The sequence below is a fragment of the Silurus meridionalis genome, chromosome 1, assembly GCF_014805685.1.
Source record: "Silurus meridionalis isolate SWU-2019-XX chromosome 1, ASM1480568v1, whole genome shotgun sequence".
In the NCBI taxonomy this organism is placed as follows: domain Eukaryota; kingdom Metazoa; phylum Chordata; class Actinopteri; order Siluriformes; family Siluridae; genus Silurus; species Silurus meridionalis.
In genome coordinates, this window is record NC_060884.1 from 17564210 (window position 1) to 17678933 (window position 114724).

The following is a 114724-nucleotide window of genomic DNA, read 5'->3' on the forward strand; positions in this document are numbered from 1 at the left end:
TGGGCGCACCCTCCTCAAAGAGTGCTCTCCGGGAGCGGATCAATCTGCGCAGTCGGCTCCCTCGAGAACCGACCTAGCATGCTCTGCTCCCAGACAAGCGACACATAGCTTGTGCATATATCCCTGTTATATAGCAGGGGCAAGGAGGAATGCAGGGATGAAAGCAAAGCTTCTTCTTCTTGGTCACTTTCATCCTGTAAAGAAAAGAACTTTCCTACCTTAATGGACAAACACACACAGAGCACTTCCTGAACAGCAGAAACTAGCACTGATTTGACTCCATGTGATTTTATGATTCCTAGTCATGTCGTCACCCTGCAGGTGATGCCGTGCTTTTCATTGGACTGATTATACACATGATTCAGAGCGTGGACAACGCAGAAGCATTCCCAAAGCGGTTCTGACGCAGCTCAATTTCCTGAAGGGGAACAACATTTGTTGGAGAGATTAAAGTATTTAAATAAAGCTGACAAGGCATTGTGCAACACAACTTCAAGGTCCAGTCTTGAACTCAGGTTACTGTTTGTTACTGTAATTTCTATGCAATTCTGTGTCTGTATGAGTTTCTTTTAGGGTTCACTGGTTTCCTCCCACCTCCCACAAAAATGCCAGCATGTGGATTCGCAAAAATCTTCCCAACAGACCCACTGTAACCCCCGACGGATTAAGTAGTTACCAAAGATGGATAAATGAATAAGGGACAAGGAATCTTTTTTGAATAAGGGACAAGGGATCTTTTTTAGATCCATGTTTAATTGTCCAAGAAAACCTACAGTGGATCACTGGATATTCCATAAGAAATCTAGAATTCGTTCAGTGTAATGCTAGAAACTGATATCAATAACAAAAATAACCATTGTGATTGTACTGCAATATTTGTCTCCTCTGCAAAAAAAGGTCTATGTACAGACAAAGTTTCAGTTTGCTGTTGTAAGGCATCATTTAACATGCAAATTTTCATCTTACTCACAGACCTCACAGAACTTTTTTCATCAAAATATTTCATGAAGTTTTGCTATGACTTTGTAAGTGATGACTTAAAAACTGGCGAAAGCTGGCAATTAAAATGACAGACAGGTACCAGCCTGAGGAGTGCACTTAAAATCAAACTTTCCCTGCTTTTTTTTCTCATTTGTAACATTAAAGGACATTCCTCCAGCTTTAATACAGCGTGTTAACTATATAAACATACTTTTTTTTTTAAGGTTAAACATTTACATTAATTTACTTCAAAGAAAGTTTAACTCTCACCCTTAGAAATCCTTACCCCTATAATCCGTAACACTGCTCACATGCAGCGTATCACACCTTTATCTCACCTACACTCCCTCACAGGTTAGGGATTAACTTGTTTGATGAGAATTTACTAAGGTGACCCTTAGTTCCTGTATAACTGCTTTCACTGTTCACCTGTAAATAAATAAAAAAGAACATTTATAAAATCCCTCTTGTCCTGCCATTTCATCATGTAGGTGCTCCCTGAAATGTAAACATCGCAGAAATTTAGTCGCAGAGCTCTTTTATCAACCTGATGGGAGGTGATATTCTGTAACCAGCCGGGCAATCTGTGCATCATCAGTCAAGGGCAGGTTGCTGAGGAGCTGGAAGATACATACAGTCCCCAAAGCTACAAACTGAGTCACTGCATCAATAACTTTAATGCTCTGAGCGCAGAAGCAATGCTCACAGCCTCATGTCTTTAATTGACAAAATCTAATTTCAGATGCGCCAGCTGATGAGCCTCAGTGTTCAATTCTCAGGCGTGCACTGCAAGTCTGCATCTTCTTTCTGAGAAATTGGTTCAGCATTACCATTTGATTACAAACAGGAACATGGTGAGTTTATCAAGCTGCAGAATGAATAGGTGTTACATTTGTAATCAAAAATTTTCACCTCCCTTTTTCCCAAGACAAAGACTTAATACACACTCAAGAGAAGGTGCAAATGTTTCGATCTGATTCTACAGATTTTCTTTTGGTTCTACACTTATTTCAAGCAAATATAAACTCATCCAATCTAATAAAGATGTTAGTCAGGCAGGGTCTGGGGCAAATTATGTTGGTGATTTCCATATTACTGTTGTTTACAAATAAAAGAACCAGCATACTGTAAGCTGTCTTGCTTTTTAATGTATAAATACAGTGCATTTCATTTGAAGTAGGGCATAGTGGAGATTAATGCCCTATAATAAAATGTTGCACACATTTATGGAGGTTATTGTAAAAGTTTTATTTTTCTATTTCTGCATAAAACATTTCTATTTGTTTTTCATTTGGTTACTATTTTACATTATAGATAGGAAAATTTGGGAGGTGGCATATATTTCTATTTCCTTTATTTTTTATATTACATAACCCTGCAATTTAACAAGGGTATGTCTGTAGTTATATGGACAGCATAGTTCATTGACACTGTCTAATACATGTCCTGTCAAAAACACTTAAGAGGATGATACATTAAAGGAAAATGTTCCCATTGGATCAAATTTGAGCCCTATTAGTTTAGCCAGTCAGATGAGCTCATCACCTGTAAATCACCATTACAAACCGTTATAGAAATATTCAGCAGCAGTGAGCAGGGACACCATACCATCTGAAAATTTCAGAGAAGTTTTCTTTTGATGCTTCAGCTCAGTTTAAGCCAAGTAACTACAACATTAAAGGGATGAGCAGCTTTGTCATCTTTCATCCTTAGACAAAAAGATCACCAAATTAAAACATTTTATTGAGTTAGAGAATAAGTGACAGTTTAGGGGGCTAAGATAAAATAATTTTCTAATGTAATATAGCTAATTAAGTTTCCAGGTTGTTCTACGTAAGAACAGCAGGCTTAAGATGGACTCTTTTATAATGACATTTCTTTCCAACATAAAAAAGTACCTGGTGATTTACTTGGATGGTTATATCAAACAATATTAAAAAAATAATATGTAAATACAAAGACTTTGTAATGGGCCTCACATTATCAAAATATTTACACAATTATATGACTTTGATTTTATATAACAAATATATGTTTCAGGTTATTTTCTATAGTGTGATTATATGAAAGATGAACGGTACCATTAGTTACAAATTACTCAATAGAGACCTTGTATAATAGAGACCTTGCACAATACCTAGAATCTCTATTAATGTGAAAATGAACTATTTAACTGTAACAGGTTATCAGGTAAACAGGTAAAGATTGCTGACTTGTAAAAGTAACACGTCTTTAACTGTAATCAATAATTCTTAAAATTCCTTATTCAAGTTTTTATTATACCTAGCAAAGATTAGCTATTTCATTTTGAAAATATGCCTCTACTGACCATAAGTCTTTCTTACAACCAGCACTGTTAACTTCTGTTTTTGTTTCCTGTCCAATTCAACCTCGTCTCTGCTGGAAAACAACACTCCTGCTAATGAATTTTTCAATGTTCAACAACTATCGGCTCAAATAAATCATCATAAAACTGCATCTTGGTCCTGTCATTTCCCAAAGTGTTGCAGAGACTTGTGGGAGTGTAAAGAGACCTCAGCCATCACATGACTCAATGAAGCAGAGCCAAAAGAGAGAAGCATGAGGGGAGGCTGCAGAACTTGGGGGAGAACTGAAACTAAAATTTCATAATGGATTCCTATCCGGCTCTGCTGCAAAAAGAGCTTTCATTTAGCCAAATGTCCATGACAGCAGCACACATGTTGTGAATGAGCAGTAGATGCTGTTTGGTATGCAGAAGATTTTCATTATCCTTTTCGTTGAAGAGAATACACCTGGGTGTCAAGATCATAGGAATTTGAGTTTTTGAATGTGCAGCTGAGTTAAGTAGCTCAGTGAGAGAACTGGATTCCCATCCCCTAGAGAATTAACACCGCCAGATTTTCATTTTCTGCATAATTCGAAGGTAAATCTGCAAGTCATCAGAAAACTGAGCATAAACCTAAGCCGCGTTTGGCCATCTTGATGCAGCTTGGAAGCTATTGATCTTTAGCTCATTGAAATATTCATATCCCCTGCAAAGCTCTGAGCTGTTGTTACAATTCTACATCCTTTTTGTTGAAGGGAGAATGAGAGGTTTTCACAATTCTTTTCACACTATCCATGCTCCAGCTGAGACAGACCTACAAATATTTCATAGACCTGACACCATTTTTATGTTATCGATTTTCCTTTGTAGCATCAATTATTCACCTTGATGACACAAGGTGAAATAAATAGTGGCCTCTCTGATACAAGGCATTAGCTAGTCTTTCTTTTCACAAAATAATACATAATACAGCCCTTCTTCTGCAATTCCATTAAACTAGAAGATGATGTCCATTTCATTTTAAAAAAACATTCTTTTAATGGCCCCCAAAAGGCTGAGAGCAATAGAGTTTTATCTAAATGCATTGTTTCATCTCTTTAATATCCAAAGATTATAACAGTATTCTTGTGACAGTGATGTAATAAGATTCTTTTGAAGATGCTTTCCTTTAAGAAATTTCCCCACTGTGGGACGAATAAAGGTATATCTTTCTTTCTTTCTTTCTTTCTTTCTTTCTTTCTTTCTTTCTTTCTTTCTTTCTTTCTTTCTTTTTTCTTTCTTTCTTTCTTTCTTTCTTTCTTTCTTTCTTTCTTTCTTTCTCACTTGCTATCTGAGATAAGCAGTAACACAGTTTGTTTAAAAACTGGAGTGAAATATGGAGTGGAATTATCTTGTTTATCAAATGTGGTAAAGCAGTCAGTACTTCAGTGCTTCAACTTCTGATGTAGTATGTGTCTTGTCTCTCTGGAACACACACACAAAAAATGCAGCATCTTACTGACAGTTATTTCTAAAAGGAAAGCATGTCTTGTAGCACATCGTTCCTATTTTTATTCTTCTGAGCAGAGTAAATTAAAGTGTGCAATGACCAATATGGTGGCCGAACTTTATAACTTTAGCAGTGCTAATAATGATTTTTAAACATACCACTATAGACCCTTTTTAAAGTCATTTAGCAACAGTTGCAGTTTTGGCTTATGATTAAATAGAGAAAGAAAAGACAGAATGGAGAAGAAGATGTGAAAGAGTCTCTCAGCCCCTCCACCACCCCCTCAGCATACACAATGAAGCTTTTCCCAGGCTGATGAAGCCGTTGAGCCTATCTGTTCTGGGAGCCCTTTGATATGTGAGCTGGTTAGTCCCAGCTTCTCCTAGGGCCGCCATGTCTTCATCCACCCATCCAGGTACCCTTTTATTAACCTTTGACTCTTTGCAGCTCTCTGTTTGAAGAAGCTGGCATTATACTGGCTTATCGCTCCGGCTACAGAAGAGCCTTGGTTGCTTTTTCTCAGGCGTGTCTAAAAACGTGCTTTGAGTGTTAGGAGACTCTGTGTTGTGAAGCACTTAACTGCGAGGTTATAAATTTCATGATAAGATTCTGCATAATATGTGCTGCATACAGTAAATGAAGCGTCAGTGATTTGCATTGCTTGCATTTTTCTTTCTTAAAACTGAGAAGTATCTGCATATTTTTACTAAACAATTAAAAAGGTGTTTGTTTTCATAAAATCTTTAAGCAAGATACAGTATGGAGAGAATAAAAGAGTGATAGGGGTCTAGAGTTTCTTTTGTATAATAAAATGCTGATGATTTTTCTTCTCTATTTACTCCCAAATAATGTCACTTTCCAACTATCACTTACTAGCCATCTCTCGTCTATCATATGATACCAACCAATTAGAAGAGTAAAGGCTTACATGTGTTTTCTCTGAGACACATATAGCAAGCCACTTGTGTCTTTTCAAATGGCACAAGGCAACTTTACACACTTAGCGGAAAGTGCTATCAGCCCTCTTCCTGATAAATGTGCCTGCACTTCGATAGTGTCACAGTAAGGCAGCTACAATTCAGATTTTTCACCATTGCCATAAATGATAATATGCAACTGGATCCTGTACTTCCTGCAGGTCACTTTGCTGACTCACGACTGTGTAACAATGCACAGCTCAAACTACATTATTGCAAGACCCTACAGAGGATAGTGAGGACAGTCGAGAAGATTATTGGAGTCTCTCTTCTCTCTAGCACTAACATTTACACCACACGCTGTCTCAGCATCAACATCAGGCAAAGCCAACAGCATTCTGGACAACCCCACAAAACCTTCACACACACTCTTCACTCTCCTACCATCAGGGAAGCAGTTCCTAAGCATTCAGGCCTCACATCCAGACTGTGCAACAGTTTTTTTCCTCAAGCCATCAGGCTCCTCAACACACATAGCTGAACTGTAGCAAATACACACACATGCTCAACTGTGTATTACTGAACTGCACAACCTGAACTCAAACACACAGTCAATATTTATTTTAATTCATACACATTAATGTTTTCAGCACCACCCATCCATTATTATAATCATATTATACTGTTTACATGCTGTTTTGCACCTCTCGGTTGCTGTTCTTTTTGTTTTGCACAACACCGTGTCTATGTTTACAAATACACTCTTGTTTATAGTTCTCTTTTTCACATTGTATTGTATAACATATTAAACAGTAAGTTTACTTGTCTGTGCTAGTATGTGTTTTGCAGTGCCAGGCCATGCATTTGGTACCTGGGCCTTCAGTGAGGACTTACCCGACTTAATCTACCTCTTGAAACCACCCCTATAAATTATACCCCTGTCGCAATTATAAAAACCATCAATAATATACAAAAACGCAATATAACAACGCATGGCATTACAGAGAGAGAGGCATTTCACATATGAAGGGTAAATACCATTTTTACTAAAGCAAGCTCCAAACCTCTCCACTACAACCGCAACTGTGCCACCTAAATCACCTGGAGCAGTTCAAAAACAATATTTGTCTAACAACATGACAAAAACTAGAATTTAAAATAAATAAAATACAATTTTATTTCAACCAAATCACCTGAGATGCAGACTCATAGTTTGCAACGCTCCTCAGAGGCTGTAAGCCAGTGGTATGGCTCGTGGCACTGGTTTGGAAGTGGCGAACTAACCCTTTCCCAGGCTGAGACAAGCTAGCAAGGTTCTGTATGTAGCACTATGTTGTGTGATGTAGCTCTATGTTGTTTTTATGTAGTACCGGGGTTCTAGAGAAATGTCCCATTTCACTGTGTACTGCGTCAGCTATATTTTATTGAAATCACAATAAAAGCTTCTTGACTTGACTTTCAGAATTATTAATGTACTTAAAAAAGAATATGCCGCCGGTGGGAGCTTGAAACTACATGGATTATACACAGTTAATACCAGGCTTTTCTAAGGCACAATGAACCACAGTTGCATACAGTATATAAGTAGAGGTTGAGATTCCTGCAATCATCTGCAATTATTAAAGAGATTTGCTATTTTTATTGCTGCTATCACAGTACATCATTATCATGTTATGTTATGCTACTTTTTGATCAGACCTGGCTACAATTTTGATAAATAGGAGCCACTGTGATTTTTCAAGTGCTAAACCAAAACAAAATCAATTTTACTTTCTGTCAATCTGTCCCCCTTTCCTGTACTCTGACCTCTGTGGATCCCCACACAAAGGGAATTACATTACTTTGACTCAGTGTGCACATGTTCATAAATCAAATCCAACCTCGGTACATGGTGCTCATTCACTCAGTTTCAAAAACTGTGCTTATTTCATAACAGCAAAGTTAATCAACTAGCTTATTAGGGCTCCCACCACCAAGGCAGCACTGCAGATTGTCTAAAGTGGCAGGGATTTCACATAACTCCCCTTTTACCTTGCCCTCTATCTCTGTTCTTTCTTGTTCACCATTGTTCCAATTTCTTTCTCAATACCTCTACAATCTCTTGCTATCACAGCTATTTCATTTCAAATCGGTTGTCTCAGCCCTCAGATCTTTTTTCCCCACCAAGGTGAATGACTGCTTTAAAATGAGCACAAACATTTTTTCTCTGATGTGTCATTATTAAACCATATACTGTAGACTAAAAGTGGTGCATTGGATTATTACTGTTGATTATTTTTTTCCTTTGACTTTTCATCCTTTACAGCATCACAAGTGCAGCTGTTTGTAATTAATTATAATACAGTTTTGTGGATCAAGAAAAGTCTGCACATTTCTTAAACACTTTTGACATATTACATTAAAATACATATTGGAATTTTTTATTTTTTATTTATTTGGATACAAAATCAACTACACAGATGCAACATACTGTTTAGATTTGATTTCCCTTAATAAATAAAAAGCAATTAAAATGCACACATATAAGCTTTATATATACATGCTAAAGATTTAATGCTTACATAAGCAGCTATACTTTGTATCTCATCTCCCTCTCTCTTTCACCTACCTTCTGTCAAATTCACACCTTTTTGTCTCACAGAATTCCATAACTGCAATGTTATTCTAGCCATGTTCAATGCTGGAGTTCAAAGAGAGTTGTCAATGCATTTGTAATGAGTGCTCTTGCTAATCACATTATTACGTACAGTAGCATGTTTCACAAAAGCCACTGGAGAAAATTCTGCTCAGTTCTTCAAAGCAGGGTGCTTAAGCATCCCACAATTCTCCTTGGGCAAATTGGTGTTTGGTCTGTTAAAGATGGATACTTTTGAAAGACTTTTGTTTACCGCAAAAAAACCCCAACATTTTTCTGAATATGGAAAACACTTTGTTTTCAGTGTGAAAAAATCCTTTCTTGATTTGATGATGATGACGACGATGACAATAAAAATAAGAATGAATCCACATTAATACAAGTTGAATGAAAAATTGTGAAGGGGTAGAGTTTTTTAAATGTTTGATAACCTAAGCAGGTGGTTTGAAAGTAATACATAATTTTCAATTACATTGGCAGCAAAGCTTGCTGATATATCACATCCGTATTTTGTTCCTGGTGTGAACAACACAAGTTCAGACCAGCACCCTGTAGGAATATGGTTTAAATTTTGATACCATTTATTCCTGTATTCTGTGCCAGTGGCTATCTAATGCTAAAGTAACATCCTTGTGGCATATGTCTTTCATACAAATATTAATAAAAAATTACTTACATGTCATGATGCAGTGCAGTAACATTGAACAAAGGTATAGGCCAACTTTTACCATAGCAAAAATCACCTCAATGTGAAACAAATAAACAAAAAAAATGTTATTTGTTTACAGTGAAACAATATCTCTTTCTTTCATTGCTGTTTCTTGTATATTCTGGTTCATTAAATGAGACACTGCCCCCTAGTGCAGACTTTCACTTTTATGTGTGAGTATGGTTGGCTGACACACTTAGGCGTTCATTTGTGCATAATGCCCCGGTGTGATTCACAGTCACAGAAATAGCCATGCCATAGACACATACACATGCAACCAAACAAGCATGCATGTACTATGACAAAAGACAGTTCACTCTGTCCGTGAAGTCTGTTATGCAGAAAAAAAATTGGAATTTGTCTATCAGATTGGACGAAATGCTCCTGGTGCTCAAGTCACACAGTAGATGCTACAACACTATTACCCCCATACATCATGTGAAATTAGCAGCAGGGGCCGCCGTCAGCCCAGACATTGGCACTTAATCTTGACTTTTTGGCAGACTGTTGCCATAACGGGTCAAATGACAGCCATTAATCAAACGTCCCGGGAGCCGTCGGAGGGAGCATGTGAGTGTAAAGTTGGGGGAGTGATGGCATTGCCACTATATAGAAAGAATAGGAGCTGGAGAGTAAGGGTTTTGAAGTTATGAAAACAAAATGGAAGCTTCTCCTAGAAATAAGCCCACTCATAAACCATAACCCAAGGAAATAATCCAGTCTATTTCATAAAAGATTAAACTTCTTAAAAAAGATAGATGGCCTCATTTTCTTTTTTTAACAGGCTTACTCCTAGATTATAGCAAGACTTGAATTTGCAGCAAATTTTTAAGGGTCTGGAGAGCAATGGATAGAGATCGTCTTTACACAGGTCAGCACAAGTGGTTTAATTTGTTTATCCCTAGGCCTGCAATTGTACTGTTACTCAGAGCAATTCTCTTGAATAATTTTTTCCATAACTGAAAAAAGATATTCTACAGATTGGGTGACAAAATAAAACAACTTAAAGTTTCTTATTACGATAAGTTATTGGGGGACTGTAGGACCACTACAAAGAATTGTCACAATGAACCTTAGCACTGATAATCTTAAGAGCAGTACAATTGGGATAGGCATATTTCTTCCAACAGATATTTCTTCAGTAGGTATTCTGATTGTGGTGAGTGAAGACAGAATAACTTTGTATTCATTTGCCATCACTATTTCCTTTAAAGGGGACAAGTGGATCTAAACTATGGCAGCAAAATTACCAATACATCATAATAATTAACCGCTTTTTCCTTTGTCACATATCTCTATGTCACCTATATCTGGATGTCTGAGAACAGAGCGCCAAAAATGCGTTTGGTCCATAACCATCCAGGCAAATACTCACCCAAACCCTCACCCTCATACACAGAGTGACACATACTGATCTCTGTGGTTAGCCATGCTGGTGGCTGTCAGGCTGCTGATGGACAGTTGCTGTCCCCTGAGTGATTAAAGCATGGAGCCAAGTGAACTGTGATCCAGTGAACTTCATTTCTAGTGGCAGCCCAAACGTGACTTGAATACCTGTTGAAGTGGCCATCTTGCATAGCACAGCAGCTGTCACTCCTGGATATCAGTGTTATCAGAGTTCTACCCAGCAGCTAAAGTGTTATTTAGAATTCTTGTATGACTGTTTGGTAAAGTTCCTTTTTAATAAGTACAATTTGACTTCTGTAACTGTTACACCAGCACAAAATTCTTCTAGAGCAACCTCTCAGCCTTCTTCCCACTGGCACTTTAGAGGAACCATCAGTACATAGGAATCCACAGTGCCTTTGTATCCCGATAAAGAAGATGTCAATTGTGAGGCTCCTCCCTGTCTGTGAATAAATCCCTCCAGTCTGCCGGATTTTACTCCTAACTCCCTCAAAATCCTGCCCTGTGCAACATCACAAGAGAAAGCATGCTGGGATATCACATAGTTCATTAGAGCTGTACAGATCTGCACTGTGTTCTCTCTCTCACTCTCTCTATCTTTCTTTCTCTTTTCTCCACTTTTCGCATTTGACACCGTAAGTGCAGCAAAATTAATCAGTCCCTAGGGAAGTACCATCTAACTCAAAGATAAGGTTTTATACATTGATCAAACCAGGGTTAACCATTATCTAAAGTTTTATTTTTTTATTTTTTATTCCACAGATTCCCACTGCAAATTATTTCAAGGTAATAAAACAGTAACCTTTTATAACCTTAATATGATTGATAATTATCTTGCTAATGCCTTGATATTTTTACTGGATGCATAAATGTCTAATCAGCAATATTTTGTTCTAGTTGGGTGCTGCTCAAGATTGATTTGAGGGTTATATTGAGCAGGCAGTGTGTAGTTATTGTAAAAATCAAACAGCAGTATCAATTTCCACATATATGTGCATATGTGGATTAAATAAGCACACAGTAAAGCATGAACATTATATAATATTACAGATGTAGGAATATTCCTTTTTTAAAAATACCCTGAAAAAATCTGGAAAAACATCAGAAATAACAAAAGTTTTTGTTTTTATCTGATGGCTGCCAGCAACCTAAAGACACATAAAAATAAAATATCCTGGTAAAAACTAAAGCTCCAAAAAAACAACATAGAATCTGTGGAAAAAGCAATAGAGAATGACCTGATGTTTTATTTTCTGGTAGACTGTGTGCAAAAATATAAACAGGATATGCATTTCTTAATCTTGTAACAAAGGATAAAGTATATGTAATTTAAAAACATATATAATTTATTACACATTATTGTTTAATATACTTAATGCAAAGCACAGCTAGAAGAGATAGAGCATGATGAACCATAACATCCAGTATATGTAGAAGGCCTACTATAAGTATATGTGTGTCTGTGTGTATAGTATGTGGCATTATGTTTATGTAAAAGATTGTGTAAAAGAAACACTAATTCACAAGGCCTTCAGCATTTGCTTACACATTCTCACCACTCGGTTTTGGAAGCATAGCATCTGGCAATTCATCGCTGGAGGAGAGATGAGGGAGCTTTGATTTCTCCTCAGACCTACACCGGCTTGCAGGGTTTGGGGGAAGGTGGGCATATACTGCAGCTCTGCCAAGCTCTTACAAGTAATGCATCTGAATATATCTCCAGCACTGTGACAGGTAAGCAGAGGTGTATTGAGTAAATGCAAAAACACACAAAATAAAATGGGGGAGGAAATTGCTTACCATGACATTTTTTTTTACATATGTGTTAAGCGTAGTGAGGATAGAAATGTCAACTGAAAAATGCCTAAATGGGAAATAAATAGATACTAACACTTCTTTCTTTTTTCATAATTATAACTCATAAACCCATCAATTTATTTTGTATTCTTTTATAGGGGAAGTTATATGGAGAATTGTGAAAATATGGAATGTTTTGATGTATTTCAAGGTCAGAATATTATAAGTAGAGCATCAGGATGGCTCAGACAGATCTAAAGGTTGAGGAGAGCCATGGCAGGAGAAAGGTGTACAGGTGAGGTAGCAGGAACACATAGTAGAAGGAGAACATGTGCAGGTTTTCAGACAGACAGGACATTTTGAGTAAAGCGCATGTTTGGACACTGTCAAGAGGGAGCCAGAAGGTAACAAAGCATGTAGGTGTTCTACTAGTCCACTCCAAAAAGAGTGTGTGGGGTGTGAGCTTTTTCAGCCCGGATGTAAAGATGCTTTTCAGGTCAGTTACATCCTAGTGATGCTGCCTGTGTCGTTCAAATCCCGAAGCTGCTTTAATGTATGTGTGCCTTTCAACCTTCCACTTCTCTGCAGAGTTTGAGATTCATGTTTGTCCAACAGAAGCACTACTCAGAAGTGGAACTTCTGCTCCAGAGTGAGCCAGAAAATTCAGCAATCTAAATTAGAGTCAGTTACGGGTGTTGTGGATGAATAATTTATTGCAGAGTGCTTTGTTTTTGATTAGCGCTTTTCTTTAGACTGTACAACTTTACATTCAACATTGATTATGTTGAAAATACAAAAACAATTTTAAACTAAAAGATAAGGTTTTGCTATGTGCATTTTAGTCATGTTATACGTTTGCCATGTTTGGTTGTTATTCTGAAAAACATGATGATTAAAAAACACTGCAGTAAGAGTGTATGACTAAGTAAACTTTACATGGTTTTCCTCTATGTACACAGCAACACCTCAGGTCTCTTTCCACTTTTCTGAACACCAATGCTCTCAGAGGTTCTTAAAATGTGAGATAATACGTTTTTTCTACTGAAATAACTAGATATTTAAGGAAATCCACAACTACCTTAAGAAATTAGGTATCAGGTTTTACTAGATGGTGTGTTGCCAGTCATTGCATCCTCATATCTAACCTTGCCTTTTCATAAGATGGGCAAAGGGACATCAGAAACTGTAGAAAGTCTCCATCTGCATGATTCGATAAAACAAGAGAGGGCATGGGGAGAAAGCACCCATTGTCAAGATGGCTGAGCACAGGGTCCCAGACCAAGTGAGTGTAATGAAGCCTGTCACTCAAAGCGCCTTTTGAGCAGGAAAGAAATTCGGCAAGAGAAAAGCCTATCTGCTGACACTGAAAGATTGCATATGTCCTGTCACTGTGAAATGTTGAAACCTTGTAGTAATTAATAGATAAAAATAAGCCACCTTCCCCTCCTTGGTGCACATGAAGGAAGAGTAACTTGAGTAGCAATGGAACATGAGTCATGCAACTGAAATTCAGATATAAATGGTGTGGATAGATGCATAAGCCTGTTTTTAAACGTATATAAACATTTTTTTTGCTCCACCAAATCTGCTCACAATGCGCTTTATCGTTCCCCTCTTTGCATTATTGAAAGGAAATGAAGTATAACAGTGCTAAGGCCTTTCTGTCTCATTTCATTTCCCCAGTTTTTCTACAAACAGCGGTTCTTTAATAGCATACTACAAAAGTCAGGGCTGAGAAGAGTTGCCCTTCTGATTGAGAATTAATTAGCATTCCTTCATGCTAATCAGCTCATGCTTATTCATACTAAATTAGTTTTCCTTTCAGATTCAGATAAAAATTTATTTAAAAAGAGCTGACTTCCTCTTTTTTCATTTCACATTTACTTAAGAGTGATTGTGATAGATATGCCAAGTGCATGGATTAAACGGTTCATCTTAAATTTAAAGGGAATGTTATATGCTATGCTGGGACATGCCTAATATATATATATATATAGTAAGGGACCCCATTGTTTTCAAAAGCAGACTTTAGTGGTTGGGTGGAGACCATAAGTGAGCTGATCTAGAACAAACTATTAATTTGTTGGTATTGGATTTTTGGTAATTTGTTATAGAGTGTAATTGTAATTATTTTAATTGTATCTAATTATGTCACTACAAAATTTGATGCAGCAGTGCCAGTAATGGCAAATATTCTGAATAATAGTTAATCATGTAAATATTTTTTGGAAAAATGGATGAAAGTGGTAAGCTGGCAAATAATTCTCAAATAGAGAAAATATAAATTTTTTTTGTTCCCTTTTTTTTTGTCTTTATATACCATGAGTATTTAATTCTTTCCAGGGCAGTTTTTTGCTTTCTTGTGGTTAGAGGGTTTGCTCTAGCTGACTTCATTTATTTAGTTGTGTCCTTTTTAGAGATAATATAACAAATAGCTGGAGATAAATTATATTTGACAGTTTTGTTTTCAAGTGTAAGTATCAATTTCCTACAGCGGCAAAGATATCAGGGCGAGGAAACCAGCTGCACTCACTTGGCATTCTAGAAAGTGATTACCAGCTTTTCCTCTGATAAAGTTCTATATGCTTCACCCTGGCTTAGCTTTGCTTTCGAGAATTATTTGCCAGTGATTTGTCAACTTGAGGGTAAATTACTACATATATTTACACTATATAAACTATAGTATCTTAACACTTACACCTACACTTGCAATAACTTTACAGTGATTAAACGAACAGCATTATAACAGCAGACACTTGATGTTTAGTCAATTTCTGTGTAGGAGAATAGCTATAATGGAATGAGATTTGTATTCCTAATGTAACTGTTAATCAGGTGGTCCTGCAAGGTTCTGAGTCCTAAATGAATTTTTCTAGTAAATGCTAGAAGTTGGAAACTGGACATGGCCACAGACTAACCAACCCATTATTTATCATGATAAATGCCAAAGTGCTGGTATCAATAAGAGATTGTGGTAAACAATCTAATCAAGATCTAAAACTATGAGTCTCATTAGTGTGGAGATTCATGACCACACTAATGGGTTGCAGGTGAGAGCAGGCCGTGAATATCAATTACGGGTTTGTGTCACTTTGTACAGGCAAGTCTTTCAGAAGGACCACATATAGCATAACACTTACTACAAGTAGCTTAGATGTTATTAATACCAAGATGAGGAAATGAGAAAAACTAATGTAGAGAATATATATATTTTTTAATTGCACACAACATAAAACAATGGGATATTTTATACACTTCATACACTTCAAGTCATTCATACATTTATTCATCTTTAGTCGTCAATTTATATTGGATCAGCAGCGGATCTGATGCTAATCTCAAGATCCAAATATGACAATTTACACACACACACACACACACACACACACACACACACACACACACACACACACACACACACACACAGGCACACTCATTTAGAACAAGCAATTTACCATGGCCAATCTAACAATTAGAAGCCAGAGAAAAATAAATAAATCACACCAGGCAACATGTGAAGGGTCTGGATTCTTAAGCACACTGTATCTGAATCATATGTACTGTAACTGGTGTCCCATCCAGGGTGTTTTCTCACCTCACAGCGAAGTGACCAATATAAAATGGTAATAAAAATAGTGAATGGGAACTGGACATTTACTACAAAGAATAGTAAAAACATCAGGCTTGTCAAGAAGATTGAAAGCAAAATATAATTTTGATCACCACCATTTCTAGCCACATTATTTTGTTATTTGCTTTTTTTTGGTGTTAATTTTATTTTCTCTTTTGACTATTTTTAGATGTCACTAAAATAATAAACTGAAATTTAATTAATTATTGTATATGGTTGTCTTTTAGCTAAGACAAACATTCATTTGATATTACATACATAACTAATAAATAAAAATAAGAGATTTTTAATTCAATATTAATGAACTCAAAACATTTTCCAATAACTGTACCAGAAAGTGTTTTTGCGATGCTTTGTGGTGTTTCTGTGCAAAATGTGTAATGGTTGGCAGGGCTAGTAATAAAATATAATTGGTGATAAATCTCACTGGATGCAGTGGCAATGTAATATAATGTAGTGATGATGTTATTTTTATATTGAACGAGCCTAGTAAACATAGTTATCAAACTAAGATAGCAATTCATTGTTTTAATTAAAAAAAATAAATAAATCTGTTTGTTTGTATTATTTGCATTATTCTGTTAGTGACTCCCTTTAGTGTCACATAATCTAATAAAAATTAACTTAAACATAAATACAAAAACACACCCTAGTGTTTTCTTGACAACTAATCTTGATAGAATTTGCTAAAAGGTAATTAAAGAAAAACCATTTGGATTGTTGGCTTTTTCCCAATTAAAACAAAAGATGTTTCTGGACATACTGATTTATTAGTGTAGCAAAAGCATGTCAAACTTCTATACAAAACTAAAAATGTTATTTCCTGCTTAAGTGCTTTCTTGAGATACTCTATTAATGACAAAAGTAAATAATTCAGTGTAAAAAGTGTGCTAAATCTCTATCTTATTACACAAGTACAGTGTGTGGCAAGTATAGCGTGTGTGTGGATGAGCTGATTGACTGCAGCATGGAATAAAAACCCCTTACAGCTTAATAATGGATTCGATGTCTACAGGAGCGTTTGGAAGAATTTGGGAGATTGTTCCTCCATGTTTATCTCTGGCTTCTGAACTGCATAGTTATGTGCAATACTTCACTTCACACTGGTCACAATGGAATTCACTATGCAACAGTGCAAAGATTTTATTTGAAATTGCATTTATTTTTAAAGGACAACAGAAAAAGTTCAGGAGGAATTTCTTTACGAGGAGGGAGAAAATGAAAAATGAAAAGTGATATCAAAGTATTAACAGTCCATTAAAGCTAAATAAAATAAAATAAAATACTTTTTATTAGCACAGTCTTGCTCCGCTAATGAATGTATTAATCAACTCAAACTTTTCTCATGGTGGGAAGAAAGAGAGAGAGAGAGAGAGAGAGAGAGAGAGAGAGAGAGAGAGAGAGAGAGACTTTTGCACCATTCCTGTGACAAATAAATTATTTCAATATTTCCTAATGAAAAAATAAATGTGGCAGTGTGCTGCTGCATAGGTTTAAAACAACTACATGTTACAAACTATGGACTTCATATTATAGTTCTGGTTATTTTGGTATGTAAAAAAAAACTTATTTTAATCAATAAGTCTGTATTTAGGGTAATGAATAGTAATGAACATTTGGGGTCGGCTTTGAGCTAAAGTACAAAGGCACTCGATTTAACAATTTATTTAAAAAAAATATTAAAATACAGGCACCATTCTTGTAGAGTAAGAAAATATTCATGAAAAACTGATAAAGGATATACAGGGAGTGCAGAATTATTAGGCAAGTTGTATTTTTGAGGATTAATTTTATTTGAGGATTTAATTTGAACAACAACCATGTTCTCAATGAACACAAAAAACTCATTAATATCAAAGCTGAATATTTTTGGAAGTAGTTTTTAGTTTTAGCTATTTTAGGGGGATATCTGTGTGTGCAGGTGACTATTACTGTGCATAATTATTAGGCAACTTAACAAAAAACAAATTCATACCCATTTCAATTATTTATTTTTACCAGTGAAACCAATATAACATCTCAACATTCACAAATATACATGTCTGACATTCAAAAACCAAACAAAACAAATCAGTGACCAATATAGCCACCTTTCTTTGCAAGGACACTCAAAAGCCTGCCATCCATGGATTCTGTCAGTGTTTTGATCTGTTCACCATCAACATTGCGTGCAGCAGCAACCACGACACTGTTCAGAGAGGTGTACTGTTTTCCCTCCTTGTAAATCGCACATTTGATGATGGACCACAGGTTCTCAATGGGGTTCAGATCAGGTGAACAAGGAGGCCATATCATTAGATTTTCTTCTTTTATACCCTTTCTTGCCAGCCACGCTGTGGAGTACTTGGACGTGTGTGATGGAGCATTGTCCTGCATGAAAATCATGTTTTTCTTGAAGGATGCAGACTTCTTCCTGTACCACTGCTTGAAGAAGGTGTCTTCCAGAAACTGGCAGTAGGACTGGGAGTTCAGCTTGACTCCATCCTCAACCCGAAAAGGCCCCACAAGCTCATCTTTGATGATACCAGCCCAAACCAGTACTCCACCTCCACCTTGCTGGCGTCTGAGTCGGACTGGAGCTCTCTGCCCTTTACCAATCCAGCCACGGGCCCATCCATCTGGCCCATCAAGACTCACTCTCATTTCATCAGTCCATAAAACCTTAGAAAATCAGTCTTGAGATATTTCTTGGCCCAGTCTTGACGTTTCAGCTTGTGTGTCTTGTTCAGTGGTGGTCGACTTTCTGCCTTTCTTACCTTGGCCATGTCTCTGAGTATTGCACACCTTGTGCTTTTGGGCACTCAGTGATGTTGCAGCTCTGAAATATGGCCAAACTGGTGGCAAGTGGCATCTTGGCAGCTGCACGCTTGACTTTTCTCAGTTCACGGGCAGTTATTTTGCGCCTTGGTTTTTCCACACGCTTCTTGCGACCCTGTCGACTATTTTGAATGAAACGCTTGATTGTTCGATGATCACGCTTCAGAAGCTTGGCTATTTTAAGACTGCTGCATCCCTCTGCAATATATCTCACTATTTTTGACTTTTCTGAGCCTGTCAAGTCCTTCTTTTGACCCATTTTGCCAAAGGAAAGGAAGTTGCCTAATAATTATGCACACCTGATATAGGGTGTTGATGTCATTAGACCACACCCCTTCTCATTACAGAGATGCACATCACCTAATATGCTTAATTGGTAGTAGGCTTTCCAGCCTATACAGCTTGGAGTAAGACAACATGCATAACGAGGATGATGTGGTCAAAATACTCATTTGCCTAATAATTCTGCACTCCCTGTAGAACACTGTTAAACATGATAGATAGATGGGTGTGTGTGTGTGTGTGTGTGTGAGAGAGAGAGAGAGAGAGAGAGAGAGAAACTGTGTTATGGTTGGGCCATTTTGTCTGCATGCTCCATTTACCCTTTGTGCCAAATGGGAGCAACAAGCATCAGGGATGAACTGATGAAAAAAGAAAATTACGTGACAGAGTACCCTCTTTGGCATGTGTCACTTTGCTTCTCTGCCCCAGCCTTAACACACAGCTGTTGTGGAACCTGTGCTGTTGATGCAAGATGAACTTATTTCACAGCTAAGTTATTGCACTCCAAATCCCCTTACACCCCTCAGCACAGTGTTTGTACACTTGACATGCTAATTTGGTTAGAGTTCTTTTACTACTTATTCCACTTAGAGAAAAAAAACTCCTATTCCTCCTTTTCACTCATATTCCCTTTAACTATATTTAAAGATGTTCTATCGCTTTCATGTGAAACTGTGCACTTTATGCTTAATTTGAAAGATATGACTCAGAATAAAAAACTGGTGCTGATTGTCATTAAAGCAGGAACAGGCAAAGCTAAAAGGAAAAAGCCTTTGTCCAGTCTTATTGTTTCCCACTGACAGTCAATTGTTTCACTAAATAATGAATAATTGAATAATGAGTCTATTTTAAGTTATTTTAAAGCACGTTGAAGTCAATCAAAGGCTTTTTAGCTTAGCTTTGTATTTCAAGAAAGCATGCACTGGTTAACTGGATTCTTTACCCTAGCATGAAAACCTTGTTAACCTTGCATCAGTCTGCACATCAGTTTGGGTCTTTTAAACCTAGTCTAAACAGGATATGATGAATGTTAAAATACTGAGGCATTTAACCGTGTTTTCTAGTCAATTCTTGTCAATACATTTTTAGATTTCTTAGAAGTTATGTTTAAGGTCAAATCTAAAATAAACAACTAACAATAAGAGGAGCATATGAATATGACTTCCACTCCATCACCATAATTGATGTGAACAGTCACCATGAATATGATGCTCACTAGGTGCAAAGCTAAGAAATGTCTTATTTCACAGCAACTAAAATAGCTGATGTCTATCACTATATAATTTGTAAAATTATTCAAAGTAAAACCCCATTTAGACATCAAATGAAAGTTACTTAAAAGCATTAAACAGTCACATATTTCCTTTTCTAGGTGGAAATAGAGCAGAAATACTCCATGCTGTCATGTTGGCTTTGCCACAGTCAGGCCCGGCCCTGTAGGCATTCTACATAGTAACACCTACACATAAAGGCATAGTTTGGGCACTGACATACTGCAGCATGTAACAGCTATTATGAGGTACCAACCTGAGGTGAAAAACATTACATTCACTCTGTTCAGGTGGCTGTTAATCCACTGGTGAGGTCAGTAGAGGAAATGATAAAAAGATTAGGTAATGATTCTTATTCCTATTATTAAAAAGACAGCTTTGCAATAGTACTTCATGCAACCGTCTTTCCATAAAAAAAGTCCTCCAGCCAACTTGAGTGTCCTTCAGTCACACATACATATTCTAATACTTAAGCTTCTTTAACTATCACTCTCAACAGTAACTTGTAATGTAAATGCAGAGATTTTAAAGATTATAATAAAAAGTAAATGTGGTCCATTTCGGCAGAGGAGCAATTTTGATCCATTATAAAATACAGTAAAGTGCGTTTGAGACCCATATAATATTATGAAGCATTATTAAACGGAAACTTTGACTGTGGAGCTAAGTCGATTCTTCATTTTCCCCCCTTTTTTTCTGAGCATCATTTAGTCTATTCATTAGAATTCTACAACATGACCTGCCTCGTAGTTAACATGTCTCCAAGGTTAACATTTTTAATTCAAGACTGAGGAGTTCGGGAGAGATGCTCCTTTGAAGTTTCTTGTATGAGTCAGAAGGGAGGCTGCAAGGCCACTGAAAGACCATCTACAATATTGACATTAAAACTCAACACACAGAATAGGGCCGATTGAAATTTCATATGCCTCCCTTAGGGTGAAGAACAGAGCTGGGGAAGCGAGTGTGAGATGAATAATGAAACTCCACCTATCTATCTATCTATCTATCTATCTATCTATCTATCTATCTATCTATCTATCTATCTATCTATCTATCTATCTATCTATCTATCTATCTATCTATCTATCTATCTATCTATCTATCTATCTATCTATCTATCTATCTGTTCATACATCCATACATCCATCTATCTGTATTTCTGATATCCTTTATTCTGTTGATCACAATCAGTTCTTATTCTTTATTTAACGTGGAACTATTTTATTTACTCACTACTCTTTGTCACAAAACACTGTTTTGGGGACAAAGAAAAAGCTCTGTGTGAGAAAATCTACTGTACATGCATGACAAAGGTGGTGTAGCGTAATAAAACAGATGTGGTTCTACCATGTAAATCCTATTTTAAAGAATAAACAAAATCTCAGTCTCAAGTCAGAAGGATGCTCCCTCATTTTACTGCATTTGTTTCTACTCCTTCATGTCATTAACACTCTAAAATATTCCACGTGGACAATGTTCACCACTGGTTGTAACCAGGTGCAGAATTTCATACTGCATTGCATCATTACCTCATAAAAAAAATCCAACTCTGTATAACTGTGTTAAATGTTGCAACCTCTACTTTCTTTTTAATGGTTACTTTACTGTTTTCAGTAGTCTATTTATGTATGCAGTTCAATTGCTATGTGCCGTTAAGACAAGCCCAGTGTTCTCTTCACTTGAGTAATTTTTTAACCTGGAAACTCTTTTTACTTTGCCTCTAAAAGAGGCTATTTTTATGCCTGTTAGAGAATATCAACCCTAAGCTCTTTACCCTTTAGCCCCTTACACTCGCTTTTTCCCTCCCACTACTAGCACTTGTATGGTGCTCTTCTGAATCATCAGTCAGCTTCATCACATCTCTTGCATCACTCCTCTTTGCATCGGCCACTCATGCCTATCTTGAAAGGTCAATAATCTGCTGAAATGTCAAGGGCAAATAAAATATACCAGATACCTTGCATACTGGGGAAGCCAATACAAAAGATATACATCAATCAACAATATTAACCATTGATTTAAGAAAATGAGGATTAACATATTGAAATGCTTGAAAGGGATTTAGCCTTTAAAAGAAAACAAAAACAATGATTGGAAAATATTCAAGTTTTGTCCCTAATTTTGACCTGGTATAGGATGTCTGTTGTTTTCACAACATGTCACTTTCAAAATAATCTTTATTAACCTTTTTGTCAAAAAAAAAAAAAAGTCCACTTAGTTTATAGCCAGCTGTTATACTATGATAAACTTCGTAGGCAAGGTGATTATAGTGTGTGTGTGTGTGTGTGTGTGTGTGTGTGTGTGTGTGTGTGTGTGTGTGTGTGTGTGTGTGTGTGTGTGTGTGTGTGTGGGTGGGTGGGAGATTAAAATGTAGAAGAGCTTATAACAAGGATGACCTGATGGACGTGAGCAATAAGGGAATTAGTGAAATGGAATCACTGCTGGTGTCTCAGAGAAACGTGCCATATCTAACTGTGAGCAATGGCATTAGGGATGAGGAACAAATTGGTTAGGATTGTGAAGTTGAAATCCAGTATGAGTCCAAGATTTAGAATGTGTTTAGCTGTCTTCTTCTTCTTCTTTCGGCTTCTCTTATTAGGGGTCGCCACAGTGGATCATCCAGCTCCATACCCCCCCTGTCCTGTACATCTGGCTCTTTCAACCCATCTACCTGCATGTCTTACTTCACCACATCCATAAACCTCCTCCTTGGTCTTCCTCTTTTTTTGGCTCCATCATCAGCAATTTCCTACCGATATACCCCATGTCCCACCTCTGCACATGTCCAAACCAGCCTCCTTCACCTTGTCTCCAAAACGTCCTACATGCGCTGTCCCACTAATAATAAACCCATTTCTAATCCTGTCCATCCTCATCACTCCCAACGAAAACCTCAACATCTTCAGCTCTGCTACCTCCAGCTCCACCTCCTGTCTTTTAGTTAATGCCACTGTCTCTAAACCATACAACATATCAAGTCTCACCACAGTCCTATAAAGTTTCACTTTCACTCTCTCAGATACCCTTCTATCACAAATCACTACTGTCACTCTTCTCCACCCACTCCACCCTGCCTGCACTTTTTTCTTCACTTCTCTAACACACTCTCCCCAGGTTTTTTTTTTGTACTGTTCACCCCAGGTACCTGAACTCCGCCATCTTCCCCCTGCATTTGCACCACTCCACTGACCTCCTTCTAATTCACACACTTGTACTCTGTCTTACTCCTATTCACTTTCATTCCCCTTCTCTCCAGCGCAAACCTCCAGCTTTCCAGGCTCTTCTCAACCTGCTACTCTCACCACGAATCACAATATCATCCGCAAACATCATAGTCCATGAAGACTCCTGTCTGACCTTGTCCGTCAACCTGTCCATTACTCTGCAAACAGGAAAGGGCTCAGAGCCGATCCTTGATGCAGTCCAACCTCCATCTTGAATCAGTCTGTCATTCCTACTGCATACTTCACTGCTGTCACACTGTCCTCATACATGTCCTGCACCACCCTCACATACTTCCTAATACAATACCACAATTCCTCTCTCGGCACCCTGTCGTACGCTTTATCTAAATCCATAACGCTTTATGAAACCATACTGTTGCTCACAGATGGTCACCTCTTCTCTCAGCTTGGCTTCCACTACCCTTTCGTTACAGTCATGGTGTGACTGATCACTTTTATTCCCCTGTAGTTACTGCAGGTCTGCACATCTCCCTTATTCCTAAAAAACGGTACCAGCACACTCCTTCTCCATTCCTCAGGCATCCTCTCACCTTCCAAAATCTTGTTAAACAGCCTAGTTAAAAACTCCACTGCCATCTCTCCTAAACATCTCCATGCTTCTACCTGTATGTCATCTAGTCCAACCGACTTTTCACTTTTCATCCTCTTAATCGCTGCTCTTACGTCCTCCTTACTAATCCTATCCACTTCCTGCTAACCATCTTCACACCATCCAACCTTCTCTCTCTCTCATTTTCCTCGTTCATCAGCAGCTCAAAATACCTCCTCCATCTTCTCAACACACTCTCTTTATTAGTCAACACATCTCCATCCTTTATTGCTTTAGCTTGTAGCACATCCTTCCCAGCTCGGTCCCTCTGCCTGGCTAATCAGTATAAATCCTTTTCTCCTTCCTTAGTGTCCAACTTCTCGTATGACTTTTCCTTGGCTTTCGCCACATCCCTTTTTACCTGCTGCCGCATCTCCTTGTACTCCTGCCTACTTTTCTCATCACTTTGTCTATCCCAATTTTGTTTTGCCAACCTTTTTCTCCTTATGCTTTACTGCACTTCCTCATTTCACCACCACGTCTCTTTGCCTTCCTTTCTATTTTCAGATGTCACACCAAGTACCTTTCTAGCTGTCTCCCTTATCACTTCTGCAGTAATTGCCTCCCTATTACAGAGCCCCTGTCTGACCTCTTCCCTGAATATCACACTACAGTCTTCCTCCTTCAGTTTCCACCATCTTATTCTTCTTTCAGTCATCACTTTCCTTCTCTTCTTCTTCACCTCCAAAACCACCATCTGATGCTGTCTAGCTACACTGTCCCCTGCCAACACCTTACAGTCTCTAATCTCCTTCAGGTTGCATCTCCTACATAGAACATAGTCCACCTGTGTGCACCTTTCTCCACTCTTATACATCACCATATGATCCTCCTTCTTCTTTAAATAAGTGTTTACCACTGCCATTTCCATCCTTTTAGCAAAATCTACCACCATCTGCACTTCCACATTCCTCTTCTTAAAGCCATACCTACCCATCATCTCCTCATCCCCTCTGTTCCCTTCACCTACATGCCTATTTAAGTCTGCCCCAATCACCAATATTTCATTCCTAGGTACACTTGGCAAAGAATGAGTGTGGCGGTCCGGTATGAATTTCTCTTTCATTATCCAAATATTTGATTTTGCACGCTTTATGCTGGATGCCCTTCCTAATGCAACCCTCACAATTTATCAGGGCTTGGGACCGGCACTTAGAGTGCACTGGCTTCTTCAACCCTAATGGCTGGGTTAAAATGTGTTTAACTGTACAAGGTTAAAAAGGGTGAGTTGAATATTAGTGCATTTGTTTGTGGTGTCATTTTGTTGTCATTGTTGTCTGTGTGTGCGTGTGCATGTGCGTGTGCATGTGTGTGTGTGTGTGTGTGTGTGTGTGTGTGTGTGTGTTGGATGGGTGTGTGGGTTTGTGTATGTTTTAGCATTTTTTTTCTTGTCATCTACTGTGAAGCACATCTATGGGAGAGGAGACTAATCCCTAAGGACTATGGGTTGTGCACTGACAAGATCACTCATCTTACTGAAGCAGACAGATCCGTACACATTTTCTAAGGGACTGATTAACTCTCTTGCACTGGCCATTTGTAAATGATATCCTGAGGTTATCCTGAGCTTCTGAATGGAAGCTCTCCTTACAAGGAATTAAATTGCTTATCTACATCAGAGATGATTTCCCCTGGAATGCCATCAGTTCCAAAGACATTCTGTTCTTTTGTTATTTCTAATGTACGGGGTAAGATGGAAAGAGGAATTAAACAAATAATTGTTTGACTATGGTGCGCTTGCCTGAAGTTCTTGAGGTCATGGATTTGATACAATGGGCCTAAATCGGGCATGAGTTACAGCTCTGTTGTGAGGAGTTTATAACAAAATTGTGCTCATCAGTATTCATAACTCAGATGTTACAAAGAATGGCCCTACAGAAAAACCTGAATGACATTTAAAGTCTAAATACATTCACATGTTTATATTCAATAGCATTTTAATAGAGGCCACTGTGCATATAATTTTTAAGGCTAAATTTATGAACAACACTTTTTTAATGACTGCAGGTGAATGCTTTGTCAGCTTATCTTTTACCAAACCATTAAAATTGTTGCATTTATCTGACAATTAAAAAATGCATCAAAAAAAGATTTTCACAATTTCGTGACCTCAGTTTATTATCTTGTGGCCTATGAATACAATACAGTATAAACAAATAAAATGTAATCTGCTGATGATGTGCTGGGTCAAGTGCAATTTTAAAGGGTGCCAGATAGTGAGTTTGGGAGCCAGATATGTAAATGGAAGCCAATTTGCACCTTTTGATGCAAAAATTCCCACTACATTTTAATATTGCACATTTTTATTTCCAATATAAAAGACACCAATTAGATTTTAAATTTATTGGGTGTCATCTTTTCATTCTTACTCTATCATCATCAGTGGTGGACAAAGTACAATCCCGATTCCAAAAAGGGTGGGACACAAATTGTGATTAAAAAAGGAATGCAATAATTTTTAAATTTTATAAACTTATATTTGATTCAAAATTAAATATAGATAACATATCAAATGTTGAAAGTGGGACATTTTGAAATGTTATGCCAAATTTTGGCTCATTTTGAATTTCATGAGAGCTACACATTCCAAAAAAGTTGGGACAGGTAGCAATAAGAGGCCAGAAAAGTTAAATGTACATGTAAGGAACAGCTAAAGGACCAATTTGCAACTTATTAGGTCAATTGGCAACATGATTGGGTATAAAAAGAGCCTCTCAGAGTCAGTGTCTCTCAGAAGTCAAGATGGGCAGAGGATTACCAATTCTGCCAATGCAGCTGCAAAAAATAGTGGAGCAATATCAGAAAGGAGTTTCTCAGAGAAAAATTGCAAAGAGTTTAAATTTATCATCATCTACAGTGCATAATATCATCCAAAGATTTAGAGAATCTGGAAATCCATACTGGATGCCCGTGATCTTCGGGCCCTTAGACGGCACTGCATCACATACAGGAATGCTACTGTAATGGAAATCACAACATGGGCTCAGGAATACTTCCAGAAAACATTGTCGGTGAACACAATCCACCGTGCCATTCGCCGTTGCCGGGTAAAACTCTATAGGTCAAAAAAGAAGCCATATCTAAACATAATCCAGAAGTGTGTTTTCTCTGGGCGAAGGCTCATTTAAAATAGACTGTGGCAAAGTGGAAAACTGTTCTGTGGTCAGACGAATCAAAATTTGAAGTTATTTTTGGAAAACTGGGACGCCATGTCATCTATAAGGATAACGAAAGTTGTTATCAGCGCTCGGTTCAGAAGCCTGCATCTCTGATGGTATGGGGTTGCATGAGTGCGTGTAGCATGGGCAGCTCTGGAAAGGCACCATCAATGCTGAAAGGTATATCCAAGTTCTATAACAACATATGCTCCCATCCAGACGTCATCTCTTTTAGGGAAGACCTTGGATTTTCCAACATGACAATGCCAGACCACATACTGCATCAATTACAACATCATGGCTCAGTTTAAACATTTGATATGTCATCTATGATGTATTCTGAATAATATTGAAATTTGAAACTTTCACATCATTGCATTCTGTTTTTATTCACAATCCCACTGTCCCAACTTTTTTGGAATCGGGTTTGTACACAAAGCATGTACTTAAGTAAGTGTAAAGATACGGTAGGGAAAAATAATTCTCCAGTAAAAGTGGTCCCTTTAAACTTTCACTTGAGTAACAGTACAAAAGTATTTTCCTTCAAATGTACTTAAGTATCCAAGTATGATGATTTATTATGCCTATAATGTCATATCATTTTTATCACAAGACTCTGGCTTAATCAATTAAATTTATGTAAAAAGACTCAGCACACTGATGTATTAATAGAATAACATTAATGAGTTAAACACTGATTAATATTAAATAAATTATTATGATCTCAAAACGTCACTTTTAAAAAATCTTGTAAATAAGGCCACGGGTGCTGTAGCAAGTTAGAGTCAGGAGTCTTCCACAATTTATTCCTCTCAAAATGTTCTGCTTGCTGTTTAACTGATGCTCAACTGAATGTTGGTGTTAAGTAGATACCACCAAGCGGCAATAGTGGTTTTAGCTTGAATAATGCCCTGGGTGAACCACACCATGACCCAACGTCTCCCCCATTAATTAATTTCAGCTTTTCTCTCCACTTCAGCTACTGTCATTAAATGAGTAAGATATTCTCAGAGCTGTTCACAAATTTGGAGACATTTCTGAGAGCTCCATTTTATGTAGAAGTATTCATCCTAAATGCATTTATTGAACAATTAAATAAACGTAATTGTGCACAATCTATCAAACTCTCAGAACCAAAAACCATAAAACTCCTTGGCTAATTGTAGCCATAAGATACATACAACATCTATACCTTATCATATATGTTTTTTTAAATGCACCTTTTAAGTGGCACTGGAGATTCCCTTTACTGAACTCAGTTCAGGACCTTTTCAGTACAATCACAGAAAACCTTTATGACATCACCTCAATTAAAGGTAACCAGTTGCCAGTTTACTACAATCCTATTACACTAGTTAGGCTGTAATTGTTTTGTTGCTACACACATTATGATAAACTACAATCTAGAAATTCTAATGTTATGCAGCTAAAAGAAATATTGTTGCTATATGCATAAAAGCACAGCAGGCAACACAGTGCAACCTTATTGCTATACAGTTAGTAGCCAGTTTTATTAGTTTATACTATCCTCATAACGAGAGGAGTGATAGAGCTGCATACACACCTTTATCTTTTGCACATTTCCAACCCTACTTCTTTCCTCTTTTTTCCTGAATGGGCCTTCTGAGGGTTGTAGACCTTTTTTTTTGTCATTTATAAATTAAATTTGGGTTTAGCTCTCCTTACTGATACCCCACCCCTCCTTTCTGAGTGTATGAGTGAAGGAACTTCTCCGGGTGGAGGGTGCAAACGCCCAGTCCCGACTAGGTTCATACACCATGACATGATATAACGATTGATGCGGCCAAGCGTCAATCAAAACAAGTTTAAAACAGAGCGCACTCTACTATGATTGGTGGCTTACTTGACCAAGTTTTTTCCACTCATAAAAAAAAAAAAAAAGAAACGACTGATTTTGTGAATTGTAGTTGAGTAAAAATATTGATATAAAATATAACAATAAATATTAAAGATATTTCACGGAAACTACTATCCCCCACTGATCATTATATTCTCATCATATCAGTGGTGGAGTATTTTTTTGTTTTTGTTTTGTGCCTGTGTGTCTTGCATTTATGTTACATCATATTGTGTTTGACAGCAAAAATCACTTTTTTAGTATACATTTAAAGTCGGGCAGAAAAATCTGTCAACTACATGCAGTATATATTTATAATCTGAATGGTTCATAAGACATTGTAGATATTTATATTTATATTAGTTTACATTTAAAAATACATTGTCAACAGCAAGAACAAAGTTGTGGTTGTCACTGGCTATACTCTCCTACCAAAACTAATTGGCCAGGAACAGTCAGGAAAGGGATAAATGGGCACTCTATGGCAATCTATTGAAGTGGAATTGTGAAGGGTCAATTAATCTCCCTGCTGTTTATAATATGATATTGCATCCTAAAATTGGAATTATGTGCTTTAACTGTAACAAGTAGGAAAGGCTCAGGATACTGGAGAAAGGCAAACATTAAGGATATATATCTGAGTATATTCTCAGTCTGTATCTTAATCAAGACTTACTCTTAATGTCAGTTAGTACTGTTGCTAAAGTTTACTATAGTGTACTATTGCTAAAGTTTTAAAAATGATTAACAAGAAACTAATGTTGATATTTCAGGGGGTTGGGCAAGTTTAGGGTTCCCTCTAACTTACTGTCTAATGACTGGATTGATGTTATCTAAGAAATTAATCAAAAAAAAAATTGTGGTTCAGGAGCCTTTAAATGTGGGGTTGATCTCTTGATCTCTTTCTTTCTGTATCTCTCTTACACACACACACATATACACACACACACACACACACACACACACACACACACACACACATGCGCCCGCGTTCTCTACACATCTTTTTGCTCTGTGGACCTGCCTGGTCGGTTCGAGGGTAGATTACTGTGGGCTTTAAGATTACTGTAATTCCACACTGAACCCATGCAGATGTTCTTCCTTTGATTATTTTAGGATTGCAACTGCTTAAAACAGTTACCATAGCAATATTTGTAAATACATTATGTGCTTCATTTCCTCTCAGCTGTAGACAATTTAAATCTAGGAACCATTACTAGATATGGCTAAATATTAGACTTCGAAATTGCTAGATGTTCTGGTGTGATATTGGGGTTGAAGGTCTTGCTCCAGAGTATGTGTGTGTGTGTATTTGAGACATTGTGAGTGAGGCTGAAAAGGCCTGACTTTAGCTTGGCCCGTCAGCTTCCTGGCTGTCAGGGTGGAGCTGAGGCATAGAGACTCAGCTTTTCTGGCTGAGTTAATGATGTCATTCATCTTGCTCATGTTGGCTCTGTCTGTGCAGGTGCATCTTAGCATGAATTTTGGCTCCAGGCTGGTTCACTAAAGATTTTCATGAGGTAGATTAAAATTCTGCTGGGTAACAGTTGTACAAATATATATCAAATGAGGTTGGGCTTTTGAATTTATAGAAGTGCATGGATTGGAATTTCTTATTACAATTTTATTACACTGGGAGTCTATAGAAAAAAATCCAATGTGTTAAGCATAGAAACTATGACTGAAACAGAGGAAGCATATTAGAATCTTGAAATTCTAGTTTCTGTTCATGTCCACAGGCATATGTTTTTTTTTTTTTTTACGTTTTCCAGCAGTCATATTGTATGCTCAGTGCAAACACATCAGAAATATAGCACATGTCTCATTTACAAATGAGCAATGTGATTTAGTGAGAAATATGAATAAAAAATAATAAAAAATACGTCAAATTGTTTGTCAATTCTTTGTCAAATATGAGGCCGAGCAAAAAGACTAAGCACACCGACTGGCTGTCTTTGTGTGGTCTTTTTAATTAGGGCTTCAGCCAAGAAGACCTGACACAGAACGTTCTGGGGACTCTGCAGGGTAAGGGCATGTTGCACCTCATTACATGGTGCCAGCCCCACCCCCGGCACCCTCAGGGACCTGATCCGTCAACCATGCCACGTTCAGTGCTTCAGAGCACGGCCAGCTCCAGCGAGCACCCTCCTTGAGCTCTGCCAGAATCGTAGCGGAGGCCATTAAGGTGGTCCCTTCAACAGGAGAGTGTCTACTTCTCATTCAATGACCAGAGCCTGCTTGGGTCCCACCAGGACCCATTGAGACACGTCAGGCAGAGCTTCCCATGCTACCAGGTAGTCCCTTAAGAATAGCACCTCTAGGAGCCTTGGACCCAAGGAGGCCATCAAGGTGGTCCCTTCATCAGACAAAGAGTCAGGGTTCTACAGCTGGTACTTCATAGTTTCCAAAAAGGATGGAGGGTTGCATCCTATTCTAGATCTACGGTAGCTGAACCGCTCACTTCTGAGACTTTCAAGATTCAAGATGCTTACCCTCAAGCAGGTCGTGTCTCAGATCAGATCCAAAAACTGGTTTGTCGTAATAGATCTAAAGGATGCATACTGTTATGTATCCATCCTCCCTTCTCACAGGAAGTTCCTTAGGTTCGCTTTCAGGGCCAAAGCTTAACAATATTGGGTCATTCTCTTTGGTCTTGCCCTCTCACCCTGCACCTTCACAAAGTGTGTCAATGTGGCCCTGGTTTCCCTGAGACTTCAGGGCCTCTGCATGTACGTGTCTTAGATATCTGGAGAGATCCCGGGTTCCTATCTCAGGGCTCTATGTTGGAGGATACTGTGTTGGGCCTATGACGAATGCGTCCCTCACGGGTTGGGAACTTTTTTTCACAGGGCAACAACAAGAAAACCAAAAATAATAATAATTTCCTTCATTTAAAAAAAGCAAGCTTTCAACTATTACCAGTCCATGCCTTGGAGTAGAAAAAGTGCATAAAGACAACATTCATTTGAGCGTAGTTTGCTACAGTCTGATTTACTCTGATGCACATTGGCTTGAATGTCTGGGCTTAGTCTCTGAGCTGAGGAAATCCTCAGGATTGAGTGAAGTTGTTCATCAGTGAGACTCCTGAGTGGTGATTTGTTCATCTTCATCAAAGAGAACATTTGCTCACAAAGATATGTGCTGCCAAACATAGAGAGTGTTTGAGCAGCTTGGACACGGAGTTGGAGCAGTGTGTCGGGGAGAAAACATGGAAACTGTGCAGCACCCACAAAGTCGTATTTTGACTTGAGCATGTCTCCACACTAGTTCAATCAGCTCCATTTGGAGGTTGGTTGGTGCGCTTTTCACGTCAACCACAAACGGATTACTGGGCAGTTCAAATCTGCATTTCTGGGCTTCAAAGTCGGCAAATTGCCGGGTAAATTCAGCACTGAGTACGCTGACTTTCTCAGCGGTCTCGACTGACCCGCCAATGCACTAACAAAGCATTCTGGGATTTGTAGTATTAGCGGTGTAGTATTAGCAGCTCTAATACACATTTGATATGATCTTGCATATCAAGTGAGAGCATAAGGTACTCTGGCACCCCCAGACATCTGCAGTCCAGTCTTGGGCCTTTCCTGACTGGTGGAGGCTATAGTGTTGGTCGGCCGTTGCAACACCAAACACCTCAGCGAAGTCCCTGGTTAAACGGGAGCATGCACTGACTGGCATTCCACATCGCGCTGGCCAATGACAGAGCCTTCCCAGTTTGCAGCGAAATTAGGAACGCGACCTTGGAGCGTTCGTTGGGGAACCTGGCTGGTTGCATCTCGTCATAGTGACTGACTTGTCACAGGAAGCTGATGCACTCGGCTGCTTCGCCGGAAGTGCCATTGAGCTGTAGGAGGCGAGCGGTGCAGCCGTGCTAGCATGAGCTGGTGAGAACGCCTCCCGGAGAGCGGCAACGAGTACCCTGAATGGATCCATGAGTGGAGCTGGTTGGGAATCCATAGAGGTAGGTTTTTTAAGGTCCGATCTTTTGTCACCAGACCAGGCCATGCATCAGAAACTAGAAGTAAAACAGATTGTCTTTATTTGGTCTAAACATGCAAACACAATAGAGCTTGAGATGAGACTACAGCAAATAGAAAAACTTAACTGAGTGCTTCCTTCGAAGCGTAGCCAGGAGCATGGAAGCACAGGAAACAAGAGCGGTAGGTAGTCCGAGTGATATGCAGTCATAACTAGTAGATCAGACAATGAGTGAAGGGGGAATAGGGACCTTATAAAGGGGACGGGTAAATGGAGGACAGGTGTAGGTAATTAGTAGGAGGAGGACAGGTGTAGGTGATTTGTAGGAGGGTGAGGCTGAGTGAGTGTGAGCATTGGAAGGAGGTGTGACCAATAGCTCCCTGACAACATTGAACATTGTTGGGCTTTATAGGATTGCTCTATATAGTTATAATGGTTTCTTTTAATTATGGAAAATCAACAATGAAAGGACAAAATTGGAATACATATGAATGAAAGTACGATCAATCTGAGCCTCAACATAATGCACAAAAAAAATGTTTACTGGATGTACCAAATTATGCACACTCTCACTTAACTTTCTTTCTTTCTTTTCTTCGTGCTAAGATCATTTCAGTGCATATAATGTATTTCACTGATTGACACCAAAAGTAATAGGCCATTTTATGACTGCAGCCAGTTGTTCCACCCACACACATCTGTTAGATAATGACCCTATTTTTGAGCCAGCCATTCCTTTTCTGGAGTTTATAAAGATGCCCCATTGAGCTTGCACTGAACTTGTGCTGAATCATGGGATCGCATTCAGCATGTCTACCACTGCCACTCAAAAATCATTTCCAGCCAAGAAGTCTCCTTTTATTGCATGGGCCACTCCATATACACAGATCAATATCCAATTCAGCTCACATCGTCTCCTTCTGATAAGCATCAACCACACATACAGATGCAGCCAACACTCCTGCTGAATTCAGTCATACCTCAATTGCTTTCACTGTGAGAGATTCTTGTTAATAAGCAGATCTCCCTTAGATTGCTTGTCTCAAGTGACACATGCTCACGAGTAAGATGTACTGAATGCTGTGAAGGTACATGTTGTCATTTTTACCGAATTACTTCACAGCATAGATGAATTCTGTATGATAAATGGACATTTGTATCTAAAGCCATGGTAAAACCCATTTTAAGACGTGTGTATTTATTATATTCAGTGAACATGCTATGAGCAAATCTAATTTCCCATTTGCATCCTTCCCACCTTTTTACTTACCTTGTTTCTGTGTAAAGATGTTTATCATTCTAGTCCCTCATATTGGTTCTGTTAATTATTTCTTACACAGACAAGTCAACATTCCATAAATCATCAGGTGTGGTTAACTGATTACCACACTGTGTTTAATATGCTTTCAGAGTTTTAATAATTGATGCATAATTAGTTGTGAGTTATTGTCATAAACTGTGGGACTAACAGACTTTCTGTAATTATGCCCAGATGGAGCTTGCTGAGTTGTGGATGTTCATGTAGGGAAAGTCACGACAGAGGATTCAAGGGGGTGAAAAACATTTTGCCGTAATCAGTAATGAAATACAAATTTCTGCACACTACCTACAGCGCTGTCTGATTTTTTTTACATTCATATGCAGAGCAGAAACTAGTGGCAGTGCAAACAACAGTAAACAGACTTTGTTGCTGTGAGTGACAATTGTGTGTGTGTGTGTGTGTGTGTGTGTGTGTGTGTGTGTGTGTGTGTGTGCGCAAGTTTTGCTATCACAACAAATTATTTGAAATTAATATTCTATATTATCAATGCTTATTTATATGCAGTTATTCATGACAAGCATTTATTTGATTCAGTGTCAACATACTCTTTATAGTTGTCGGAGTTTGACAGGCATATAAATTACAAAAGCCTTTATGCAATGTATACTTCTGTCTGTTGACTATCTCTTAGTGCATCACCAAGTCTTCCATTTCTTGCAAAAATTGGCCTTAATTTTACATATTTATATAATTTCTGTGACTCTGAGAGGAGAAATTGGCACAATGCTAAAAGCTTTTAATGAATAGACAAAGAAATCTACAGCTTGATTTTGTCTTTACCCTCCCCCCTGCTGTTTCACTATGTCTGCCTTGTGGATTCTGTTGTCTGTAAGCCACATTGATTTTTTTTCCATCCCACTATTTCTGTTATGCATAAACTAAATGCTTTATTGTAGTGAAATTAATTACAATACACAGATGCACTCCAGTGAAGAAAGATTGTTTAGCAATAAGATGAGAGTACGCAGTCTTCCAAAGATTAATGTATCTTAATGGATTTGATTTACAAGGTCACATTAAGCACATTATATCCGCTGTTAATTTCAAAGCATTAATGCTTTTTGATTTGGACTGTCAAAATTCTCTTGAAATGTTTCGCAGTTTGTGTGTGAAAAGATTGTGTATAAGTTTAAAGGTGCCCTGGTAGAGATGTTTTTTTTTTTATATATATATATATATTATTTCATGCATGCTTTGATGTCTAATAAGTGAATAAATTAAGCTGCAATTAAATTAAATGAAAAGCTCTGATCTCAAGTATCTGATTTAAAATTTTAAACAGAACATTTTCATTAAGGTTCATTATAACGATTTATATATTATATTATTTTGTTTATTTGATGGATTACAATTATTTTACACATACAATGTTATTTGAATTAATGCCAATTGTATTTACACTTTGTATTATTATATAAGCAGTAGCAGTGGTAGGATTATTATTGTCAGGAAACAGAGACAGTTACAGTTACAGGTAAAATGTATTAATCACAGGCAGACAATCCAAAATGTGAAACAAAGTCCAGAAACAGGCTGAGGTGACCAGAAAACCACAAAAATCCGTGCAAAATCTAGAAATCGTTAAACCCAGTAAAATCCAGCAAGCTTTGAAGCCAGGTAACAAAACAATGTCAAAAACTATGGAGGTGTGTGTGTGTGTGTGTGTGTGTGTGTGTGTGTGTGTTTGTATGTGTTTATACAGTTTATAGTGTATTGTGTTATGGTTTGTGTTATCAGTAATCTGAGAACAGAGTGTGAACATGACAATGCAGGTTGCAGGTAAATGCTGGAAATCATGGACCATGGTGATCATGTTTGTCGGCTGCAAGCTGTTCTGGAAACTAAATTACAGCAATGAAAAAACAACAGTTGATGACAATTACAATCCTAGGAATCCATTTTCACTGATATTGTTTCCAGCTTCTTCTACTCTTGATAAATCTTGATACTGAGCTAAAGAGCCCTCCATTATATCACTAAACACCAAAACTTGCAGCTGTAATACTGTATACTACACTCTCTAATCCAGACGTTATACATTTATTATTCATGGGAAGAGGAACATAAAATCTGGGTCTTCAGTTTGAAGGGTAACTGCCATAAAATTTGAAAAATGTGGTTTTGGAAAGCATTCTCTGCTGACCACCACCAGCAAAGTCATATGCATTTTATGATTAGATATGACAATTTTTCTTAAAAAAAAGGGACATGTTATGTTCACAAAGATTCTGATATAACATGGTGTCAGTTATTTTAAAGTAAGATATGATATTTTTGATGATACAGAGCCTATGAAAAGTAAGTCGAGCACTATAAATAACTTAACATGAAACTGCTGACTTTATATTGCTCCACCTACCAAGCAAAATTATGTCACTCATGAAGTCCACTGGTTGGCTACAAGTCACTGACATCTCTGCAAGGAATGATTGTTTGATCAATATTATATAACGTCTCTAGGTTATGTATGTAACCCTAGTTCCCTGAGGGAACAAGATGCTGCATCGGAACGCTTTGGGAATGTGACTGCCTTGTCCGTGCTCTGAATAATGAGTCTAATCAGTCAAAAGCGTCTCGTCCCTCTTGGATTTACATACGGAGTTACATTACTAGGGTTACATACGTAACCTAGAGATGTTCCCTTTCAGGAACTCGAGCTGCGTCGGAACACTTTGGGAACAAGAGTCCAATACCACCACAACAACCAGTCCCTGACTAGTGTGAATGAACACAGCTAGTTCAAAAGTCAGAGGTGCCAGGAGTGGCACAGAGGTCAAGGTTGTAAAACCTGGCAAAGGTGAGCGGGGTGGACCAGCCCTCAGCGTCGCAGAGGTCATGGAGGGACACTTTAGAGCACCAAGCCTTGGAGGCTGCCACACTCCAGGTCCAGTAAACTCTGACCCTGAATGGAGCAGGGAGACCAGAGGACACGTAAGAAGACACTATAGCATCAATAGTCTATCTGATAAACGTCTGCTTATGAGCAGGAAGGCCTCTCCTCGGGGGGACGTAGCAGATGAACAATTGTTCAGACTTCCTCCAGGGACTTGTCCGGCAGACATAACAGTTCAGTGCTCGGACCGGGCACAGCCGAGTTTAATCTCTCCTGGTCTGGGGTATGGAATGGAGGAGGATATGCCTGGAGCCTGACAGGTCGTGGAATGACTGGGGGCACCTTGGGGATGTAACCCACTCTAGGGTGCAGGAAGGCACTGGCCATGCGTGGAGTGAACTCCAGAAAAGAGGGGGCCACAGAAAGAGCCTGTAAATCAGAGCAGATAGCCAGCAAGAATGCAGTCTTAATGAACAAGTGCCTCCACAAAATTCCGGCCAAAGGCTTAAAAGAGGGGCTCAGAGAGAGCCTCCAACACTATGGCCAAGTCCCACCCAGGAACTCCTGAATGCACCAGAGGCCTCAGCCTCCATGTTCTGCATGGAAAAAGCGTCAGGAGTGGGTCTCTACCCAGTGAATGACACAGCGGCGTGATACGCCGAAACGCGCAAACTGCTCCTGCAGAAAATTCAGCACTGAACCAACTGGGCAATGGACTGGGTCCAATTGATGCCAGGAGCACCACGCAGTGAACAGGTGCCATCTCATGGCATATGACCTCCTTGTGGAGGGAGCACTGGATTGGAGAATGGTTTCTGCAACCTCGTGAACCTTCAGAAGCCACAGCTTTCACAGCTCAGAGCGGAGGTAAACTATTGTGCCCCCTAATTGAGAGAGGAGATCCCTTCTCAGAGAAATCTCCCATGAGGCTGTGAAACACAGACGGCCCTTACCCGGAAGCAGCATGTTGGAGGGAAGGCGTAAAGGTGTAGCCTCGGCCACGATTGTGAAATGGCATCCAGTCCCAGCAGGGCTGGTGGATATAGGGAGAACCAGGTCTACTTGGGCTTTGCCAAATTTCTTCAAAATCTGCTCCACCACCTGAGGGTGGAGGCGCCACCCCCCGGGCTTGTCTTGACAGGGTGTCCGCTGCTTCATTCAAACAGCCTTGGATGTAAGCTGCTCTGAAGGAGAGGTGCTTTCCCTGGGCCCACAGGAGGATCTAGCATGCCAGCCTGTACAGGGAGCGCAAGCACAGATCCCCTGGTGGTTGATATATGAGACCACTGAGGTGGCCTCTGAGGTCCGGGAGGAAGTGCTTCAGGGCCAGAAGCATGGCCAGCATCTCTAGGCAATTGATGTGCCACAGCAGATGGGGACTCTCCCATAGACCTTACGCAGAGTCAGCCACTTATTACCGCTCCCCATCCCGTGAGGGACGTATCCATCATTAGCACTATGCGACAAGCAGGAACTTCCAACATGAGGCCTTGGTGTAGTAACCTGGGATCCCTCCACACATCTAAGGCACGAAGGCATCGCCGACCCGAACTGAATCACATAACATCGCTCTACAGTGCGCAGGATCCACAGCCAGAGTCTGGCAGAGCCATCCAGACTGCCAGGTGCTCCTTTAAGTGTACGAGTCTCTTAAAACTGACCTCCGGTGTGTCTAGAGCCAAGGCAGTGCCCTGATGGTCCGCAACAATGCTGGGCGGAACACAAGAAGGCAGCTCACTGGAGCTGGCCATGCCCTGAAGCACATTTCGTGGCAGGGTTAATAAGCCAGGTCCCTGAAGGGGCCGGAGGGAAACGGGCACCAAAAGAAGTGGTGCTTCACACCCTCCGGTCATCCTTCCACAGGTCTGGTCAGGACCTTTTGGCCGAAGCCCTCTTCCTGGAGATGACAGTCCTCAGATCTGTTACCTCATGGGGCTTTGATCCCACAAAGGGGGGAAAAGCATCGCGATGCTCTGTCTCTGCACTTGTCGGTAAGAAGTGCTTTGTTGAGGTTAGGGTTGCGCCCGCTGAGCAGCCCCATTAGAGTGGTGTGGGAGGTTCCACCGGAACGCCGCCGATTGTCTCTTGGACTCCTGAAACCTGTCAACTACCGAGTCGACTAAGCCACAGATGTCTCTCAGTGGCTATTAGGCTATTATTACTAATGGCCTTAGTGGTCTCTTTTGTGACAAGCCCGTCTCCAAACCTTCAGCAAAATCTATGAGCGAACCCCAGGAACTGGAACGCCGCTCTGCCTTATTAAGAGCGGGACCAAAACCGCGAGGAGTAGGGGCACCCTCCCAAAGAGTGTCCTTCGGGAGCAGAGCAGCCGCATAGGCATGCAAGTTTTTAGATGCCTTAATTTATTTATTTATTTTTGACAGACAGACAGACAGACAAAAACATTACATTTAGACAGAGCGCTTAATGAACAAACAGAAGCTGAAGCCAGGTTCTCTCCATGTGCATTTTATACTTCCTGGTTTTGATGTCACCCCGCTATCTAAATCAATTCATTTAGATAATTATTAAGTCCATCAAATCATAAGAAATCATGCTCTTCTGCAGGAGTAGCCTCAGGGTATTGTTGATGAAAAGGTAATGCTCCCAGCCCCTGTTCTTCATTACAACTCCTGTCAAACACTTTCCACTTAATCTTCTTGACCGGACAAATCAGTAGTTATGTGATTAATGTAATTAGGCTTTAATCAAAGTCCCAAATTAAACGGAAAAACGAATTGCCGCAAAATGTTCCTCATATAATTGTGGCCTAATGCATGATTGTGATGTGTTACAAATATGCATGTTGCTCTTCTGTGTGAAACATTATTAAACTGGAATTAGTCTGTTGAGTTTGGAACCAGCTGTGAAATCAGTTTCATCCAAAACTACCATAAAACAAACCAGAGCACAATCTAAAGTGATTAAGAGGAGTTTCCACTTGGGTGGCAGGAGTGATTTCACAGACCTAAGATGCACCTTAGTGTCAGGATTTAAATAAGATTTCTGCACCACTGCAAAGAGTCCTGGGCCATGTCCTTCCTGTTTCAGGAACAATGCAATTAGGAAAGCCCAAAAGGGAGAGAAGAGGAAATCAGCTCTCTGCTGGCTTGTACCTGTAGTGTAATTAAGTCTCTCTCTCTCTCTCTCTCTCTCTCTCTCTCTCTCTCTCTCTCTCTCTCTCTCTCTCTCTCTCTCCTGGTAATGTAAAACAGTTAAGGGTGAAGAGTCAGCTCTCTTCATTAGTACAGCAAGAAAATGTTGCTGTAGCTCAATCGTCCTACAGGAAGCTTCAGTCACGCTTCACCTCTCTCCATTTCAAGAGGCTCTGTACTGTTGCTATCCTCTGTGGCCTAAATCCATTGCTTGGCAGATTCCTGCTTATTGAAAGCTAATACAACTCGTAGAGTGTTTACATAAAATGGTTGATATTGTTAAATGTGTTAAACTCCTCTGATTTTTTTTTTATTTGTATACAGGTAAGCTACTTTACAGTTTGTGTGAACAGGATTCTATTGCTAAATATTTTGGTTTGTCAGAATGCCATGTTTTAATTTAGGACAATAACTCAATGAAAGATGGTGAGAATACACTGTTGAATACACACCCCTAATGGTTAGACTGCTGTGAATTTAATAAATAAAAATGTGACAAATGTATAAAGCCAGCACTATTAAATGACCTAAATTGTCGGAACCCACTAGAAATGTAGATAATACTAACAGAATATCTCTTTTTTTATTCTCTCTTTTACGAATCCACACCATTTTTTCTGGTAATATATTCCCTGCATTTAACCAGACATGGCAGAATAATGGTACCAGTTGTTGATAGGTTAAGACTATATTTTCTAATCTCACCTCTGCCCCTAATTTTTTCTCTCTATTTTCATGCTCAGGTGTTAATTGGCCATGGTGCGTGACAGTGATAGATTTTTGCAAGTGCAATTACTCAGACAAATTGCCCTTTAGAGGAGATGTAGATTGCCTAGCATTCCTGTGTCCTCTTAGATTTCAATCCCTTGCACTCTGATCATTAATAATAGTGCAATGGGGAGACAATTTCGCATGCCATTTAAGAACAAAATGCTTTCATTATACATGAAATTTACTGGGGCAAGATTGTCCTCAAGTGCTGATCTAGAAGAGCATCCAGTAGTGACTTTGACCAGAGAAGTGATCTTCCTGTTTAAGGCGTACCAGCATCTTGTATGTGACAAGTACACACAAAGAAGCTCTTACATACTTATATAAAATTACAGAATGTGATGCAGTGATTTTTTAATGGGACAGTATGATGGTGCAGATAGTAGAGCTGCCGCCTTACAGTTATAGTATTGTGAGGATTCTGATTGTCCAAAATTCAGTGTAAGTTTCTGCCCACTGCAACCATCCAAAGACATGCTAATAGGTAGGTGGCTAGGTTTACATTGCCCCTAGATGTGGATGTGTGTGGATTTCTGCTTTGGGTTTCTATTCAGTGTGGATTTCTTTGTGTTTTGTGTATTTTCAATTAGGCTCTGTTTCTACCATAAGTCTTTATCAAAAAGTCCTGTAAATTAGAATTGCATAGATGCTGCTGAAGTATAGATTATTTAGCGTAAAGAAATCTTATCTCATTAAACGTGTTGATTCTGGATTACAGTATTCCAATATATAACCTGTTTTTTTCCATGACTTAATTAAGAACTTATCATAAAGTTACTGTAGTGTATAATCCTTCTTATTAGCCTGTTAACCCTGCCTTATAGTCTCCCAGGTATACAATAGTCATACACTGTTTATTAAAATAATAGCAGCTACAGTATGTAGACAGGATTGATTGTCTTTGACAAAACAAAGACTGGGCTCTGAATAAATCTAGGGGATTTGAAATGCATCGAAGGACCCAAGATCTCCTTGTATATGCCCCTGTCTAAAAAAGACAAAACTAAACTAAAAAAACTAAACAGGTGGCATGGAGGTTTTTTGTTGTGCCTGTTTTTGTTGTGCCTGTTAATCCTCTCACCTAAATGTATTATCTCTAGGACGGAATGCGCTGATGACTTATTGACTCTTTTGGCATTATAAAAGCATTGGACTCCATCTGCAAGAGGTGTTTACCGTCGAATCAACCTTAATCCCTTTTTGCTTGAAGATATCTTAAAAACCCTCCCATCACTCTCCACCATTTGTTTTCCCTGTTCTCCTGATTGCTCCTTTTTATTTGACTCTTTTTGCATTGACATGCTCTAAAACAAAAACAGACTTTTGATATTCTAGTATTTTACAAATGGTTTCATAGAAAAGATGAAACCCAAACTTTGTTTTTTATCCTGCATTCAAAGAGGCCAGGTCTATTTTTCATAACAATCGGCTGGTATAATTCATTTGCTTGGTCGTTTCTCTGTGTCTGGCTGTCTGTGATTAGTGCAGTGAGCACCGTCTCTGCCTCTCTCTTCTGCAAATTTCTGTGGCAGTGGTAAATTACCTGTGTGTGCCATCACGGCTACACATTAGTCATTAAATGGCAAGCAGTCAGTCCCACACTATTTCCCCTCAGATTAATGCAGACACACGCCAAAGCACCATCATTACCACCGTTATTACTGCAGAGCCATGAAACTAAACATGTAGGTCTGAATTTGGTGTGAAGTGATAGTGCCCAATATCCTGCACTAATAATTGCAAATTTAAAATAATTTGCATACAAAAATAATAATCATGTGAGATAATATGAATATATTCTAACATTCTAAGATTATAATATTATAATTGTTATTAAAACATATACAGTACAGACCAAAAGTTTATATATATTATATATACAGTACAGACCAAAAGTTTGGACAAACCTGCTCATTCAAAGAGTTTTCTTTATTTTCATGACTATGAAAATTGTAGATTAACACTGAAGGCATCAAAACTATGAATTAACACATGTGGAATTATATATGGAATTATATACATAACAAAAAACTGAACTGAAAATATGTCATATTGTAGGTTCTTCAAAGTAGGCATCAAGAGAATGCCAAGAGTGTGCAAAGCAGTAATCTAAGCAAAAGGTGGCTACTTTGAAGAACCTACAATATGACATATTTTCAGTTGTTTCACACTTTTTTGTTATGTATATAATTCCACATATAATTCCACATGTGTTAATTCATAGTTTTGATGCCTTCAGTGTGACTCTACAATTTTCATAGTCATGAAAATAAAGAAAACTCTTTGAATGAGAAGGTGTGTCCAAACTTTTGGTCTGTACTGTATTGGCTATGATGCTTTTTACCATATGTATTGTGGTGTGGCCTTCTTGATAGGTGCAATGTAGGCAGCAATATGAGCACAAAAACTCATCCAAATCATCCAAAATGGTTCCAAATAGAAGGGGAAAACAAAGTACAAAGCAAAACAAAATAATAAAAAACTTAAACAAACGATTAGCTCTTTACATAATGACAAACGCCGCGTTGGCTACTTGCCCAACAAAATCTTATTTTTTTCTCTTGCTCTTGTCCAAACATATAGGCTCTTTATAAGTGAGGCTCTTCCCCTCAAATTCAAATGGACCAATAACAATACTAGGCCAATTATAATCTCATTAGCCAAAACTTTACTTGAGAATTAGATGATTTTCAACATCATCTTAAAAATTGCCAATAGTGTCTTCTTTTAGAAGCTCCATTTTCAACCACACATGCATACAAGATAATATTTAAATAATTTTTCACATTCTCAATTCTCAAGGATTCCTATTTGTGGGCCAGCCTCTCCTGCTAGGGAACTCCAGAGGAAAAAAATAAAACAAAGAGAATCTTTATCAGACAAACCAATATTTGTCTAATTTCCATTTACCAAAACTAAAACATTACTCACACTGGAATGTGGACCTTTCATGTTTTAAGGGGACAAAGAATTATCTTACACAGACATGTATGGTTCTTTAAATTACTTTACATACAGTCACTATGTCACATGTAGTCATAGTACATGTAGTCATATAACTGGTCCTGTTATTAAGCTATATTTATAATGTTCTTCATATTACTGTACATAGTGCCAATTAAGTGGAAATACACAACATATACCTCTACACATATAATTGTCAGTTACTCAATTCTAATAAAGAGTGAAGTACTTGTGTTTGTTGCACATTTGCATATAATCTTAAACAGACTTAGCACATTCAAATTCACAGTGACATTTTTTGCAAAGTGTTTAAAAAGTGAGTTCATGTGATTCTTAAAGAACTAATGCTCATCGCCTATAATAGCCTTTTTCTGTATCTGAAAAGTCTGCTGTTTTCAGCCTTGCACTTTTTCAGTCATAAGGCTACTGTCCCACAATCCATCTCCATAGTATTAGACCTAGAATGCACTTTATCTGCGTTATGGTCCTGGCAGACACTGTCTTTCAAAAGGTGCCGTAAATGCAATCTCCTCCTACATAAAACTCAGTTTCCCAAGCTTTCTCTTCAAATGCAAAGGAATGAGTTACCTTGGGCCTGAGGGTACTCTGTAACGCTCTGATTGGGACCTAATGAAGCCATCAATTAGTTTGACAAAATTTCTGGACATCTCTTACCCAAAGGGTACTGCTGCCTTGTGCTTTATACCACCTTTGCATGAATCACCACTTTAAATCAGAAAAAGGAATTATTGCAGAGGCAATAAAAGACCCCAGAATTTGCTTATTACCAGTGCCTGTGGTCTGAGCATTTGTCTTCTTCTATGTCTGATACTAATACGTCTCCTACTTCTCCTCCTCTTCCTCCTCCTCCTCCTCCTACTACTGCTACTGATAATAATAATAATAAAATTACATAAAGTTCATAATAGGAGGAAATTTTCATGTTTGTGATGTTTTGGTAAAAAGGAATTAAGGAAGTTATCGAAATTAAGATGGAACAGGAATAGACTTTGATAAGTTTTCTGGGTATAGGCATCACAACATCACAAGGCATCACAACTCTGACCATTAAGGGTACTTATGTTAAATTAATGGATAAATTATTACATTGTGCTCTTATATAGAATAACATAACATAACAAGGTAACTTTGGGAAATATCTTTTGTTCACATTTTTGTAACTACAGTCTGTTTAATATGAATACTTGCATCTCCAGAGTTTCTTGGATCCATTCCTTACAATGACCTTTCCAGCTGCCAGTTCAGATGTGGACCCTGTCCCTTGTCTCTAAACTTATCCAACATTCTGACATCCGGACCGCTTTGAACATCTTCAGCATCTGAGTCTCTGCTAGACAGTCCCAGTGGACCATGACATTTAAATAAAAGCTGGCATAATCCAGAGAAAAGGCTAGGCCATGCGCACACAACAAAATCAGACGGCATGCAGTGGGAAATACAGGAAATTAACCCCTACCTTTACGTGCTAAAATTGTTTTTAATCCTACAAACAACAAATGCCCTCCAACCTTAAACAAAAGAAATGTTTATTTTTCCTCTAAAGATTTCACATTGTTTAACAGATCATATTTTTTCCATACAGCTAAATGCATTTGCTCCTTTCTATGCATTTTTATTATCTCCAAATCTCTTCCCTTCTATCTAATTGTGTTTTTTTTTTCTTTTGAAAACCTTTGTCACTGTACCAGTGGAGGACTGCACAGAATAAGCAGAAATTATGTCACATAAAGCTCCCTTCTGGCTCATGGTGCTTCTGTCAGATTGAAATGGAGACTATTGTCATGTCTGCTCATTGGTAGAAAGTATTTTATGAATATTTCATTTTTGTGCCTATTCTTGCTTCCCTTGCCATCTACTGCATACAGATTTATACACTGTGAGGGACAATGATCCATATATCAGTACTGTGGACTACAAGGACCCCTTCCAAATTGCTTGTGGTTCCAAGTATAACATTAATGCATTTGACTGGCAAATATTTTGTTTCCAACAGCAAAACGTGGAACACTTGTGGAACAAATGTGCAAATGTGGAAAATATCAGAGCTTATAAATGACCTATTTGTTTATTTTTATATGGAAAATTAACTGATTAGAATTTGCATACTTTTTGTATGTTTGAATGAATGAATGACGAATGAACGAATTAATGACGTCAGATAAACTAATGTCACATTGCATTCACTTCTACTGTTTGCCACAGAGAGAAAGTAACCACAAACTGTCACAGTGTTTGTAACAGTTCCAGCATCACACTGGTGTTTCTGAATCTGTCATTGACATGCCCTCTTTATCTCCCTCTCTGAAGTACCTGCACATCCCCTATTGTGCAGAAGACTGCTGTTTGCCATTCTAGATTTGTCCCTCCATGTGTGTTGCTGGCCAGGTAGCTAAACAAATAAAGAAAGGACATGGCTCAGGAAAGCCCCAGGACAACTTCTGTGTTCATGTGACCTGGCAGACCTCCGGCATGCCATATTCCCAAAAGCTTTCAGCCCTATACACAACATTTGCTTTGGAAATACCCACCTCCTGTTCCTTTTATTGTGTTATCTATGTGTTAGTCATACAGGGTGGTGGAACAACAGATGTTACAGTGAGTTTAAAATAGGTTTATTTGTAAATAATTAATAATTGAAGGAGAATAATAAAATATTCAATAATGCTGAAGGAGGTAGCGTTCAATCCTGAACTCAAGTTATGTGAGTGTTTGCATATACTCCGATGTCTGCATTAATTCCCTATGTCAACATTGTTCCTTCCAAGAACTAATATTCCTAATATCACACCAATCAAATCACACCAAATTGTACATGGTCCCTTTCTAAATAAACTTTAATAAAAAAAAAATAGTTTTAGTTTTTTGTAGTTTTAGTTTTTTTTTATAAATTGCATCTATAGCATGTAGTCTCTCAAAAAGCTTTTATTTAATATTTAATCAAATTTTATTTTTTTTCAATCTATATCGTGCTGGGAAACATAGCAGGGCCAGCTTTGTGGGTGTGACGGGGGTAAACATCACATCTTTGAATACAAAATAACTTGAAAAGAAAATTGGGTGAAATTCCCATTTGTTGCAAAAAGATTTACATATTTTGGTTTCTACATGTGGAGAAACCCTCTACTTGCTTACACTAATGGGTTTACTAAAGAGAGAGAGTGAGAGTTAATCAGCAGTCTGTACTGTTGACCACATTTTGCCACCCTAACCCTTCTTGTTCGGGGCTCCTCTTCTAGTATTTGACATCACTGGAGAAAAAGCTTGCCTCAGATCCAAAGTCTTACATTGGCTTTGTTTAAAGGGATGCATATCCTGTTGCTACTGTTTTTTTTTTATCTCCACTCCAATACATTGTACATGGACTTTAATTTAGTCAACTAGATTTCTTGTGTAATACAATCAGCTTGAGGTTGTGAATAGATCACAACTTAATAATGCAACAGAAGGCATTTCTATAGCAAAGACCACATATGGTTTTTGGGACAAAGTTTAAATTAACATTTTAAGACAGGCCTCCAGGCATCAAAATAAGAAATTCATGAATCCTTGTCATTGAGGCATATGTTGGTTATGCAGACATACCCTGACCAGAATAAAGCACACATTTGAGGGCTAAGTGAAGATAAAGATTTTATGACCACCATACAGTAAATGTCTAAACAAGACTATAGATTTGCCCTGCCAAACAACAGTGCCAGGTCTTTCGTTCACATATACAGCATTTGGCACATGCTATTATCTAGATTGACTTGAAATGTTTCTCATAAATAAAGGTGTCAGGAATATCATCAAGCTAAAGCTGTGTGCAGAAGGTAGTTATTCTATAACAAAGAAAACAAGTTCATTCTAGAGAATTTTCACAAAAGAGGTATTCTTTTTCAAGGTGGTCATTCATTCAGTTGTACATTTAGAGGGAGTTCATTCTACATCTGCAGTGCATCTGGAAAGTATTCACAGCACATTTTTCTCAGCGACATTTTTGTTATGTTACAACATGATTGGAGTTCACCTTAAATTTAGTTGATTGGACATGATTTGGAAAGGTACACACCTCTCTATATAAGGTCCATCAGTTAACAGTGCATGGCAGAGAACAATCTAAGCCATAAAGTCTGCATGAATTGTCTGTAGACCTCTGAGACAGGATCGTATCAAGGGGAAGGGTAAAGAAACATTCTGCAGCATTGAAGGTCCCAGTGAGCACAGTGTCCTCCATCATCCGTAAATGGAAGAAGTTTGGACCACCAGGAGTCTTCCTAGGGTGGGCCACCCGGCCAACCTGTGAAATTGGAGGAGTGCCTTAGTCAGGGAGGTGACCAAGAACCGGTGGTCATTCTGAAAGAGCTTCAGTGTTTCTCTGTGGAGAGAGGAGAATCTTTCAGAAGAACATCTATCTCTGCAGCACTCTACCAAGCATGCATCATAGACAAAACCCCCAAAAAAAAACAACAACAACTGCCTGCACACATTTTCCAAAGTTAACAGCTAGAACTTGTGTTTGTTTGTGTGTGTGTGTGTGTGTGCGTGTGTGTGTGTGTGTGTGTGTGTGCGTGTGTGTGTGTGTGTGTGTGTGTGTGTGTGTGTGTGTGTGTGTGTGTGTGTGTGTGTGTGTCGCTCTAAGTGAATGGCAGCTTTACACTTCATTTGCATCAGCTGTATTGCTGTCTCTTGACTTATGTGTTGACAAGTAGAGCAGTCATGGCTGCTACACCTGCACTTCACTTTAGTGATCCCTAATCATGTAAAAAGCAAAGCTACTTTGCATTGAAACATCACTAAACCAATTATGTAAGGCCCTCCATGCAGAAAATAGAAGAAGGTGTAGATTAGAGACACATTGCACATACCAGACTGTGTACTGTATTACTTTATGATAATGTGTGCTACCATGAAAGAAGTATGTTGCTGTAGCATTGGCAGAATGTTAATCATGTTGCTATTCAGCCAGTAGTAATTATGGGCTGTATTTCTGAAAATCCCAGATACAGATTTAAGTGCATGCAAAATATTTTCTTGTAATTTGCAGTTAAGGATTATATAAAATGCTTTGCACCAAAAATACTTTGTGTGTTATCTGATGGACATGTGATTTATGTAGATTTTAAAGCAAACCTAAATTTCCCACTATCATTTACCTCCCACTGTGGTGACTGAATAATTAAAAGTGGTTTATAACTAATGTGTGCTAAAATGAATAATTAAATGATAAACATGCCAGTGGTCATTGGACATTTATATAAATTTAAAAGCACACATCTTTTTATGTTTTGTTTCATTTTAAGTTTTAAGTGTAAGGTCAAATAGTTCAATAGGTCAAATGGTTATTTTACCATTCTTATGCCTTGATTGAAACCGTTACTCTTCGAGCAGTTGTGTTTTTATTTGAGACTGTGCTCTGCTGTGTTTAAACTTGTTTAATGTTTTGATGACCAGGCTCTGTGTAAATGCCAACCATGCATAAATTTTCTTTATGCATTTGAATTTTAGCACAACCCTGACCAGAAAAAAGCAGTTACTGAAAATGAATGAATTTGAATTTTTCAATATGTAGGAGGTTATCAGGGTTTCTGGCTGATGCTGGACTATCATACCAAGTCCAAAGGACAGCAGCAATACAGTGCTTAAATGAGTTCCCCAGGGTTTAGTTAAATACCCTGACCCCAGGGTGAACACTTGAACCCTGTAGCAGGGAAAAGAATGTGATGCTGGTGTGGGGGAGTGGAGGCTGAACCAGGCTGGTAATTGCTGTGCTAAGGCAGGGGTGTGTTAGAATACTTAGGTGCATAGGGGCATTACTAGGTTACATATAATAAGGATATAGTAACCGATTGATGAATAAATGCTGGCTACCAAAAATTCAGCTGAAAACATGCTTGAGTACTATTAGTTTGTTTTAAATCATCTGATGAATAAACCATTTTTTGTGTAAGCTTTTCTAACTTTTTAGGTTTCATACAGCAATGCAAAGGGTCGAAAAAAAATATAATGTTCTTTGCAAATATTCATTTAAAAATTACTTTTCATAAATTAGGCAGGGTGTCTACAGTGTCCAGTAGGGGGCATTCGTCTCATGCCAAAAAGCTAGTGGTTCACATTTTCCTACCACGTTTTGGATATGTAGGTGCTGATTATCGAATACTTTATTTAATTTAGCTTGGTCCAGCATTTCTGAGAAATGAGCATACCACCAAACAGTGAATTAAATAATGTACAATCTAAATGAAATAAAAAAGTATGGAAAAAGAAAAATGTAAATAAAAACAGAATCTATGATTTGCAGAACTTATAAAACCATATTTATTCATAGAGATGGCAAATGTATACACATTCTTTACTCAAGTAGAAGTACACACCTATTTTTTTTTAAAGAATCAGGTAAAAGTTCAGCTATTTTACAACCTGCACCTCACATCATATAAATATATTAATACAACAAAAATAACAGTTTTGTTCTCTAATGAATGTATTCAGACTGAACAACCACCATATAGCACGCATGCAGAGCAAAGATAATGATGATGTGATCAGGAATGTCTCTGTTCTCAGTCATGTTTAAATCGCTGACTCCCTCTGTCTCATCCACGTTAGCCAAATATCTTGTTGCCATCTGCCTGCTCATTGTTAGCTTTGTAGGCTAGCCTATGTCTGTGGTGCATGATAGTTAAGAAATGATACACCAGTGGTAGATTGAAAAAGCTGCGCAATGACAAGAAATAGGTTGATGGGCTGAAAACAGCATGCAATTAAAGAAAAAACAATATTGATCATGTCACCAAATAGATTAAAACTAAAGTAACGAGGTTTGAAAAAGTATAAAGTACAGATATTTGTGTAAAAAAAAAAATAGTGGAAGTAAAAAGTTGTCAGAAAAATTAATAGTGAAGTGAAGTACTGATGCCAGAAAAATCTACTTAAGTGCAGTAAGTACTTGTAATTCACTACTTCCCATTTCTGCTCACAATATATAAGAATAATTTTACATTTAATGGCTGCAACCTGTAACAAAAAAGATTGGACAGTGGTAACAAAAAGCTGAAAAAGTAAGTTACTAAAAAGGAAACAGCTGAAGGAACATTTTGCTAATTAGGTTGGTATCAATTACCAAAAGGTACTGGCAAAAGGTCACTATCATGACTGGACTAAATAAAAGATAACTTGGAGAGGTAGAATCTGTCAGAAGTAAAAATTAAAGTGTGGCAAAGGGATGCAGCTTCTTGTTCCCTCACAAAACTAGGTTTACATACGTTACCTAGAGACGTTCCCTTTTAGGAACTCGAGCTGCGTCACAACACTTTGTGACGCAGTCCAATACCACAAACCCCCCTGGTGGTTGATGTATGAGACCACTAAGGTGTAGTCCGAACGGATCAGCACATCGTGACCTCTGAGGTCTTGAAGAAAATGCTTCACAGCCAGAAACACGGCCAGCATCTAGGCAATTGATGTGCCCTCGTAAATGGGCCCTTTCCATAGACCTTGAGCGCTCCCACATCCAGCTCTCGCAGCAGGTTGGCTTGGTACTTTGCTCAACAATGGCAGCTCTAGGATTTTATGTGAGCTCCATGTAATTTGGGCCACAATGTATAATTGTGATTTTACTCATTTAGAGAAATTAATAGTGTGTAATCAAATCTAATAAAAAATTAACTTTTGAACAGAATAATATTTGTGGGTAAATTTCTATGAAAATAAATTTGTTCAAGAAAAGACAGGTCAGTAAAGAATTTAAGTAGGCTTTATGTGCCCATCAAAATGTTACAGGCCATTTGATCTGGCTCATAAACACTTTATAAGAAATATAAATCAGATGCATCAGATACATTCTATGTTTTAGAAACTAATCAATGTGTTCTAAATTAAATGCTCAAAATTCAGCAGAATATTGGATCAGTTGCATTTTAATGTTTCATTTTTACCATTACAAACTGTAATGTAGCAGTTTCCAAAGTTCAGTAGCTCAATAGCAATAGTAAAAACATGTGAACTATGATGCATTAACTGTCATTACAATTAAGATGCTTGACATACAAATACATACAAATAACATTCACATATCACCATAATACCTCAATATGCCTATAACATTTAAATGACATTTATTAACTTTTTTCTAACTTTTTTTCTATTCTAACTTTTTATTAACACTTAAACTTTACTTTAAATAGAATTTTCCAAGTAATATTACCATATAACTAAACATTGCCAGTGAGGGCACAACATGGACATTTCTGAGTAAATGTGTATGTGTTCTTATCTGACATGACTATGCAGTGAGGGCATTGTGGGGGATTTGAAAAAAACTTTTTTTTTCCTCAAAACATTAACCTGTACTATAAAGTGGCCAAAATGTATGGGGAGAAAATTTTTGAAAGAGAAGAGAAAGAAAACTGAACATAGAGGTATGTCTAAATATTATGGCATATTTTTTCTAGTCTTGTGTAAATATAATGCACTATAATGGAGCGGCAAAGTTAAATGTTTTCTGATGTTTTAATGTTAAAACTCTTACACTTTAAAATAACTGTTGCATAGTCAACTTTGACTACTTATTGTACAAAATTAATGCAGCCTTTAGTTGGTGGATATTAATTCTAAAAAAGTTGCGAACTGTGTAAAGATTTAATTAAGACAGAATGCAAAGATTTAAAATTTACAGAGGAAGTGTACCATTTTGGTTATCAATACATTTCTGTTGTTATAAAAGAGGGGATAAACACAGTGGAAAACTTGTCCCTGTCCCAACCTTTTTGAGAGCTGTTGCAGCCATCAAGTTCAAATTTACCTTTTTTGTTTTCTTAAAATTGTTGTTTACTCAGTTGAAACTAAGGGGAAAAATAGTTTTCTATGTTTAATTATTTTAAAAATATAGCTTTATGAGTACAGAATAAAAATCAATCTATTCCGTTTTTATTTAAATTTTTTTACAATGTTCTAACTTTTTTGGAATTGGGGTTGTGATACTATTATTTTGATTATTATTTTTATTTGTATTATTATTTAATATACTGCTGTTGTTTATATTTTTAGGAAGCCCTGGACCCAAAACAAGCTAGCAGTCATTAAGTTTAAAGGGCCAAAGAAGAGCACAAGAAAATGTCACCTGGAAAAGGTGCTTTGTGTTACACTCCTCCAGATGGAGGCTGGGGTTGGGTAGTGGTGGCCGGTGCATTTATCTCCATTGGTTTTTCCTTCGCCTTCCCAAAGTGTATCACTGTGTTCTTCAGAGATATAGAATTGATCTTCAGTGCCAGCACAAGTCAAGTCTCATGGATTTCATCCATCAACGCATCCTTTATATATGCAGGAGGTAAAACATGGATTCCCTTATCTTGCAATAATAGCACTTATTCACTAAATAACATAACTTTCTCTTGTCCAGCAATAAATTTGAACGTTGGGCTATTTATATTCCTGTTATGTGTATGAATTTCCTATTACTTAACATTAATGTAGAAACTAATGTAATGTAGTAATGTAGTAAAAATTAGTAAGTCTAAGTAGTCTATGTGGGTGGTGACCAGACAGATTAAAAGTAAAATGCTACTGAAGATGTAAAGAAAAAAAAAAAAATGTAGCTCTATCTATCAGCATTTTTCATGGTGCTGCCATAACATTCTTTTGTAGAGTAAACTAGTAAAAACAAGACAGAATGTGTTTGAGTGCAAACCTGACCAGACATTGTTTAAAAAACACAGAAATGCAGTCATGCATGTTCTGGAATTTGTTCTACATTATCCATGAGGGCACTGAAAAAATAATCAAGATGTATTACGTTTTTTACTCCATATTATTTATCTTATTAAGGGTGATTAAAGATGTAATTAATATATTTATTATTATAAGTTATAATTAATAACAAACATAATAGGTTAATTTGCTTTAATTTTAATTCACAAAAAAATTTCTGGAAACCAATCAGAAACTGACAGAAAATATACTAGACTTTTATCAATGAGTACTGAACAGTACAGATATGTTTGTTTGTTTGTTTGTGTGTTTGTTTGTTTGTTTGTTTGTTTGTTTGTTTTGCTCAGTTATATGTCCTGACTTGACTCGTGTGCAATCTGGTTAAGAAGGGTAAGCAAATTTTAAAATTAGGATGGATGTTTTGCACGGCTTGCTGGGAAATATTATCAACTTGCAGAATTATGGGTAATTTGGAATTAGGAATACAAATGACTGGTCCATGTGCTATTTATTTTTTAATCCAGTTTGTCAGAGATGCATTGCCTTTAGCTCACACAGCTCTTTTTATTCTCCCTTTTGGCTTTTCTCTTTTTGATGCATCTTTGTATTATTTATTGTATTATCTAACGTGAAAAGCAATGGATTAGGTGAAGCATGAATTAAACAATGCCTGAATATGAATTAAACTAAGCATTCAAGGGTTTGAATTAGCAATTGCACATGCAGTTTATGTCCAAATTATAAGAAGTTTAAGTTCAAGTTTATTTCCACAGTGATTTTTACAATAGACATCGTCCAAGCATCTTTTCAGAACTTAAGAGTTAAAGTGAATGATGTGTGTTTATCCCTTATGAGCAGCCTAGAGCAACTGTGGCAAAGAAAAACTCCCTTAGATGTTATGAGGAAGAAACCTTGAGCGGAACCAGACTCAAAATAAGTCAATCATAAATGGGTATAATGTCCAGTTTTTTGGTACTTTATGTATATTGTATGACCCCATCTTTTGATTGTCCCTAACTAAGATAGCCTTTCATAAAATATTTTAAAAGAGTTAAAGAGTAGTAGTGGGATGGAGACCTGCCCCTAAAAGTAGCCAAAATATCCAAAGCACCACATGTACTGTACATCTAGCAATCCAGTAGCCATAACCCTCATTAAGTGGCATTGCCATGCTGGATCAGAAATTGCTAATACAGTATGCCTTATATTAGATCCTGCATAGACACTCTTTTAGAAGACCTGTATATTATGTTATATTGTGTTTATTAAATTTTGTTTTATATTTAATTGTTGATTGTTACTCAGTGATGCTGTTCAATAAACAAAGCATTACAGAGTTTTATAAACCAACAGTAATTTTTAAGACATTTTTCTACTCAAACATCCTCTTAACCAAGCATATTATCTGAAAAGGTTGCTTCTGGTTAACAACCCATACATTAATGATCCCTCTCCTGGAGTTTTCTCGAAATTAAGCCTCTAGCCAATTTCTTTGAGACTTTATGTCAGCTTGCTTAGAATTATTAAATGATCAGAGCAAATGACAAAATGGTCTCCTCTTAAAGACTTAATGGGCCAACTGGCACCCTCCTCTTGAATTTATGGACCAGAAGGGTTTTCTTAAAGGCAGGTTCTCTTCACACATTAAACTAGTTCAATTGAATTACATTTGTTATAGCACCTTTAACAATAGACAAACCAGAGGCAACAGTGTCAAGAAAAAAAACAAAACAAGATGACATGGAAAAAACTCAAAAGTGACTCTAAAGGGAACATATTCTTTACTAGGAGAAACCATACGAGTTTTCCTTTAATTATGGTCTTTCTGTATCTTATTGTATTAGCTTGTTTAATCAGTTCATTTCCTTATCTTATTATCCACAGGTCCAATTAGCAGTATCCTGGTTAATAAGTATGGCAGTCGTCCAATAATGATATTAGGGGGTTGCCTCTCAGGAACTGGACTCATTGCTGCATCTTTCTGCAACACAGTGGAGGCTTTGTATTTCTTTGTTGGTGTGATGGGAGGTGAGTTAAATGAAACATTTACCCAAAGGAGCAATACATTCAAAATTAAAATTTTGTGTTAGTGGTTATCAAAATAAAGAGGGCAATATTTTCATCTTGTCTGGTTATGATGTCTTAACAGGTCTGGGACTGGCATTCAATCTCAATCCAGCCCTAATCATGATTAGCAAATATTTTTACAAAAGAAGGCCGTTTGCTAATGGTATTGCCATGGCTGGTACCCCAGTAATTATGTCCACTTTAGCTCCTCTTAGCAGCTGGTTTTATAACCAGTTTGGTCTGAGGGGTAGCTTTCTAATCTTGGGTGGGATTCTACTGAACTGTTGCGTAGCTGGATCTCTCATGAGGCCTATTGGGCCAAAACCCAAACCTGCTGCAAAGGAGGTTAGTGATGATGGAGAGAAGAAGACATTAATGGAGACTTTCAATAGTTTAATTGATCTGTCTCTTTTTAAACATCGTGGATTTATCCTGTATGTCATCGGCAATACTTTGCTCTTCTGTGGTATTTTCACCCCACTGGTATTCCTCAGTAACTATGCCAAGACGAAGAATATTTCGAACGAAAAGGCTGCATCATTGCTTTCAGTGCTGGCCTTTGTTGACATGGTGGTGCGGCCATCCATGGGAACAGTAGCCAACACGAAATGGGTGCGACCCAGGATACAGTATTTCTTTGCAGCTTCAGTTCTGTTTAATGGTGTGTGCCACTTGCTTGCCCCCCTTGCACTGGATTATTCAGGGTTTGTTATCTATTCAGCTTTCTTTGGGTTTGGGTTTGGGTGGCTGAGTTCTGTGCTGTTTGAAACCTTAATGGATTTGGTGGGACCCCAGCGTTTCTCCAGTGCTGTCGGTCTGGTCACCATCTTGGAGAGTGTGCCAGTGTTACTTGCCCCACCCTTGCTAGGTAAGTTTAAAATTTAAATTTGTTGTATGCTACTTATGCACCAGTTCAGTTAAAATAGTTAACGTCAAAGGCAATAAAAATATTGCTTTTTTCATTATTGGTTTAAGATGTTTTACACTGTTGAAAGCACAGTAATATAAATATGTAATGTATTTGAATTAACAGGAAAATTTAATGACATCTACCATGACTACAAATACACTTACATAACTTGTGGAATACTCCTGTTGGTCGCAAGCATGGTCCTCTTTGTTGGCATGGGCATAAATTATAGGCTGTTGGAAAAAGAAGCAAATGAGGAAGCTAGAAATTCACACATCAAAAGGGAAGAAGAAGAATCCACTCCAGATGCTGCAAACAAGTATACTGGGAATGAGACAACTGTAGCACCATGAGCACATATGATGCTAAAACTGCAAAAGATTGTGTATAAAGTGAGTGATCATGTCCATGAATTACCTTGCGAAGCTGAATTCAAATGAATTCACTAAAAGAAAAAAAATGTATGCATTTATGCTGTGTAAATAAATAAATAATGTTAAATAACTGTATTAATCAACATTAGTATTAATCAACTTTGTTCACAAATTAAAGTGTGTAAATGTAAGGAAGTCTTAAAGTAAAATGATTGACCTGTTTGTAAAATGAACAATAAATTAGATTTTTAAAATAAAAGATTTAATTTAAAAATCAACCAGAAAAAGTGAACTTGTATTGACTCAATGCCCTGTAACAGCTCTTCTCTGTAATAACTGCTAATTTTAGTAGAATTAAACATAAGAGTTCTAAGGGGGGCCAAAAAACAAAAAAATGTATATGTGAAAAATAACTTTCAAACCATTAATTGAAATATTCTTCTAAATTTGCATATATTTTCATCTAATTGTCTTAGTTAATTAAGACAATTAAGGGTATTTGCACGTGCATTTTGAATTGCTATGGGGGAATTGGCTAAAATTATTTAAATGTGAAAGATTTACCTGTTAATAACCTATTGAAAATTTCTGGCTATTTGACTAAGTCACATTGTTAAGGTTTGTATATAGAATAAATATAATAAATAGCAAAATATTAGTTTGAAAAATGTCCTGAATATTCTTTGTTTCTGTTTTTTTGCATTTCACTTGCAGTAATTATACAGTATGCATGTAAAATTATCTTAACAACCAACCTCATAAGTCGGTCTTATAGACAAACAGTTAGTTCTCCCAGGCACTTTACATCTGAGGAGCTCAGGGTCACTGTTTCTATACCAGCAGCTCAGAGACATTTCTATTCTGACAGCAAACTGATGGCAGAATCGAAACAGGCTGTGACAGCCACCCACAAAATGCCAGGTCAGCTCAAGACCTTTGGGGAATTTGGACTCGCCACACCAAATTACACTTTATTTCCTCACTACCTTCTTCAGGTAAGATGGTGGTAGAATAAAGGATCTGTAATTTGTCTGAGGCATCTCTGAAAGATGAATACAATTAACATATTATAAGGGTTATTTTAGGAAATTGATTAATGGAAAGTGCCTTGATGTTCATGTTAAAAAAAATCACATTTTGCTCTATTTTGCAATCCCACCTGTAGACTTTCATAAATCTTTGTTGGAAATTATGCATTTAATAATACAATTACATTCAACCCCTGATAATTCACAGTTCGGAACTTTTAGAACTAACAGCAAATTGCAGACTATCATAAGCTTTAACTTAAATTTCCAGGAATGTTAGGAATAACATTTTGAACTATTGTAACTGAGTGTTAAAAAAGATACTGTAACACACCTATAAAATAAACACTTCTTGAGCTATCACACTCAAATACACCCAAAAAGTATTTTACATGTGCCCCCCATCTAATGTAAACGTCCACATTTACACCCAAAAAACATATGCTCTATTTGACATATCACCAAACATGTATACGTAATGCACAATGAATAACGATACTAGATAACAGTTTCCATTCTACCATTCACACACTTCACTTAACATCATTCCGTCCCCATGAACACAACATTAAATGATATTTAATACAGACCAAGTCATCTAAATAAATAGGAGGTTTCAGCACTCTACTCTATGATTGTGAATCAAATGCATGACAGGGACCCTGGCTTCCAGTCCATGTGTCAGGGAGACTCCTACGTTTCCTCTCACGGAGCGCGTTGCCGTCCTACTAACTACCTACAGTAGTTACCGTTATCTCCCTCTCTCCCGCTGCCGTTTCTCCGGGGTCTTGGCCCCCACTCCTTCTAACCCAACTTCCCTCCAACTGCTACTGTGTACCGTGTGTCTGTTACTACAACTGAAGCGAAATGCACTTCGGCTTTCGCCTCTGTTTCTCACAGCATAACACCATGAGAAAGGAAATATGGTATAAATTTAGTGCTTGAGTGGGGTGAGGTGTTGTAGGCAAACATTACATGTTTCACAAAGTTGTCCCATTCCCCACCATATGTCAGCAGCATTTTTGCTATTTGATTGGTCAAAGTCCTGTTAAAAAGTTAAACCATCCCATCTGACTCCGGATGATAGGGAGTAGTCCGTGTCTTTTGAATCCCAAGCATTTGACAAAGTCTTTGAACAATATCCGTTTCAAACTGATGGCCTTGGTCAGAATGTAAAGTCTCTGGAATACCATGAGTCAACACATAGTCCTCGAATAGACAGCGATCTACAGTCTATAAAGATTGATTAGGAAGCATACAAACTAACAAACTTAGTGAAATAGTCCTCCACAACAAGCACATAGCGATCGCCTTTTGAAGTCAAAGGAAGCTCCAAAATGTCCGTAGCTACTCTCTCAAATGGGCCTGTGGTATTCAAACCGCCCATCAGAGCACGGTGTGTTGGAACAGGACCACGACGAGTCTGAAAAGCCCTGTAATGCTCACACCACTCTCTAATATCCATAAACATGGAAGGCCAGTAACAAGTCAGACTCACTTTTTCCCATACACGTTCAGCAGATAAATGGACTGCGGCCAGACCACCATGTAACAACAAAAGTATTATAGGTAGACGGGTAGAAGGAGTAACAAATTGAATGACTGGGTCACTTGTATGAAAGAGACAACAGACCGACACAATAATCCATCAATTATTGAAAGGCCATTGAACTTGGTCAAGAGTTTCCTCAGGCATTTAGAAAGCCCTTTCAAGTGTCTTCTAGGCAGTCCCAATGTTGGAGTCAGAATGCTGCAATTCCCTAAGGTTAGACGCATCATATGACAAATCATGAACACAGAACCTACTTTGTAAAACAATGTTTGAGTCTGGTACCGACATCCGATCTGCAGACACAGAAGTTTTAGGAGGGTTGGTCAGTGTCCCACCATGTTAACTTCCTGCATTCTTTCAATGCCTCGACTCATACTATCCCAGTCAGCTGTCTTGCGCCAGCACTGCACTGACAGCATATTTTGACGCATCAGTGTAGACTCTGAAAGGCTAAAATCAGGCAGTTTTACCACTGGGGCAGAGGTTAACACATCTTTCAGATAATTAAGGTTAAGCGGCACGACATGTTTTGAAAAATATTTAACAAATCGTCTTTAGTAGGAGCAAAGTCCAACAAAAGCTCTGACTTCATAAGGAGACTTGGGTGTTGGCCAGTTTCTCACCTTTTCTATATTACGTGGGTCTGGCTAAAGTCCCTTCTGGGACACAACATTGCCCAGGAAGACCACGTGATCTCTAGCCAAGTGCCATTTTTTTGGATTTAATTTCAAACCTGCTTACCCAACTCCTGTAAACACTTCCTTTAAACTAGACAAATGTTCCTCAAATGTTTTGCTGTAAATCAAAACATCTTCAAATACACACATCAGAAAAAGCTCCATCAAGGGTTGAAATGTGACTGGAGAGTTAGAGAGACCCATCGGCATAATTCGCCTGTGGAAGAGTCCATGGCCAGTTGTAAAGGCAATTTTCTCTCTGTCCTGTTCAGCAACTTTAACTTGCCAAAAACATTGGAAAAGTCTAATGTGCTAAACCCGCCAATGCGTTCAGCGTATCATCCACACAACCCAGCACTTCCCACTGGGAATTGCAGATACAGTGTTGCGACCATCTCTCCCCTTGTAAGAAACCCCGCACAACGCTCTTGTCCAAAGCCCTGTGAGATGACAGATCTCAGGACCGTCATCTTCAATAAGAGGGCTTCGACCAAGAGGTCCTGACCGGACCCACTGGCCTCCCACTGGCCTCCAATCTTGATTACACCCGTTATTCAGAGCATGGACAATGCAGTCGCATTCCCAAAGCTTTCAGACGCAACGTCTTGTTCCCTCAGGGAGCTAGGGTTACATATGTAACCTAGATACGTTATTTATTGTCTAAATTCAAGTGTAACTAGTGAATGAATATCAGCTGGTTAGCCAACAGGGTGCTTGTGGAGTCAACAGGGTGCTTGTGGAAATTGGGCTACTGTTGGCCGAAAGGAGGAGAGGGAGAGGAGGAAGACGTCTACAGAGACAGCACTAAAAAAAGTGTAGGATTGTTAATTCTGGGTCAACTGTTGCTGTTCAACCACTTGCCAATAATGGTGGGCTGTATAGAGCAGTTGAGAGGTTACCTGAGGACATGAGGCAGACGAGGATGGAGTTGAAATATGGGGGGGGAAGAAAATCAAGAGTTGCAAAGACTGGCCATTGGCGGTATGGAAGAGTGAAGTAAAGTATACTCAAAGTCAAGTTGAACATGCAGGTGCAACTGTGGCGGCCATGGGTGCCAGTCACGAGGGTCTTATGATTTGCAAAAAGGCTGTTCATCTGATAAAGCTTATGTTGGGGCCCAAACACCAGCTGATCTGCCCACGGGACTACAGACTAACTCTATGAATAGCAACCTTTTCAGATCTAAAGACATTTGCGTTAATACCACTGATGCAGTGCCACTGATTTCATATGTGAGAGGGGTGATTGAAGGCATGGCAGTTTCAATGTTAGTGGACTCTGGTGTGTCGAGTGTGTCGCCTTATGAGTGCAGACTTTCGCATGTCTCTTCCAGCACTTCACAACCATCTGTTGAAAAAGGACTATGTAGCAGCCTACTCTGTTGGGCTGGGACTTTCTCTTCAAGAATAATGCCGTACTGGACACCAGCTGTGTAATTTTACAGCTTTGGGACATTTCTGTACCACTCCTCACCAGCAATTACTTTATTCCGCTGTGTTGTAATGTTTCTATAGCCAACACTATGACCCTGCCAGCCTTAAGTGAGTTAATCGTACCAATTCGGGTGTGTGCGCCGGACACCGCTAAAGTGCTTTGCAACTATGTAGGATATTTGGAGCCAAACATTCCTGATTCTTCTAATCTGTTGGTCGCTCACACAGTCACCAGGGTTCAAAACGGACTGACCAAAGCAAAGATTTAAAATCCTACAGGACAGGACATTTCATTGCAACAAGGACTGCACCTGCGTGAGTTTTACAGGGTAAATAAATCTGAGTTAAAGCCTCTTCATCAATGCTCATTGAAATCAGTTGCAGCAGGCACATCGGAGGTGGCACCTTCAGTGTCCTTGGATAACTTGCCAGTCACTCCCTCGAAAGAGCTGCACTTTCTGCATTGTTGTTAGAGCACAATACAATCTTCAGCGCATACAAAAGAAGTGTTGGAAAGTGTACTCTTGTGAAACATCGCATTAGAACAGGAGACCACGCTCCCATTAAACAAAAGCATACAGTGCCTCACCTGAGAAAAGAGCTGAAATTGATTGACAAGTCACTGCCCTGCTGGCAGATGGTGTTTTCAAGAAGAGCTGTAGTCTCTAGGCCTCACCTGTGGTGCTTGTGAAAAAGAAATGTGGTGCATGGAGGTTTTGTGTGGATTACAGACGCTTGATCAGTGTCACAGTTAAAGACTCTCATCCTATGAGAGCAGCATAGGAGGTACTGCTGGAACGCTGCCGATTGTTTTTTTTCGCTTCCTGAAACCTTTCGACCCCTCTGTCTCTATCAAAAATCTCGGACAGGGTGAACCACAGAAGTCTCTTTGTGGCCAGCAGGGTGGCCATGAACCGGCCAATAGCCTAAGTGGTCTTTTTTTGTGGCTCATAGGACCAGCTCTTAGATCTGGCTGCTAATGATGTTTCCCACATACAGCTCTCACAGCAGGTCGGCTTGGTATGCCTGTAACACCGCAATGGTGTGCAGACATCCAGCAGCCTGACCTGCTGAGGCGTAAGCCTTCCCCACCAGCACTGACATAGTACTCATAGGCTTGGTAGGTAGTGTCGGGGTCATAAGGGAGGATGCCGCACCTGGGGAGTGATAGCCTGCTAGTGTCTCTTCAACCCGTAGCATAACCCCATAGCAATGATCCCTAAACCCTATGGCATTAGAGTACACCGTGGTCTTAGGGCTAAAGGGGCAGGCTAAGAAGAGCCATGCCAGGATCTGGACATCTCAGTGTGTAGGTGATTGAAAAATGAACGTGGACAACTCAGTCTCGTTCCCAAAGCGTTCCGACGCAGTTCGATTTCCTGAAAGGGAAATGCTTTACCCCTTCAGAAAGAAATACCCCAGTCCTGAAACTTTATTACTCTTCTAGTAAAATTTAAGTCGCATGCAGTAAATTGACTGCTATCTACAATGTATATACAGTAGAATATTAGTTTGCTGTCAGACTGTACGATTAAAGCAGAGCAGCTTTGAGGTTTTGCTATTTTACATTTTAGTCACATCAAAATGCAAAATGTTTTATTTTGTTAATGCTTATATAAAATGTAGAAATCTGCATGTGTTTACACTTTCAGCTACAAAGTGGTCAAGAACAAAAACAAGCTTGCAAGGGAATTTTGTAAAAAAAAAAAAAAATGTATTACATCAAATTGTAAGTTAGGTTGTGTTAAGCATAACCTATCGCTATATGTGCCAATGTATTGCTTAAACAAATGTTACATAGTCTTTAAGTTCGCAGTGGCTGGCCATCTGGATTTTTTCTAAACCATAGAAGAAATATAAAAAGCAACACTTTCAAATATCTGCAGAAAGAATTGTTACAACTGCAACAGATTTGAACAGATAAGTTATATGTAAAGATAAGTGCTGTTTTTCAATTTCTCTCTCTTTCTAGTTCTAATTTAAATCCCTAAAATATTTTTGATCTTTATTACAATTTATTCAATTCTAGCCATTAGAGAAAATTCCTTTCACTAGCTAGATATCTCTCTCGTCATGTGTGGAACATGCATGCTAAACATGCTAAACATACTTTGACAAAGTATTAAATGCCCACCTTTGGCTAGTGTAGCTTTGGTTTACAATGAAGATGAAAGTGACATCCTTTGCATCCAAATAACTGGCTTTATTTTTCTTCCTAAGAGTGACATTGGTGACTTTGGATTGATGTCCTAACACCAGGTCAAAGGCCTTAAAGTCAGAAACAATAAAGCATTGTGAAATACACAACAGTAAACAGTACCAAACTGCAAATAACAGTGCAACTGCATCCCCTGTTTTTGATTACATGTGAATTATACTGAAACACTACTTAATTTTGCATCATACATGAATTTAATTGTAGCAGACTGATGTTAGTTGTGTAGCATGTAACTTAAGGTAACTTCAAAGGTTTCTTAAAAGTTTAGTGTAAGGTTGTGGCATAGTTACTAGCAGGAAGTAATCATAAGGATGTTAAAACTATTAGCTAAATTTTCACACTTTGAAGGATTGAGGGAACAATCAGCAAAGTAGAAACGTGCAGAATGTCACAGACACAGGAACAGGAACACATTATAAACAGTGAGCTTAGAGCTTAGAGCTACCTTGGTTGCATGCTAAAGTTAAGAAGATCTCAGCAAAACAAGTGTGTCACATTTCCTGTTACATTAAAGCTTTATGTTGTTAACAATGAAATGCTAAATGAGGAATCCCAGACTCCTCTGTTCTTCTGATACAGAAGTAAGTGTTTATTTTCACAGGTGCTCCACACGGACAAATGTTAGAGCTCTTAGCATGGTGCTGCCTCTACAATGAGGAGACCAAACAAAATAATCGACTAATGGGAAAGTGTCTCCTCCTCTCTCAGTCTGCACGGATCACCCAGCTTCCTTAGATGAAGGAAAAGAGGGACTGTTTAGGTGTGGTTCATTCAGTAATATACTACATTAATCATAGAAAAGTAAACATTTATTTCTCTTCCTAGAACACAATGAAATCAAAGAAGCATGCCTGCTTTGAACAGCAGGAGAGAACGTGAGGAAAGTTGTGTTTTCCATAAGAACACAATTGTGGGCTGTTTGTCTTTAAATAAATGGTTACTTAAAGAGTAGTGCTGTGTGCCAGATTGCCTGGAACACTGTGCATTATGTTAGAAGTGCAAATCAATCACTAGAAAAGATACTAGTATAAGATCTTTTCAGCTTTTCTTTTTCTTCTGTGTTCTTCATCCTGCCTTCAGCATTCTGTCTTTCTTGATCTTCTTCGCATATAGCTGGCACACAGCAGGACTTTGTAAGGTCTGCCTTATAATATTGCCACATCGTGTTTGTTTTGTCCGGGCTGACCCAGATAAGCAAAATGTGCCTGCTCAGCACCTTTGTCCTTTAGTGGCTCCCTCAGAAAAGCAGAAGACGAATGTTGTACATCTTTATTAGACAGGGACTGTCACTACATTGACTATATATGTTATTTGCCACTAGAGATGTTTTTCTATTAGTGATGCCAGCATCCAGTCTGCTTTCAAGATAGGTGAGAATCCCTGTCTCTGTTAGGTGTAAATTGCTTTGCTTATATTTGTGCTGTGACTTAAATTAAATGGGTGCTTTAGTTTGGATGTACTGACTAAAATCAATTTCATTTATGAGTTTTGCCACTATTCGCTGCCTCCTGTTTTGAATTCTTTAGCATCTGGCTTAGTTTTGTGGATGCCTGACCATAACACTCATATTGTTGCCACAAGATGAAATCACATCATTTTCTAATGTTCATAAATGCTGTAACATTACAATTTGTCTCTTACATGAAACATCTGGAATAAACCTGTTCCAGAATTGTTAAGCATCTGTGCACAAAGTGACAATTGTTTTTTTAGGGTTGGTGTGGAAAATAATGCCTAGTCTGCACAGAGCCTTAATCACACTTAACACTGATGGGATGAACAGGAAAGTCAACTGCGCCCAGTCCTCCTTGCCCAATGTCAGTTCTTGACCTTATTAATGCTCTTGTGGCTAAACAAGCAAATTTAATGGAATATAATTGAAAGCCTTCAAAGTAGAGTGGAGCTTAACAACAACAAAAATCAACAAGAACTTAACAACAACAAAAATCACTATAAATAACATGAAATAATATTATTTTTAACACATGATCTCTAGAGGCATCCAGGGTTTATTTTATGATCAAATTGGATTTTCAAACATTTTTTGGCTTTCATCAACAAATAAAAGGCAATAAAAGAATGACTGGAATCTCTTTGCAATCAAATACATTTAATCGAATGTCTTTTATCCTCACTATATTATATGCTGGATTTCTTATTTATACAATGATGAATGTCACTGGAAAATAGTGAGTGACAAAAGAAACTCTTCTCCTTTCTTTTTTGAAACCATCAGCAAAACATGACTATTAATACTTGTGTTTGAGATCATTTATATTTTTTCATATTAAACATAATTCTAGCTGCTTAAGCAGTATGCTTCCGCAACATTCATTTGGCACACAATTGCTTACTTACTGCTATCACAACAAATACATCAGCTAAAAAAATCAGCACAACATTTCTAAAAGTGTCACATATTTCCATATATACATAATTCTTGTGTGTTTCAGGGGTGACGTTTTAATTATGTCAATCTTCACCCTGCCTCAGGTAACTTTTTGGTCTATGCCTTATTTGGGAGTGCTTAGTCCTAAAAAGTGGTGTTTCTATCTTCCATCTGTGTGGTAATATGACTATTGTTACATCAGAGAAATGCTTTGAGCCCTAATATTCTGCATACTAACACAAACATTTTAGTAAAGGAATATTAGACCCTAAGTCCTAATGAAAGAGACCTAAAGAGTAAGAACGTGGAGCAATGGACAGGAAGAAGGAGAAAGAGGTCACAATTGGGCAGTCCTAGGACATTATGTGCAGCCAATAGGACTTGTTTTTCACATGTGTGTTGACCTTAAGAGCCAATAAGAGCAGCCCTGATCTAAATCTCACACTCTAAATGGAATCTGGGCCTGGTGTGTTACATCATTAACACCTGGTGTCTCTTGTGTGTGACATCCCTTACTTTAGTTGTGTGTCAGTGCCTTTAGAGTAAAAAAGTTTACAATTAATACTGAAGCATTGGTGGTGCTTTGGAATTTATTTTTTTCTTCTGAGAAGGTGTTGAGTGCCATTCAAAAGGTAGGGGCTCTGCCTGAGAAACATGTGACCTGTGAGATTGAATGTTTTTACTAATCCATCTTGCATGTGTGGCCTGAAAAGCTGATCTGTAAATCAAATCTGTTCTGTGCAGATTTGGCTTTTTAAGCATTGCTAATAAAAAAAAACATAAATAAATATATTGTATTATAAAAGCATAATATGAGCATTTAAAAGCTATTATACTTAGGATCATAGAATAGCTTTGCAATGTATATATAGATATTATTGTAATATAGATAAATTGGTTTGGTGTTACGAGGAACAATTAATTGTTTGTAAAGAGTTTTCTGGAACACTAACACAAAAAGCTTGAAAAGCTAAGATCAGCATCTATTCCTGCCAATTATTCTGCCTTCCGAGCAAATAAGAAGAAATGGGTTAAAAAGGGTTTAAGTTTGATTCATTTAAATAAATGTAAAATAATGGTACTGACCCATGTTTATTACTGAAGGTCATTTCTAATCTAAGGTAATCTCTCCTGTCCTTTATTGCAGATATCACCATGCCAGTTGCAATTGGTGGTCCAGAGGGTTACACTCCTCCAGAAGGGGGCTGGGGTTGGGCAGTGGTGGCTGGTGCCTTCATCTCTATTGGTTTCTCATATGCCTTCCCAAAGTCAATTACTGTGTTCTTCAAAGAAATTGAAGTGATCTTTGGTGCCAGCAGCAGTCAAGTCTCCTGGATTTCATCCATTATGCTAGCTGTCATGTATGGAGCAGGTAAGACAACAAGAAAAATCTTTGGAAGAATGTCCACTGTTTTGGCTCCTCTTTATGTATTTATTTCAATTCAGTTTATTGTGAACACCAGGCACTGCACAACGTCTCAGGTGATTTTTTTAAGCCATTCTAAATTCTGATAAAGTGGACTAACAAAAAGATGTATAGTACACAGAGTCTGAAAACATTCGCATTGAATCTATTGTTTTTACAATACCACAATTACACCACAAAGGCGATTTCCATTATGAGTATCAGGCTGACAGGGGTAGTAAAACCAATTACACTTTAACTATTATAAAAATATTTGATATCTGCCTATGAATTCCTGTTCAATTAGTTATTTTTGACTTCAATATAATTCTTATTTTAATTGTTTTAAATTATTTAGCACTAGATTTATACCCTATACAGACAAACATAACCAGTACATTCATACTAAACATCCCATTCCAGATATAGTCCCTCTTTGCTGTTATAATAGCCCCATTTTTTTCTGTGCAGGTCTTGTGTACAGGGGTATTGTTATGCTGGAACATGTTTGAGCCCCTTAAAAAATATAATGCTACAACATTTAAAGACATTCTATATAATTGTGTTTTTCCAACGCTTTCTATGCAATTGTATGCTTTTGTGGCAACAGTTTGGTGAAGACACACATGTAATGATATTTTCCTGCTACAAGGTACATTGTGGACATCTATTGATGATAAGATGTCCAAAAATATTTGGTTGGCCTGAAATTGCAGATTTGAAGTGTATGGCTAGGTCTTTGAGTCTCTACACACCTTGTTTCTTTAAGCAAATCTGCATATGTATAATTTAGGACAAAATGTTTTTTAATAGATTAAGGACTCACAACACAAAAGTTCAGTCAATTTTGTCTTACACAACACAACTCTTTTTAAAATTGCAATCCTCTTCACATGTTTTTTACTGTGATGTATATAATCCTTTGTTCCAGATGGGACAAAGTTGTTCCTATCTGTCTTTTGCTAAGCTTTGTATCAACACCTCTTACAGTCCACTGATGTGATCATTGAGGCCATGGCATAGCTAATGAAGCTTTTAGTACACTCCATTATCTGAAATAGCCTAAATAGAAAGGGTTTCGAGAATAGAATGAGCTAGGTGAGGACAAGATGAGCGTTAAACATTACTACTCTGTGAGACAGGGCTCTGAATGGGCAACTCTATCTGCCTCTAGAGCCTATGTTCTCAGTCAGACTTTTATTTCAAGAGCGAGGGGTGTCAGATGTTTTCCTTAGAGAGAGATCAGGAGATGAGATGCTTCCGTCTGCAGTTGCACAGAACTGAGATGACTACTGTCAAATACAGAAAAGAAGTAGAGCACTGCTGTGTGACTTTAGAGCAACTATAGGCTACTAGATTGCTTTTGTACATAGAGGAAAATATACATCATGCAATCATGTTTGGCCATTCAACTATTGGTCATTGATGTAACCTGGTGTCATTATTTGTCGATATTTGTTAATATTCTGAAGTTCCAATTTCTTTGAAAAAAATTAAGTTTTTATTTATACTGATATTAATTTAAATGATAGATTAAATTGATATTTGATAATATTTGTCTATTAACTATTCAACAATTTTTACATTTTTCTGTTAACATTAGAGAATATATACTGTATATACTGTACAAATAAATAAAAGGAGCGAAATGAACAAACAAAGCTGACCCCATGGTTCAAGGGTAAATTAATACAGAATGGAGCAAAATGGTGTGTTACAAACAGGCCCAAAACTATTTCCTACTCTGAATATAAAACAAGTGCAGTGAATTCAGTCAACTCTGTGCTGTGATAAGGAATAACAAAAGGGCTTTTTTACTGTGAGGTGAGCTGATTGATTTTCTTGTTATTGCTATTTGTGTTTAAAATTGTTAAAGTGCATTAACATTTGTCAAAACTGATTTTTTTTTTCAACTTGTCGTTTTTCTACTGAATATATTTATTATTCATTAATTATTATTTATTACATTACTAAATCATTTTTTGTATATAAAATCTTAGGCACATTATTGGTACAGTTGGTTGTAAACTGACCCAGAAAGTTTGTTTAATCCACTTATACTGTGATCAGCAAAATGCTGAAGTAAACAATTTAAAATAAGGTTTGCTGTGCCATACATTATTAAGGTAGGCTTACTCAGTCATGCTAGCAAGTTAAATATTACATATTTAAAAATATTACATAGTTATAAATTTTAAATACTTTAATGAAAACCAGATACTTAGTCACAATTTAAAGTGAAAGTGTTTTGTTTTTGTATTACTACTAGAACACTGCACATTGCCAGACTTCATGTATGCTTTTTACTTATTGAACTAACATGTAGACTTTCACTGTCCATGGTCTTTTTAGAACCTATTCATCCAGGAATATGACTGGGTGGCTGTAAAAGGACTGAAACATAAAAAAAAAAAAAAAAAAAAAATTAAAAGAGTTCCAATGATTAAATGTCAGACAGAACCTTATATAACTAACAGTACACCATGGTTTCTTACACTATGTTGTGTTATTGCTTTACAGTGTTTGGACCAATTCTTGAAATAGGCCTTAACTCAACCCTTTTTCTTTCCCATAGTAAACATCTATGCACTTGACTGCTGTTTACCCTAGCAGCCACTCAACAATAACTGTCAGATTGTGTTTGTGCTTGTTCAACACTGTACCTGTGTTATAGCAGAATAGGCTGAAGCACATTTCAATTTCCTTCTTTTCACCTTTTTGATAGGCCAAACAAGCCACATTTAATTTCCTAAGGGCAAAAGACATTCCTCATACACAGATATAGATTTTGCATGTTTCTCTAATGCAATCAAATGATTAAACTAATCATTTGTCAGAATGGCATACCATCTATAAAAACCAAGTGGCATACCAAGTATAAAAACTTTCTGAAACTTTTAGTTATTTTGTTCTTATGATATATGAAACCCGATTCATATTCAGTTATACAGCCAGTTATAAAGATCAGTCTATATAAAATGTAGTATATTTCCTATTTTTATTTAACAGACCCCAATTCTGAATTGTGGTCCATATCTAATTCCACTTCACAGGCAAATACAACCTGATCATTGTTTTAATCAGGAAATCTTAAAGCTTAAATTGTTGGGAACGTGAATTCTAAAAAAAATTATTATAAGGTTGTATTTCTGAATTAGATTAGTGTAATCTTTTTGAGGTTTGATGTGAAAGTTCTTGGCTCTTGTTGTATAAATTGGATTATGAAAAACAGACAAATAATACAGTCCATTGTACATTTGTAATTCTTTCCTTTGTAATCCACTTAAGATAATTGTGTCATGTGCCCTAAAACCAGACACAATCCCTGTTTATGTGAGTTTTGCCAACTTCATTACTTTTAATTAAAAAATCTGTATTTTTACTGTTTCTTTAAACAGTTACCTTTTCATATGTAAAATAATTGATAAAATATCTCTGCACTTCTGGGCATATATATATATATATATATATATATATATATATATATATATATATATATATATATATATATATATATATATATATATATACATATAGAAGATGCCCAGAAGATTAAGATGTAACATGTTAAGATCTATGTTAGTTTTCTAAAAACATAATATAATATTATTTCTTCTTACTATGAGGATACGTATATATACGTATATATATATATATATATATATATATATATATATATATATATATATATATATATATATATATATACACATATATACATATTTTTAAAGTTATACATAAGTTTAAAAGATTTAAAAGATATTTAAAAAAAGATTTTGGAACATATTCCAGGGTATGGTATTTTTGGGACACCCTGCAGATTCCTTATCCATCAAAAGAATCCACAGAGTGTACTTTCACTAACATATTACAATGTTACAATTACAATATAATTGTCATTATAATACTCCACAGCAATTTTATGCAGTTTATGAACAATAACTATAATTATTAACTGATTACTGTTGGTCATTATAATATAGAAAGAACTTTGTGTATTGATCTTGATATACTGGAAAACTGCCACTTGCCTCATCTTTCAACAGGATGTATATATTCTATGGTAATATATAACATATATTACCTATTAATATTATGGAAATGAATCTTTATTATGTATTTCGTCTGGTGATGTTTAAAGCTTTAATGAATTAAGGAAGACAAAGGTGAGGACTTCAGGAACAGCAAATTCCATTTGAGAGAATAATAAAGCAACAGTGCCCTCTAATGTCTGAATGATACACTATTATCCTCAGACTATTTATCCACATAAAATACATTTTGCACTAATGTTTTAATTTAATAAATATTTGCAAAGCTTTATTAAAATTAACATTATGCAGATGGAAACAATTAAAAGAAAACTTTTGGCTATGTAATTCTGTAAGGGGTATTTCTGGCAATTTCTGGTTTGTTTAGAGGAAAAATTTAAAATTCAACGCAAATGTATAAATGAGTTTTTGCTGGGTAAACACATTCATCCTTTGATGGGACTGTTCTCTTCAGGATGAACGTGTTCCTATCTTCAGGACATGAGATCTCACTGAATGATATTAATCGCTATTACACTTACTAGATCTCAGCCCAATTGAAACATATAGGAAATTCTTTCCACCACCATATAAAAAGCAAGGGAATACAATTTGGTAGAACTGCAGTTATCCATCCAGCACAGTTTTAAGTAAAAGTAGAAGCCATGCATAGGCACAGTGAAACTGTTCTGGTGACTCTTGATAGCGCAACACCTTTTCTAAAAAAATTTATGTTGTTTAATTTATTTGTAAAGTGGATTGAAGAACAATTGCCATTTATACATTTAAATGTCATTTATTTCAATTCCAACAGGTCCAATCAGCAGTATTCTGGTGAACAGGTATGGCAGCCGTCCAGTCATGATATTAGGGGGTTGTCTATCTGGAGCTGGACTTATTGGAGCATCTTTTTGCAAGACAGTGGGGGGCTTGTATTTTTGTGTGGGTTTTGTAGGAGGTGGGTGTGCTTAATAATACATGTTATTTATATAATCAAATTAAATTGTGTTAAATAGGAAATAATGTAGCTTTGTTTTGGAAATTTGTTTACTTTCTTCTTTGTGTAAATTACAGGTTTGGGACTCGCGTTCAATCTCAACCCAGCCCTTACTATGATTGGCAAATATTTCTACAAAAGAAGGCCCATTGCAAATGGTATTGCAATGGCTGGTAGCCCAGTGTTTCTATGCACTTTAGCTCCCCTGAACACTTGGTTTTATGACAAGTTTGGTTGGAAGGGTAGTTTCCTAATCCTAGGTGGTATTCTATTCAATTGTTGTGTAGCTGGATCTCTTATGAGGCCAATTGGGCCAAAACCCAAACCCGCTGTAAAGGAGGTCAGTGCTGATGGAAAGAAGAAGACAGCAATGCAGCATATCAACAGTTTCATTGATCTATCTCTTTTCAAACATCGTGGATTCCTCCTGTACCTTATAGGCAATATTGTCATGTTCTTTGGCCTTTTTACGCCCCTAGTATTCCTTAGTAATTTTGCCAAAAGTAGGGATATTCCAAAAGAGAAAGCAGCTTTTTTACTTTCAGTGCTGGCTATTGTGGACATGGTGGTGCGGCCATCCATGGGAGCAGTGGCCAGCACCAAGTGGATACGACCAAGGATACAGTATTTCTTTGCTGCCTCAGTTCTATTTAATGGTTTGTGCCATGTGCTTGCACCTCTTTCAGTTGATTATCTAGGGTTTGTTATTTATTCCATGTTCTTTGGGTTTGGGTTTGGGTGGCTGAGCTGTGTGCTATTTGAGACCCTGATGGATTTGGTGGGAACTCAGCGCTTCTCGAGTGCTGTGGGCCTGGTTACCATTGTGGAATGTGGACCAGTGTTAATTAGCCCTCCACTGCTGGGTGAGTTTCCTTTTTTTCCTAATGCATAAATTGGCTTTGTCATTTTTCTTAGTTTTAAAACATGATTTATGATTTGATACTAATGTAGTAATTGTGTTTTCATTGACAGGAAAATTTAATGACATCTACCATGACTACAAGTACACTTACATAAGCTGTGGAGTTATTCTCATGGTTGCAAGCATTTTCCTTTTTGTCTGCATGGGCATTAACTACAGGCTCCTGGACAAGGAAACAAAGGAGGAAGCTAGAAAATCTAAGCTAAAAGGAAAAGAGGAAGAATCCACCATAGACATTGCAGAGAAGGAGACAGCTGCTGTAATGCGAGTAAACAGAGATACCAAAACAGCAGAAGACACTGTGTGACTTCATTTAGAAGACATGATTGTACACTTTTCTGGAAATGTATGTCTTGGAAACATTTCTGATTGCTGTAATATTATTTTTGTTGTGCAATATTTCCATGCCTAAAAGTATTGATACAATACAAGGTGGTTCAGCACTGACCTACATGTAAATAAGGTTATTATTTGACATTTTTAATTGAATTCCTTTTTTTTTCCTATTTAATTTTAGATATTGCATTTATAACTAATCTAACAATATAGTACTTATAAGGGATTTACATATAGCAACACTAATAAATATCTTATATATTACATTCATAGTCTCCTGATAATTAGATCAAAGAGTTCTTGATTTGATAATTCGAATGGTGTAGCATTCACACAATTTACCTGGAACTAAAGTTTATAAACATGTGATGGTCCTTTGTCCACAGTCCTATGTCCATATAGTGTATTTTAGTGCTTTGCAGTAACACATTAATGTAATAGAATGTCTTCATTTGTTATATCTTATATTTTTGTATCTGTTCTGATATGTTTAAAAAACAACCAATAATGGACAATATAAAAAAAAAAAAAGAACACATTGATTTTTTGTTTCTTGGAATTTTTTATGTTTTCATTTGACATTGAGTAACTTTTTTTGAAATATGGTCTGAAAGATGAAATTTGGAGTCATTCTTTCATTTACTGAGTCATATATGAATGCTTATTAGTGTTATTAGCTTATTATTCATTAATTTTTATGCTTTATCATGGTGAGCAACAATTTGTTTTTGAAGCCTGTTAAAAGAGCACCAAGGTGGGAATGTGGGAATACACTCTGAATAAGATGCCAATCCATTGCAGGGCGCAAACATGTACACTCTCATTTAAACCTAAGGGTAATTTATATAACCATGTTATCAGATGAGGTGATGTTAGGCAGAAAAACAGAAAAACTGGAGTAGAATCCATTATGCATGCAATGTCCATTAGATTCACATTAGCCACTGTTGCTAACTACTACAAAGGTCACCTTGCCTAATATTAATAGGTAATTATGAGCAATGTGATTCTCACAAACTATGTCCTGACTGTCTCAAACAAGTGTCATGATAAAGAATAGTTTGTGTTTGTTTATTCATACACCAGGAATCAGCAACAAGATATAATACGCATATAAAGCAAGTATACAATTCAAATCAAAATACAGTTATAACAACAATATTATTATGTCTCAATGTATATTATGTCTCATGGTATATTTTTTAAGCGCACTGTAAGCTCTAAAGATGCTCTTATATGTAAGCTCTTATTTTTAATAGAGAACATCATAAATGATATTAAATGAAGAACACATACACACATACTTATACATACATACACACATATACTTATGCCACATGTCGTTATAATAGCATGCCGCTATTCATCATGTTCATGTTTTTGTGTACTTGACAGGACCATACAAATTTGTGTATCTTGTATTAGAGCAGTTAAAATTTGGTGCTTTAAGTACTGTTCTCTCATACTGACCACTGGATGTTCAATATGGCTTCTCATGGCAAAGAATTCTCTAAGGATTTGAGAATTACCGATAGTATTTTTGCTCTCCAAAAAAGATGGCAGAGGCTATAAGAAGATTGGTAACTCCCTTAAACTGAGTTACAGTACAGTCTCCAGGGTCATACAGAGGTTTTCAAAGACAGGTTTCTCTAGGAACAGGCATCGCAAGTGTTGATCAAAGAAGTTGAGTCCTCGTGCTGTGTGTCAGGTGCAGAAACTGGCTTTAAAAAACAGATGCATGAGTGCTGCCAGCATTGCTTCAGAGGTTCCAGAAGTGGAGGGTCCACTTGTCAGTGCTCATACCGGTTTGCATGTCCATCGTTCCAGAAGGAAGCCTTTTCTAAAGCTGGCTCACAAGAAAGCCTGCAAAAAGTTTGCTGAAGACAACCTGTCCAAGAGCATGAATTAGTAGAATAGTGTCTGATGAGACTATGATAAACTTGTTTGGCACAGATGGTGTTCAGCATGTACACCCTGGTGAGGAGTAGCAAGAAAATAGTGTCTTGCCTACAGTCAGGCATGGTGGTGGTAGCATCATTGTCTGGGGTTGCATGAGTGCTGTTGGTACTGGGGAGCTGTGGTTCATCAGGGAAACATGAATTCCAACATGTACTGTAACATTCTTAATCAGAAAATGATGCCTTCCCTTCAGAAACTGGGCTGAAAGGCAGTTAGTGATAACGACCCCAAACACTCTGCCACAATGACAACTGCCTTGCTGAGGAAGCTAAAGGTAAAGTTGATGGAGTGGCCAAGTATGTCTCCAGACCTGAACCCTATTGAGCACCTGTGGGGCATCCTCAAGTGGAAGGTGGAAAAGCACCATGTGTCTAAAATTCAGCAGCTCCGTGATGTCATTATGGTGGCGTGGAAGAGGATCCCAGCAACAAACTGTGCAGCGCTGGTGAATTTCATGCGCAGGAGGATTAAGGCAGTGTTAGATAACAATGGTATTCACACAGAATAATGACACTTCGGACACAGTTTTGAAATATTCACTTAGGGTTTACTCACTTTTGTTGCCAGCTATTTTGACAATAATGGCTGTATGTTGAGTTATTTTCAAAGAACAGTAAATCTGTACTGCTATAAAGCTGCGCATTGACTAAAATACAGTGGCGGGCCGTGCATTCGGTACCTGGGCCTTTAGTGGGGACTTACCCGACTTAATCCACCTCTTAATACCGTCACAATCACTTCATAATTATAGAAACCATCAATACTATACAAAAGCGCAATATAACAATGAGTGGCATTACAGAGAAAGAGCCATTTCACATATGCAGGGTGAATAGCATTTTTACTAATGCGAGCTCCAAATGTTTACACTACAACCGCAACTGTGCCACCTACATCATCTGGAGAAGTTCAGAATCAATATTTGTCTAATAACAGTAAAAAATGCATAAAATACAACAAGTCAAGTCAAGTTTATTTGTATAGCGCTTTTCACAACAGACATTGTCTCAAAGCAGCTTTACACAAATCAACATTTAAGGTGAATGGTGTGCATTTGTCCCTGATGAGCAAGCCGTGGCGACTGTGGCAAGGAAAAACTCCCTTAGATGTTATGAGTGAGAAACCTTGAGAGGAACCAGACTCAAAAGGGAAACCCATCCTCATTTGGGTGACATCAAGAGTTTGATCATAAATCTTTCAACAGTACAGAACACTGGAGAGTGAGAACTAACATGATTACTGGAGTATAAGATTATAAGTGATGTTCTTTCTGCAGCCTTATACAGTCTATATGGTTAGTAGCTCCTAGTTTTATGAGCTCAGCATTTGTGATCATCACAGATCCAGCATTATCTTCTCCATGCCAGAGCCTTTAAACACTCCAGGAGGTCCAATGTCAAAACTCCACACATGTAGCGGGATCCAAATGGCACTGGTACGTCTCTAAATGGTTCGGGATGTTTGCGAGTTGCATCTACTTCTTCAAAGGTCCGTAATCATCACGAGGTGGGAGGTGACTGGAGCTGGCCGAACCTCAGGGTGTCTCGGGATGGAGAGAGAAAGAGAAGCAGTGGAGAGCAATTAGCGTAGCTGCTGTTCATGATATTAACAGCACAAGTTGATAATGTGCATGTGATCAGATTTTTTTGGAGTACAAGGTTATGATGTGAGACGTGTTATGTGTAGGCTTTGCTAAAAAGATATGTTTTTAACCTGCACTTAAACAGGGTGAGTGTGTCTGAGCCCTGAACACTGTCAGGAAAACTGTTCCAGAGTTTAGGAGCTAAATGTGAAAATGCTCTACCACCTTTATTGGACTTTACTATTCTAGGAACTACTAGAAGCCCAGAGTTTTAAGATCTCAGCGAGCGTGGCGGATTGTAGCGTGTTAAAAGACTGGATAGATACATGGGAGCCAAACCATTTAGAGCTTTATAAGTGAGAAGTAATAGTTTGTAGTCTATTCGAAACTTAACAGGAAGCCAATGTAGGGATGATAAGATTGGGGTTATATGATCATATTTTCTTGACCTTGTAAGAATTCTGGCTGCTGCATTCTGAACTAACTGAAGCTTGTTTATTAATGATGCAGGAAATCCACCTAGTATTGCATTACAATAGTCTATTCTGGAGGTCATGAATGCATGGATGAGCTTCTCTGCATCGGATATAGAGAACATTTTTCTTAACTTAGAAATATTTCTAAGGTGAAAGAAGGCTGTTTTTTTAACTTGGTTGATATGATATTTGAAAGACAAGTTGCTGTCTAAATTAACTCCCAGGTCTTTTACCGTTGAACTAGTGGTTACAGAACATCCGTCTAAATGCAGGTTGAGATGCTGGAGCTTCTGTATACTAGTTTTTGGGCCGATGAGCAAAATCTCAGTCTTATCAGAATTAAAAAGTAGAAAGTTATGGGTCATCCAATCTCTTATTTCCTTTACACACTCAGTTATTCGAGCTAATTGAGCTGTATCGCCTGGTTTAGATGAGATATATAGCTGAGTATCATCAGCATAACAATGGAAGCTATAATTTCTCTAAGCCAGTGGTACTGCTCATATTCACTGTTCTGGAAGTGGCGAACAAACCATTTCCCGGGCTGAGACAAGCTAGCTAGCTTCGGGGTTGGCCGACCTCTTCTCACGATGTCTAGCTTTTCTTGAAAATTGATTTTTAAGAATGTCTGAGACCAAATCAATTTCTCTTCCTCTGTCAGCCATTGTGGGCATAAAAAAAGTCTAATTAAGATGTATTAATGTGTTCAGAGCACTTAACCAATCAGAGGATGTAAAAATGGGCTGGCTGGCACTTTGAGGCGAACTTGAAATCTGATTGGTTAAAAAAACAGACCCATTGCTATTATAGTCTAAAATACAACGGCCAGTACTACTGAATCTGAAGGCCCTGGGCAGATTAGATTGACTTGGCAGCACAAAGAGGCTAAAATCTGATTGGACAAAAAAATCTAACATCTACATGCACGTACTGGAAGCAGTGCAGCCAAGAGAAATGGTACAAAATGAAGAGAATAGACTGTTGGGAATGAAGTAATACAATTTCAGTGAAAAAATAATAGAATGTAGGTTGTAAATGTAGCTCAGTGCTTCTGATAGTGTTTAGGCCAGCAGAGAAGGGCTTGCTGGCCCTGACAGCCCACCACTGCAAAAATATATATAAGTTTCAATAGTATTGTCCCTTGGGAAGATATACTAAAATGGTTGCTGACATGTAAAGGGGTTTAATCACTTTTGTGAGATCAGGGATCTGATCAGGGAAGAATCACACAGCACACAGAATGGCACATATGTTCTTCTTCATCAAGCCCATCTCCCTCCCCCCATCCTGACCACGTTCTACAGAGGGACCATTGAGAACATCTTGAGCGGCTGCATCACTGCCTGGTTTGGAAACTGGTCTCGGACACAGGACCCTACAGAGGATAGTGAGGACAGCTGAGAAGATCATCAGAGTCTCTCCACTCTATCATGGACATTTACACCACACACTGCATCCGCAAAGCCAACACACACACACACACACACACACAAACTAATGAAAAACTGTGTGAATTATCTGTACAACCCGGACACAACACACACTTGTACTCACTTCACACATCCATGTCTTCAGTACAAATCATATTACATCACTTCATTACCATAAACAGTTTACATGCAGTTTTTGCACATCTTTTTTTGGATTGCTGTTATTGCTCTTTTGCACAGCATTCTGTTTACATTTTTTTGTTACTTACAATCTTCACTTTACGTCTTTTACACACCGCAATGTGCAATGTCTTGTGTTGTCTTTACACTGTTTTCACCAGGTTGCACACAATGCACTTTATGTGGCGAGGACACTTGCAAGTCCTTAGCCCTGTGTTTTCTGTGATTGTTGTTGTATGTAGCACCAGTGTTCAGGAGGAACGTTGTTTCATTTCACTGTGTAATGCGTCAGCTATATATGATTGAAATCACAATAAAAGCTTCTTGACTTGATTGACTTGATATAGACACTGAACCGACAACATAGGAATGTGTGAAGCTCATCTTAAAACTTAACACCTACAGATACTTAAATAAATAAATACTACTAAAGTTTTTAATACTCTAATCAACATGGCCATGGACAAATGTGCTTTATGCAAATATATATATAAAACTGTTAATGTTAATTATTATTAAAACCAAACTCATCTATGGATGTTTACTAAAGCACAGCATTTGTTATTATGATTGTATACAAATAAAAGTAGTCACTTTACATATACATATTTATTTCTCTTATCTGTATGATATAAAAAAGACAGAGTAATATAAATTCTATTCGGCATTATTAGGAGAAAAATGCCACAAAACCAGCGCGTTTTTTGACTCCAGAGGGTTAATTGCTGGATGTGTGCATCACGGCGGATTTTGGCACATAAGGAATATATATATATATATATATATACTTCCACCCACTAGTCATTACGGAAGCGCATTGCATTCACAAAAGAATTCACAGCCAGGATCTCATAATTATGAGATACTAAGTCATAATTATGACTAAGTAAGTCATAATTATGACTTAGTAAGTCATAATTATGAGATAAGGATCTCATAATTATGACTTAGTATCTCATAATTATGAGATCCTGGCTGTGAATTTTTTTATTTTATTTTTTTGTGAATGCAATGCGCTTCCGTAATGCTCTAATCACCACTTGAGTGCTTTTTACACAATTGGCAACCCTATCAGCGTGCAGTAACTTTGCACGCGCTCGATTTGAATTCGTTTACAATTGCCACGCGAGATGTTTAAGCCCGCGCGCGCATCGAAAACATATGGTTCGTTAGAAAATCGTTAGGAACCTCACTGCTCCCACAGAGATAAGACTCACAAGTGGTTTAAGCAAGTCGGACAAAACGTGCTTTAAAAGGTAATTTAACACTTTCTTTACAAAAAAAAAGGACTGCTAGTTCGATTAAATACTCTAATGTATATTGATATTATTATTTATCAATGATATGACTATAAATATACTGTTGACTTTGGCAAATATTACCTGCTTCGTCACTAGCCGAAAACTTACTTAGAGACACTATATGTTATATTTAATATCCACTTCAGGCGTAAATATGCTAATATATATTTTCCCGCTAAGAAACAAGTCGAATGAGTCGAATTACTAACTGAATAGCTTAAAATATCTCGCTAATTTTGCGCCGCTATTAACTTATGATTCACCTCATAGCCCCGTCCCCTGGATAAACCAGTAAATATGCAGTGTCTACATTTCCATACCGATTCAACTCTTAAAATAGGAGCTTCTGTCATATTTCAAATGATAGTAAATACAATTTTCAAATTCCTTGCCAGTATTAGTAATTCAAACAACAAGGACACGGTATTACTTGCAAGAATGGCACAGCAAATGTATATAGAAAGGATTTTAGCTATAGACACAGTTACCTAATCCTCTTTCATTATGTTACAGAATGGAAAAAGCATTTAACTTCAAACTTCTAGTACCTCCAAGAACCAGGCTTGGTCAGGTATCAGCCGTAAAACCTCAGGATCCTGGACTGTGTGAAGAAAACAGCAGCTTTATGGCACAAGTTCAGGTTGGTGGATATTCATCTGGAATAATTGTGGAATGTTCATCTGTTTTACAGTCTGTAAATATATATTACCTCGCTTATGTGTGCCTATTGTTTAGAGTTTCAATAAATATTTTGAAAACGAGACAAATTCAAATATCAAGATGGTGTTGCCTACAGAGTCTCCAAGTGCAGGTAAAAAGTGTGCAAAGGTGCTTTCCATGTAGAGAGTATATACAGTACATTAAAAAAACCAGTAAAAAATTATTTGTGTATACCATATGTGCCAAATGGTTTTTGGTATAATATTTCAAGTTTGCTATTTTAAAGAGGTCACAAAGAGGATTGCTGTAATGCCATTAGACAAAGAAGAGGTAAGTGAATTCATCGTGTTTGTGTTTATGGTGTGATATGAAGTGTAAGTATTAATTGAATTACTATTTTCTGTTTTATTCGATTTTATTATTTACTATTTTATATTATTGCTATTTACTATTACTGTATTTTTACCAGCCACCATTAAGATCCAGTCAGGTGTATTCTAAATTGTTTGAAGAGGCTGAAAAAATAAAAGCTTGGAAATTAAAAATGGACTATGATATATCACAAAAAGACAGAAAGCTTCAGGAGAATCGAAAAACAATTGAGACACAACGCAAAGCCATTCAAGAACTTCAGGTAAGTTTGGCAATGATAAGAGTAGTTCAGAATCTTTATTTATTTGTATTTTTTTTTTTTTTTTCATATTTTGCTTGATTGAAAATAGAGTTTCTGTAGTCTAAATGAAAAAATTTTGAAAATCTGGCTTCTGATTTGATTCAAACCACATTTTTGTGTGTTTCTGTGTCTGAAAGTCTGGAAATGAGAATTAAGGACACGTACAAATGCAGTTTTTAGTATTTAATGTTCTACTATTACTCATTCAAGACTGACCTCTATCACAATCACCTGCTTTATTATTATGTCAGTTAATGCATATATGCAAGTAAATGTCAGAAAAAGAAAACTCTGGTTACTTTGGTTGAAAACTTTGGTTACTTACAAATCAGGTTCTCCCTTGTTTGGCCTGCAGTTTGATCATAACCTTATAAAAAGAGGATTAATGACTTGTATTTCAATTAACTGATGTCTATGTTGCAGTTTGAAAATGAGAGCCTGAGCATGAAATTAGATGAACAACTAAATGAAAATGAAGATATTAGAAATAAGTATGTACAACATGTATTTCAACTAAGAACATTTCATATTTATTTATTTATTATAGCCATTAGCAATTCAATACATTTTAAACTTTGCAGAAGCAATGCAACAAGAAGTTTGTGCAATATTCTGAAGGACACTTTTGAAAGGTCTACTGAGAAAATGAGCCTTTGTAAGTGATGGTGTAAAAGCCTGACACACACATTAGGTAACCTTACTTAATATGTATTAAATTTGACGTTTTCATGTTAACACAATACATGTAATTTTAATTTTAAGTTGAAGCAGAAAGAGAAGAAACTCATGGTCTCTTCTTGCAAAACCATGAAAACATTCAGGTAACGTCATGTTAAACATGCTTTAAAAATTATATAACTTGTAGTTGTCAGATTGGCATGCAGTGAAAATATCAATTAGTTTCACCATTTTCCATCCATATATATCTTTTTAGATATAGCTATCTAAATGTTTTAAATATCTTGTCTGTCTTATTTCAGAGGATGGTTGTTGCATTTGAAAATCTCCGGCTGCAAGCAGAAGCTGATCAGCTAGAAATGTTAAAAGGTAAACTAGAAAAATGTTTGAAACAATGTACAGTATGGACATGCACTGTGGATTAGACATTATATATTTACAATGTATTCATTGTTTCTATGCCTGTTTGCATATTTTACATAGCTAAGGAAGGCCTTAAACAGTTTGAGGACCTTAAAGTGAAATTTGACAATGAGTATCACACAAAAGAAAAGAAGGTAAGCTGTAATTTTACTATGAAGAGGGAGGCAAAAACTAAATTCAATCTTTTAATTTTATACCAGCAATCCTAGACATATCTTTGAGTTTAGTGAACAAAAAAATTATGTAATATTGTTCTCCTGACCCCAGAATTTTGTTGTTTGTTCATTTATGCCAATACCTTTTACAGAGTAATGTATGATGGAGTATTTGTAAAAAAAAATAAAAAAAATAAAAACTATTAGGAATACAACAGTTATTCCCTGGAACATTCTGACTATGGAAGCACTGGTCACAAGGAAATTGTAGCAGTAATTTTTTTTCTCATCCTAAATTACCAGGGGCAGTGAGGATGAGCTGGATAATGTATGCCACAGTGTCAGAAGAAACGAGTGAAGGACTAATTTTAAAAGTGTTTAAAGACCACTTTAGGGCCAATATCAAGTGTTCAAAAGCTTTTACAAAGTGTGTAGTTACAGTACATCCGGGTTGATGATGCCTCCAAACAACGAGGAGGAAAGCCTACTTACGCAGTGGCATGTACCTTAAGTCTGTTTTGGGACAAGGGAGCCCCTTTTATAATACCTTGGAGCACACGCCAGTCACAAAAATACAAGATTATTAATGCTGCGTGGTTAATTGACTAATTTTGTTGGTGACATGACTGGCTGCAGAAATCCTGAATTCAGTGCATTTTTATTGCTATTTCTCGAAAAGCATTTTATTATGGTACTCACTAGGATTTTCAGAAAAGGGCTTCAATAGATATCAAGACTACTCATGGCTGGTTATAAGGACTTGTCTAGCATTTCAAAAAAAAAAGGCCCTTAGCACAAGAGACTAAAGGAGGACTTTGCTACCATCGAAAGCAGATGTCTCTTATATGTTATCTGACAAGAGAAGTGAAGAAGAGAAAAAGGGTAAAGATGGTTGAAAATGAACATTTCATAATGTGGGTTTTGCCGTATTTTTTTCTGCAATGCTGCGATGTTGATATACAAATGGTTTGTTGGCATAGAGGTAATATATAATCTTAGATTTAGAGACTTCAGGGCCCGCAAATGCTATCTATTTTTTATGACACTATATCAGTCAGGTTAAAGCTTTGGACCTCCAAGTCAACATGAAAAATAATTAGATTAATCCTTTTTTATTTTGTTGATTATAATTTTAGGTAATGTAAATAATTGTGGCATTTGGATTTACTAAGATATGTAAGATTTTATAGATGATATATTTCAAATTGCAGATTTTTTTTTTTTTCTTTTTTTTTGCATTATTCCAAGTAAACTTTGTTGTGTGTGAAAATCCCAGTAGATCAGCAGTTATAAAAATACCCAAACCACCCTGTTTGGCACTGAACAATCAGGCCAATGTCATAATGTGTTCATTGTTCAGTTTTGCTGTTTGTTGTTCAGGTGCATCTCAATAAATTAGAATATCATTTATTTATTTTAGTAATTCAATACAAAAAGTTAAACTCGTATATTATATAGATTCATCACACACAGACTGATATATTTCAAGTGTTTATTTTGTTTAATTTTGATAATTATGGCATACAGCTAATGAAAACCCAAAATTCAGTATCTCAGAAAATTAGAATATTTTGAAAAAGTTCAATATTGGAGACTCATGGTGTCACACACATAATCAGATAATTAAATCCAAACACATCTCAAAAAATTTTAATACTTCATAAGACTAATTAAAAAAAACTGTTTAGTGTATTGTTTGCTGTGGCAGCAGGGGCATGGCTGAGCGCCGGTTTGTGAATGGAGGGCGAGGCTGGGAGCAGGAAGGCGTGGGAATGACACACCTGAGGGGAATTGTGACTAATGAATGTTCTCTCTCTTGCAGTGATCAGGGGGAGCGTATAAAGATTAGCGAGAGGGTGTGCCAGGGGGTGTGTGTGCCTGCGAGTTTGTGACTTTAGCACTGATCACTCAATAAATAAACTATTTTGTTCAGAACTGGTCCTGTCCTGAGTGGTTTTCCTTTTCCTGAACTGTCAGCTCTCCCGCATTGGCCTTCTGGAAAGTATGTTAATTTACTGTATATGTACTCAATACTTGGTAGGGGCTCCTTTTGCTTTAATTACTGCCTCAATTCGGCGTGGCATGGAGGTGATCAGTCTGTGGCACTGCTTATGTTCTTTGACCTGTTCTTTGACAGTGGCCTTTAGCTCATTTGCATCTTGCTTCGCACTTTCCTCTTGACAATACCCCATAGATCCTCTCTGGGGTTCAGGTCGGGTGAGTTTGCTGGCCAGTCAAGCACACCAACACCATGGTCATTTAACCAACTTTTGGTGCTTTTGGCAGTGTGGGAAGGTGACAAATCCTGATGGAAAATTTAATCAGCATTTCCATAAAGCTGGTCAGCAGAGGGAAGCATGAAATTTCTAAACCTTCCTGGTAGATGTCTGTGCTGACCTTGGACTTGATAAAACACCTGCAGATGACATGACTCCCAAAACCACCACTGACTGTGCAAACTTTACACTGGACCTCAAGCAACTTGGATTTTGTGCCTCTCCTCTCTTCTTCCAGACTCTGGGACCTTAATTGGCAAATAAAAAATATATATATATATTTCCCTTCTTTTGAAAAGATGACTTTGGCCCACTGAGCAACAGTCCAGTACTTTTTGTCTTTTGCCCAGGTAAGACACCTTTGACATTGTCTCTGGCTAAGGAGTGACTTGACACAAGGAATGTGTCAGTTGTAGCCCATGGATACGTCTGTGCGTGGAGGCTCTTGAAGCACTGACTCCAGCTGCAGTCCAGTCTTTGTGAATCTCCCAAAATTCTTGAATGGGCTTTGTTTCACCTTTTTCTACCACCCTTTTCCTTCCATTGAACTTTCCATTAATGTGCATGGATACAGCACTCTGTGAACAGCCAACTTCTTTAGCGATGACCTATTGTTTATTTCCCTCCATGTGCAGGGTGTCAATGATCATCTTCTGGACAAGGAGCAAGGTGATTGTGCAACCTGATGCTTGCGAGTTACGCCAGAAAAGATCCAGTGTGACACTCCCGAAGTTAGCAAACAAACAGTTTACACAATAGCACTTCATTAAACTACACCATTTAACATGATAAGGATTATACAGTTTTTGCTGATGTTTTGCCTTCATCCGTGACACCAGTGTTTTCTTCTCGCATGCTTGTGCACCATTGTGGTACTTCCATGCCACACAAGCTCCGCTTTGCATAACTTCCAGGCAGTTTTCTTTGTTGCTTTTTATATTAAATGCTTCTACGCACACTTTTTCCTGCTGCCAGCTGACCCTGTACTGTCTGCCATTTTCCTAAGTGGCTGTGTTATCTTACCATCAAGTTAACTTGTAACTTCACTAGCCCAACTAATCGATAAAGGCATTTGTTGGCCAATGATTTCTTTAGCGGTAGTTGTTGCAGCTCTAATAGCAGGTGTATTTTTCCTATTTTTGAATGAGAACTGTTATGACAATCTGTTAAGAGAATTACAGATAATATATTTGTTTTTTGGGGGGTTAGAATTCACATACACATGTATCAGCTTGAGCATCCATCCATCCATCCATCCATCCATCCATCCATCCATCTATCCATCTATCCATCTATCCATCTATCTATCTATCTATCTATCTATCTATCTATCTATCATTAAAAGTGAATATGTAAGATCATTTAAATTTAACAGCCTTCAGTGCTGCCAAACAAGAGTTTTTTTTATTTGGCATATAAAGTTGGTAGATTTTCCATCAATATTACATTTTGCCAGTGTTTTAATTCCATGAATATACACAGATGACAGCACCTTTGGGCATCAGTTGATATGTGAAAAATCACTGAAATATAGAAAGCAGTCATTCTCAAGGGACGTGCAGTGTTGTATAGCATTCATTGTTCGCACTCAAGCAGTGTGTAAACTGCAGGAAAAAATCATGTTTTCTATTTTTTCCTTGTGTCGCATCATATTCATTGTGGATTATGTGTAGCACATTCTGTTCTCATGCATCCTCACAGATAAGCCATCATACCACCCACTAGCATTTGGGTATAAGAATTACTGACACATCAAAGTAGGAAAACATGGAATACATTTTCACAGGGGAAAACTCTTACAATAATTGTTTCCTATATCTATGCCATAATAATCCTGTTAATTTACCACCGTCACAAACCTTTGTAACAATTTATTAATCAGGAATCCACCCACGTTTGTTTGGCCGCCAGCCTAAAAATAATGTTATCATTGCAATACACAGCAAATCCTCATAACAATAAGATGCAGTCCAAATGAAGCTAAGCTCATTTATGTGCAATGTAGGAGTCTTAGATTGAGATCTGCAATGAGCACACAGAATTTGTGTGTTTTATAGATACCTTTTTGTGCAATTTTCTACTCTCAATTAGAGATGCTCATTCTAAAATTTTCAGACTTAGGGAAATGTATGTCCTATGTCAAGGTGAAATCATTCTATTAAATCAAACAGTCAGTGCTGTTACACTAAACAAGCAGTGCTAGACTTGCCATGCGTTATGATTTAACTTGTGTTCTAGATCAGAAATGTGTTTTATGTGAATTTTATCTTTTTTTCTTTTTCTATGTATTTGAAACAAATGTTTTGAAATCACAATCACAAAGTCACTCACATTACTGAAAATTATCTTTGTAACCTATACATATACAAGCACATGCTAAAGTGTAAATTTAGCTAAAAAAATACTTATGCTGGTTAAAATCTGTGTCCATCAATGTTTCACTGTAAAATGTGGCATAATTTTGCTTGTGAAAAAACTTATTTTTTTGCCGACACATTGATTACAGTTTATTTGTGTGTTTGTTTATTAAGGTTTCCCAGCTTGAAGAAACGCTGAGAAAAACTGAAAGTCAACTTACAGAAACAGTAGTCAAACTACAAGAAACTCAGAAAAACATCAGTCAACTCCAGGATTCTGAAAGTATGGTTGACAAAACTTAAATCTTAATCAATATAATTTTCTGGATGTTTAAAAGATGTTTTTATTATTATTATTATTATTATTATTATTATTATTATTATTGTGATTCCATAAATATAGGCCAGCATCTTGAATTACTTCACAAATATAAACAAGAAAATGCTACACTGCAGGAAAATCTACATAGAGAAGAACAGCTCAGGCAGGAGAGTGAGGTTTGTGCTTGTGTTCATACATTTTTAATGTGATTCAAAGAATTGGTTAGAGTGTAGATGCTTGATACGCTATTTGATTTCTCTAGGAAAACCAAAAAACATTAGTTAACACACTTGAACAAACCAAAGAGTTGTATATAAAGAACCTTTTGGAGAAAGACATAAATATTAAAGAAATAAATACTATTAAAGAGCAACTGGCACATCAAATTGGAGAGATACAAGAGACAGCAGATTCCTTACAGTCCTCTTTAAAATCGGAGAAAAGTAGGTAAGCTGACAGATGCCCAGTTTACTCAATAAAGGTAATGCAAAAACATTTTAAGGTGCAGAAAAGCAGTTTGTCTGTTTTAATGTTCTCTTATTGAATGTTATTTTCACAGGGTTCGAGAACTTGAATCAGGGCTGAGCTCAGTATCTCAGGAGCTCTCCACCAAAAGCAAAGAATTGGGTATGTACATATTACATATAAAACAAGCTAAAAGTCTTTCTGCCACTTTTCCTTGCTAAATCAAATATCACCACAGGAGCAATAAGAGAAGTGAAAGTGGAGTGTGACAGGCAGATACAGGCTCTGAAATTTGAAATGGTATGTCATATTCTCACATAACCATTTATTTTTTCAATAAGCTTCACTATACTGATTATGTATGCATTAACTTACATTAAAGGAAACAAAGGAAAAGGCCTTTCAGTCTTTGGAGGAAAAGATAAAAGCAGATGAAGGACACATTCTTCAGCTGACTTCAGAACATGTAGAAAATCAAGCAGAAATAAACAAATTGAAGGTAAATGCTTAAATTAGTATGAAAATCTCTATCATGCTAATTGAAGACATGCCAATGTCTATGGTTTAGCTGCAAAAAAGTTTTTTTGACCCCTAATAATGGAGAAAAAGAAAACAGCAACACACATAATACTGCATTGCACACTTTTAAAAGGATAACTGATGTAAATAACATGGTAGACATTTATTTTGAGTGTGTCATCTAACACCTTCAAAGCATGCAAATGGACATAATCATGTGATTATCTAGACTGTCTACTACAAAGTAAACTCTGACTGGAACTTAGTGGGAGATATTTGTATTGGTTATGGGTGCATGTAAAATATCTTTAGCATTTATTCATCTATGTTTAATCTTTAAACATAATTTCTGTCTATTATATTAGGTATTTTTTATTCTTCTGATTACAAAAAAGTCAGTTAATCAAATGTATATTTTTGAGATGGATTTATACAGTGGACATTTTAAAATGTAAGCTTCTATCTGTTAGCCCAGTGCTCTTATATTTATCATTTAGGCTGTTTGCATCCAGCTGCACCATTCCATCGACATACACTGTAGTTTTCATGTTTTATGATTATCTTGTTAGCAATGTTAGCATTGACACCTCAATACAGACTTAAAGGTTTTAAAGTGTTCATAATTTTATAATCAGCATAAATTCCTAAGAAATGATTTGAGCTGATGCATAGTGCAATGCACTCTTCAACTTGAACAAAAATACAATTTGAGTAGTTGAAACAATGCAGTAAATAATGTTTGTCCCAACAGGAAAAACTGCAGATTGCTGAAGTTGAAAACAACAAAATGGTGGCTACCTTGGAAGTCACTAGAAACGAGCAAACTGTTTTGAAGGAGCATTTTCTTCTGAAAGAGGTATAACTGTTTAAAGCCTAGTCTAGAATAGATTTTAGACATACCAACAGCATCATCATCTTAGTGGGAGTCACATTTCAAACTGATTTCACTGAGATAAACTGGATTGTGTCAAAAATTGTTGAAAAGTGTGGCACACTATTGAAATAGGTTGCACAAATGACAAACAAAAACAAGAAATCACTGTTCACATAGAAAATCTGTCACATTATTCCGCTTTAATCCCACCATATAATAATTTATGTACAGCTATTTATTTAGCATTTAAACTTTATAATTAAGCTTAAAACAGTACATTGAAATCCAAGCTATCTTCACAAAGCAAACTCGTTGTTAACTTCGTTGTTAACTGTACTCTGTTGGCTTTTACTCAGGTCAAACTGCATGAGATTGAGGGGCAGTTATCAGAAGCACTGAAGAAAGATAGTGAATCATCTAATAAAATTGAAAGATTGCAAAAGGATATAAGTAAATACAAGTAAGTAAGCAAAGAAAATGTGTCGGGGTACAAACATGTCATGACTACAAAAAAAAATGATAATGATAATGCTGAAACATTAATTGTCCATATGTGATATTAATAATCTTAAAAAAAAAAAAAAAAAAAAAGGAATTAAAAAAAATATATATTGACAATTTACATATAATATGAGAGTACTGGGAAAATGCTTTTTTTGTAGCTAAATATATTTTTGTGCCTTCTTTTTGAAGCCCTTTAAAAATCATGTTTTTGTGTTCATGTCATGCTCTTGGTCATATGTCTATATAGGGATATATATGATGATCTACTGAAGATAGATAGATAGATAGATAGATAGATAGATAGATAGATAGATGGATAGATGGATAGATGGATAGATATAGATAGATGGATAGATATAGATAGATGGATAGATGGATAGATAGATGGATAGATGGATAGATAGATGGATAGATGGATAGATGGATAGATAGATAGATAGATAGATAGATAGATAGATAGATAGATAGATAGATAGATAGATAGATAGATAGATAGATAGATTATATATAGTTATGTCATTATATATAATGAAATATGTCTATGTAGGGATATATATGATGATCTACTGGAGAGATTTAATCAGCTTCAAAAGAACATTGTACAAGCAGACCATCACCCAAAGGTTTGTGAACTGTACAATTGTTTATTTAAGACTAGTGATTTTTTTTTTATTATTATATTAAAATTAATACATTTAATTAACACAACATTTTTAATTATCATATCCAGGAAGTTACAGAAACTGTGGAAAAAATGAAAATGGAAATAGGACAACTTGAGGTGGAAAAACAACAGTTACAGTAAGATTACACAACTTTTATGTTATAGAATTTGAATGTTCGCTACATTCATTACATGAATGTTCAACATGACAAAATTATAACTCATATTTAAAGACTTTTTTACGACACTATATGTAAAATGACATTTTTACGTTTCAGTACACATTAGATTATCTGTTTCAAGAGAATTGCTTTTAAAAAAAATAAAAATAAATATATCATAATACTTCTCATAAAAAAATTATCATTATCATTTTACAACCATGAAGCCACATATGATGTATTATGATAATAAAATGTCCCTTTAATTCATCCTTCTCCTATTTTTTCTTATAAAGGGTTTTAACAAGTTGATTCTTTCTCATTTTGGTGGTGTTAAATTTGCACTGTCAGAGGAGTACTTTACCAATATTTTGTTTCTACAGTTGACAGTTTCTTTATAACATATGCATGATAAATGTCTGGCAGCATAAAGCAGCATTTTATGAATTCTTATATTCATTGCAGCATGAAGTGAACACTGTTGGTAAGCTAACCTTTGGTGCACCGTTGTGGCAGGAATAGAAATGGGCAGAAAGATCAACTGCTCAGCTCTCTAGAATAGAAGAAACGAATGAACAGGAGTTGGTAGGAGTTGGCAGTGGGCATGAGTAAAAAGAAAAGCTTTTAGCAGCATTGCGAAACAGTGAGAGGCAAAAGTGCAGATGCATTGCATATAGACAAATCTAACCTAAAAAAATATTACCACATGCTGGTAAAGATGACATTTTAGAAATTACTGTCTCCTTTCTTTCCTAATAGTTGATATCATGAAATCTTATAAGAAAACTTTAGTTCTGGCTATGTCATTCATACAGAGAAATAGCATGTACCCTTGAGCTGTACAGAGTTAATTACTTGCCTGTGGAGGCAGATCTTCTAATTTATGTAGTTCTTCCAACATTAGGACATTTAAAGCTAAAATTGTTATGCCAGAGATATCAACATATCACATTGCATTTTGACAGTATTGCTTTCTTATTTTAATGCTATACAGAAAGCAGTTGGAAGTACTAAATGCAAAAATTGAAGAGCAACGTCAAGAGAATGAGAATATCCAGGAGCTGTTAAAAGAATCTGTAAGTTAAACTGAACTGAACTTACTCTCATTCATATGGAATAGAATTTTCTTTCCTATTATGATGAGTGACATTGAAGCTGCATACACTTAACAGTCCTTTCTCTAAATATCCTCAGAAGAAAAGCTCACAGAATAAGCTAATGAAGAAAGAAAGACAAGTCAAAGCACTGGAAGTAAAGGTGACATTATCTGATGTTTTTAGCAAACTTTTTATTTGTCCGAAGAAGAGAGTGAAAGATTTAATAATACTTAAAATGGATGAAAACACTTTATTAAATATTGTCCAATAGTTTACATCAATAGTAATTGACCAGTCTTTAATAACTTTTAAAGAATGCATAATTTTAATATTTGAACTATTGACATCTCTATAAGAATAGTGATATCACAGGCAACTTGTAAACAAGATTTCTTAACTAGTAATGTCTGCTCTTCCTTGAGCATACATATTAATCTCATGATATAATATACAATTTAGGATACAGCTACTCAAACTAGCCTGTAAAAAAATAAATATTTCACATAGGTTTTTCTTTTATTTTTTGTTGAACACATTGAAAAAATTGAACACAAACTGTGTAGTGTTAACATACTACTCTCCCCAGTGGATAAAAAGATCAGGCAAGCAGTGAGCTCAAATAACTCTTGATAAAACATGGTTTGAAATAGAAAATATGCGGAAACTGCTTAATAACTTCATTACTCGATAGCTGGCTGCCATAAGCTCTCTTGCTCATCAACTCAATTGGGTTATGATGCAAACTTCACATTATTAATCAGCTGACTGCCATCAATCTTTTACTAGTTCAGCAGAAAAAAGCTTAAGCCCCATCAATCTTGTGCCTGATGTTGAGCAGTAATGGTATTTGATGTCTCCGAGCTGGTATATGGCTTATTCAGACAAGTTTTATCCCAGTTCTGGCCCAACAGTACAGCCACAGTGATATTACAAATGCAAATGTCATACAACAAATCAAGTCAAAAGTTGTCATGTCTATACATAATACATATTGACAGGCAAAAACAAAAATGGACACCAAAACAAGAAAAAAACGGGGTGATTATTTTGGTGAAGGTGTAAGGTATTTATTTATTTTTGGATTTTAAATAAAAAACAAATAGTCATTTTACATGTTCTAGCTGTGAGATAAGAGCAGAGCATCTATTTTATCTTTAACCAGTACTTTTATCTTTGCTATGTGACTTTAGATACGTGATCTTTAGATAATTTCTTGCTGTTATAACTGTATACACTTACAAAAAGTTTGGGACACTGTAAATTGTAAATAAAAATAACTGCATATGCTCATTAACACCTCCAGAAATCATTGTCTGTGAACACAGTTTGCCAGGTCATCCACAAATACAGCTAGTACCTCTATTATACAAAGAAGTAGGCATGCGTGAACATGATCCAGAAACGCTGCCATCCTCTCTGTGCCAAAGCTCATTTAACACCATGTCTTTGGGACTAAAGGGGAGGGGGATCATCTGGCTTGTTATCAGAGCTCAGTTCAAAAAGCTGCATTACTGATGGTATGGGAGTGCATTAGTGCCTGTGGAATAGACAGGTTGCAATATTTTTATAGTTATCAATGCTGAATAGTGTGTGTATACAGGTTTTAGAGCAACAAATACTTCCATCCAGAAGCATTTCATGAAGGGCCTTGCATATTTGTATATATCAATAGGGTTAAGGTTAATAAACGACTTCGTATTAGAAGTGTCTGGATGTCTGATGTCATTTGAAAACATTTGGCAAAAATATACAACAAAGAACACCCAGAACTGTTGAGCAGCTAGAATCCTGTATCGGACACATATGGATCAACATTCCTCTTCCAAAACTTCAGCAACTGGACAGACAGAAAACATGATACTACTGTACTGTACCAACCTTTTTGAGACCTGTTCCCACCATCAAATTTAAAATGACTTTATTATTTTCTTAAAATGGTGTATATACAGTGGAACCCACTTATCTCGACCTCGGTTAACTCGCCAACCCTATTAAGTCTACGTTTTTTAAGTGGAACTGCCAAATTCTCGCTTTGTCTTAGCATTTTTTAATCAGTTATGTCGATTTTTTTTTTTATGTCGCCGAACCCTAACATCTTGAGCACAAGGGGGGCAAATTTGCCACTTAACGTCGGTTATGTCAGGAATCCCCCTGCCACACCCCCTTCGGCAGCGGCGTTCCCGGCATCTCCCGCACGGAGCTCATCGCAGTCATGCTGATCACACACACCTGACTCTTATTCACCCACTCATCCCATCTCCTATTTAAGCCCCTCACCTCCACACACTGCGGTCCATTATAGTTTGTGCATGATCGTATGTGTTGGTTCATGGCGGTCTGTGTAATCGTGTATACGTATCCCGCTGCGTACCCTTCTTCTCGGACTCCGCATTCTCTCAACGGCACCCCGGATTACACCGATCCTGCTGTTTTCCATGTTCACGCTGTCTGCACCACGTTTATCCGTTGCTGCCCAGCGCTGCGCTTTCCATAGCGTGGATCCGTGGATTTTCTACACGAACTGTCTCTGCTTTCACAGAACTTCGGGCACCACTGGATATCATGCTTCGCTACAAGTATTGCTGGATTATCTCCTGAGTATTCTCAATAAACTTTGCCTTTACTTCGGCTTCCGCCTCCTTATCTGCATTACAGGTTATCTCGATCCGCATGACCAATCAACTTGCGGCAACGCTGTTGTGTAAAAAAAAAACCTCCAAAAACACGTGCATGCACATCCTCATTTAATAACGCACATCATGTACATAAAGAAATTTCAAGCACGTTAATATTTTGCCGCCATATTGGTTTTCGTTTATCTCGATCATCGGTTATCTTGACGCTTTTTGGCGTCCCCTAGGCCGGTGACATAACCGGGTTCCACTGTATTGTAAATAAAATATGGGTTTATGAGAATGCAAATAATTGCATTTTGTTTTTATTTACATTTTACACATTGTCCCAACTTTTTTGAAATTGGACACAGCTACATTGCAAGTTTATTAATGTCTAAGCAGATTGTTGCAGTCAGAGTAGCAGCTAACAGTCACATTTAAAAAAGAAATAAAAAAAAAAAGCAGGATTGCATATACTTACATTCTAAATGAAATAGGTTGCTACACACTGTGTTGAACAATCTAATGTTGCATACACATTAATCTGTTTGCACTTTTTGTGCATTTAAACAAATTATTATCAGTTTAACATAATTGTAAAACTATGAAATTCTGAAATAAATGTATTTTTATAATAAAAAATGTGACTCTTTATGGCAAATATGTGCAGTAAATACTAGTGCTTGAGTAATGTGGCAGTATAAGCGTATAAGTAAAGAATGATTACATTGTTACTGCACAATTCTACCTTTTCCAATCTGCTTAAAAATTCTATAGGGCACCTTTTGTGCTTGATTCTTTCTTCTTAGCCCCAGACAAATTTGCTTGTGATCTGTAGGCCCCATAGAAATCTCCTTACATACAGTAAATAAGTCATTTTTCAACTAATTAACTTTTATTCTACAACTTAGAGCACATTAATTTGCAGTGCAACATTTTCTTTATCAAATAAAAAAGAGAACATGAACAGTCATCCTCAGTTTCTCCTGGAGTTTGCACATCAAGCTTGGAATTGTACCTTTTACTTTTTAACCTCTTTTCTGTGTTTATTTTCAGATCACAAATCTAAAAACAAAATTGGAGGCCAAATCCAAGACTCAGGACGAAAATCTAAAAGAAGTACATAATATTTCCTACACAGTGTGTATTGTATAAACTGCAGAATAGTTTGTAGAATGTTGTTTTGAAGCTAAGGAAGTGTTATTTTTAGCATGAAACGAGGTTGGGTTTTTACATTTTATTTAAAACTTATTTCTGAAATATGTTTTTTAATATTAGTCACTTTAGTTTTTGTATATCAATACTTATGCTGTTTTCATTGATGTTTATAACAAAAGATAGCTAAATTAAAAGGAGAATTCCAACACATGACAGACCACCATGTAGAAGAGTACAAGAGAATATGTTCTGAACTGGAAAACAAATCAGCATCTGAGGCTGAGCTTAAAATGGAGGTGAGATTCTTTGCCTTTTAGTCACGATAAGTTTCCTATTCAAATTCAAGTACCACTTTTTATTTTTTCTCAAAAAATACTGGTTCTGTTGGTATTGAGCAAAGGTGGCTATCGTTTATAAGCATTAAAAAAGCATCCACAGTTTTTTTTCTGTAAAAGCTTAGTGCTGCTGTTTTAGAAACCTGGTTTGCTTATTACAGGTTCAGAAGTGGAAGCAAACATCGCTGGAAGCAACAAAGTGCAAGGAAGACACTGAACTCAAATTCCAGCAGAAGATAGCTGACATGGTTGCTTTGATGGAAAGGCATAAGGTAAATTTGATTTATTAAGATGGTAAAAATTAATGTTTATAAACAATTTTTAAGTAGTCATTGTAGTTAGTTTGTTAGGATGTTCAGGTTTTTTTTTTTTTTTTACGTAAAAACCTAAAATTAAGTTTTGTGACTTCTCTAAATCTCTTTTTTTTTACTTCCTTAATAGCATGAGTATGACAAAATGGTGGAAGAAAAGGATGCTGAACTGAATGAGAAAAGAATGCGAGAAGTTGAAGTTAATGCAAATAAAACCTCATTGGTAATTATTCATTGGATTTCAAAAATACAACCGCATATTATAACCCCAAATGTGAAATAGCAAATATTGGTCTACTCTACTGCTGTGATATTCAGATGTACTCTCCTTTATATAAGCCAGGCCAGGTTTTGAGAAAGAACAAATCTTGCATTTTGTCAGGAACATCATCCTGTAAAAGCATATTTCAGTTACTTTTCTCTGTATATTTCACAATAATAATTTGGTGGGTCCTGAGAGTCAGAAATAATAACAGCAAGTTAATCAACATGACTGTATTCACTGTTGCTATTTCCACTCCTGGGATACTGTGGGGAAAATAAGATCAGCGCCATCTGCTGTCTATTTAAGGCAGTACAGCACTTGAAATACCTGTCTTTTGTAGGAGCTGGAGCTGTCCTATCTTCAAGTTGAAAATGTACAACTAAAACAACAACTTGATGAAATAAATATTGAAAAGGTAAGTTTAGATTTTGTTTTTATTGTTTATTTAAAAGATTTTTGTAGACAAAGTTGTAACTGTGTTGGAGATATTACAGGAAGATCTGCAGCAGCACGTGCAAGAACTTACTAAGTTGCAGACATCTCAGAAGGATATTTACAAAAAGAAAGAGGTTTACCTTTAAGTGCAGTAGAATAATTGATATTCTGTATAATTCTTAATCATATCTAATCAGCTTTATATATTTACAAATGTATTTGTTTATTTTTACGTATTTAAGGAGTGTCTAGAACAAGAAATGATAACTTTAAAAAAGCAAATTAAATTCCTTGAAAAAGACAAGACTCCAAAGGTATTATTTACAATCATTTAATGTTCTTATTATACTCTGGAAATCTTTTTTTTTTTTTTTTAATTACTAACTGATTATTTGCAGCTGCAGACTCCTTCAAAAACTGAGAAAGGGTCTGAAATGCCAGATGTTCCCATCAAAATATCAACCTCTGCATTTTCAAAGAAGAGAGACCCAGCAACACCTTTTGTTAGCAATTATTAAGTATTTACATTGATTGTGGTGATTAATCTAGTACAGCTGATGTGATTTCTTAACAACATTTATTCTGATTATTAACAGAAATTAGATGAGAAAAGTTGTCTTCAAACACCATCTTGGTCTTTGGGAACAAAACCAGGAACAACACCTCGAATAAGGGTAAGCATATCTACTATTTTTGACTGAAGCAAATAGCAGGATTGAGTGAATGAAATACCTCTGTTATAGTCTTTCAGAGTACGCACACCACCTTCAACAGAGAAAGCAGCGCCGTGGAAGAAAAGCACCCTGGAGCTGGATCCCAAGTCCGATAGCTCTGAACAAAACGATGTACTGGTAAATTATTCTCTAATGCAGAATTACCTTTGCTATTAAAAACCTTTTTTTTTTTTTTTTTTTTGATTTTGAAAAGTGGACAGAGCACAGTAAATGTTTTACATCCTTTTGATTTGTATCTTTTATATCTTTCCGCAGAGTTTCTCTACAGTGATTAACAAGCAAGCAGAAGAACCTGGAACAGTATGGCCAGGCTTATTCAAGAAGGTATGTATGAAACATATACAATTTTACATTATAACCTTAACCTTGGTAACCTTGATGTGGTATTTAGCACCAAAACAGTAAGATTATCTTGCATAAAGTGGCTGCTGCCATTAGTGAAGGGAGGTACACGGTCTGTAGCATATTTAGATAAGATGTACATGTAAAATAACAGCCACATGAATGCCAAGACTCAAGGTTTCCTTACAGAACATTGCTCTGAACATTACACAGTCTTTGTAATTTTGCCTTTTTCACATTGTGCATCCTGGTGCAATCTTTCCACAGGTATGTGTGACACACGTTCCTGACCATCAACATAATAAATGTAATTCATCAGACAAGGCCACCTTCTTTTAGTGCTCTATGGGTTTTTTATGCACATGTCCACACTATAAGGTGCTGTGTGTCTGGCAGTTCTCTTTTATAGACAGAATGAAAGTAGCTGTTTTGTATTTTGGGACAAGACAAGCTAACTTTTGCTCCCCACATGAATTGGTGTGCCTTGAGCACCATTGCAAAGCGTGACAATCAAGCAAAAAATAAAATAAAACCTTTTGGAGATGTTCTGACCCGTCTATGTACACCATCACAGCTCAGATGTTTATGCTTGCTGATTTATCCTGCTTCCAACTTTGAAAACTAACTGCTTATTATATGCCTAATATATCCCACCTCTAGACAAATTCTATAGTAACAAGATAATCAATCTTATTATAACATGTTATGTGGTTTTAATGTTATGTCTGCTATATATTGAATCATTCAGCATATCTTATTTATACTGTAATATTTAATACTTTATCAGAATGACAGTAAACATACAAAACTCAGAACAATGCACCAAGGTAACAGTGTTGTTTATTTACAGGCACAGGGTTCTGCTGTTTATAAGTCTCCTGGAGCAGCATTAAAATTAGCAGCTATGAAGAGAATGCGGGATGCAGGTTGGGCTACCATTACCAATTCAGACAAGAAAAAGAAGAAATTTACAGAAAAAATATTTGCTTAACCACTTTTACTAACTTAACCACTTAATAACTTGTTTTTGGTTCTCCAGTTCATTTCCATTTGAGAATATTTATAAAGTATAAGATTTTATTTATATATTATTTATAAAGTATTAGATATAAAGGGAAATATGTTTTCCGGGTAGAATATTCCACATTTGTTTGCTTGTGTGTTCACACTTTTGTATAAGATTTGAATGTTATGTTAAATTTCTAAAAGTAGCATTTCTTGTTACAGTTATGTATATCTGTTTCACCTATTATTCTTTTCATGAAATAAAAATATTCAAACTTACTTTCAGTGTTAACATACAAGACTGATTTGCTAAGGCTCTTGGTCAGTGGTTTTGAAGGGGGAAGCTTCAGGAATATGATCCTCATGCAAAAACTCCAGTCTGAATTGAGTAGGTGTGTAGGTAAATGGTGGGTCTTCGTTAAGTGCTGTTACTGTGGAGTTGTAGATCCGAGGTCCATCATAGAGCCCTCCTGAAATTACTAGGGTATCATCTGTTATTGTGAACTGCCCACCTACAATTCCATGTATGAAATGTAATACATTGTTAATATACCACTGAAATTAGAACACAACAAATTTGATGGTCTTCTGAAGTCTTCAATGTGAAGAAAGCTGCTCTTACCTGTTTCTTCATTGTGAAGAGGACGATGAGAATACTGAGCTCCTTTGCTCCTGGTCATTTTGTAGACAGATAGCCCCAGAATTATTAGAACTATCACACCAAGTACTACACTAAACAAAATGGTCAGGGAAATTTCTGAGTGATTTAGACCAGCACCTGATTAAACAATTAAAGTAAACAGAGAACATACATAAGTGTAAATGTAATATGAAAACCTAATAGTGTATTAGTATTTGCATTTGTAATAGTATGTGTATACTTTTACCTGCCGTTTCATTGTTTGTTTTGTTGCCAATAGCCATTTCTGTGGTAAAGAATGTAGAAGTGGACTTGGATGTGCTTTCATTACTGCCATGCACAGTGGATACTGGAAGGATGAGTGTTGTTGAGATTGTTGTTCTTGTGGGATCAGAAGCAGACTGTGTTGCAAAGTTTGCTTTAGTGGCAGATGCGTTTATCTGATGTGTTGTAATCTCTGCTGTTGGGCTGGGCATCGGTGAGTTGTGCTGTGTGCTGTTATAGACTGTACTGTTTGTACTGTTATGCTGGTTTGGAATTGTTGAGCTGGTACTTGAACTGTTTATGCTGGCATTAATAGTTGAATAATTATATGAGTTGTTTGCCTGTTGTGTTGTATCTTTTTGGTATTTTCTTGGTATTCTCTGCCTGGTTGTTTCCTTTGCATTATGTACAGGTGCTGGACTGGTAAAAATGTGTAGAGTGAAGGAAAGTACAATGAAAAGGGAACACATCAAAGGCAATTTATTGCACAGATCCATGGCTTTCCAGATGTCCTTTGTGCCCTTTAAAAAAGTAACAAGAATTGTATAGTTTTATTAAAGCTTTAAAGTTACGTTAATTATTTCTGTATGGACATTTTTATTGATAAATCTACCATATACTGTCAAATATTTATGGACGGCTGAACATCAAACCCATCTGTTGCTGCTGAAGAACCCATTCCACATTTGTCAGCCATTGCTGTTAATCTCCAATGTTCTAAAAGGCTTTTCAGTTAGATTTGGAACATGACTGCAAGCCACCAGGCACTGATGTTAGGGAAGGAGTGCTGTGACACAGTCATCCCAAAGAATGAATACTGTAGTATTGTTTTAATTAGTGTTGGCTATTATTATATCCCTAATTTAGAAACAAAATTATTGAATTTTTATTACAAATTTTGATAAATACTTTAGGGCCACTACTAACGTTTTTAATGCACTGAACCACATTGGCTTTTATCCTGTAACTGATAATTTCTGGAATGTTAATAGAAACACTTGCATATGCCTGATATAAATAACACTAACTTGTTTGCATTGGCTTTAGAAATCCGATTGCTGAATAAGAAAATACATTTTAAATTAATTAAAAGAACTCATTTAGGATTAATGCACATTTCTATATTTTGAACTCATATTAATCATTCGTACATTTTACAGTGTTATATTTATTGTAAAAAGTTTAAGCAGTTTAAATAAATGTCATGAGTATGTGACCTCTTAACTGCTAATCAGAATTTGTTACCTTTTTTTATATATATATTAAACTGTTTTTTTTTATCTTATGAGTGTTGCATAAATGACGCTTCAGATCACTCTATTACATTACAGAAATAGTTATTAAACCTCACATGGCACTAGAATGAAATCTTGCTCTACCTATTGATTGCTGTCTGGTTTGGCTAAAGTATTTACATGGTCATATTCCTTCCCAGCTAAAAGGTTTCCTGTTTCCTTTTAGAACATGTAAACCATGAGTGATAAAAACTTGTATGGATGGCAATATGGTTGTAATGTTTGACTCTAAATTAAATACTTATTCACTCTTATTGTCACATAGATTGTAGTACCATAAAGCAGTAAAGTTTCTTTTACTCACCTAACCTTAAGAGGGAATGATTCCAAAGACAAAAAACATAAATAGTGAGTAGTAAGTATTGTTTTCCTCATTCGGTGAGCTCTGTTTATTTTCCACTCCCTAAAGAATGGAGTCTCACAGGCATGTAGGAGGGCGTAGCCTTCCCATGCTCCTTCCTGTACGGTTTAGTTGTTAAGGAAACAGGTTGTCGGGTCAGGTAGCCAGCTACAGCGTGTTTAACCCTTGTGTGTATGTGCTGTGCTGTTTTTTTTTATAGTGGATTCTCAGTAAAGGTCTTGCTTTGTTATTGCATGTATAACACAATTTGTTATTAATTCAAAATCACCTCCAAATGTATGTGTATATTTTAGTTTTAATAGTGTGATAAAACATTCCCTTTTCATACATTCATTCAGTCGTCTGCTATAACTGCTTTATCCTGACCCGGTAGATATGAAACTTATTAGTGGAATGATGAGCATAAGGCAGGAATACATACTGTACAACACATTTTCTCACATACACACACACATAAGGAGGCAGTTTGTACAATGGTCCCAGCATGCTGCTATAATAGGTCTTTATTGCATTAAAAAAATTCAAAACAAAATAATAAATAAACTGACTTTAGATTTTAACTCTAAAAAGTTATGAAATATTACACATGCTATCAAAAAAGAAAGTTGTAATCAAGTGTTTGATTAAAAAGACCACTTTCTCATCTCCATGTCTGGACAGAATTAGTCCATTCAACCTGTAGCCAGTACTGTCATGTTTACAGTATCATGAGTATGCTATGAATTCGGTGACAAAAGAATGGTTTATAACTTGGTAATCTTGTCACTGTCCTTCAGTTTCAGTTCGTGGTCAGTGAACTGAGGATTGTCCAAGCCATACAGATGCTCTGGTCCGGTCTTCTCAACCAAGTCAGGGTTCTGTTAAGAAATTCAGAGAAGAAGAAATTGCAAATTTCATTTTAACTTCATAAGGTTTTACAGAGATGTCTGAAGTGGCTTTCAAATAATAACTTTAATAAACAGACACTTTAGTTTGACATTCATAATTTCTTTTTGTTGTATGCTCCATATTAAAATGATTTATAATTTTACATCCAGCAAGAAGCTATGTGAACTTTAAATAGAGATTAGGTCAAGGAGGTGTAGACTTTCTTCAAATTTCCTAATGACTAAAAAACAGTTTCAAGCAGAAATCTAAAATGATAGCAAATGGTACTACTATAAAAAAATAAATTAAAAAAACATAACAGCCGGGTTTAAGCCAAATTTGAAACATGCAGTTAGCATGTTTTGATTTCCTTTGCTCTGGCCACCCAAACTGTGTCCCACCTTCACTACTCCATTTAAAATGTCTTGGATCTTTCTTTAACATGCAAACACACCAACTACAAACTATGTTAACTATGTTATGCCTGAAAAAAAACTATTTTATACATTGCATTATAAAAAGTGAGAAGCTTTACCTCAGAGCGTGTTCTACTGCAGCTGAAGCAGAAAAGGTCTTTCTTCCGAACAAACATATCTGGGTTTATCTTCTCCTGTTTACAGCCACCTGAAATGAAACAAAACATACAGAGTTCACAGTCAACTGCATTACTGACTGTTCAGAACCTCACAATAACAGAATCTCACTATTATTTGTAGTAGTCATAGCATCTTACCTGTGATGGCACTTATAATTAGCCCAGTGCTCATGGTCACCAGCATGGCCACAGGGCAGAAGTATAGGTAGGACAAAGAGTACCAGGAATCTGCAATAGCTGGTCTCACAACACTGAATGATAAATAAGAGTTGTCATTGCACTTATTTATGCAAGGTCACTGCAAAAGATAAATAAGGATGCTGCTGTTTTAGATTTATTACAGAATAAAAATAGACATTTATCTGTATCAGGCAAAAAGCAGGTCATGATTTTTCTAGTGGTGGGACGTAGATTATATAGAACCGGAAGAAAAACATTTCTTGCCTTGGCTCTGTGGTCAGTGGGGTCATAGGCCATGCTGTCACTGTAGTTGTTAGGTTTGTGTCTCCAGTCTTACATCCGTCCACACTGAGAGGAAGTGGGTTGGTCTTGTTAGGTAAAGGAGGGTACACCTGAGCACCTATGCCCACCCACAAGGTTATAATCAGACCGAGTATTAATCCAGACAGGCTACCCTGAATACAAAGAGAGATGATGTAAACATTATACTCATTAAACAGTTCAAAATAGTTCAATAAGTCATGATCATATTTCATGATACAAACATGACTAGGCAGCAATGAGATACTAAGTATACATAAGTTGCAATACTTTAGACATTACAAAATGAATATTGAGTATGTAAGTAAAGAAATATATTCGAAACATGTTTTGTAAGTCACAGAATGGAGTACTACACAAAGTGACTCACAATGGAATTAGCACAACGGAAGAACATGCCCAGCAGGAAAAGCCCCAGCAGAGGTCCACTGATCATTCCAAATACAGATAAGGCAGCCTGAGGGAGAAATTCAGAAAAAATCAAATAGCGTGTCATGACAAAGATCATACAGCAGGGGGTGCTGTTTATCGTGAACAGTGCGGAACAGGAACGAACTATGGATTGGGTTCTCAGCGCCTTCATAAAAGTGATGGAAAGATCGGATCAGTTTAGTGACTTGGATCTTTGAATCTCGTTCGTCAAAATGAACAAATATTTTTTTGAATAATTGTGTTCATTTTGTTTATTTAATCACCTTCATAGTATGTATGTATATATATATATATATATATATATATATATATATATATATATATATATATGAATCACGTGACAAAAGAACGAACGACTCAGACCAGAGGACTCATGAGATGAACTCAATTCTGTCTCCTGTGTAAAGCACTGCATAGTGTATATGTTAACTGGAAAAAATGCAGGCCAGTGGTGATATGAGGTTGTAGCTGAAAACACCTGAATTAAAATTATATATATATATATATATATATATATATATATATATATATAGAGAGAGAGAGAGAGAGAGAGAGAGAGAGAAAATCATCTTGTACAATGTGATTAAATATAGAATTTCCAGTGTTTTACCTGCAATATACTTCCCATCAAAGAGGCAACTGCTGCCATAGCAATACAGAAAGCCCCAAAGAAAACACCTAGAAATTTAAATGAAATTGGTAAATCATTAATGCAAGCAACACAAAAGCTTAGAGAATGGATTAATTATTATTATTATTATTATTATTATTATTATTATTATCATTATCATTATTATTATTAAATAAATCCATCAGAGATGGTTTCTCTTAGCTTAAGCTTCCATTCTGACAAACATAGCAGAATATTGTTTGTTAATGGTGGTTCATACTTTCATTCATATGTGGCAGGCCAAGTCCTACATTAAAATTAATATTCCCTGTAACTAAAGGTACCATGCTTGTAAATTTGGATTACTAACATGGCTATATCTGGATGAAACGTTGTAAAGGCTAAGCCTAAAGGTGCAGTTAGTTCGTACCTTGTTTAGCACTTGTGTTAAACTTACACAAGCTGAGAAAAAGCAAAATGCAGTAATGACATGGTTTCTGGGATAAACATTCTAGGACATATTTGTTTAGAATTCCTGCTCTCTGTTATGTTAAGGTGGAGATAAATGAAAGGATCCTGTTTACTCGCTGCTAATTATATACTCTGTGCAAACATACTAATGTTCTCTGATGTTCTTTTTTGTTTGTACTCTTTTTTTCTTCTAACACAGCTTTATATTTCCACACTTTTTTCAACAATGGTCCATGTTTTTTTCTTCTTCTTTAATCAGTCACTGTTTGGAATCCACTTTTTATTTCAGGTAATAATAAAATTTACTCTGATAGTAGGAACAGTCTTCTACTATGAATTACATTTTACAATCATTAAATACAATCAATAAATTTTTTATCCATTTCAAGATAACAAAATGACTGTGTGATTTATTGCCTTGATTCTAAATATGATGCAACTGCCAATCAAAACTGTAATAAAAACTTACTCATGCCCATGTTAAGCCATGACAGCTGCTTTTCACTCAGATTGGGCCACAAAGGTTTTACAAAGTCTTCCACTGTGACAGCCACAAGAGCATTAATGCTGGATGAAACCGTACTGCAATAATAATAAACTGGTTAGCTAGTGACCAAAACCATTTAAAGCGCAACATTTTTACACCAAATGTATTGTTTAAATGGTGTCTGAATGGAGATGCTTTTTCCCTCACCTTAAAGTTCCACTGTATGCAGCTGCTACAAATAATCCAGGAAGGCCTGGAAATTCTGCTAATATGTCCATAACTAAATACGGCAGAAGCTAAACATACACACACACATATATAAATACAGGGTCATTTATTGGGAACCAGTTAACCTCCTGTTTTTATCACTATACTTTTGTGAGCTTCACCTGGTCTGAAGAATTAACATCTTTGTTAGTAAGAGGATCACAGTCTTTATAGATAGAGTACATGGTGAGGCCCGAAAACATTGCCAGGCTCACAGTAACCCACAATCCCACCATATTTACATACAGAGACCTGCATATAACAATAGAAACAGAATAAATAAGAGATATGAGACCTGAGAATTCCACTAATTTACCATTGATATTTGTTAGTTAAAATTGGATGAATGCATATTGCATACTCACATTTTGGCATGGGTCATACTTTTACAGGAGATATAGCGCTGCACTTGTGATTGGTTAATGGCATACATTGACACCCACATCAGACTGCCCCCGACAACTATGGTCCAAAAACTGTGCCGTCTAAGAGGATCTGGATCGAAACTAGAGAGATAGTGGGATAGTTAATATTTGGGCACCCAGAAAAACAACCAAATTGTTAGAAGATATGCACCCAGGTGTTTTATTCAATAAAACGACCGTCACTGTGTGACAAGCTAACCCTGTCTCTGGTTAATTTATAACACTTCTCAATCCAATGGATTACCTAAACGTGTCTAAGCGTCCACCATTGTAGTTATCCATCCAGATTTTTCCCAGGCCTCCCTGAATCACGGCCCCACGAGCGATAACTGCTATAAACCCAGCCAGCATAATGACCATCTGGAACACATCTGTCCATATGACTGCTTTCAGACCTCCCTGTTAGGAAGATCAGAGTGCTGTATGTTACTAAGCCATGTTACACACATCGAACAGCAATCAATTCATTTACCATAAAGTGCACTTTCATATTTCAGTCACGGATAACAAATAGCATGAATCCGTCACACATCAATACATCTTCAATGCTTTTACAGTTAACATGAGAGATAAGGAAAATCATTTAAAGATGTTTGGATAGAAACATGTAAATACATGCCTGGTTTGTCTTTCGATTCAACTAACATTGGAAAGAGAGTTCAAGCTGAAGTAATCCTGACTATATATGCATAACTAGCTTTTTTTTTCCAGACCACATATGAGTACAATGACATTTTTTTAGGTCCTATGATTCAGATGTTGAAATAGGTAACCAGCTTGTGCTTAAGAAAGACTTTGTAGTACTTTAACTGGTTCTGTTTATCTATAAAAACCACACATACTGGCAACAATGAACTGTTCATACTGGATGTTATGTTTAAGACATTCTGTATCTTTAATAGTAAGCACAAGGGCAGCTGATTAAATCATGCAGAATAGTTTCTGTCATAGTTTCGGGCCATTAAAATGTGTGTAAAGTGTAAAGAATGAATAAACCATAAGCGATGCTCACTGAAATAAAGTGCTCTCAAACGTCCCAGATTCTTTGTATGCTAACATCTTTGAAGTTTGTAAATTCCTGTGTGTGTGTGTGTGTGTGTGTGTGTGTGTGTGTGTGTGTGTTTGCGGTTGTACATGCAAATGACTGCACCTTGTGCTCATTAAAGACTATGTTGTGCACTCTCTGTTCTGTTGCTTTCGCACTATCAGTTCAAGATTCTCTAGAAGTGCTGTAAGCTTCCTCATTAAGTGCTGTTTGAAGCTTTGCTTTGATTTCCATAATTAATTGTAAAATACGTCAATCTAAAGGTTTACATAACACAGTATTACATAGTACCAAGTGTTAATATTTAAACATTTTTATAAATATATATGAACCAATGAGCACAGTCTGTTACATCAAATATATGTAATATCTGTGGGTCCCTATTCCTGAGAATAAGTAACATGTTACTGACCAGGGTACAGTATATGATGCAGACAATGCCTGTAGCCACCAGCACTCCCCAAAGGTCCAGGCCAGTAACTACAATACAAGCAAAGAGCACTTTAGGAAACATTCTTTGTATCATAATCTCGAGATCCATTTAGAATGGATGGATTAGACTTAATATTTTCATTTTTATATTACAAGAGTTGTTTTTTTTTACTATGTGAGAATTTTTGATATATAGCAAATCGAATACTTGATATATCCGACACATGGACTTTGTATTTCTCTGTAGATAAACACCTGTTAATAACAGCAATGATGTATTTATCTTTTGGCATGGGTATCATTCCTGATAGATGTGAAAGAGAGAGTGTTGACATTATTTAAACTAATGATAATTCTTTTTTTTTGCCTATTTGATAATATTGCGACAACAGGACTTACTCTGATTGAGGGCAAGCGCTGGGGCATAGATAACCATACCTGTGTACAAAACCTTTTAGACAGAGGGAAAGACATTAGATAATTAGCCATTGACCTGTTGGTTTTTCATTCCAGACCATTTTATGACTATATGCATTACTTCGAATATTAGTGCATCAGGCAATTACATGGTGGAAAAACAAAGTGCGCACATGGCTTTTTTTCCACTGCAATACAAAGACAATTAGGTTCTGTAAAATGTATGAAAATGTTTGCCATAAATAAATGAAAACTCAGCTCACTGTCTGGACTATGTACATAGATGTTCCGATCACTCGAATAACCTTATTGAAGCGCAGCTCCAAGTACTGAAAAAGAAAAAGGTTTTTAAAGCATTAATAAAGACAATCACATTTCTCACACAGATTTCTTTATTATTATTATTAATTGGTCTTGCTACTCATCATACACTAAAGTAATTTCTATATTCTTTTAATAGCTATTTTATTACTCTCTATTTTCCCTTGTCCCAAAGGGGGTTAAATTAATAGCACTTGTGGCTTTACCACCTCTAAAGCATTTTGACTGTGTGTTCACTTGTGAATTGTGTTTGTCCAGCTCTCTTACCTCGTATGTACTGGTGATGCCGAGGCGATAGAACAGAGGCACAAAGATCTCTGCAGTGATGGTGGACATGATGGCGTAGGAGAAGGCGAAGAGCCAAAATGCTGTGCCATATTTGTATGCCTCCGCAGGAGTACCAATTACTGTGATCCCAGACATGAAACTGGCTGTGAGGGACATGGCTACTGGCACTGCTGTCATCTGCCGTCCACCCAGCAAGAATTCCTCACTGCTGTTTTCCTTGCGGCTTCGGAAAGCTTGAAAGAGCCCAATGCCAGCAGCTCCCAAGACCATCCCAGCAAACACCACATAGTCCCAGACTGAGAACGTAGCTGTTGGACCTCCATCACCAGCCATCATTCGTAATAATAAAACAACAAAGACAAGAGCTCACTCCACTGTCAAAAATTCAAACTGCCTGGTTTTATCCTTCTATAGACAATCTGAGTGTTACAGATGTTACAGATTTACCAGACGTTTTTTTGTTGGTCTGTTATAAAGTTAGCTTTTAATAGAGATCTTCAGATCTCAAAATCCATGCAATAAAGACATCTGTAAAGTAAAGTAATTCCTTTTTCAGTGATTGCAGGGTGGTGTTCCTCTCTGGATTAGTTAGACTCTCTTTTTGGAGTTAATGTATTTAAAGCTGCTCCTTACACTCCTGTAGAGGAAAATAGCAGGTAGCTGTTTCACTCTGAATAACTGATAGGAGGTAGCATGCTGTCTTTCAGGAGAAACTACAAAAAATGTGAGTTAATGTTCATTAAAAAAACGAAGATGTCCTTGCCACACACTGCGCTGTTCGATTGTTAAACAGAGCTTTTATAACCAGGGTCATAAAGTGGGTTTGTTTGACGTAGAGGACACTGAGAATGTACCAAGCTCAGCGCAATGTTCAAATGATAACATATTTTTGTGGTTGATAAGCCAGACTGTTCTTTTTCTTAACCACAAAAATGCTGAATATTAATTCTGTCTGACTAAAACTGACAAAACAAAATGTTTAGTTCAGCACCTCATACTGTTTTTATTAATTAGTCATAGACTATAAACAGTTATATGAAGTGGATACAGTGGCTGTTGATTATTGTTTCCATGATCAACATGTGAAAATATTTATTTTTTACAGTAATTACAGCATGGTAGGCACCCTTATCCAGAGCAACTTACATTTATCTCATTTATACAACTGAGCAGTTAAGGGTAGTTGTTCAAGGACCATCCAGTGGCAGCTTGGTGGTGATAGGATTTTTTTTCACTACCAAAATACCAACATATGAGCTATATTCCCAATACTCTATTCTTCCCAATATTCTTTATCAGGACATATAAAAAGAAAAACAGGGACACAGTGACAGCCACACAAACCTTCCTTGTCAATGATTCATTCCTACACAGGGATAGGAGGCATATTTGAACTACTGTGCAATTAATTCTGCGCACATTCCTTCAAAAATATCTAATTTTGAACACATATTAAACATTTTATGCTGCTTAGAAATGTGGTTAAGCTACAAGTTGGTAACTGAATTGCTCACTAGGTGTATATTTTAAATTTCTTAGAAGTGAAGCATTTACATACTATATTTAACCCTGAAGTGAATTCCTTGAACAGTTAATGACTCATGACCTCATCTCCCTCATTTACTCTCTCATTTACAATGCATTCCTTATTTTCAGTTTGTCTCTCTCTCTCTCTCTCTCTCTCTCTCTCTCTCTCTCTCTCTCTCTCTCTCTCTATATATATATATATATATATATATATATATATATATATATATATATATAGTATAACAGATTTTTCTGAAGTGAAAAATTTTAGCTAGAAACTCACACCAAACAAGTCAAAGTTTATGATAATGATTAAAATGTCTGATGTAAAATTAACACTCACACATCTATCACTTGTTTTGGTGTACAGTAGTTTCCAAAAATATCTTTTGGGTTTTTTTTCCTTAAAAGATAAGTCATTATTTTCTGAACCCAATGTGGTCTATCAAATCCTGATAACAAGCTTATAAAGTAATCTGGGATAGAGCAGGAAGACATCTACACTGTTGTTCTGATCAATGATTCGTTCTTAAGACCAATAAAAGCTTAATATTTCACTATTTTGGGCTTGGCCAATACTTTTGCCTAGGAGTTTATATCTGAAACCACTTTTTAATTAGTTTTACTTTATACAATTAAAGAAATTGTTTAGCAATGGCCTTTTAGCAATGGCTGTATGCAAAATATAAAGTAAACTGTTAGTATATCAGCAATAAATTCTTGTTTTGATCATGTAAATGTTGGTGTACTTCAATTTATTGTGTAAGACCAACAGCAACCGGACTTCTACCAAACAAAGGCTGTAGACACAAATTATTTCATTAGATCTCATTAATGTAACTATTAGACTTTAATATATTTCAAAAAAATTTAAAATATTTCATTGTGAGGTGACTTATTTCTCATTTAATTGAGTATGCATTCGGCTAATGTATGTTCAGGCTGCCATAACAGGCTCTAATGATTACAGGGAATAATTACATCATGACCAAGCTCTATTACTATAATTAAAATTGAAGGCCAGTTCTGACTGGGAAACAGCTGTTCCTTTTAGTTGCTCTTTAAATTTGAGCCTAGCAACAAGCACCAGCAGGCCTTTAGTATGGTCTAGCGATGTGCATGGTGAATGCAGCTAATATGAGGATGAGGCCATGTTTTTATGAATGATGCACTATGGTGATTTTCAGATAAGGAGACAGTGGGATTAGGTTGGATAAAAAGGTGAACAATATAAAAGCAGAATCATCACAGAATTTACAGTAGTCTGGCTGCCAGGGTGCTCAGGTAAGAAAGATTCTTTAAGGTATGCTTCTGGTTTTGTTCATTATTTTCCTGGACTTAATTAAACAATATAACGGATTTGTAGTTTAAGAACTTTGTATTTAGAAATTAGAACAAAAGTAGATTTAAGAACTGAAACACTCCAGCAATGCCATTCAATATGTTCATTTGCAGTAATAAGATAAGATAAGATAAACCTTTATTCATCCCACAGTGGGGAAATTTCTTAATATATACCTGTTAAAGGAATATGCACCTTATATACTGCCCCTTTTTTAAAAGTTGACAGTATGGACAGTAAACATTATTGCATTTGTGTTGTTTTCTGATTTTAGCTTGTCCAGAGACATGATGTTTGCTGCAGTGTTAGTTGCTGGAATTCTAGGCCTTCTTGTTGGAACAGCTGTACCTATGTGTGTCCCGACAGAATACACTCTCTATGTTGAAAAGCAAGAGTGTGACTACTGTGTGGCCATCAACACCACAATGTGCATGGGTTTCTGTTTTTCCAGGGTAAGACACCTGTTGTTTAGAGCAAGTTTGTAAACTAATGTGAGCGCTTATCAGTAAATGCTAGGTCTTCTCTGGCATAAGTAGAGGCTTGTAGAGTTCCCAGAAACATGATGATGTTACAAAAAATGTTAAAACTTGATGCGATCCTGTTGTGCTGCAAGAAAATATATAAACAAAATATTGCTGAGCCAAAGAAATCAAGACCGAGCAGGTTCTTGATTTTTCTTTCTACAATTGTATTTTCATTTCGCCGTAAGTAACCTAAAAACAGCAACTTTAAATAGCAATATTTAAAGTTTAATATTTAATGAAAATTAGTCTTTTGCAGGCTTTCTATAAAATCTAAATGTTTGTATATTACATTATTTCGTTTGGTTTTGGTGAGTTATATCTACCACTGACAACATGAAACTACAAATCAGTGATAATAAATAAGTCCAGTGAGCATAAGGTGACACCTTTCATCAGACTGAAAAATGCGTTCATTTTTCAAAAGCACTGTGTGAGACTTCATAAGAAAAACTGCTTATCAGTAAGAGAAATGCACACTTTACACAAGCACAGACTTGCACCGTTATCTAGAAAAAAATGTGTGCAATTCACAAAAAGATCCTTGTAAAAGATAATTTTTCCTTGTAATTTCTGTGAAAAACTAATACTGCTTAACCTAAGCCTTGCATAATATACAATTGTTTGTGCTGCATTGCTAAATAAGAACCATTTCTATTATTTTATTTTTATTTTTATTTTGTGATGCACTTCTGTTTATGTCTTTTACATGTTATGCATCTCTTAGGACAGTAACCTGAAGGAATTAGTGGGACCGCGTTTTCTAGTTCAGAGGAGCTGTACCTATCAGGATGTGGAGTATCGTACAGCAGTTTTGCCCGGCTGTGGTCTTCATACTGATTCTCACTTCACCTACCCAATTGCTCTTACCTGCCATTGCAGCATGTGTAACACACGCACTGATGAGTGTGCTCATAAAAGCAGATTCAGTGCGGCCAAGTGTTCCAAACCCGTCCAACATTTGTATCCCTATCCCTGGCAGAGTGACTATATATAACCCAGCTTCAGTGATAGTTTTCATAACAGCTACATTTTAGAGTCAGTTTGGAGACATGAAGCGTTTTTTTGACGCGATTTGCACATATAATAAAAAAAAATGACACGTAATAAAAACGTGTCTGCAGTCAACAGTGAATCAACTGTTTTGTTTGCTCAGCTGCTAAAATTTTATGAGCAGTGGTATTCCATGATAGGCCTTCATATGGTCAACAATCTGGTCATCCTAAAAAATTGTGTTTGTTTATTAGCATTAAGACCAGGAAGCTTCTGTAAGGCATGTGTCATTGCCTTTGAGTATGAAGGTAAAACAATAACTACAAGTATGAAACCAGGTCAATGCTTAAAATAGAGCTTGCTAATCTCAGTAGAAAAGTGGTAACACTGTTACTGTAAGTAATCCAAAGCCAGTTACATGCTACATTGCCATGCTGGCACATGTTTGTATTGGACTAAACTGATGCAAAAAAAAAAAAAAAATCTTTATTGAGGTTGTTACAAAAA

General features: G+C 36.8%; 6 protein-coding genes across 10 annotated transcripts; 4 read left to right on the plus strand and 2 right to left on the minus strand.

Moving 5' to 3' along the window:
- Nucleotides 1–52393: 52393 nt before the first annotated feature.
- LOC124393863 (monocarboxylate transporter 1-like) lies at nucleotides 52394–57785 on the plus strand. 2 transcript variants are annotated; one of them, XM_046861942.1, is made up of 5 exons: nucleotides 52394–52533; nucleotides 53162–53441; nucleotides 55706–55849; nucleotides 55971–56756; nucleotides 56922–57785. In XM_046861942.1, the coding sequence occupies exons 2-5, from the start codon at nucleotides 53228–53230 to the stop codon at nucleotides 57149–57151; spliced, it is 1374 nt and encodes a 457-aa protein (XP_046717898.1). In that variant the 5' UTR covers nucleotides 52394–52533; nucleotides 53162–53227; the 3' UTR covers nucleotides 57152–57785. The 2 variants fall into 2 exon arrangements, with proteins under 2 accessions (XP_046717898.1, XP_046717979.1); XM_046862023.1 differs by lacking the exon at nucleotides 52394–52533 and having other exon boundaries at nucleotides 53384–53441; nucleotides 54169–55849.
- A 9117-nt stretch (nucleotides 57786–66902) lies between these two features.
- Nucleotides 66903–74694, plus strand: LOC124385664 (monocarboxylate transporter 1-like). Its single transcript, XM_046848858.1, has 5 exons — nucleotides 66903–67101; nucleotides 67617–67841; nucleotides 72720–72863; nucleotides 72980–73765; nucleotides 73875–74694. The coding sequence occupies exons 2-5, from the start codon at nucleotides 67625–67627 to the stop codon at nucleotides 74129–74131; spliced, it is 1404 nt and encodes a 467-aa protein (XP_046704814.1). The 5' UTR covers nucleotides 66903–67101; nucleotides 67617–67624; the 3' UTR covers nucleotides 74132–74694.
- Nucleotides 74695–80798: 6104 nt separating this feature from the next.
- sycp1 (synaptonemal complex protein 1) lies at nucleotides 80799–100395 on the plus strand. 3 transcript variants are annotated; one of them, XM_046848838.1, is made up of 34 exons: nucleotides 80799–81043; nucleotides 81602–81728; nucleotides 81824–81899; nucleotides 82035–82078; nucleotides 82218–82382; nucleotides 82845–82912; nucleotides 83003–83076; nucleotides 83184–83242; nucleotides 83402–83468; nucleotides 83583–83656; nucleotides 88485–88593; nucleotides 88714–88808; nucleotides 88895–89079; nucleotides 89192–89259; nucleotides 89336–89397; nucleotides 89480–89596; nucleotides 90368–90472; nucleotides 90847–90950; nucleotides 91542–91617; nucleotides 91725–91795; nucleotides 92814–92895; nucleotides 93014–93076; nucleotides 96588–96650; nucleotides 96869–96985; nucleotides 97186–97296; nucleotides 97466–97558; nucleotides 97941–98015; nucleotides 98095–98169; nucleotides 98278–98349; nucleotides 98434–98538; nucleotides 98632–98709; nucleotides 98779–98880; nucleotides 99025–99093; nucleotides 99962–100395. In XM_046848838.1, the coding sequence occupies exons 2-34, from the start codon at nucleotides 81603–81605 to the stop codon at nucleotides 100100–100102; spliced, it is 2991 nt and encodes a 996-aa protein (XP_046704794.1). In that variant the 5' UTR covers nucleotides 80799–81043; nucleotide 81602; the 3' UTR covers nucleotides 100103–100395. The 3 variants fall into 3 exon arrangements, with proteins under 3 accessions (XP_046704794.1, XP_046704803.1, XP_046704787.1); XM_046848831.1 differs by having other exon boundaries at nucleotides 80800–81043; nucleotides 98779–98886; XM_046848847.1 differs by lacking the exons at nucleotides 98095–98169; nucleotides 98278–98349; nucleotides 98434–98538 and having other exon boundaries at nucleotides 98779–98886.
- On the minus strand, nucleotides 91802–102756 carry si:ch211-105j21.9 (sialomucin core protein 24-like). 2 transcript variants are annotated; one of them, XM_046848869.1, is made up of 5 exons: nucleotides 102620–102756; nucleotides 101004–101541; nucleotides 100739–100894; nucleotides 100397–100628; nucleotides 91802–92372 (listed from the first exon to the last, which is right to left on the minus strand). In XM_046848869.1, exons 2-4 carry the CDS (start codon nucleotides 101515–101517, stop codon nucleotides 100426–100428), a joined length of 873 nt encoding a protein of 290 aa, XP_046704825.1. In that variant the 5' UTR covers nucleotides 101518–101541; nucleotides 102620–102756; the 3' UTR covers nucleotides 91802–92372; nucleotides 100397–100425. The 2 variants fall into 2 exon arrangements, with proteins under 2 accessions (XP_046704825.1, XP_046704834.1); XM_046848878.1 differs by lacking the exon at nucleotides 91802–92372 and adding an exon at nucleotides 98734–98866.
- A 236-nt stretch (nucleotides 102757–102992) lies between these two features.
- slc5a8l (solute carrier family 5 member 8, like) lies at nucleotides 102993–110613 on the minus strand. The gene is made up of 15 exons (XM_046846114.1): nucleotides 109814–110613; nucleotides 109489–109554; nucleotides 109208–109259; nucleotides 108789–108856; nucleotides 107576–107730; nucleotides 107272–107412; nucleotides 107029–107158; nucleotides 106847–106935; nucleotides 106622–106734; nucleotides 105682–105749; nucleotides 105010–105096; nucleotides 104583–104773; nucleotides 104277–104389; nucleotides 104079–104167; nucleotides 102993–103533 (listed from the first exon to the last, which is right to left on the minus strand). The coding sequence occupies exons 1-15, from the start codon at nucleotides 110168–110170 to the stop codon at nucleotides 103420–103422; spliced, it is 1833 nt and encodes a 610-aa protein (XP_046702070.1). The 5' UTR covers nucleotides 110171–110613; the 3' UTR covers nucleotides 102993–103419.
- Nucleotides 110614–112488: 1875 nt separating this feature from the next.
- Nucleotides 112489–114347, plus strand: tshba (thyroid stimulating hormone subunit beta a). The gene is made up of 3 exons (XM_046854922.1): nucleotides 112489–112645; nucleotides 112978–113155; nucleotides 113952–114347. The coding sequence occupies exons 2-3, from the start codon at nucleotides 112991–112993 to the stop codon at nucleotides 114219–114221; spliced, it is 435 nt and encodes a 144-aa protein (XP_046710878.1). The 5' UTR covers nucleotides 112489–112645; nucleotides 112978–112990; the 3' UTR covers nucleotides 114222–114347.
- The last annotated feature ends 377 nt before the right edge of the window (nucleotides 114348–114724 follow it).

Coding starts and splice junctions, on each gene's coding strand:
- LOC124393863 (XM_046861942.1), top strand. CDS start 53,228: ATGTCACCTGGAAAAGGTGCTTTGTGTTACACTCCTCCAGATGGAGGC. Junction 53,442..55,705: donor ATCCTTTATATATGCAGGAG/GTAAAACATGGA, acceptor TATTATCCACAG/GTCCAATTAGCAGTATCCTG. Junction 55,850..55,970: donor CTTTGTTGGTGTGATGGGAG/GTGAGTTAAATG, acceptor ATGTCTTAACAG/GTCTGGGACTGGCATTCAAT.
- LOC124385664 (XM_046848858.1), top strand. CDS start 67,625: ATGCCAGTTGCAATTGGTGGTCCAGAGGGTTACACTCCTCCAGAAGGG. Junction 72,864..72,979: donor TTGTGTGGGTTTTGTAGGAG/GTGGGTGTGCTT, acceptor TGTAAATTACAG/GTTTGGGACTCGCGTTCAAT. Junction 73,766..73,874: donor AATTAGCCCTCCACTGCTGG/GTGAGTTTCCTT, acceptor TTTCATTGACAG/GAAAATTTAATGACATCTAC.
- sycp1 (XM_046848831.1), top strand. CDS start 81,603: ATGGAAAAAGCATTTAACTTCAAACTTCTAGTACCTCCAAGAACCAGG. Junction 91,618..91,724: donor AAGCAGACCATCACCCAAAG/GTTTGTGAACTG, acceptor TATCATATCCAG/GAAGTTACAGAAACTGTGGA. Junction 91,796..92,813: donor GTGGAAAAACAACAGTTACA/GTAAGATTACAC, acceptor AATGCTATACAG/AAAGCAGTTGGAAGTACTAA.
- si:ch211-105j21.9 (XM_046848869.1), bottom strand. CDS start 101,517: ATGGATCTGTGCAATAAATTGCCTTTGATGTGTTCCCTTTTCATTGTA. Junction 100,895..101,003: donor AACAAACAATGAAACGGCAG/GTAAAAGTATAC, acceptor TTGTTTAATCAG/GTGCTGGTCTAAATCACTCA. Junction 100,629..100,738: donor TCTTCACAATGAAGAAACAG/GTAAGAGCAGCT, acceptor ATGGAATTGTAG/GTGGGCAGTTCACAATAACA.
- slc5a8l (XM_046846114.1), bottom strand. CDS start 110,170: ATGATGGCTGGTGATGGAGGTCCAACAGCTACGTTCTCAGTCTGGGAC. Junction 109,555..109,813: donor GCATCACCAGTACATACGAG/GTAAGAGAGCTG, acceptor TTTCTTTTTCAG/TACTTGGAGCTGCGCTTCAA. Junction 105,097..105,681: donor TGATGGGAAGTATATTGCAG/GTAAAACACTGG, acceptor TTTCTCCCTCAG/GCTGCCTTATCTGTATTTGG.
- tshba (XM_046854922.1), top strand. CDS start 112,991: ATGATGTTTGCTGCAGTGTTAGTTGCTGGAATTCTAGGCCTTCTTGTT. Junction 113,156..113,951: donor TGGGTTTCTGTTTTTCCAGG/GTAAGACACCTG, acceptor TGCATCTCTTAG/GACAGTAACCTGAAGGAATT.